We start from the raw sequence: 108,989 nt of genomic DNA on the forward strand, positions 1-108,989 counted from the left end.
TATCTTTAGGTTTATTTAATGTAATAAATCAAGAAGACAAAACATGAGCTGAAAATTAATTTTGGGTGTATATTGCCATCAATTTTTTCATTTTTTAATAGTTTATTTTTTATCAAAGATAAATATGTGTTATTCCTCATGTAAGGATTATATTCCCTGAAGTTTGAATCGATTCCTTGCCTAGTTTCCACTGCTTTATAAAGGGTTCAATGCAATGAATTTCATTTGCAAGCCAATTTTGAAATGGTTTCATTGGCCACCCTGTCACAATTTCGTTATAAACCATAGTGATATAATCTTCATCCAGAATAAAGGCTTTCAACTTCCTGATGTCCTCGATTTTATTTATGTTGATCGAAAGTTTTAAAAAGTCCAATACGAATTTTCGCCCCTTTCGCCCTATTTTCTCGGTTTTCGATAGCTATATTGAACAAATTGGTATGCTGCCGGAGAAAAATAGTATCCAGAGAAGTAAACACTGATTATCCGTGTCATTTCAGAGAGAGTAATATTGTTTTCTCATTTCACTTCGATGATCTTTCCATCACCTATATTTACCACCCAAAGATTGACGATCTAATGAGTTCGGATAGTTTACATTCATACCTTTTCACCTCTCCATTATTCTTAAAAAAATAAAAAATGAGACATTTTTTAGACATCACATTTATTATGAAGTGTTCCTATAAACTACATTATTCTGATAACATCCTGTCAAAGGTTATTTACCGATTTATGAACAACATGCAACTGATAATCATATGAACCAATGTTTAGATGTTCTGACGAGTTTCTTATCGCATTCTCACTTCGAAAAAAAAGACTATGCCGTATAGCTGCTGGTGTCCAGCTTCCGTTTGCTCATTTCTTGATCAATCCATTTTCGGAAACGGCCCACATCGGCATAAACGCCCGGAATTTGATTCTCGCCACATCCAATACCCCACGCAACGATACCGGCCTGATAGTAACGGTGGCGAGTTCCCTTGATAGGGCACATCAACGGGGATCCTCCGTCACCCTTGCAAGTATCTTTGCCTGGTTCTCCGCCAGCACAGATGAAACTGTTATGAAGCGCGAATTTGGGCCCTAGACGGGTGCTTCTCAGTGCCGTCTGGCACTGGGCCGATGGCACTATCGGTAAATCAATCTTCTTCAATATAACTTGATATGTTCCAGCCTTTCCGAAGACGTCTTTTCCCCATCCGGAGGCAAAACATCTCTCGTGATCGAATTTGGCGTCCTGCGGTGGCAAACACATCGTTTGGATGCCTTCTTCCAAATCGAAAGGCGAGCTCAGAATCAGGAGTGCGATGTCATTGAACAGACCGCCTTTGTAGTATTCCGGATGTACGATGATTTCTGACACATCACGATCCTATGAGAAAAGCAGTAAAGAAAATTCACTTCAAACTTAGAATGGTTGAGCCTGACGCAATATATCTTACCTGATGCGGATTCACCTCATTTCTTGTCTGAGTATCCCACTCACCGGCGCGTACTTTCAGCTGACCAGGTTCTTTATTTTGAACACAATGCGCACCTGTAAGCGCAACCTGAGGATGAATCAAAGAACCCCCACATTGATACACATTGATGGAAATGTCGTCGAACGAGGAAATCGTCAAGACTGCAAGCATATTCGGGAATTCGCCATACTCAGCTTCATTATTTTTTGAGCCGGTTATTCGGAAACCAATTCCATCGACATTTCGTACTCCGCAAGAAGAGGGCGACACTGGAGGGTTCACTGGAGGATTTACTGGCGGATTCACCGGTGGGTTAACAGGAGGTGTTGGGGTGTGCGGCTTTGGTGATTCAATCTAAAACGTGAATGTCCAGTTAGAATTGTTTCGGAGTTGTGGCATAAAGTACCTACGATATCTTCCTCATAACAACACTGAAGCAAATAGTCAACACATGGGTTGTCGTTGTCGAATCGGATGTCGATTAATCCTACGCCCGATGTACTCTCATTTGTACATAAATATTTCTGAATGCAACGCTGACCTTTTTCACACGATCCCTGTCGCAGAAATAAAATGGTAAATTGTAAATTGTGCACAGTTTCATTGCTATCTAATTAGTACATTTACCTGTGATCCGACTGGCGGAGCAGGAGGTGGTGCGGGAGATGTGACTCCTAGGTTTGTACCCGGCGACGGGGATGTAAAAAGACTGTTGATGAGATCATCCAGATCTCCATCATCCGCGGTTGCGGTGGTCGCGAGCAGAAGAACCACAAAAGATAATGCGAAAGCTCGCCTCATTGCGAACGCTGGAATACGAATGTCGATGTAGACAGGGCAACACGATGGTTTATAATACAAGTTTGAAATATAGCAACAAGAGGGAAGCGCTTATTTGTTTTTTTTTTGCTTCCTCCTAGACTCAGTGATCAGTGTAAAATCGAAATAGTGCCAATATAACGGCAATCAGCTGGGAATCTTGTCGGGTTGGTTTTTATGTTTGCAAACTGATACAGCAGGTTTTTCATGCAGACAATACGGGGGAATACCCGAGAGTAAATCTGGACTAGCGTTTATTGTGTGGTATAAACATAATTTGGGGATCTTCAGCCTGTATAATTCTTCAAAAATTTCCACTCACGCTAATTTATTTATTTTTAAATGGTTTTGATTGTTTTTTTTTTCGCAGAACACAAACTTGAATGGAATATCTTGGATGATTTGCATAGCGGTGAATTCATGCCCATTCTCCCCATCAACCAGTTTATCTATCGTTTTTTCGCCAAATTAATCATCACCGCAACTCGCTTGAAATACGATATGGATTCCCTGTGCATTTTATTTTCCCGATATGGTTTGAACACATAATAATAGATTCGTTTTGCCTGACGCAGAAGCATTTCGGAATGCCAATGAACCGTGTTCCAAAACATTCACGGTTTGTTGAACATATTCCAGTTGACCGTCATGGACACTTGAAATTTCAATGTCACTGCGCGATGTGTCAACCCGGCTTGTGAGCTAATAAATAGTCATTTTTTGTTATGAGTTTTTAGCAATAACGTTTATTTGTTTATTCACATTTAGCTGTTCCATGTTTTTCCAACGTTATTTAATACAGCACTTAAATTATGCAAAGATAAGAAAAAAAAGTGCTTCAAACAAGCTCCATCCTGTTTGGGAAGATATTGAGGAATCCTGTAAAAATCCTCTATACAGTTGATTGTTAGGATGTTGAGAATGATCTCGCTATTTTTTGTTTATAAGACTAATGTTTTAGTAAACATTTAACCGGTTAAGAATTAAGGGCCTTAGAATGCAAGGGATGTAAGTGACTTGATCGATTTCTCTTCATCAACTTTTTCTTTAGTTAATAACTCAACTGCAAAGAAGTTCCAACTTAAGTTCGTTATAGAATCCGATAGATGAGGTTCTGACCTATCTTCCACATTGTCAAATACAACTGGGAATGTATTTGCAGCTAAGTTATGACCAGAAGAGAGAGACGATGTAGAGAAATCGATCAAATCACTTACACCCCTTTCATTCTAAGCCCCTCAATTGAAATATCACAGCTCTCAACCACATACAGGTTTTGGATTACCACCACAGTTATCTGGCGCAGCAAAAATGGAATTTATTTGGCGCTTGTAAATATAAAATGATAATGATTCATTCGACATTTTCGGTAGCGTTATAACCAAATAAAACCAACAAAATTCATGATGTTGGAGCATATGCAGTCATTACATTCCAATCCGATATAGTGGTTCTCAGTTTTTTGTTAAAAGTAATATCTTTGTTTCTTATTGTAAAATATTAGACCCGTGAGCAATTCCACGCCAAATCAGCCGGCCGCTGACCCGATCTTCTCCTTTTTTTTTATACTTGGTACTTGTGATGGAAGCTTCCCATAAACACAATTTTCATTATCAAATCCAGATGTTTGATTAAAATAAGATGTTAGACAAAGTTGTTGGAAAATTAATGACTATTTAGAAAAAATAACATTTCAAGTGCGCTGTTACTCAGAAATTCAATTTAATATTGAAAACTTTAATGTCTCAAAACACTCCCCCTTCGATATTTTTTTGTATATTTTTAGTAGAAACCCCTTTCATTTTAACAAAGTTTGACGTACAGTGGTGCTGTGGTAAATTCGCCAAAATTGAGATATGAATTTTTGAAAATATATGAAATTTCAATACTTTGTAAAATCGTAACAATTTAAGAAAAGTGATGGAGGCGATCTGGCGTAGTGGTAACATCCATACCTCTCACGCAGAGATCACGAGTTCAATTCTCACTCCCGACATTCTTCCAAAAATGGAAGTAAAAGTGACGAACCAGCCAAAATGTGTTGAAAATCATTATAATAGAGAAAAAAAAAGAAAAGTAATATAAAAAATGAAATCTACATACGATTCAACATTAAAACTTACATAGAACGTTTCATTCTGGGACCAACTCGAGATATAACTTTTTTTTTCATAGTTAAAACGATGTCAGTAAAATTTCTATACGATATCGGAACATTTATTTATTGTTATTGAATTTATTTTTATTTCCATCGAAAATTCTTTCACATACCATTTAAATCTGTAAAGAAAAAAAAAGCGATAGATACAAAAGAATAATATTTTTCGACTTTTATTGATTTCAACTATGATTATTTATATATAAGAAATAATTCAGGTTCTTCTTTGGAATTAGAATATATCTTAGCTGCTATCTTATTACCAGAAAAAGGTATGAATGAATGATATTTATGAATGCCACGAATTGATCGTTTTCTTAGAAATCTGTTCAAATTTCTCTTCAGCTAATCTATAATGATGTTTAGGAACATAACAGAAGGATTTTTTAGTTTTAAAATTCTGCTGCTTGTCAGCTGATGCTCATGCTGCCTTGCCAAACTAGCTCTTCTTGCCATTTGTTTGAAAGTTCCTCCCATTGCATCACATGGACCTTTGCCATGTGAAGTTGCAAAAAACCTTGCACCTTCTAAACTAGGGGTTCTCAAAATAGTCGATATCGACCCCTTGGGGTCGAAATTGGTTTCTTAGGGAACGACATGAACGAAAACTGATTTTGGGAGTCGACGAGGTCTAGAAATTGACCCTCATTAATTAACACAAGTTCTTGTTTGAAACTTTCAATATAAAGTATAACTTGTGTTACGTGACCCAACTTGATTTCTTGTAGAAAGTATTATTGTTGTACTTTTCAAAAACTCAACAAATAGATGAGCGCACATAAGTTGAAAAAATTGGCAAGTGCATTTGGCATTTGCATTCTAAAATTTGTTGGAACATGAATACAGTCCTATACTAATTTAATTCAAGAGATTACATTAGGAGAAAAAGGAAAGAAAGTCACCAGGTTCATCTCATAGCACTGTTTTTTATCATTAACGAGCGATTTTATTTTTTTCAAAAAGTAATTGCCTACTCCAAAATTTGTGGGCAATTTATATTTGTAACATATTTACAATGAAACTAATATTTATATGATTTTACATTTATTCATATTGTTGAATTTTATTAAGAAAATGATGTCATGTTTACCCGCTTAACCCATGGTTGTCAGACTTACAGATTTGTCTGGAATCTTCCAGACTTTGGTGAAGCATCCAGATGTTCAGACCGTCCTTCGTCTAGTCCAGACTTTCCGTACTTTGCCCAGATTTTTCCAGATTTAAAAAAAAATCTACAATCACATTTGACTTTATTGAGTTGGTTGGAAAACCAGTTTGTGCTAGTTTTATTGTAACAGTTATTAAAAATGGTATACAGGTTACCGAAACGGATTCTACAACGTCGTATGACGAGATGGTTTCGTTGTTCAAGAGGGACAAAATTGCATACCAAATTTATTTGATTGGCTATAGGGCTGATGGAGCAAGGACCATGACTTCGCCGGGCAACTAACTTGGCGCTTTGCTAAAAAGAGATTGTCCATGGCTTTTCATTATGAAGTGTATTTGCTATAGTTCTGCACTATGCGTGTAAACATATTCCGGATGTAATTAAGCAAACCAATAGCTGTAGTCCCTTGCGGACTAGTAAGTGTGATGAGATTCAGGAAATTCTTGAATTGAAACCCATGAACTTGCTGCATCCATGCGCGACTAGATGACCTTCACTGGTAGCAGTGGTGCAAAGAGTACTTGTCAGATATGAACCTTTTCGAATCTACTCTGAATTTTTGAAACATATTAATCATGCTGAGAACGCCAATATTTATTTGACATTTGTGTTATACATACTTAAAGTGATTAACAACATGAACAAACTATTTCAAAGTGAGAGTTCTACCGATTCTTCATTCGGACATTTCACGATTTTTCCTCGCGGTATTGGATATTTTTTTCACAAATGATTTCATGCAAACGCTAAAAGATCTGAATAAAGTTGCGTTAGAACAACAGCTGAACTACTCATTAGGAAGCACGTGAACGATGGAAATTTTGCTGTTGGGTCGCTCAATAAATTTAAGGCTAATGTGATGCATCAACTTCAACTTCAACGACTCGGTTATGATAAATCTGACCATGCTTAACCGTTCAATTTCATCAGAAGAAAACATCAAACCATTCTACTGCTTACTGAAAATTTTCCTAATCTGGTTCCCAAAAATATTACTCAGCCAATTCATGAGGAATTCAGAGAGCCGCGCAATGTTGATTTTTCAGACTATTTTCCGGATGAACGAACCAATGTAATCATGTTTTTGGGTAAAGTTCGAGCCAAAACTAACCGTGGTGGTGAAATGGCATTTTCGTAATAAAGAAAATTTATTCCAAAAATTTACTGAACACCGAAGAAAGTGGTTTGGTGCACATGTCTGCAACAATCAAGTTTAAGTATAATGCGTAGATATGTGATAAGAAGAAATATCTGTTAAACCATGTTTTACACATCAGACGTAAAAATGTTGATTGATTGTGTTGAACTATAGAGACTTGAAACTTTTGCAGTTCTAGTCCTGAGAAGGGCCCTTGTGGACAAACACAATCCAAACTCCTTCTTCACCTGCCTTGAGAAAGACACTTCATTGTCCTTACTCGTCGGAAGAAATCCAGACAAATCCAGACTTTAGCTTTTCCAACATCCAGATTTTTGTTCAATACACCTGGCAACCCTGGCTTAACCTTTTATAAGGCTGTAGAAACTAGGCAAGGAATCGACTCAAACTCATAACTCACGGAACATAATCCTTACATGAGGCAAAACACATTATCTTTGATAAAAAAAATAAACTTTTGAAACAGTTAAAAAAAATGATGATAGTATAGTTGCCATTGCCTGTTAACCCCAAAAACACTGCCTGATTGTGCCTTTGGTTACACCAAAATTAGAACAATATCTCTGGTGCAGCGAATTTTTTTTATAATGACTTACAAAGAAAAAATATAAAGTTTGAATTTTTCATCAAATACAGCATTTTTCATTCAGTTCATGCAGTTTCTGAACTTACACAGTAGATCCTAAATAGAACGCTTACAGATAAAAATATTGTTGCATGTTCAACGAATCTAAACAGATTTTTTTTTGCCGGCGCTCGGAAATCGCGGTTTTTTTACATGAAAATGACTCCCAAATTAATCTTTATATATAAAAGAGACTTTTTCCCACGTACGTATAACTCATCATCACGGGAGAACGGCTGATCAGATCTATGTTGTCCATATATTTTGTGAGTTTGTCTTCACCCAAATTAGAAAGATTGAGTACTTTGGAAAGTATTTGAGATGATTGGAAAAATTCGAAAAAATTGACTATGCATATCTTTATATATAAGAAGGATATTTAAAATAAAAAGGGAATATTCGAAAATAAGAGGTACGCATATGTATGTTTCGCTGGGAAAATCATCATTTAGATCAATTTGACAGATCTGAACGATAACATACAAACTCTCTTGAAGTATATTCGTTTTTTACCAACCAAAATATTCTCTAGTAATACATTATATGGCAGAACAACGTTTGCAGGGTCAGCTAGTATGGTATATTTTTAGCGGCCGTACAAAATTGGAGCCTTACCAGATACTTTCAAAAATCTTTGGTTAAGCAAAATATTGAAATAATATCCCAAGTGCGGCAAAAAAAATTTCTGTGGGTGGCAATACAGTTGTTAGAGGTGAACGGATATTTTGTTTAATCTCAGCGTAATTAATCGCATAGAAATTATTTTGATGTTTGGGGGCAAAGTGGTCATAGGGGAATAACGTTCTGTTTACTAAAGCTGATATACCTCTTCACATTCTGCTCTTGAAGATGTTCCTTTTGTGGCTTTGATCCTAGATAAACATGCCACTCCAACTAAACCAACCCACACTATGTGTTTCTTACCACGTTTTTGTATGCAAGAGAAAATTTAAATTGAGACTCCATCTGAATAAGCCAAGCTCATTTCATGCATGTACCTACTATACCAAATATGATTTGAACAAAATTTTCTCAATGAATGAGAAATGATTCATTCCAAAGTGAGGACGAATTTTAAATATTGATTTCTTAGCGAATCAATGTAGTGATGCTGTAGATTTTTGGGAAAAATATATAAACGATCAGAAGATCCCTGCAAAGTTCTCTAAATGGCAAGCGCCTCAACTCTATGAACAGCCAAAAAAAAAAGAGGGAACAAACGTATTCTGGGAAGATGGAATTTTTAACCTGCGTGAAAGATAGCGAAAAATTCTAGGACGAAATAAAAAAAAATGTAGAATAAAATTTAACAAATGTAAGTGATGCTTTATTTTTTCCAAAAATCGGTACGAGCTCTCCGGGCCATCCAATATGAGCTTAACATACAAGTACAGTCGATGTTACCTTGAAGCAGGTCACCAATGAAGCATGCCATCGTGATGTTAGGTCTCGCCTCAAGTGATTCCAAGTGTATTAACATGCAACGAAGTTGTAGCTGGGCAAGTTGTGGACGTCATTCCAAGGAAGATGCCTCAGAGCGAAACGGATAAACTTTCGTTGGATTGCTTCAATGCGGTTCACTTCGTTTTGGTAGTATGGGCACCACACTACAGCCGAATATTCCAGTATTGGTCGAACCAAAGAACAGTACAAAGCCTTAAGGCAATATATATCCTTGAATTCTTTGGCGAAGCGGAACATGAACCCGAGTTGAGATGAAGCTTTCGACACCACGTAGGCGACGTGGTCCTTGAATGTAAGCTTGGAATCAAGTAGTAATCCAAGATCCTTGACCGTCGATTCCCGTTTCAAGCTTATCCCCGATAGAACATAAAAGTTGTGTTGAATCAATGCACGTTGTCTACCGAATGAAATTATAGAGCATTTCGATGCATTGAGTGACATGCGGTTTAGTTGGCACCACTCGGCGAAAGCTTCTAATTGCAGCTGTAGAAAAACAGCATCGCTTGGTTTCCGTATCACGAGATACAACTTGAGGTCGTCGGCGTACGACGACTTGCGGCATTTCAGAATGTAGTTGACGTCATTCATATACAGCAGAAACAGGAATGGCCCTAGATGGCTGCCTTGAGGAACGCCAGATGTCACGGGGAAGGAAGGAGCAACATAGTTCGCAATTTTGACAGACATGCTTCGACTAGTCAAATAAGAAGAAAGCCAAGCAAGCAGGTCGTTCTGAACACCTAACCTGTCATACTTAGCCAAAGCAATGTCGTGATTCATTTTATCGAATGCTGCAGAGAGGTCTGTATATATAGCATCTACTTGATGGCCTTGCTCAATTTCACGGATGATGTAGGAAGTGAACTGTACTAAATTGGTAGTCGTTGAGCGCTTGGACATGAAACCATGCTGGTCCATCGAAATGCAGTGAGCGAAGTTTTGAACCAATTCTTCGAGAATAATTACCTTAAGGTTTTGAAGTCTATTTCAATAAATGTGAACAAAGGATATTTGGGCAACTGCGATCTAAATTTCATGAGTTTTGAAATGATAATTGGCTTGGTAAACCGTTGATTGAGTGAATAACTTCAACGAAAGCAAAACTGTGATAACTCAATTTGTTTATTTATTTTTATTTTTAAAGTTTTGGTTGTAACTTAAACAGTATCTATACAACTTATTATAGATTTGTGGTGTGGTCGTTTGAAATATCTAGATTAATCTATTGTATAGTATAGGCAGGGCCCGAAATCTTCGAAAGTGAAAAATGAGGACCGATTCTTCTCTTAGGCGGCTCGCACACCGGAGCAATAAGCAACTAGCAAGCTGCAATACGCAATATGCAACAAGCGACATATTTTGTTGTGCTTCGCATATCAAAGCAATATAAACGCCTGACATTATGCAAACAGTCTGCTTCATGGACGAAACTTGCCAAATTATGGGCAATAATTTGCTCTTCAACCGACACGTCGTGGCGATATATGTTGCTTTACAAAGACGATTGCGATATTGAATTGCGTCGGTGTGCGAGATCAACTAAAATTAAATGGAAAACCCCATTGACGATAATATTGCTTATTGTATGTTGATAGTTGCTAGTTGCTTTTTGTTCCGGTATGCGAGCTGCCTTAGCAGCTTCGTTTCGACTAGAACTACTTCGGTAGTCGCCGCCAACAAAAAGTGACTCGACTTGAAAATGAATTGACTAGCGTTGACTAGCGAGGATGACTGGTGAACTAGTCCAGTCAGTGATTATTTTAACTGACTCGACTAATGAATACAAATCTGCCTCTTCATTCAACTGACTTCAATCCACACTTCCATTTCCCCCAGACACTAATTCATACCCGCGCACGCAATATTACTTTTACGTCCATATAAAGAGGAACGAAAACATGATTTCTGATGCAAAAAATAAGTTACCCCATCAATGGAAGGTTTATTGTCTACCCATCGTGAACTCAAACCAACGAACTTAGACATTTATCAAGTATGCTATTTATAAAGGTTCTCGCGTTAGTATTAGTTAGTGTTAGGCGTGCAAAATAGCGTACACACACTGCACGTTGTTTTATACGTGTAAGTAATTTCCGTGTACGATACAAAAGAATCTAGCTATATAGTCAGTCAGATAGTCAGCTGACTATCCTCAATTGACTATGACTATGCAGAGCCCTGAGCAGGGCACGGCATAGTCATAGTCAACTGAGGATAGTCCGCTGACTAACCGACGTCAAATTGTTCTCATTGCATTTTGAAGTGACTTCCCGCAAAACTAATTCGTTCCTCTCTCTCTTTCCCATGTATATTAAGGCATGCATCGATGTTTGAGTTCACCGCGGTTTGACAAACGCTACAGGTGAGCTAGATTCTTTTGTATCGTACACGAAATTACTCACACGTATAAAATAGCGTGCTGTGTGTGAGCTATTTTGCACGCCTAATACTAACTAATACTAACGCGAGGACCTTTATAGCATACTTGATAAATGTCTAAGTTCGTTGATTGGAGTTCACGATGGGTAGAAAATAAACCATCCATTGATGGGGTAACTTCTTTTTTGCATCAGGAGTCAAGTTTTCGTTCCTCTTTAAGGCCGTTTTATATTATCCAGCACGTAGCGTAAACGGCACGTACCGACACCGGCAGACAAATACATGATGTATTCATATCATCAGGCATAGCAACTTCTCTGTACGGACCGGCAGCGCAGACGGAGCGGAGAAATGCTACTGGGGATTGAACCGATGTCGTACCGAAGAGCGACGAACGCACCCACACCACGAACTTCGACGTTTGATTTGTATGTATGGTGCTACTCGCCCGTGTAGTTTGCCCGGCACCGGCAAAATATTCTTCTCGAGAATTCCTTCATGCATTTGTCTGAAAAGTGCTGTGTATGCCCGGAGCCGTTCCGCTATATATACGCATACACATTTGAAACACACGCAATAATATTTGTGTTGCATGAAACGTGCCGTGCCGGTTATGCTACGTGCCTGATAATATAATATTACCTTTATATGGACGTACAATAAGATTACATACGGCGGTGGCAAAACTAGTGTCAGGGGGAAATGGAAATGTGGAATGTTGAATGAAGAGGCAGATTTGTATTCATTAGTCGAATCAGTTAAAATAACCACTGACTGGACTAGTTTACCAGTCATCCTCGCTAGTCAACGCTAGTCAATTCATTTTCTAGTCAAGTAATTTTTTTGGTGGCGGTGACTGCCGAAGCAGCTCTAGTCGAAGCGAAGCTACTGGGAGTAGAGTCGGTCTTCATTTTTCACCGTCGAAGATTTCGGGCCCTGGCCCTGAGTATAGGCACAAAATAATAAAAATACAATGTCACAATCATTCGAATACTCGGGCGCGAATGAACTAATGACTTCTAGAAAAAAAAAATATGTATTCAAACCGCTTGAAGTTCTCCAGAATTTGAAGTAAAAGTCGCTTTGTTGTTGAATTCATTCTATATGCTTGTAGATTTTCTGTTTGGAAAAATTTGAAGCAAATGAATGATCCCGAGAGCAAGGGCTAGGCGGTAAAGCCCGCGGAAGGTCCCGATGCTGACGCTAAAGCATCTGAAGGCGCGGCTGAAGTTCGCGAGAGACCACTTCGACTGGATCAATCCGGAGAAGGAAAAGCAGTGGCAAAATATACTGAGGTCGGATGAGACGAAGGTAAACCTCATCGACTCGAACGGAAATAATTGAGGCCATCGCTCAATAGGCTGCGTTTACATGCCACAGTATACCACGAAAACATTCAAACATGGGAGAGGGAAAATTGTGGTGTGGGGGTGCTTCTCCTGGTAGCTGGTTCTCTTGACATTTCATATTGGAAAGATATACGATCCAACAACGAGTTGAGATTAATAAAATTTACTACCGAAATTCGGAGTCAATGGCTTCAACTGTAAGAGCGCTACGTCCAATTAATGTTCGTCATAATCGTCCTGCCAGATCAACAATTGAGCGTCTAGTGGAAAAATTTGAATCCACAGGCACTGTACAAAATGTTCCCGTGCCAGTGAGACAAAGAAGTGACCGTAGTGTCGAGAATATTGCTGCCGTTAGCGCAACAATTGAGGAAGACCCAAATCAGTCTCTCACACGTCGTTCTCAAGCGTTGGGCATCTCTGTGACGTCGTTGTGGCGAATTTTGCGAAAAGATCTTGGCCTACATCCTTACAAGATCAAATTGACGCAAGAACTAAAGTCGCTTGACCACCAGAAGCGTCGTATGTTCGTGAATTGGGCTGAGCAACAACTTGAATATGATCCAGATTTTCATCGCAAAATCATTTTCAGCGATTAGGCTCATTTCTGGCTGAATGGGTGCGTCAATAAACAAAATATGCGTTAGGGGTCAGGCAACAATCCACACGTAATCCATGAGTCATCATTGTATCCCGAAAAAATTACGGTCCGGCGGCGTCATTGGGCCGTACTTCTTCCGTGATGATCAAAACCGGCACGTTACTGTGAATGGGAATCGCTACCACTCAATGATAACCGAATATTTTTGGCTCGAATTGGATGATATGGACTTGGACAATATGTGGTTTCAACAGGACGGCGCCACAAGCGAATTTAGCAATCGATTTATTGAAAACCAAGCTTGGTGAGCGTGTTTTCTCGAAAAATGGCCCAGTCAATTGGCCGATATGTAAACCCGTTTTTGTTTTATTTAAAAAAAACTTTGTAGCGCTCTTATTGAAAAACCTTCCACAGGGTAACTTCGATATAACGTACACTTCACTTTCAAAATTGTACGTTGTATCGAATTGTACGTTATATCGAAGCATAATAAAGAACTCAGAAATGTAGATTATATTACTTTATTGTGTTGCTGTTTGAGTAAGGATATTGAATAAATTCAACTTGAAAACGAAATCAACCTTTCTCATGATGTTTCCCATCGTATTGTTTATTAAAGTTTGATTCATTTAGAATCAGGAATAACAAAACAGTTGTTTCTCGGGATTGATTAAAGGTACAAAACAAGCTTTAGTATCAGAATACAGAAAATTTATAGTTCTTTCAGAAAAAAATATTCGAAAAAATGTTTCTTTGGATTTTGAAAACCTGTACGTTATATCGAGGTAAAATGTACGTTATATCGAGTGACGTTATATCGAGGGTACGTTATATCGAAGTTTACCTGTACTAACCTTCTAAGCTTCTATTTCACGGTATGAATTTTCTTGTCTTGTCTGTAATTTTTTTTACCTTAATTTTAAAACCGGTCCTAAAGGGCCTGGCCGGGTAAGGGAGTAAAAAGTGCCCCCAAACCAAATCACCAGCTGTATGGCAAATATTGTATAGGATATTGAATAAGAAATTTTGACGGTTTATTTGAACCCCTATGTGGTTTGACGTATGATCTATAGTGAAAAACGTACTTTTCGTTTATTTCAGGCCATCTACAAAAGCTTCGAGATAAAAATTTGAAAAAAAAACTGAATGTGCATCTTACTACGGTGTATCAAGAAAAATCATCAAAATAAAATTCTATCAAAAATTGAAGTACTAAAAAAATATTGAAATTTTGAAAATTTTGTTTTTGGGATTAAGAGATACAGTACTACTCTAATTCATATTTAAATATGTTTCTACGGCTTTTATAGATATGTGTGATTTTTTCAGATTTTTCCAGTGTTGCGCGGTACAAATTTTTTTTTATATATTTCCAAAGGGTCTGGCTAGGTAAGGGAGTAAAAAGAGCCCTCTAACCAAACCACCAGCTGTATGGAAAATATTGTATAGAGTACTAAATAAAACATTTTGGCTGTAGTACTATATATTTGAGCTCTTATATAGTACACCATAGGATCTATGATGAAAAATGCACCTTCTCGTTTTTTTCACGCCATTCACAATAGCTTTGAGACAAAAAAATGGAAAAAATACTGAAAGTACATCTTACTAAGGTGTATCGATCAATATTTTCAAACAATTTCTTCATCGAAAAATCAAATATTAAAAAAAATTTCAATTAATTTTTATTTTTATTTTAAATTAAATTTTGATTTTTTTTATTCTGAGATTCAATACTACTCTAGTTTTCATTCAAATTTCTTCCTACGTCTATTTTAGGTATATGTGATTTTTTTCAGAATTTTAGAGTGCTTTTCGCGGTACAAAAAAATATATACATTTTCAGGCATTTCGAAATTAAAGAAAAAAGATATTACTTTGATAATCACTTTTGCTCTTATGTTTATTTGAATGTATTCGTATGTGTTGTTTCTTCCACATGTAGCTTAATTTTTTCTTCAAGTTTTAAGAGCTTTGCGCGAAAAAAAAATTTTTTTTGGCCTTTGGCATTTTTGGTTTATTTCAAATTTAGATACCCAGTACTGCTCTGATATTTATTTAAATTTTGTTTTTTATATGTCTAAATTTTGTCGGTATATTTAGAGCATTGCGCTGTACAAAGATTTTTTTTCTCATATCTTAAAATATATGAGATTATCTTTACATCGGATTTAAAAGGTTTACCAAATTCATAGGAGTCAGCAGTATGATAGAGCTCCGTGAGAAAAAATAAAGTCCTTGTGGAAAGATCATTCGGATTATTGAGAAAAACACTTAAAAATATCCAAATTATTTTTTTTTTTATTTCAATATTACAATTGAAAACCACGAATACAATAAAATAATCGATTTCAAGAAAATAAAAATAGTAATGCGGACGATGAAGAAAATTATGTTTGTGTCTCGCAATGCTCTTAAACATTCAGGGGAGAATTGCACCAATAAAAATTAGAACAGAAGCGGGTCTCAAAGTAATATTCTTTTCAAAATTTCGAAATGCCAGAAAATATATTGAATTTGTTTGTACCGCATGTTTAATTTTTGTTTATAATTACATTTTTTGATGAAAGAATTGTTTGAAGATATTTATCGATACACCTTAGTAAGATGTACTTTCAGTATTTTTTTCCATATTTTTGTCTCAAAGCTATTGAGAATGGCGTGAAAAAAACGAGAAGGTGCATTTTTCATCTCAGATCCTATGGTATCAAATATATGGTACTACTGCCAAAATGTTTTATTTAGTACTCTGTAAAATATTTTCCATAAAGCTGGTGATTTGGTTTGAGGGCACTTTTTACTCCCTTACCCAGCCAGACCCTTTGGAAATATAAAAAAAAAATTTTTTTGTACCGCGCAACACTGAAAAAAATCTGAAAAAAAAAATTTTTTTTGATAATTTTAGTAGTTAAGTATGCTTAAAATGCATTTTTTTTGTCAACTACAGATATTATAAATTTCTTCGAACAATGCAAATAGATTATTATGAATGTACTGGATATTTTCTCAAAGATTTTTCACTTTCTTTTTTTGCTTGAGCAGTGGTCTATTACTTTTGTCCGACACTGTATGAGAAAATAGCATTTGAATTACACTTACTCAAAAATTGAATTCATTGTATAAAATTGGTTATCGGTACGTGTAGAATGATTCCTCTATTTTGATTATAACGTTTATTCTTCAGTTTTTAAAATTGACATCCAGTTAAGAGGAACTTGCACGCGCAGCGCGAAAATCCAAACTTCATGGGAAAAAGACGGTTGGATGGTATGCCGAGAATTACGTGATAGTGGTACCCCAGACCAGAGCTCCGTCCCAAAGAGATATATTGGTTATTGAAAAACACGAAGAAACGAAGAAAAATGGAGGTTTGCTCAAAGCGAACTTCGGCGAACAAAATCGACGAGCCCGATAGACAAAACTTAATGGCGGGTGTTAAGCGGAAGACTTGAATAATTTTTTCATGTAATATTGATTGAATTAAATGATTTTTGAACAAAAAATTAAACAAACTACACACATTTTGCTTCGACAAAATTTTGATCGTTCCACGCTTTAGTCAAACCGGAATCAACGAAAGTTCTTTAGCGAGGATGCAAAAGTCAATATACTTTCAGACCAATTTCGCTAATATGGACCAATCATGGCTAATGATAACGAAATTTACACTATATCGAAGCTCATATCGGATGAAATATGTAACATAGCCGTTTTGAATGCGAAGATGCCAAAACAAAATATATATATTTTTTGATCTGTGATTTAGTTATATATCAGTACAGATTGGTCTCGATTATATACAAACTCGATTGTGTACTGAGTACTGAGTTATGAGTTATGATACATAATCGAGTCCGCCCTGTAATGGCAAATTATCTTTGGGAAATGAATTGAAAAATTGTAATTACAATATCTATCCTCTAACTTTGATATTCCCAGTCACGAGAATCACCTTCGATCGATTAAACTGCACTGTTATTTTCCGAGCACTTAATTAAGACCAGTGTCACACGAACGGATTTTCCTGAATCGTCAAACAGTATTCAATTATTGGTTACGTGATCTGACGTTTAATTTACAAGTTCTATGTAGAGAATTTGCTTATCTGGGGAAACACGCAGTCTGGAGGCTAGACGATCTGATCTGCTGATTCTCAAATTACAACATCGAATGTGTCTAATGAAACATTTTAATTACATTATTGTTGGTGGGTATTTCAGACTTCTAAACATTCTCTTTAATTTCAAAATTTTATTGGTTCACGTAATTCTACTCTTTCACATAACATTTGATTGTTTTGGTATTCGGCTGCTCACGAACTCGAGGATCTCCGTTAAAAATCATCTGTTGTCACCAAACATGATTTTGGCGCATCACTGGAAGACGATTGTTTTAAACGTGATCCACACTAAATGCGAAAAACAGTTGAGGTAAAGAGAACATACGATTGTTTTGTATAGTTTTATTTTGATTTTCATATTTCTCTTAAGGGGGTATTCTAGTGTAGAGACACGAATTTCGGACGTTTTTCCGGGCTCCGTAAAAATAAAACGAGGAATATTTTTACTATCCATTATATCATTATTTGTTCATCTATCTTTTAACAATAAAAAAAATGAACGGAGAAAAAATGTTCATAAGATAAGAATAGATAAGAGCTGATGAAGTGAGAGGGTTAAAAAAATTGTGCCATGGCGTACACGATTCCAGCCCTTCTGATTACCTGACACAAAAAAAAATCGAACAGATTCTGAATCAGTAAAGATGCAGCTATCGCATGAACCTCGGACAATTCAAAAACATCTTTTTTTGACAAAATGGCGGCCGTTTGAAAAACAAAATGTGGTTTAAAACGTTTTTTCTTACATTTCCCGATTTTTTAAAAATATTAAAATTTAAAGAATATCACTTTTCAGAGGTTCATGCGATAGAGAGATGCCTGAAGACTGTATCCATATCGACATGAATCGGTTCAGTAGAACCACGATAGATACAATACGGTAGCGCGACTTATGAGAAAGGCCTTCCAGCCATCTTGGATTTTGTATGTAAACAATCTGCAATATTTTGCAATATCTTTTTTTTGCTCTTTGTGTGTGGTATTGTTTTGGTGGGAATAAGAGCATTGAAAAGTTGAAAGGTAAGTCTTTTACGGTTAAAGTTAGGTTTGTAATATACTCTATCTTATTATATGTTTCAGCTCAAGAGAATAAATCGACTTTCGATGTCGGTCGGTGATGGAGGTATTTTTCCCGCGTTTTGCAGTTAGAGACGTCGGTTAATTGCTCGATTGTAAGGTTCCTGGAATTTCAAGTTTTCCTATATCTAATATTCTTTGTTCCTGTGTTCTTGGTTAACAAAAACTTAATGCCTGTTTTTGATGGGGCATAAAAAGATGATATAAAAGGATTTCTAGGAACTTCCTGCGACTTGTTCTTGACTTGTTCATATATTATAGAAAAAAAACCCGAAGCTGTAACGGTCAAAATAACCATAAGCCACCGATTAATTCATAATCTACAGTTTACAATTCTTCCGCAAGTGCAATTATTTCACAAGTGTGTATATGCGTGACTATTATATTTAGTGAACAACTATACAAATGTCAAACATTTGTACTTTACTTTTGCACGTCTGAATCCGTTCAATCCGGTGACAAAAGGACTAAAATCAAATAAGAATAGTCCGAAAATGATATTATGCATTATATTTAATAAATAGTCCACGCCACTGACATTATTTATACATTTCATTGAACAATATTCTAAAATAGGAAAAAAAGTCACTTGTCCAAAAAAGTTACTCCTGTACGCGCGTCGGTGTCTCAGACCGAAGGTGGTGAAAAAGTGATATACGTCCCTTTCGTACCAACTTATACGATACGCTAAACGATGATGAACAACGAATGACGAAGCTAGAGAGAATCGCAAAGTCGTAGTGTTGATGTTTTCTGAGAAATGAACGAATTATTGATTTCTTGGTCTCTCAGACCTATGCGCGAGTATAGGAGTGTTAACCGGCATGATGTTTCGTCGAAATTCATCGGATATGCTAAATCATTTACGGTTGAAGCATAAAAATAATTCCCTGGAGGTGGAGGAGACTGGGAAGAAGAGTTAAGGGTCTGCAGGAGTAAAATGCGGACTTAAAGAAGGTAGTCTCAGCTCCCGTTTCAAAATAGAAGTATCCAAATTCAGAGTGCCAAGGAAAATATACTATACTAGTGGTCAATGATTCTATAAAAAGTAGCTAGTAGCTATAGAGACCAAGCAGAAATATTCAAACAAATCAGCTATTCCAACAACAATCGAAGAATAGGTAGTTTTGAACAGAAAAAAAATTATGTTGGAGTAATAAAAATATTGTGCATTATTCTCATGGTGTGCTCTTTTTTCAATAGTCCTCACAAAATCATGAAATGGTAAATTTATCAACATACTGAAATACCATTTGATTCAAAAACCATTATTCTGCACCATGTTTATTACAAAATTATATTTAATGTAATTTTTAGAATTATAACATCATATTTTTTGTCATGAATGTCAGTTCTTTTTGATTACAAGAAATAAATATTTGCTCGATTAATCGAATACTGAAAGACAATTATTCGAATGAATCGAATATTTAAAAATGACCCCACGATTAATCGACAATTGAATAAACGAAAAATTTAGACATCTCTATTTGCAGTCAAATCCCTTTCCACAGTCCTCTGTATATTTATACCGTTTCCCCTCGCGCACTTATTGACGACACGGTCACACCTTTATTCCACACATCTTGGGTAGAACTTGAGATATCGTGTACGCCAGTTTGAAAAAACTTATTTCGAGAAAAAAGCGTTTGAAGTTCATTGTTATGACCGTACCAGGTTAGATACTGCATCGCTAAAATGGCTCCAACTCGGTAAATAGTGGGATTTTCGATAAGTCCTTTCTATGGTATATTCTTGAATGCCTAAACTACAGAAATATGAAGGAATTTTTTTTTGATTTTTTTTTTCAAATTAGTAGACTAGAATACTGACTGAATACGCTAAGGAAACCAAAAAAAATAAAAAAATATTTCTGGCCTAAAATGTTCTCTGTGATGTCTAGTTTCCTGTAGTTTTCATCCCGATGCTCCGTTCCAAAGTTACAAGCCAATTAGTGGACCTAAGTCTTTGCGTAAGGAGCGCGGATCCAAAATTTCTCGTTTTTGTCGAAACTAAACAAAAACTCGTTTTTGTCGAAACTAAGTTTTGCAAACTGGTGCGAGTTCCACCTCCGGAACGGTTCATCCGATTTTGGTGAAATAGGTTTCCCCAGATTCTGCACAAAATTCCCTGTCATCGTACGTTGGATTTTTTTTTTTGATATTTAAAAAAAAAATTGGTGAATGTTTTTATCTCGATTTTTGAGGCAAAAACGCATTTTTTTACAAAAAATGTCGCCAAAAATCTATATTTTGAAAAAATCCTACGTACGATGACAGGAAATATATCCAAGATTACGTAAAAAAATCATTGGTTGAAATCGGTCCACTTGAAAAACTTGTAGAACTCCCACCAGTTCACAAGGTTTTGGCTGCAAGGGTTCAACAAATCGGTTGCGAAAATCACATACTTTTGATGATGTACTACCCCCTTAATGAGAACCCCTCCTACATGTTATTCTATAATTTTTAAGCCGCCCTATAACGATGATGACTGGTTAAAAGTGGAAATGAAAAACAAAAACCGCAAATCGCAAGTGATTCTGCGTGCGGGTGTAACTTTTGCGGCTTCGATAATATGCATTTTTAGTGGTTTAACCCTTTGCGGTCGTTTATCTGCTCAAAGCCACCACAACAAGGTATCATACCAAATACTTTTTTTAACGATGTAATAGTTTTTCATTTTTCCTAAACGAATGTTAATGTCTAGTGAGCTTTTCGACAAATGTAGTTTCTATGAACAATAGGTAACGGTACGCGGTATAAACAAAATATTATTAACGTGATAAGATAAGACGATCTATTTCAAGGGAAATTAATTCCGACCGCAAAGGGTTAATTTCAAAATTTAATTCACTGATGGTTATATTCCGCTATATAATTTAACACCAAAGCGATGTTAGGCATGAACCAACAAGTGAATTCATTTGTTAGTCGAAAATTTCAATTATTGAAATAATTTTACTGGTGGGGTAACAAAGAGATAAGGAGAAGTTTATGTATTCTATTTCTAAGGAATGTCTCACTTATGAACCGCTAATGAACGAAAATCAAATCGTCAAATGTGGATTTTAGCCACAAGCAAAACAGTAAAGGATATGTCTGTTTATAATGCTGAGAAGCTCGATGTTACGTTTAGGAGGTTTATTTCAGTTTTTTTTTTTCAAATTTAAAATAATTTTATCCCTTGGTTGAATAAAAAAATTCCTCTAGCATACGATACACTTCTACGCTTCGTATATTACAAATCTGTCCGCTGCTTTCCCACTATATATCCGTTTTACCCGCATCACAGAAAATGATCTATTTTTCGTCCTGTTTTAATTCCCGTAAGCAACATTGTAAAACAAAATACCTAAAAGAAACATCTAATTTTTGATTGCGATACCCTAACATTTATGAATTATTTTTTAGGATAGAATAAACTGATTAAAGTGTGAACCAGGAAGCCTATAACATTCATGCACACGGTAAGTAATAATCAGTTGTTCACAACCCATGTTTACCAGTTTATTTTGGTAATCTAAAACATAACTGAATGCTACGTACGGGACAAAAGGTCATTGAATGTTAGAATCATCTCAGCAATGGAATACAACTCGTCCCTCTAATCTATTCCAACGAAATTGTTTCATATCAATTAGAAATCTCGACTTGTGAGGAACACTCTAAAATGGATTATCACGTGTATGTAAACTCTTGCAACGCAAGATTTGATCTTGAGGAAAATTCTTACCTTTATGAGCAGAACTCGTCTGCAGAACCGGTCTAACTTGTCACTGACACTGAAGGCAGATTCCTTCGCAATCGCAATAGTAAAAAAAACAAACCGACGAACTCTTCTTCACCTCTCGCAGCGAAATCAATCGTCAACAACTATCGATCATCCAATTCGAACTAGTCGCAACAGCAGCGACAGTGATACGAGCAAAAGAATATTGATACAATTCAGCTGTGTGGGTAAACTATAAGATGAAGCCGAATCAGAATAAGAGACGGACGATGCAATTTCGGACAGAAAAGATCACATGTAAGGTGAGTATTGTAATCGTTCCTTGTTCAATTTTCAGTCCTCACCAAGTTCTTCCGGCTGAGGAATATAAACGATCGTAAGTCGCCCTTCACTCTCTATATGCTCGTCGATCCATTTGCGGAAATGACTGACCTTGGTGAATGCACTTGGAATAGCCCTTCTCCCGCACATACTTTCGCTCCAGGAGAAAATGCCCACTTGGTAAAACTGCCTATCTCGTCCGGGTATGGTGCAAACCAACGGAGAACCAATGTCTCTGGGACAAACATTGATCCCTTCTTCCTCTCCCGCGCACTGAAATGTCTCCTTCAGTTGGAATACGTTATTGGGAGATACTATCTTGCGCAGTTTCGTCTCACATTGCTTGTGATCAACCAATGGCAGTTCTATCACCTTCATGATCGGTCGAACAGATCTTCCTACCGTTTCATCCGTCGGCGTGACTCCCCAGCCTGTGACCAGGCAATAGCTGTTGGCGAAATCTACACTGGAGTCTGGTAAACAAATCCGGTTTACAGTCCGAGAAAAGTCTACTTTATCATCGAGGAAAAGAATCGCGATGTCGTAGACTTTTGATGACGGTTTGAAACTGGGATGTAAGATGATTTGACTCACTTTGCGCACCTGCAATGAAAAAAAAACTTAATGTAAAATGCAATCATCGCAGCACAGAAATCCATGTGCATGTTCGAATTATTTGAAGCAACCCCTGGTAAAGCAGTAATATTCAAGGTTTTCCAGCTTTAAATTCCGAAAGTAAATTGAAATAAAACGCACATGAAATTCGAATTTCGAACTTTTATTTCAAATTGAAGTTTGATTTATGCCATTATGTGTGAAATACAACATCATTCAAATGTCCTCCTAGGGCTTCCTCGCACACCTTTGGTTGACAGCTATGCCAAACTGTTGTCAGCGCAGGGCTGTATACTTTCAGAAGCCCGAAAACCCTGTACCTGAACGCTCGCACTGCCATGTGTACGAACAGACACACAATCTTCTCTAATTTTCACACTAGAACAACCGACAGTTGTTATATAGGGGAAGTGGGGGCATGGTGATCACCCTAAGGAATATGCCCATTTCCAGCGCCCACATACCGATTCAATTCCCGTTTCTCGAAGCATATTATAGTTCAACTCATTGTTCTTCAAGATAGTAAACGGCATTTACTATAAAAATTCAAAATAGTACACTTTTCATCATAAGGAAGAAAGGTGAAAAGTCGAACTTTTTTTTTGCTTGGAGGTAAAGTGGTCACTCGCACACATCAAGCTAAATGGGATAGATTTCTGCGTTTTTTTGTCCAAATTTGTTCAAATCGTATTTGATGTAGTAGGTACATGTATGGAATACACCTATTCACCTAGAGTCTCGATTTAAATTTTCTCATGCATAGTTGTAATAAACACATAACGTTCCGCATAATGAGGCTAGGTTTAGTTGGAGTGGCATATTTATCCAGGGTCAAAGCCACAAAAGGATCTTCTTCAAGAGCAGAATGTGATGAGGCACAGAACATTGTAATTTGTTATTCACCTATGACCATTTTGCCCCCAAACATCAAAATAATTTCTATGCTAATTAATCGCTGAGATTAAACAAAATATATGTTCACCTCTCCTAGAATATGTGAACAGTCGTCCAAACTGATGATTTGTCCAATATATAAGGTTGAATAAACTAAATTTTACGATAAATTCCTTAGATACCATGCGCACACTACGACCGAATGGCTATCGCGAGAGCAATTTATTTTTTTATTTGTATTTTGACATGCGACAGCTCTACTAAAGTACAGGGTGACTCAAAAGTCATTAAATTCTTCAAACATAAGGTGACTATCAATGCGGCATCTATAGTCAATAGTTATACTACCAAAAAAGCAGGTGACCACTTTGCCCCCCATGACCAATTTACCCCCACTACCCCTATCCATTCCTAACAAACCGTTCATTTTACCCGGTTTGATGATTAGTTGTCAAACTATGAAAATTAGAAGAAAGTTTTACAGAAAATAAAATATACTTCATTATAATATTGTAAGTACATGATAAACACATCTATTTGCATAAAATATAGTATTTTAATTTTTATTTTTATTTAGATACTATCTGACCTGACAAACGTTGTTCTGCCTAATAAATTATTTCTAGTGAATATTTTGGTGATTGAATAAACAATATATAACTTATAAATTGTAAGTATGTTTGAATGGTTTTACGTTTTTGATCAATACGTTGATGAAGATCAAACGAATATGTTGCGATGAGAGCTGTGACATACAGAGGAATTGAGCGCTCTAGACGATGACCGCCGACAACAATAAAAAAATCATATCATTCAAACCATTTTATTTCAATGTATTTCATTTATGAAACTGATGTTTTTGGTGAAAAGTGTTAATATGTAAATAAGTAAAAAAAAATATGTTAATAAATAAAATCTGAAATGAAAGAATGTAATATATTTTTGTCTTAAAGTAGAAAATGAAGTAAAGAAAATCGGTATTAATTTTGTTCAATTACGTGAAAAATAGGTTTTCTGAATGGACAGCCAAATTCATGACTGTTAGGTCCCGTTCATGAATTGTGAAATCAAGGATATGATATTCACTCCAAAGATATGAAAACAACTTCATTGGTGCTGATATACCGGCCAATTTGTTGGCGCATTAGTTCGTCGTTGTCATTCAATCGAGATGTAGTCACATCGATATTCTGAATTTGAAGCACAGCGATATTACTTCCGTTATTCATGAACTTTGATTTGTATTTACTCCTTTTTGACGAAGAGCGGAACTCAACATTAATATGAACATTGAATATTTTGCTCAGTTGAGACGAATATGGCACTACCCAACGAGTACCAGTCTGTCAACGTCTGCGTTACTGATATTTGTCAATGGTTGTCCGTTTCTTCGTTTTTATATTGGATATCAACCTACCCTTCTGATCGTGTTTTTTATCTGCAAGGCGGTAAAGCTTCTGATCACCACATGGGCCATGAACCATGTTTATGGGAACAATATCAAACACTAACCCAAATTCCGAAATCCGATTACAGAAATGTGTTACGGCGTTACATACAAAACATATTTGAAAGGGTATAGCTAATTTTCATCAATATTGTTCGTTTTAAAAGCGTGTTTATTCCACCCGAAAATCCGTTTCTATTTTTACAGAAACAGAACACGAAGCTCAATGTCATCATGTCAAATTGCCGATCGAATTCGTTCCAATTATTCTGACTCGATCGTATTTCAGAATATGTTGACAGCTAAGGCTGTGTCGGCGTTGCTTTTGATAGTTTCTCGCGTACATGCCGACCATGAATTGTTGGCACAGCTCACGACATCCTAGAATGACGTTGCTCTAGCTGCGTTGAATCATCGTTCGATAATAAGAATCCATCGAGCTCTCTTGTTAGTTTCCTCTCTTGTAACTACATACTCATAAATAATTATTCGAGACATTGAATCAATACACGTGTTCTCCAGCTGATATTTTATCTGAATTGATGACAATAGCGCGACTAACATTTTGCTATCCGAGCATGTGTGATCTGGAGGATTTCAATAATTAATTGTGCTTAATCGATAAGGTTTCCAGTACCTCGTCGATGCCCCTAGCTTTAGACGAATTGAGGTTACTTTCGCATGTGTGGGTGAAAGTTCGATGAAGATTACGTAGCGCCAATCGTCATTCAACAACGTAAACAAAATCGTCCTGTTGGAAAATTTAGCGGCGGTCAATTTTTCTCATTTGGATATAGTGCTTACAAAAATACTGAAATCGTGAAACAAAAAAAATAAAAAAATGGGACGGGAAATGGAAAATTTGGAAAATTTGGGTTCTCATGTTTTTCTGAAACCAAATTTAAAAAAAACACAAACAAATATTTAATTTATTCAGAAAAATGGATGGATGGAGCCTAGCGGTATATAATATACCGTTTTGTCTCATACTCCGAACAGTCTCAAATTCAGAACACTTCATTTTTAAATGTAAATTTACTAAACTTTAATGTTATAAATAATTGAACAATGAAAACATAGACATTCTTTGAGTATAGTCTTCATTTTTAAATCATTTACAGGTACAGGTACAGTTTATAATTTATAATATTAAACATTTTCATAAAAGTGGCTGCCATAACCAATGATAATATGTTTGCGTTAGCAAATTCCGTAAAAAACAAGCATAGTTCATTTTTCAGTTTTTGTAGTTGTTTCAATTATTTTGTGTTGTTATGTAAAGTGCTAGAGAATTTATGAACCTACAATAAATTAGTGAAAAAAATGATATTTTATGCAGAAATCTTCATTAAAATTTATATTGAAGTAGTGTTCGGAATATGAATCAAGTTTCTACGAATGATTCAAATTCCGAACACTTCATTTTCAAGTATAAATTTACTGAAATTTAATGTTATAATTAATTGAATAATCAAAACCCTGAAATTCTTTTAGTTATGGCCTTCCTTTTAACATCATTTACAGGTATCGATACAGATATTTACAAGGTATCGATATCGATACTAGAATTTTTATAATTTTAAACATTTGCAAAAAGTGACAATCAAAACCGACGATAAAGTGTTTGCGTTAGCAAATTCTGTAATTCTGTATTCTCCACCCCTCTCTTCAAGGAGGTGCTGCCAAACAAATGAAACACAAATTTCTGCATTACTCGAGAATAATCAAGCAAATTAAACCAAATTGGGCATAATGAGGTTTTAGGGTGCAATAAATATTTCTATGATGGTTAGACTCTCCACTCTCCTCTCTAAGGGGGGGCTGCCATACAAATGAAACACAAATTGCTGAATTACTCGAGAATCAATTAAGCAAATGAAACCAAATTTGGCATGTGGAGGTTTTAGGGTGCAATGAATGTTTCTATGGTGGTTAGACTCTCCACCCCTCTCTTCAAGGAGGTGCTGCCATACAAATGAAACACAAATTTCTGCATTACTCGAGAATAATCAAGCAAATTAAACCAAATTGGGCATAATGAGGTTTTAGGGTGCAATAAATATTTCTATGATGGTTAGACTCTCCACTCTCCTCTCTAAGGGGGGGCTGCCATACAAATGAAACACAAATTGCTGAATTACTCGAGAATCAATTAAGCAAATGAAACCAAATTTGGCATGTGGAGGTTTTAGGATGTGATGTAATAAGTATTTGTATGGTGGTTAGACACTCCTTCCGCTCTCTAAAGGTGGGCTGTCATACAAATGAAACACAAATTTCTGTATAACTCGAAAACTAATCAAGCAAATGGAGAAAAATTTGGCATGTGAAAGTTTTACGAGGCACGAAACGTTTCTATGGTGAATACACTCCTAACCCTTCTCTAAGGGGGGGTGCCAGACAAACGAAACACAAACTTCTGCATAACTCGAGGTTTTCGGGTAAGAGAAATGTTTCTATGATGATGTGACACCTCTCCCTCCTCTAGAATGGAGAGGGGGTCCCAAAAAAATATTACACATATTTCAACCAAAAATATTCCAACCAAACAATGACAAAAATTTTCGGAACACTCTGAAGGAAAAAGGGAAAATTCGAAAAATAAAATTCCCATATGTTCTACAATTACATTGTGACAAGTGGTGTTAGTTCATTTGACGTTTGCGCTAGCGAAATTGATCTTTGTTCGAAACTGGAAATGGATTTTAATGTGATTAAACGCACTCCTACATCTTCTTCTATCTATACCAATAAAAGAGAATCGTCGAATGTGTTGATAAGAGCAGAACTCGAGGAAGAAATTGTCCGATTTAGGGCTGTCTTCATTCTATTATATTTTCTGTATAAAACATTTATTCCATGTAACGGAGAAACATGTTATTTGCAAGTGGTTGAAAAATTTTGAACGTCTGAAAATAATCTGATATTATAATGATGTGTTTGAAATGGTTTTTTAAATATCTCGAGAATGGCTGCATTTAAAACGAGATTGATGATAAGGGTGTTGTTGTTGTTGTTGTTGATGAATTATAGTGGCTTTAAACTCACAGAGTTCATTTGCCTCTACTAAGGGGTTTTTGTTTTAAATCACATCAGGATTCATAATTTGTGCCTAAAAATGATTGTTAACATACAAAAATTCTATGTTTCACAAAGTTCGTCAAAAATAGTCTTACCATCTTGGACCCATTTTTTTTAATTTTCTACATGACTGAAATTTTTTTAAAACAATTAAGAAAATACGTATTTCAGATATTGCAAATTAAAGTTTTGGTGTAAATAAAAAAAGAGTACTACTTTTTTGTCAATGTATATTTTTTCACGTTTAAACATCAATACATTATAACTATTTCTAAGACAATATTTCGGTACGATTCATTGTTTTTGAGATATAAATTTCTATAAAGATATAAAGATTTCTTTTACTAGAATCGATAAGCCCTATTCAAAAGTTACACTTGAGTCAATAAAAATTCCCAATTGCTGTGGAAAACTCATATTTCCATCGACCCAAACGAAACACAAACTTTCATTCGGATCAAAATTACATGTTTTTGAAATCTGCATTTTTAGGACGATTTCATTTGGAATTGCCCCATAGATACTTAAAACAGCATTTTCAAGCATGTGAAACTGTCGAAATTCTCTAACAAATATCTGATCTGGCAAATTATCTTTGCCTGTGGCATTAAATGCGACATATTCGTTGCAGCCGAGATCGAACTTTTCGAAAGCAACGCGATTGTTCCATGTTGTTTTGGCCGGATTTGGTATATTACAAATACGCAGAAGTGGTGCCAAAAATTATCGGTTTGCCATTCCATGTCAAACCGATATAATGGTTCTCAGATTTTCGTGAAGAGCGGTAGTTTTGTTTCTTATGGAAAAATATTTGAACCATATATTTTTATTTTTCATTAGGGTGCCTATTTTCATTTTAGAGTGGTCTGAAACATTTTTACGTTTTCGCCTTTTTCCCAAAAATTCATAACTTTTGAACTACTGGACCGATTCAGATGATCGTTATATCAAATTAAAGCTTATCACTTTATTGGAAAAATATTACGTTTGCCAAACAATTTGGATGAAATCTTCGTAATTATTAATTGTATTTGTTTTTGGTATGTTTCATGGCTTTGGACTAGAGGGCGCCATATTTTTTATATTTTTCTTGAAACTGACATGTGGTTTTTCGTTTTTGAGTTATTATTATTCAAATTTAACTTGTTTTCAGTCATCATTCAATTTTCCTATGCAACTAAACTAGATGTATGCGACTAGAATCCAATTTTTTCGCAAATGTGTTCAAAAATTATTGCAAAAAGTTATTTTTGGAAGAAAATACAAAAAATTAATTTTTAGCCATCAGTTGACTTTGAAAAATCATATATCGAAAACAAAAGAAAAACACATGTCTGATTTTTGGATATGTTTAGTTAAGTTGAAAAAAAACTCAGCTTTCAAGAAAGAAAAATATTTTTAAAAATAGCGCCCTCTAGTCCAAAGCCATGGAAACAACAAAAAAACAAATACAATCAATAATTACGAAAACAACATCAGAATTTTCGCATTCATTAACTTTAGATTAAAAACGCAGCCGAGAAACTATATACCGACTATTTGGGCCGTTTTCGAAAGAATAAAACTGATTGTGTGCATCGACTTGTAACTTTGGATAAGCCTTGGTACCACTACGATATGTGACTAAAAACTTTAGAGTAAACTGAACCAAATTGTTCAGCGTTTGCTAAAACTGGCTGGAAACTGGCTGGATAAGAAACATATATTGGAGAACATACCTGCCGTCGTTCTTGGTGGTCTTCAATATTTAACAGGCCGGCGAACACGAATAAGGATGATGCGTTCTTCCGTCGTACACAGCTAGCAGCAGTCATGACCGTGAATTCGTCGATCAAGGATCCACCACAGTGGAATACATTCTGCTCTATACCGAACTCATTTTCGCTAATCGTGAAAACACCTACATTCCAAGGAAACTCTCCGCGCTGGGCGTCCTCTACGGACTGACTGTTAATATCCGTTCTCGACTGTCGAACGCCACAGTCTGGAACAAACCATCCATCGTCGGGTGGTTCCTCGGTGGTTGTGGTGGAAGTTGTAGTCGGCTGGGAACTTTTCGTCGGAGCTAATGGTGGTGCGTAAGTTGGACGAGTAGGAAACGAAATCCCATCATTACGATCAGGCATGCAGCAAACAGCCAAAATACCATTACAATCATCACTTTCCACCTGATTACTAAAATAGAAGAAACGAAACGATGCTTTTAAAATATATATCGTTTCGTACGAACAACATTGATTTATATCACCTGATTTTACAATCTCTGGTACACGTTCCTCGGCCAGCATTGCATTGTGGATTGAAAAATAATGATATCGGATCCTGCGTGGTTGGTCTTCGCACGACTTGTGGCAACGCAAATACAACGTAACAATAAATGCATACTAAAACCGCTTCCCTCCAAGCCATTATTCAGCACACTGTAGGATTCAGCTTCTTCGCAAACATATCTGCCTTAAGCGGCCCAGAGGTCGAGAGACAATCACGGCAATCATTTATTCTCTCAAAATAGGAATTCCCCGCAAATCATCGCGGTTGAGTGAAATCAAAACATAGCGGATCATAGAATCAAACCCCTCAACAGTGTCATAGAAACATTGATATCGTTCTATAGGATCAGTTGGAAAGTATCCACGGTTATTTGATCAATTTGTGGATAAAATTCTTCATTATTGAGAATCAACAAGTAGGGGAAGGTGGCCTTGTCCCGACCCGCTAAATTGCAACCACCATTAAGTACATAAAATTATTGTTCTTAGCCGACTTCGGTATTCAATTGTATAGTATAACGAATATAATATTCAAATACCTTTTTGGAATAGGATATGGCGACTTTCGGTTCTCCCAGCACAGACTTCAATATCGTTGCATAAGGAGACCTCCACAGTTACACACATATTGCTCTACTATATGAATGCTGTAGAACCCTGAAAGCAGAAATTATCAGCACAGCAGGGCTCGTTATCGGGTATGAACATCGTGTTCAACGGAACAAATGGTTTGACAACAAGTCCGAGAGCGAGTAGGATGCAGAAAAAAACTCGAAAAACCGGGATACCGGCTGAACGAAGGCAGCTCTTTCGAAGAAACTACTTTATCGTTCTCGACAATCGCGGAAGTTCTTCAAGAAAGTAAACGCTCCACGCAAAGGCTTTGTGCCGCGGGCTGAGCAAAGAAGGAGACATCTTGACGAACGATCGTGGAGTGATCTGAAGGCGGAGTCAGCACAATGATGTACACCCGAACGGTGTGCAAACGACCGAGACAACGTTGAAGAGTGCTAGACCAGGGCAGTGAACAACGATGACATTCCACCACCTAAGATGGTCGGAGTTCCTTAAACCATTGATCAGCTAATGAACCACAAAACGGCTGGTCTCGCAGCGACGTTGTTCAAGAGAAGTCCAACAAAACTTATACATTGTATTCATTGTATGTTGATGATTGTATGACAACACGCGGCAGTGATTATCTTTAGGAGAGGGAAACTAGTATAATCAAATGAACCGGCAATATATTCTTTTATCAAAATAAAAATTATTAATGAAAATTAAATTTTTCTTAACAAATATGGCTTTTGTGTAATAGAGTAACGCGTTCTTTTGCAAGTTGTGAAAAGTTCTTAAGCAAGAATTGTGTTTGATAATAATTTCATATTATAATGATAAGTCTTGGTTAAAATATCAGCAAAATTATACAAAAATTATTAATTAAGAGTCAGTATTACGTGTTTTGAACAATCACATAATATGAAGTAAAAATTTTCATTCAAAGTTTGAATAATTCGAAACTGTGTTAAGGTCTGATAATCTTATAGAGAATTATTTGCTTTCCCAAACTGGTATCTCCACAAGACGTCGACGCAATACTACTGTCATCGCATATAATGCTTGTCCGGTCACCGGACATTGTAGTCGCAGTAGACGGCTGCATCACGGCGCCGTAAAGAGGTTGGTACGGTCGAAATTTGCCATTTGGGTTTCAAACCGGTCCGGCAGAAACCGGATAATGTGTAATCGGCCTTACAGGGCTAATGTACCCGAGAGCAGCGGTTTCAGCGAAGCGAAGGTACGGGTTATGAAGCACGCACGTACGCACGCAAATATATATATATATATATATATATATATATATATATATATATATATATATATATATATATATATATATGTATATATATTTCCGGTCTCGATTTGTTAGCTGTCATCCTTGGTGGAGATAGTATTGCAAAGCAAAACCAAATCACACACAAAATTCCTGAACAATTATTTTCTTGGTGAACTGATGATAACCGAGTTTCGTGTTTCTCCACACAATTGTGTAGTTCTGAACCATAATGGAATGGCGTCAGTTTGATGTTATGATTACAATGCCAGAGACATCAGCGAGAAGGTAATTTGGTCGCGTCTACAGCTCGATCCGAAACGAAGACATGCGATAACGCAAGACAAGGAATAACAAGCGATATTCATTGCTTCGTATCGAGAACGATACTGAAAGTTTGCCTCAGCCAGATCCAATATTTATGCTCTAGACAAATATTCCCCTTCGTTCTTCTTCTTCTTGTTTTCTTTGTTCGCGGAGACTTTAAATCATTCTCCTTCGTTAATCGCCGATAAGTTGCTCATTATTGAGTTCATGGGTAGAGAAGGTCACAAATGAGCAGAACAAATTTATGGGAAAATGGAAATGCTTCTAGTTTTCATCAGTTTAACCGAAAACGCGGCGACAAGAGTGAAGTTCAAACACATGCGTTGTCCTTTATTTCATCTCGTCACAAGAATTTGAACACTCTTTGGCTACTACTGCTGCAGCTGTTGTTGCTGATGATGAGAAATGTATGGAAAAAGGAGAATGGTAATGAGTAATTAAACAATTTCCAAATAGAAGATTGTAATGTATAGCATATCAAATATAGTTCATATTCTACGGGTTTGCAAATAATCTAAATCCGTTCTTAGCAAAGTTAGTTATGAACGTTAACATTATTTCTTAGCAACATTTTCCAATTTGGCACCCTTACTGATGGAAGTAGTCCTACGTCAAAAATTCATATCAAAACTTTGAACACTTAAGCGGTCCTTATACGATCATTCGTATTGACATTAGTTCAACAGAATGACATTAAAAATGATCGTGTAATTCCACAAAGTTGGAGTGACTGGCAATAATGACGAAAATCCGAATTTTCTGATATCGGTTCGTCATGACAGCAATAGGGCATGCCACGTTCATTTTATTAATAACGGTGGAGCAAGGTGGGCGGAGTTCATTTTAGGACAACAAAGTACGGTGTCGACCTCTAGAAACGTTTTGAACGAGTGAAGCAAACATAAGCCATTAAAATAACTTTGCAGAAAGACAGTTTGAAATCGCCAAAAGATCAATAAAAATAATTGTTTATGGTTCAGAATTCAAAATCTCAAAACATGCTTTTGTGAACATTTTTCAACCATTTCTTTAGAAGATTATAAGAATAAATCGAATTTTTGAAATTACAATCAAAAGCCATCAGAAATTATTTTCGTTCAAGACTCTTTCACTGCTTAAAAAAATCTTTTCAAAACTATCAATCAGAACATTTATTTGATACAGAAATGATAATTTTTATTTATAATTCTCACTCCGAAAACGTGTTAATTTCTTCCGTGGATATGTTAGCTAGAGTTGCTGCACTCCTACAAGCTACCAAAATCGGCTTCGTTGTCGTGAATCACTGTTACCCTGCTATGCTAAAAAGGCCCACGCATTAGTATTTGTGAATAAACAGCAAAATATTGTGTGCATCGAACATCGTAGTTCTGCAAATTATTTTTATTTGTATGCGTAATTTTGGTGTAATATATAAAAATTCAAGCACACCTGTTAAACTAAAGACGATAACAGAACTGTAGGAAAGTAATGGCAATGAAAATGATTGTGGAGGGTTGAAGAATAATGATAATGGGCCTGATCACGAACATCACTGCCACGTACGCTTTCATGTCACGTACACTTCACTTAATCTTTTTGTGTCTATCATCATTGACACGGACAGTTGCGTGTAAAAATGAACTCCGTGAAGTGAAAGTGTACATTCCCGTTTATAAGAGACATGTTGGTTGCATACTGTCGAGTGTTTGAACGTTGTGTCGGTTGCATTATTTCGGACGTTTGAACGTTATGTAGGTAAAATTAATACAGCGTATGAGATAATATTCCATTTAATTAATCGTATATTTTAGAACGACAAGTTTGCGATTATACCTCGATGATTAGTTTGCTGAATCAAATGCTGGCTCAAAGATGAGGAGGAATACTTGGTTGCTCGGGAATAATGTAGTTGTTGAACATATGGGAATGTAATTCTACGCTAGAGATAAACCATGACTATTATGTTTAATAATCGAAATCTCGCATACTCTTGTACTTAGCTCTGTCTTACTCGTTTTAATAGTGAGAAATATTTAGAATTATTTTTTATGAACCGTTTCTACAATTTTGATGAATAATATCTTCTATATCTCAGAACAAACCCGAATTTATCCACCTCACGATCGGTATAATCTGGACTACTCCCATATGGGATTTTGATATTTTAATCATTTTATCCTTCCCATTCTCGTGTAATTTGATATACGGGACATGAGGTTTCATTTAATTATTTAAACAGAAACTGGTCAGCAGCGTCGGTCAGAAGCATAATCCTCATAGAAAACAGCTGATGGGTTTCAAGGAATTTGACAAAAGCGGAAAGTGATCCAGATTTTTTTTAGACGGATATCGAAATTATGGAAAGAGACTAGAGAAGAATTTATAAACAGTATCTTGTGAATGTTTCGCAATGATAGACTCATTTTTCCTTGTTTGAAAATTATTATCACTTTTTTAATATTCTTTCATTCAAAGTATGTCTTCAAAACAATACCGTAGAAAATATCTATAACGTGAAAAGTTATAACTATCGTCCTGAATCTGGTCTGGTTCACCAATTGTGAATGTTTGAATTACTTTCACCATCTAAAACACAAGTGACAAATATACCTGTTTTTCTCCGTGACATGACAGTATCGTGGTATTCATAATAAACCTAGTTCATCAAAGTTGTCACGACGGATGAACTCTTCTGGATTCTACACACGGTGACAGCCGTAATAGGGTTGTATACAATTCACTTCGTTTTCACCGTGAAGTGACGTTCGTGATCAGGCCCAATGTGAATTACTGTGAATGTGAATGTGAATACTGTCAATACGGTTGATCGTGTGCCGCTTAAGAGTAGAGCATACTCAAGACAAAAATTGTCCAAACCTGCTAACACCAACGACCAGGAAATCTGCTATACAGTATGTTCATTACGTTAGAAACATTTTCGAGTATCCAGAGATATGTTAAAGCTCGGTTGAAATAAATTATAAAGTGTATAACTATCTTCGTTTATAATACTGGCCGCTGAACTTGTACTTCTTACTGTTCATTCGTGTTCATGAAAAGCTATCTGAACCAGTTCTTTTTGAAAATGTTTACCCTAAACCAACAAATTTTCGCCTCCAACGTAACGAGCTCGTTCCGTAGGTCCTTCCAGTCTGAAACGATTCTATCCAGGTTGAATTTCTCCTCATTAGAGAAGATTATCTAAAATAGAAAACCCAAAAGGGATTAGCTTCTCCATTAGTTTTTGAACCCGCAACTTTTGAGAAGGAATTTTGATGGTTTCGGGAGAATTATCTCAAAAAGGCCTGGTTTTGAACAATTAATAATGTATAATGTATGTATTCATTTTATTATTCAAATACTTCAATTCAACCAAACTCCAATATCTCTGAAAACTCCAAAAAAAAGAGTAATTCTAACGAAATGAAACATACCGTAGAATAATCAATTATTTCTGGTTAAAACCGAGTCACAGCATTATCGCGAAATTTACTATCGTCATTGACTTATGCAAGAATTAATGAATTGAACGATCATTGACGAACAACCACGTCAAATAGCTAGTAATACAATAAGAAGTGTAGATTTTTTTTTTCTTTATTACCTCGAATATATGCCAGAATAAATTGATTTACATTGTATCTACGTCATCATTTCTTGGTTGCGAGTCATACTGATAATAGTAAACTTCCAAACCTACTTCACGCATCTGGTTGTCGATCCAATCCCGGAATTTCGCGACATCAGTATAGGCCGCAGGTATTCCGGGACGACCACATCCCACACCCCAGGAAACCATTCCCACGGCATACATGCGAAAATCGAAATCGTTTGGAATCGAGAACATAATCGGAGATCCAGCATCCCCTCTGCAGGTGTCCACGTTTAGTTCACCACCAGCACACAAAAAACTTTTATCGAGGGCAAAGCTTGGTTTTCCCGTGGCTCTCCGCAAAACTATTTCACATTCCTCCCTCTGGTTGAAGAGCAACTCGATACTCTTTAACACTTGTTGATATTTGACTTGATTTTTTGGTGTAGATCCCCATCCGATAGCTACGACGTAACCGTTGTCGATTGTAAAATCTTGCGGCGGCAGACAAACGGTATCGATTGTATCTTTCAAATCAAACTTATCATCCAGGAATAAAAGGGCTACATTATTGACCAGTGAAGTTGGTTTGAATGCTGGGTGTGTCCTAACCAAACGCACTCCGCGTTCCTCGTGCGGCAGAGGTTCTTTCGTGGTTCCCAAGTCCCATTCTCCGGCACGTACGATCAGTTTTCCAGGTCTTGACCGGTACGCTTTAACGCAGCTTGCAGTCGTCAGAACCACTTCCGGATCAATCAATGTACCCCCGCATATATATTTATTAGTCGTATCAGATGTGGAGAAAAGTGCAACCATCCATGGGAATTCACCGTATTGTGATTCACCGTCGATACCACCAACAGTTTTAAATCGTATTCCACCCTCGTTTCTAAAGCCACATCCTCGCGTGATATAGTCGGGTTGGATAGGTTTCGGTGGTTTTGACCCATCCTCATCATCGCCATTTCCACCAGGCGCAGGTTTTAACTCCATGCAACACACTTCCTGTTTTCCGCTGCATTGAACAAAATCACTCTTAGAAGAACGAACGCAGTTTTCTCTCTGTGTACATTGTCCTCCGGCATCGGTACAGAGGTACGATTCGGTTACTGTCACAGGTGATTCAGTAATAGGTGCATCTGTTCTGGGCACCTCTGTTCTGGGCGCTTCTGTGGTATTTTTTGGTTGATCGACTTTCCCACAGCAAATTAAACCTTCACATTCATTTCGACGATCGCGGTATTTCGTTCCATCGCAGGATTTCGCACATCGACCAAGTCCTTGGAAACATGCCTGAAAAATATACGCCAAGTGTCAAGAAAGAAAGATTATTCAACTGAAGTATATCTCACCTTCCCCTCAGTCGTTGAGCTTGAATTCTCATTCGATGTATCGGTAGATTCGGAACAACAGACGAAGCCGGACTCGCAACTTTGTACTCTTATGTCTACATAAATTGGATTCGAACAATCTTTAGTGGGAACACACTTTCCTCCAATGAGACCACATGCATCAGAGGTTGGCATCTTTATTTTGTCCCTTGGGCAACACGTATGATGCAAAGTATTGCAGCCTCCCATTCTCTCTTCAATAATCGCAACACCATCCGTGTTGACCAGGCATTGGTCATCAGGTACACAAATGCTGCTCTTCTCGTCACATATTTCGTGGTCTGTGGTTGGAACAGAACTGTTCTGGGGAGTCTGTATTAATATAACACAACTGTGAGCAAAATAAAGTTGTCTATTTACAAACTTACCTTTCCGACTTTATCTTTGGGGCAACAAACATAATCATCTGAATCACATTCATTAGATTGTCTGAAAAGACGATACTGTGTTGTGTGGAGTTTCACTCCACATTTTGTCCCAGGAACACACTGACCAATGCCATCCGCACATGACTGCCAAATTGATTATGTAATTTTATTAATAGAACATTCATGCATTGATAGTTTTCGAGATCGTACCGTTTCTTTTGAGCAACACTTCATAAAGTAATCCTCACAAGCATCTCCCACGCGCAAATCGATCAACCCTACTCCATCAACATTTATCAAGCCATTGGGGCAGAGATATGCGAATACACACACTCCTCCTTCATCACCTGGTAGCTGACATGCCTTGAAAGCAAAATACAAAATATATATTTTATAACAACCTAAACAGCTAGAGCAATTCACACACTTACTATATTTTCGTAACCAGCTGGATACAACGTGGAATTAGCGGAATATGCGCTGCTTAGAAACAAAGATAAGGATAGTCCTACCAACAGGATGGAACGTGTGAACGAGAGATCCATCACAACCAACTTCCAGCGCTCCAGTTTGTCTCGCAAATGACGACGAAGCATCCTTTTGTTGCAAGTCTGCCTTTATCAACGGCGATGTGAACTTCGCGGGTTTCCCCGTTTGCAGATAGGGAATTTTATGTTTACTGTTTTTTGGTATTTGAAACAGTGATCAGTATTGCGACTAGGGTGCAATTCCAAATGAAATCGAACTAAAATTGCAGATTTTAAAAACTTGTATTTTTGATTCGAACAAAAGTTTGTATTCCGTTTAGGTTGGAGAAAATATGAACTTTTCACAGCATTTGGGAATTTTTTGACTCAATTATATTTTTTTAAATATCTTGAGAATGGCTGCATTTAGAAGGAGATTGATGAAGATCTTTTTTGTTTCAAATTACATCAAGATTCATAATTTGTACCTAAAAATGATTGCTAACATACAAAAATTCGAAGTTTCGCAAATTCATAAAAATTCGATGTTCCACATAGTTCGTCAAAAATAATTTTACAATCTTGGATTCTTTTTTTAAATTTTCTACATTACTTCTATGTAATATAGAAAAATTAAAAAAAAAATTTCTCAGTTTATGTTTTTTTACGTTTGGACATCGATGATCTATAACTCTTTCTAAGACACTATTATAGTAGGACTCATTGTTTTTAATTCAAGATTTCTCTCACTGAAATCGATATGCCCTTTTCAAAAGTTACGCTTGAGTCAAAAATTCCCAAATGCTGTGGAAAACTCATATTTCCTCCAACCCAAACCGAATACAAACTTTCATTCGAATCAAAAATACTCATGTTTTGTTATTTGTCGATTTCATTTGGAATTGCTCTAGTAATAAAATGTTTTCAAAATCTATATATATAAAAATGGAGTGATGTCTGTCTGTCTGTCTGATTCTTATAGACTCGGAAACTACTGAACCGATCGACATGAAAATTGGTATGTAGGGGTTTTTGGGGCCGGGGAAGGTTTTCGTGATATTTTGAGACCCCTCCCCCCTCTCTAAGGGGGGGCTGCCATACAAATGAAACACAAATTTTTGCATTACTCGGAAATTAACCAAGCAAACGAAACCAAAGTTGGCATGTGAAAGTTTTAGGGTGCAATAAATGTTTCTATGATGGTTAGACAGTCCTTCCCCCACTCAAAGGGGGGGCTGCCATACAAATGAAACACAAATTTCTGCATTACTCGAGAATTAATCAAGCAAATGAAACCAAATTTGGCATGTGGAGGTTTTAGGATGCAATAAATGTTTCTATGGTGATAAGATACTCCTTCCCCCTCTCTTAGAGGGGGCTGCCATACAAATGAAACACAATTTTTTGCATTACTCGGAAATTAATCAATCAAACGAAACCAAAGTTGGCATGTGAAAGTTTTAGGGTGCAATAAATGTTTCTATGATGGTTAGACAGTCCTTCCCCCACTCAAAGGGGGGGCTGCCATACAAATGAAACACAAATTTCTGCATTACTCGAGAATTAATCAAGCAAATGAAACCAAATTTGGCATGTGGAGGTTTTAGGATGCAATAAATGTTTCTATGGTGATAAGATACTCCTTCCCCCTCTCTTAGAGGGGGCTGCCATACAAATGAAACACAATTTTTTGCATTACTCGGAAATTAATCAATCAAACGAAACCAAAGTTGGCATGTGAAAGTTTTAGGGTGCAATAAATGTTTCTATGATGGTTAGACAGTCCTTCCCCCACTCAAAGGGGGGGCTGCCATACAAATGAAACACAAATTTCTGCATTACTCGAGAATTAATCAAGCAAATGAAACCAAATTTGGCATGTGGAGGTTTTAGGATGCAATAAATGTTTCTATGGTGTTAAGATACTCCTCCCCCTCTCTTAGAGGGGGCTGCCGTACAAATGAAACACAAATTTTTGCATTACCCGAGAATTAATCAAGCAAATTAAACCAAATTAGGCATATGGAAACTTTAGGGTGCAATGAATGTTTCGATGGTGGTTAGATACCCCTCCCCCCTCTCTTAGGGGTGGCTGCCATACAAATAAAACACAAATTTCTGCATTACTCGAGATTTAATCAAGTAAATGGGCGGGACGAAGTTTGCCAGGTTAGCTAGTAAATTAATAAAAATAGAACACTGTATGTTTAACAGGAATTTCAAAGCATTACGTTTGGCATGTATTTGAATTGTAATAGAGCTATGCGATATTGATATTATTGATATTGATATATTGATATTACAGAGGATGTTGGGAGTTGTATATGGTAACGGTTGTGTTAAAAATTTATTTACATTTTCAAAAATAGAAACCAATGTGTGTTCCCGCTCGAGGATGGATCGTCTTATTGAGGCTGTCTATTTTGTCGTATTCATCTTCACCGAAGACAAATTCATGCGGCGAGAAAAATTGTAAAAGTGGAGAAATATTTGAAAGAGTGATTTTCCATATGCTCTACATATCATCTATTAGTTCAATTTATCTATTAGTTCAATTTTAATTCGCATTGAGACGTGTTCCGTTGGTGTGAAGCGAAAATGGAAATGGGTTGAAGAAACATTCAGAAAGTAGAAATTATATAAGAGAATTACCTTTTCCATTCAAGTATGTTTTCTCCATGATAAAGTAACTTTTTTTTCTGGTGAGAAAAAACCTTTATATTCCAGGATTGATTCCATTTGCTTGATTAGTTCTCAAGTTATTTAGTCCCTCTCCCCTTTAGAGAAGAGGAAGGATTGTCGAACCACCATAAAAACAATTATTTCTCCCTAAACCCTCCACATACTAAATTTGTTTCCGTATGCCTGATTAGTTCATGAGTTATGAGATTTTTTTCATTTGTGCGACAGCCCCCCAATTAGAGAGAGGGGAAGGGGTATCTATCCACCGTAGAAACATTTATTGCACCCTTTAATCCTCCACATACAAAATTTGTGTTTCATCCGCGAAGCGCAGAAATTTGTGTTTCATTTGTTTGACAGTTCCCCCTTAGAGAGGAGGAGCAGTGTCTATTCACCACAGAAACGTTTCGCGCCCCCTAAAACCTTCACATGCCAAATTTGGCTCCATTTGTAGAAATTTATGTTTCGCTTGTATGGCAGCCCACTTCTTAGGGAGGGGGAGGAGTGTCTAACCACCATAGAAGCATTTATTGTACCCTAAAACCTCCACATGCTAAATTTGGTTTCGTTTGCTTGGTTAATTCTCGAGTATTGCAGAAATTTATGTTTCATTTGTATGGCAGCCCTCCCTTAGAGAGGGAAGGTGGGTCTCGAACTATCATAAAAACCTTCCACGGCCCCCAAAACCCACACAAACAAATTTTCATATCGATCGGTTCAGTAATTTTCGAGTCCATAAGAATCAGAGAGACAGACAGACATACAGAAATACATTTTTATATATTGGTGAGTTTTTTTTTTCTTTATTTCATCCTTACATAATACAGGAGCTATCTTGCCAGGGCCACAAAGGGCGGCTTTCATCATATCTTCAGCATCTTCTATCTTGTTACGCACCAGCCTTCTGTCATCATCACTCGGTTGTAACTACTGGTTTAGCAAACAAACAACACCCAACAACCAAACAACCTTTTCAGGGCCATCAAATCATTATCAAAGAGTTTAACGATGTCATATCCAAAATCAGCATGCAACAGATAGCCTAACGGAATCCTACGTCAACTGTACGGTGGTGTCTTGGACCCAACCCTCCTATAATTTTTTTTCATGCAAAAATTCTACCTGCACTGTTATCTCAACATGCCTTGAGATTTTGAAAATACGAATTGAAAAATCGCAACAGCCCTTTTTTTTCACAACACAAACTTCAAAAGATTCGAAATCAAATATTGAAGCAAAATGGAAGAGTTTTTAAGAACACGTTTTTTAGGAGTTTTTTCCGTGAACGAACCGACGCTCTCAAGATCCACATCAAGCATGAACTGTGGAAGAAACGGCGCATGCCCAACGAGCCGACCCGGAAGAAAATCCCGCAACTCGTACATAAACTTCCTACGTGAGTTTCGCAGCCGTAACTGCGGAATGCATCCGGTCGAGGTGATACGCCAAGGGGCTGCGGCTTTGAGAAAAATGACGGACGTACATCGGCTCCCGTACATGAAGCTGGCATTGGCACAACCAAGTCGCAAAAGGAATTGCTGTCCGGTGGCTTGCAGCCCTGCACGAATGCGGAGGAACGGATCCCGGCGTCTCTAGATTGGAATTGGAATACGGTGAAATACGTATATGAACAGAATTAAAAGTTTAAAAAAATACAAATTTCAAGTTGCGGATTGTGTGTCATCTTTCATTACTATCAAGACTTTGGAAAAGTTTTGGCTGTTATCTGTCAAACGGCGTTACGAAATCTTCGCTCGTGTAGTTTAGGATATTAAAGAATGTCGATAGAGTGCAACCACAATTAATACTAAGTTTTGGCAGAAAAAAGGGTTTCCGGTATATTTACTATATCACTTTATTTCAATAAATTACAGCTAATACACATAGAAATGTTGATACATATGTGTATCATTAGTTAGTTAAAAGGCGTTTTGACGTATAACTACGTCTTTCAGGAAGAGTGCCAAATCAGAAAACAGGTCACGATTATTTGAATTAAAGTTAACGTTAATAACTATTTTCACAGCGAACGGATCCTGATGATTTGCATACCAATCGAGTCAAAAATTTTCTAAGATTTGTTTGATATGTTATAAATTACAATTCCCTAGTCTCTAAATGGTTTCAACTTAATGAAAACTGGGAGCATTCCCTTTTCTCATACATTTGTTCTGCCGATTTTTGTGCTTACCATATCGTACCCTTAGAAACGAAAAACTAATACATTCGTTTCTGACCGTTTTCAATTTATTTGGTATAAATAAGCCATCCACGATTTGAGCTCACAGAGACGAATGAACTCTCAGAGTTTAAAGTCTCTCTAATTCAATACCTTCCTTCCTTCCTTGAGCTCACACCACTTCTCATTTAGTGGTCATCGGAGCAACATCGTTGCTGGCGAGAATCGAGCGAGAATGGATTACGAAAAGCGCCTCCAACGATTGTCTTCATTGTTCATATTTCAAATGAAAATTTTGACTACTGAAGTAGTAAAAATAACTAAATCACTAAAAATTATTTCAAACATTTCGATACATTCTAAAATAATATCCGAAGTGAAAAACAAGCGGATCGAATATTATAATTCCGTGGTTCTACGTCGAAAATGTAGTCGTGTCTTAGATAAAACCCCTTTCAATTTTTTCTACTTAGCCACATAACAACTTTCGGTAACTTGTTTCGTTTGATTTGTTTCAGATAATGTTGTTGGCGTTCAGTCTCAAACTAACATTTTAGGAGAAGGGTGGCATATTTTCATCACTAAGAGCGATTATAACGATTGAAAAAAAAAGATGACGGTCTACAAAACAGACTGGCAACGGTTCCGCCACTATTGTTATAAGTGAACATTCTTACACTGGATTGTGTAATCCAAAACAAAAAATTAGTATCTGATGCAGCTTTTCCAGAATAATTCAGAGAACTCAACAACTCAACTCAAGAAAAAAAAACTGTATCATTCAGAATTGTTATTTCAAAGATTTCACAACATTGTCCAAAAGAATATCAAACTGAATTTCATCTACAAGAATATAACATTTACACGAATGCGTCACCAAATACACTATGGTTCGTACGATGTTTTCTGATAATTTTGATGTCAAACCTTTTGCTCGTTTACCTTCGACAGCATGTATGACCATACAAAGTAATCCAAAGAGTTTAGATCTGGCTTCTGAAACTCCATAAACTTTACGTTTCTTAAAAACTTGGCATTGCCGATCATGTTTAAGTATACTGTGCATTATCAACGATTTAATTATTGATCTCAATCTCCCTTACAGTCCTTGCTTAACGTCTACTACTGAATCTTTTCCGGTCATCCAATGAAAAGTCTTACGGTGCCTCAAGATGGTTCGATAGAAAAAAGTCAGATTTTTCAATCTTACAAAAATAGCAACTAGACGCACTACTTCTATAAACTGGAAAAAGTCGCAGGGGGCCAAATCAAGTGGATTTGGTGGTTGCTAAATGAGGGCTCAAAATGAAAGGGGTGTAAGTTACATCATCGATTTCTCTACACCGACTTTCTCTGTTGGTCATAACTTAGCTGCAAACACATTCCCAGCTGTATTTGACAATGTGGAAGATAGGTCAGAACTTCGTCTATCGGATTCTATACTCAAATTGAAAAGTTTTTGCAGTTGAGTTATTAACTAAAGAACAAGTTGATGAAGAGAAATCAATCAAATCACTTACACTCCTTTCATTCTGAGCCCCTCAAATGGTATCCATTTCGGTTTTAGGAAATGTTCACGAATAACGATTGATTTTGCAAATTTTGCAAATTGTATTAAATCGAGGTACGCACAATAGCAGATGTATTCGCGTGACTTTTAAAAATGTAAAACAATCACACTACAAATTTTATAGAATGTCAATGACAGATGTGCCAACATACAAAAATAAAACTAAAATTAAAACGAGTGACCGAGAGCGCCACACGGTGGTGATTCCGGGAACTTTTTGCTCAAGGTAGTAGTGCAAGATTACACCAACGCAAAGATAGTGTTTAGAAATATTAATTATTAATAGAAATTAATAGAAATTTTACCCCCTTCCTGTTGACCGATTGATCTGAAATTTGGAACACACCTTTATCTCTGTAGTCATTATAAAACTGCGTATTTCATTATCTTGAAAATCCAAGATGGCGGCCGCTACAAAATGGCGGATTACATATTTTCTCAAAACCTCATCAATATGGGTTTTCCAAAACCCAATCAATATGGGTATCAAATGAAAGGGCTTGACTAGGAGAATACGGTTATTTATGATAAATGTAAATCAAAGATGGCTGCCACTACAAAATGGCGGACTACATATTTTCTCAAATCCTCATTAATATGGGTATCAAATGAAAGGGCTTCTACGTAGTCAGAACACCGTTTTTCATGAAAAATGCAAATCCAAGATGGCAAGAGATGCAAATCCAAAATGGCGGAATACATATTTTTTCAAAACCCTATTATTATGGGTATCAAATGAAAGGGCTTGACTAGTAGAATACAGTTATTTATGAAAAATGCAAATCTATGATGGCTGTCACTATCAAATGGTGGGCTGCATATTTTCTCAAAACCCGATTAACAACTTGATCGCCCCGTCACCCAGATGTGGGTGACACTTTTCTCGTTCAATTTAAATAGGATTTTTAAACGGAATTTGATAGAATGGGCACTTAAATATAAATATGGGTTATGAAGAATAATCAAATAATCAAAAACATGACAATATAGCTTTTATACTATATTTTTAATCGGTTTTATTTAACATTACCTACTGTACATATGTTTGTATGTTTATCTGCAGGGTTGTCCCACATCAATAGAAATTTAACCTCCTTCTTATTGACCGATTGATCTGAAATTTGGAGCACGCCTTTATCTCTGCTGTCGTTATCAAACTGCGTATTCTATGATCTTGAAAATCCAAGATGGCGGCCGCTACAAAATGGCGGACTACACATTTTATCAAAACCCCATCAATATGGGTATCAAATTGAAGGGCTTGACTAGTAGAACACAGTTATTTATGAAAAATGTAAATCCAGAATGACCGCCATCACAAAATGGTACATTTTTTTCAATTCATCAATAGCGGTATCAAACGAAACGGCTTGACTAGTAGAACATACTTATTTGTGAAAAATCACATTTAAAATGTACTGTTGGAAAATCAATATCTTTATGCCTTATATGGTAAGTTCTTCTAACATATCGTCCAGATCTTCTCTTGCGTATAGTTCCTCAATATCCTAATCGGAACTCGATGAGATAATACTCAAAACTTTTCTTCTAACGCTTCGCACTATTTCGTCGTTACTATTTCCCTCGCTTTCAGATTTACTATTACGCCGTCCATGTGTGTCTAAAAAAATATACATAATAGACATATTGTTTTTTGGAATAAACAGGGGCTTCTCCGCGTTGCGCAATTATTATTCTCATTCTCAGAAAAAAAAACTTGCAACTTACTTCTTCTTTTAGCTTTCTATCTACCAAGCGCAAAGAACAATGAAAACGAATCACGTGGAAAGTCGGAGTTGCCAAATGTGATGTAGTTTATGACGATTATTTTCCCACAAATCTGACATATGTTCTCAGTATGATATATCCATCTTCGCAATCAATTGAACAGAATATTCCATATTATCCAATGAAATTGTAGTTATTCATCGAACATATTAGGCTGTCAAAAAAGTCCTGCGGTATTTTTTTTGAATTTTCATTTGTTCATAAAATTAGTTACAATCATCTGTTTTAAGTCAAATATACGCCGTTTTGTTCGATGACTTGTTCCCAACGAGATGCCAACTTCATAATACCCCTGTTAAAGAAGCTCGCTTCCTTATTGGCAAAAAACTCGGATAGCCTATTTTCACAGGCCTCTCTTGTGGCTAACTTCTGACTACCTAGCTCGTTCGCCATGGACAAAAACAGGTGGTAGTCACTTGGTGCAAGGTCCGGACTATACGGCGGATGCAAAAGAACCTCCCATCCGAGCTCCCGGAGCTTCTGGCGCGTCACCAAAGAAGTGTGTGGGCTGGCGTTGTCCTGATGGAAGACAATACGGCCTCTGTTTATCAAAGATGGCCTCTTCTTCATGAGTGCTACCCTCAAGCGGTCCAGTTGTTGACAGTACAGGTCCGAATTGAGCGTTTGGCTATAGGGAAACAGCTCATAATAGATTATTCCTTGACAATCCCACCAAACACACAGCAGAACCTTCCTGGCCGTTAATGAGGGCTTGGCCACCGTCTGAGCCGCTTCAGCGGGCTTCGACCACGACCGTTTGCGCTTCACGTTGTCGTAAGTGACCCACTTTTCATCGCCAGTCACCATTCGCTTCAGAAACGGATCGATTTTGTTGCGATTCAGCAGCGATTCACATGCGTCGATACGGTCAAAGATGTTTTTTTGCGTCAACGTGTGTGGCACCCATACATCGAGCTTCTTTGTGAATCCAAGCTTCTTCAAATGGTTAATAACGGTTTGATGACTTATCCCCAGCTCTTGGCCGATGCTACGGCTGCTACTATGCCGGTCTTTCTCGGCTAATTCAGCGATTTTGTCGCAATTTTCGACGACAGGCCTTCCGGAGTGTGGCGCATCTTCGACGACCTCTACACCAGAAACAAAACGTTGAAACCATCGTTGTGCGGTGGAAATGGAAACTGTATCGGGTCCATAAACTGCACAAATTTTATTGGCAGCTTGAGAAGCATTTTTGCCTTTGTCATAGTAGTACTGTAAAATATGTCGGATTTTCTCTTTATTTTGCTCCATATTTGCGACACTATAACTCACGAACGACTTAACCAAACAAAACACTGTCAAGGACTATATTATAGCGCGCAAAAATACCTTTCCAACAAGCTATAGTATGACTCGATACAATGAATACAACTAGAACTACGCGCTTACAACGACACCTCGCGGAAATACCGCAGGACTTTTTTGACAGCCTAATAGTATATAAAGCAAGTACATTCGGTTGAATTTCATTTTTTATTATCATTTCCTACACTGTATAATTGACTAAAAACTTATTTTTAAGTTTTCTAATCAGCAGTCTTTTTTTTTGCATCGATTTCATAAAAGTTTTTTTTGCATCGATTTCAAAAAAGTGCCAGAAACTAGATTTTTATAGTGCTTTACGGAATCCACTGTAATTCTGCTAATATAGCAGTAAGTTCTAATGTTTGCAGGCAAATTTCTAGCCTAGTGTATTCCCTAAACATCTGTGAACGTTCCATATTGATACGTCCAGCTGTTTTTTCTAACCGATTTTTCAAAATTTGGAGTAAATTAGAGGAACATTTAATCGCAAATAGTCTCAGAAGTACAAAATCCTACGCGACTCTCAGAACGGACGATTCGTAACGGTATTAGCAGAATTACAGTGGATTTTGTAAAGTACTATAAAAATTCTGTTTTTGGCTCATTTATGAAATCACTGCAAAAAATTGAAATATTTGTTTTTTCGTTAAAGTAAAATTATCCTTATGCAGAATTTATTGGAGTTTTTAAAACTTCCTTTCGATTTTCAGTGCGATGGTTGATTATTGAATTATTCATCATCAAAGACGTAGGGATAATTTTTCATTCAAACTGAAATATCTCTATGTGGAAAGGGCATAGGTCACAGGAACGTTCTTGAAACCAAATAAATGCTTGTTGATAAGGTTAATTGGATTTGATGTTGAGTTGGCTACCAAAAAAATGTGTTAGTCCATAATATTCTAGAAAAAACAAAAAGAAAACGATTTTCCGTTTCTTCCCGGTATTGTTGCCCACTACATCAAGATAAAAATATGTACGTAAAATATTCAAATACCTGAAAGCTGTAGCTTCAAAATGATAGGGAAGAAACATAAAAACATTTCACGTACCCAAAAACCTCCACATGCCAAATTTGGTTCCATTTGCTTGATTGATTCTCGGATACACAGAAATTTCTTGTTCATTTGTATGGAAGAGGGGGAGGAGTGTCGATCTACCATAGAAACGTTTCATGCCCCCTAAAACCTCCACATGCCAAATATGGCTCAATTTGCTTGATTAGATCTTCTTTAGAAAGGGGAAAGGAGTGTCAAACCACCATAAAAACATTTATTGCTCCCTAAAACCTCTATATGCCAAATTTGGTTTCATTTGCTTGATTAGTTCTCGAGTTTTGCAGAAATTTGTGTTTCATTTCTATGGCAGCCCTCCTTAAGAGAGGGGGGATGGAGTGTCTAACCACCGTAAAAACATTTTATGAACCCAAAAACCTCTACATCCCAAATTTGGTTTCATTTGTTGGATTAATTTTCGAGTAATGCAGGTTTCGAGTTTGTGTTTCATTTGTCTGGCAGCCCCCCTAAGAGAGGGGGAAGAAGTATCTTACCACCACAGAATCTTTTTTTTCTCTTTGAGAATTAAACTCGTGATCTCTGCGTGAGAGGTATGGATGTTACCAATACGCCAGATCGCCTCCACCATAGAATCATTTATTGCACCCTAAAACCTCCACATGCCAAATTTCGTTTCATTTGCTTGATTAATTCTCGAGTAATGCAGAAATTTGTGTTTCATTTGTATGGCGGTGAATACAGAGCGCAACAAACAACAAACGACAAATTTAAACTTTGCATTGATGAAAAAAGTCCCGGATTAGGCCCGACGGCGCGGTAAAGTGATATAACATCATGACAACGCACCGGCGCATGCCGCTAAAGCCGTGACGGACCCCGTGAAGACCCTGAGAAACGTTATCACACCCACAGTTTTCTCCAGATCTGACCCATCCTGATTATCCTGATTATCCTGATAATCAATGGGGCGTGTGGACGTGGACGAGCTGCACTTCGCCAAAAGCAAAGAAGGCAAAAACTGCAAATGGTTCTCGTCAGAACCAAATATGTTTTTAGGCAAGGAATCCACAATTTGCCTAAGAGATGGGCGAAATGTCTACACAGTACACGGTCTCAATATCTGGAAATCAACTCTGGAACATAGGAGAACGTACCGTTTGAAAAGCCATGCTAACAGTAACAGGATAGTGAAAAAATAAAGAGATGGTATCGAGAACACGACAGCAATATTGACCTAGGACTGCGGAATTGTTTTAGTCAATTCACTTGTATTTTATTTTAGAATGCCATCGACGGGGGAGAGTGGGTCATGGGAGTGAGTTTGGGTCAAAAACGGAAGAAATGATGAATTATTAAACAATAACACAGTTAATTATTATACATTGGAATTAGTGAAAATATGTAAAATTTTCAAATGGTTCACGGCTTTAGAAAATATTCGCAGTGCTTGTCAATCTCACCCCCATCGACGGTACATCGAACATTTCGAGTTAACTTTTTAGTGTGTATCATTCTTCGAATACGTAAACAACGTTTCTTTTTTTGATCCGAACATGTCACCTTCTGTACCGACGAAGATACACTCAAGGAAATTTACTATTTTGCCTTTATTTGAAGAAAAGTTGAGGTTGGGATTTCATTCAACAAAACAATAATTCAATTTTTTTTCAAACGAAATTTCAATTATATATTCCTAGCCCAAATTTTGTTGAGAAATTGGTCAGTAACACTTCCAAAAGGAGACGTGAAAGCCCACTATTGAAAGTAACATCAATATCTTCATTCAGACTAACAATCTCTTACGTATTGGGTTTCGAACTCAAACAGTAAAACGTGGTTAACTTGAGCAATCGTATATTTTGTCACAGTTATGAACAGTCTTAAACATGTATGTAGTAATTGTGTGGAATGCTACGTTGTGTCAAATGTTCATCGATCCAACTCCTGACACCAGCCACGTTAACATAAACACCAGGAATTCCGGTTTCACCACAGCCAATACCCCAAGCAACAATTCCGGCCTGATAGTAGCGATTTTCGGTACCGGGAATCGGACACACCAGCGGGGAACCGCCATCACCTTTGCAAGTGTCTCTACCTGCTTCTCCACCGGCACAGATGAAACTCTTGTTCAGAATAAACCTTTTACCTAATCGGGTGGTTCGCAACGCTGTTTGGCACTGAGCGAATGGCATTACCGGAAGCTCAATTTTCTTCAGAATCACTTGGTATTTGCCCTCTTTTCCAAACACATCCTTGCCCCAGCCGGAGGCGAAGCATCGATTCATATCAAAGTTGAAATCCTGGGGTGGCAGACAGATGGTGTTAACAGTTTCGATGAATTCTGCAGGTTTTTCCAGGAAAAGCAGAGCGACATCATTGAACAAACCTCCCTTGTAGAATTTGTCATGTACAACCATATCGACAACATTGCGGTCCTAGAACAAAAATAAGAACAATTTCCGTGAGGACACCAATTATTGTACGCCATTTGCAGCATTACCTGGTGATCATAAATCTCATTGGTTGTTTGTGTATCCCATTCGCCTAGACGAACTTTAATCGATTCTGGTTGCTTATTTTGTACGCAATGCGCAGCTGTCAAGACTACCTGTGGATGGATTAACGACCCACCGCACTGATAAACGTTGATAACTTGATCCAATGCCTTTTCTTCCTTCAAAATGGCGACCATCCAGGGAAATTCTCCATATTGTGATTCGCCATCGTTGTCTCCAGTAATGCGGAAACCAACGCCATCAGAATGACGAACCCCACATCCGACGTTATCATGTGGGGGGATTATTGGATTTACAGTAACGCCTTGAAAAAAATGAGAACAATTTTCTAAGCAATGTTCAACATAAAATACTGACATTTTTGTTCATGCTTTAATCATGCAAACAACAAGCAAACATTACTAACCATTATTATGTGAATTACCATAACCACCACCAACAGTCTTATTGTATTTATATCCATAACCTGAAGAATGTTTTTCAGTGTATTGTTCATTATGTGCATTTCCAGCATGTTGGGTGTGCTGATAGCCTGTTCCAGAGGAACCACCTCCTTGATGGCCATGACCAACCTGACCAGTCGACTGGGAAGTACTTTGTCCTTGACTTATTCCACCAGCTGAACCCGCTATGGATGTATCTTTTGTTTGATCTTTTGTAACACCGATTACATTCGGTTGGACCGACGAACCTGATGTATAATGTGGGAAATTTCCAGAGTTTACTACATTGCCAGACCCCGGGAGTCCCGTATGTGTACCCCCAGCTACGCTACCCGGAACGATTCCTGAGCCAGAACCACTTGTTTGGCCACTAACAGCACCATGACCTTGCGAACCCGAAGAAACACCAGCGCTCGATCCACTTCCTACAAGTTTTCCACCAGTAGATGAAGAACCGCCTGTGTTAACACCACCACCATGTACAGTAGAAGAACCTGAAGAGACACCTGCGCCTGGTCCACTTCCTATGAGCTTTCTATCTCCTCCGGTTGCTGAAGAACTGCCCAAATTAGAACCACCTAGGGGACCTTGTGTCTGACCACCACCATGTGTAGTGGTAGAACCTGAACTGCTCAAATTGGAACCACCGTAGGAGCCTTGTGTTTGACCATCTGAAGAGACACCAGGTCCACTTCCTACAAGCTTTCCATCTCCTCCGGATGTTGAGGAACTTCCCAAATGAGAACCACCCAAGGAACCTTGTGTTTGTTCGCCACCTTGTCCAGTAGAGGAGCCGAAAGAAGAGCCAGTATTTGACCCACTTCCTACGAGCTTTCCATCTCCTGCGGTAAATTGTGTTTGTCCACCACTAAGACCAGTAGATGGGCCGGAAGAAGCACCAGCACTCGATCCACTTCCTAAGAGATTTCCGTTTCCACCGGTAGTTGAGGAACTACCTGAGTTAGTACCACTGATCGAACCCTGGTTTTGTCCACTACCATGTCCAGAAGAGGAACCTGATAAGGCACCAGCGTTTGATCCACCATGAACAGTAGAGGAACCGGAAGAAGAACCAGCATTTGATCCACTTGCTACGTGGTTTCCATTTCCTGCGGTGGTCGAGGAACTTCCAGAATTGGCACCACTGAACGAACCTTGGCTTTGTCCACTGCCATGTCCTGTAGAGGAACCGGAAGAAGAACCAGCATTTGATCCACTTGCTACAAGATTTCCATTTCCTCCGGTAGTATTGGAACTGCCCGAATTAGCACCACTGGAGGACCCTTGCATTTGTCCCCCTACGTGAACGGTAGAGGATCCGGAAGAAGAACCGGCACTTGATCCACTTGCTACAAGCATTCCATCTACCCCAGTAGTTGAAGAACTGCCAGCATTAGCACCACTGAAGGAACCTTGCGCTTGTCCGCCACCATGAGCAGTAGAAGAACCAGAAGAAGCACCAGCACTTGATCCACTTCCTACGAGATTACCATTTCCTACGGTAGTCGAGGAACTTCCAGCATTGGCTCCACTAAACGAACCTTGGTTTTGTCCACTGCCATGTCCATGCCCAGTAAAGGAACCTGACGATGCACCAACGTTCGATTCACTTCCTACGAACTTCCCACTTCCATCGGTAGTGGATGAACTACCATCATTAGCGCCGCTGAAGGAACCTTGTGTTTGTCCACCGTGTCCAATGGCTGAACCCGAGGAAGCACCAGCAGATGATCCACTTCCTAAAAGCTTTCCATCTCCACCGGTAATTGAAGAACTGCCAGAATTAGCACCGCTGAATGAACCTTGTGTTTGTCCACTGCCATGTCCAGTTGAGGAACCTGATGTGGAACCAGCACTCGATCCACTTCCTACGAACTTCCCGTCTCCACTGGTGATTGAAGAGCTGCCAGAATTAGCACCACTGTAGGAACCTTGTGTTTGTCCGCTGCCATATCCAGTACTGGAACCAGAAAAAGCACCTGCAGTTGATCCACTTTCCCCATATTGCCCCCCTCCCATCGTATATTGACCATACTGCGCTGATCCCATAGGAGGCTGTCCAAATCCTAAGTTTGATCCACCAAACAATCCTCCCATCAATTGCCCGTTTTGACCCATCCATTGCTGATATTGACCTTGCATATTGCTTTCATATTTATTGCTGCTACTGTATGTGTAAGAATTGCTAAAACTACTGCTGAAGCTACCACCACCGTGTTGACCAGTACCATAATATTTACCATGATCATCGGGCCCTTTCCCTTGCCCATCGGGCCCTTTTCCTTGCCCATCAGGTCCTTTTCCTTGCCCATCACCTCCATGCGGACCGTGGGGCGGAACATCGCCTCCTCCTATCGTAACGGTCTGAGAATTATCATTGGGCGACGGACCAGGAATGATGTCACCTCCTGACGGTGGTGGTTCCATTATTTCCTCGCTTTCTCCTCCCGGGATCTTACAACATTTTAGCAGATAATGTTCACAAGGATCATCTGGATTGAACCTGTCGGGGAACGAAGCTGTGAGTATTTGATACAATTCTAACATTTGAAAAAAAAAACGAAACTACAATTCCTCATTATCATTATGACAGAGTGATCGTAGCTCAATACATCAATTTACCTAATATCTATCAAGTTAGTGCCATCTGTGTTTATTTCACCATCCCGGCAAAGATGCAGCTTTACACATTCTCCTTCAGGACATTTCTAGTACAGTGATAAGACAATTTATGTAACAAAAAAACAACTATAAAGACAGATAACTTACGATAACCTCGTCCTCTGCGTAAATTAATACTAGTGCAAACGCCAGAAATGTTCCTATTCGAAAAGAAATCATCCTCCGTAAAGCTGAAACAGACACGAACGAAATAGGATCACTGTAGACTTCGCCAGAAAAGGATGACCTTGCTATTGTGATAACCCTGTACAATTAACGAGAACAATGTTTATTTCGGTTTGATATTTTCATCAATCCGTTGATAATTGATTCTCGCATCGAACAACACAATTGCGCGTTGTGTCCCGTAAATATTCAGCGATATTTGGAGAACCCGGGCAGCTGTATGCAACAATCGATGGGGATTTCCCAACCGATGGGATTTTGCGATATGAGCTAATCGCAGCAGTGTCGGTCCTCCCGGGCGGAACCGGTTCCGAAGAAAGTGAAATCGATTTTTATCTTATTTCCTCGTCTACCATGACTTGCAGATTGACTCCTGGAGTAGGTTCATTTGATCATTCTGTGTTATTACCAAAATGTGTCTTCCATCCTGCATCTTAACTTTATTTTTATGGTATACACAATACATTGAAAACACAAAAGAAAAAAGATCCTGGTGGATTGAAATTATTACCATTGATTAGTTCCGCATGATGGAATTTGTTTCTTCAATCTGTGAAACAGGTTAGTCAACTCATGAACGTGAGTCAAAATTTCCCAACCGCAGTGTCATATATTCTACGTTCATTTGTACGTGTTGTTTGGAATTGTGCCAAATTCGCGGTAGGAATTCAGTATAGAACTTGCAAAAATACAAACGTACAGAAGATGCTAGAATTTAAAATATTGCAAGGACTACGTGGACTTTTTAGTTGGATCTATAGGTAATCAATCTATGAGTAAAAATTCGTACTTTTTACAATTTTTTTTTATCCCATTTATTTATTTATTAGGCTCTTTAGCATTTTAGCTGTAACAGAGCCGGGTTTTAAGTGTGTACATGTACATATGTTTATGTTTCTATAAATTGTAAATTACAAGCAGCCCGATGTTTCTTGCAGAGCAGAGCAGTTGTATGGATGAATCGATCTTTGTTCCACCGTGGATCGATTTCCATCGCTGATGATGGTTGCGTGGACGTAGTTATTCTATAACAACACAAAGATGGGCAATTGAGGGCCCTGAGTTTGAACTCACGATCGATCGCTTGGTAAGCGAACGCGTAACCAAGTGGCTACGAAGACCCCCAACTTTTTACAATGTCTGCCGGAAAAAATGCGAAAGCGTTTAAACATTAATAATGGATCAATTTGTGTAACTATCGACTTATTTCTATTGACAGTGTATTTGTTTACGTTCCCTTTTAAGTGTTACATCAGGGCATCGGAATTGTTTTACTGCAAATTTGTGAAAATGTACGCCAAAGAAGTGATTACAAGTTTGCTGCTAGTCCAAAAGACGTCGAAAGAAATTTCCAAGTTGGTAGGATGTCATTTTATCGCAACAAGAATCTCTACAGTATGGTCCTAAGTAGCGAAAGGCGGGAAGTGAAGATCCGCGATTTGCAAGAATGCCCAGTATGATCAAATTGGTCCGTGCAAAGATTGCTCGCAACCCGGAACGTTCCATCAGGAAACTTTTCCAAGGCAGTTAGCCTTTTTAAAATATTCATGCGAAAAATTATCAAAAAAAAAACTTGCACACATCTCCCAGTGCCAGAAACGCCACTCGATTACGGAGGGGGTAAAGGAACTACGAATGACACGTTCGAAGTGATTGGTTTCTTTGTTGAAGAAAGAAAAAAACCGAAAAGCTGTTCAGCACCGATGCAGTTTCCAACAACCGCACAGCTCGCTTCATTTCACCGAAGTGACTTAAGAATGTTCCGGAGAAAGTAAAGTTTAAGTTCCAAACCTTGCAGCCGACTTGATTTTCGGCTTGGTAGCGTGCAACAGGTTGAAAATTCCACCTGTTTTTATTGATGTTTTTACCAAGTGTTTCCCTGGGCGGATGCCAACTTTACTGAGAATCAATACGTTGTCCTAACACTAGATGGAGCGCCATGTCACACCTCAAACCGGACCCAACAATGGCTGATGGAAAATATGAAGTTTTGACCGAAGGATGTATGACTTCTTAGCAGTCCGATCCTCAACCAGTTGGATTATTCTATTTGGATGTATGTTGAAGAACAAGCCTGCGAAACATCTCACCCTAGCGTGAAGACATTGCGCACAGGGCTGTTGCTTTGTGAAAAATGAAAGGCGATGAAGGAATTTTGAACAGATTCCATCGAAAACGAGAATGTCTGTTCCTGAAATGTTCGAATCCAGTCGTTTGGACGATACGGCCGAGAACAAGAATAAGGCTGAAAATCCGAAACCATGAGTCACGCATTAAGGGGGGACCCCTGTCTGGAAAATCGAAAAAAATCGAATTTTTGTTTTTGCGTTTTTAGGAAGCTCATGCCCTCAGAAATGTTGCCTTAAAAGGATTTTTCAATATTTGTTTTCTTTGGAATGTTATAGACGAAAGTATGAAGTCACCTTAAGGGATATAGTATTGCTGTACGATTTTTCAAACGTCTTTTTCTCAAAACCATGTTCTTTCTCAGGATCTGCTCGACCGATTTGGCTGAAATTTTTTATCAACATGTAAAAATGAATTATCTAAAGCGTTACATAGCCGTTTTTTGATATCTCAATTTTTCGATTTTTCATGAGCTTCTAAACAGTGATTTTTCATAAAAAAATAATTTATTTTCAACAAAAATGGTTGCAATTTTGGCAATTTTACGAATATTCAAAAACCCCTATATAACGGTTTAGGTATTATCGTAAAGCTTCTAATTATTCATTGGGATTGGTTCTACAAAACCCCGTTGCTTCAGAACCGATACCACCAGCAAGGTATCGATTTTCAGACAGCATCTACGCATCCAGCTGTCAACAGCGTAATAATCATTATTCGTGCACTCAAAAAATGGAAAATACTTCTTCAAATATACCTTAACCCTTTCCCGTACAACATCGAGTCTCACTTGTGGGTACTTGAATAAAATAGGGCACTAGAACGTTCAGCAGGCTAGTGAAATCACTTGATATGTGACGTATTAAATAATACGGGAAGGGGTTAAACAATAATCAAAATACCCTAACACTTCACTTTATTCCCAACATCCGAAAAACAATCACGAAAATTCATTATTCTTCGACCTTCCAGACAGGGGTCCCCCCTTGATACTCTTTTGATTTTGAACGCATATACCTTATTTCTTTTCTATAAAACAAACAAACATTGATGGATCCGTCCCCAAAAAAATAAAAAACGATCAAATCGTACTGTTCGTCACAACAATGTAACAACGAATCAGTGTTTCTTTTGTCTTTGGCGTGCAATATAACGTATTAACATATTAAGGACCGCACGTTTTGGGGCAAACTTGAACGCTTCATTTGTTTGGATTCCACGAATGAGATCGTTTCCTTCGGTGTGCCATGTCGTGTCGGATTTAACCATGAAGTGTAGAAAACACGGGTTATTTCGTGATCCATCCGTAACAGACGGAACGTGAAACACGAGAAAACTCGTGAGCGGTCCACAATATGTTAATAATGCAGTAAGCAGTAAGTGCAGTAAGTTTAATACACTCATACCTCGCTTTACGGCCTAGATACGTTCCTTGGTCGCTAAAAAAAAGCCGTATAACGAATCAATTATTCTCATACAAGCGGTCAACGATTTTTAATTTTGTTTCACTCATACACTAAAAATCTCCGTAGACTGCAGACTTTTCATCAACCGATAGTTTTGTACAGTTTAGGCTAGTGACCCATTCCATGAGGTTATGCACCAGAGAACCAATTTTGAAATCTAGTTTTAAGAGAAAATTGAAAACGTTATTTGAATAAGCACTAGTTATATCATAATTTTTTTGTAACAAATTTAATTTTTATGCAACAACCTTTGAGAGAGGGAGTTTAAAAAACTGCATAATTATATTTAAAATATTTTAGGTTTTCACTATTTTTATGTTTCTTGAGATATCTCTGCACATGCTTAACCAAACTTCAATGTCTATATACCTTTGAATAGGTGATTAAATGCTTGTCTGAAGAACCGTGGGTAGATCTACGTTTCATTTTGTAATTAATGAGAAACAAGCATTTGAAAAACAGGTATTTTGAAGCGTTGTCACGTCACAAAAATAGAGCATTTTTTTAGTTTATTAGATGAACATAGGTTCTAACATTTTTATACTTGGGTTACTCTGAGCAAACAATGAAGGTCAACAACCCACAAAATTTGGTTTGTTCGGTCCACAAATAGAGGAGTATCAACTGTCTCCAGAAGTTGTTGTCACGTCACGAAAAGTATGCGATCCATTCCAGTGTGACGTAACAACATATTGACTCACTACAAACACTTTTTTTTGCGTTTTCATGAATAAAGCTTACAAAATTAAACGATGTTATAGTAAAATTAAGAAATATTCCAAAACGAATCATCAGTTGCAGAATATTGTATAGTTGGATTGGCTTGTTGTCAGTCAAATACTTTTGTGACGTGGCTACACCTGATTTTTGCTGTTTCGGACTGTTGATCATTAATGATTAATTTACTTAATTACAGTTCCGTTTCAAAACATACAAATGATCTATGTTTTATCAGCAATATATGAACGTAGATTCCATAATATAAGATATAATCTTATTTTGTTTGCGGTTTGCTGATGATAGTATTGAATGCTAAAAAAAATATGGAAAACCCATACAATATGGGCTTACCAACGGAAATCGAATATCGTATTCCGATGACATTTTTAAATCGAGGATGGTGACTTCCGATTCGTTAAAAACGGATATAAAAGACCCGGAATGGCATGAAATCCCACAATATGATCGTGAATGGTAATTTTGGCAAATATCCATTGGTGCGCGAAAAGGAAAGGAAAAAAAGGATAATGTTTGATAGTAAAAGATAGGATTTAAGTGAGAGGGAGATAATGCTTGAGTGAAAAGAACTTAGCCTTAGAGCGACGTGTGTGGAGTTATACAAAGAAAGTGCACATACAAATGCACACGCAAACATCAACGATCAACGATCAACTACCAAAGTCAACGTCATTTCAACACGCAAACATAAACGCCCTCGCACAGGTATGTGCGCGGATGCATACAAAGAATTTATCAAAAGTTTCTGATAGCTAAATCAAATGCGTTCCCCCTGTAGTGAGCGCAACTCGATGAACTAGGATTGTGCTAACCATTGATGGCAAGCACCAGAGTGAACGTGTTAAACAATCACGATACAAAAACTGGAGGTCGGTTTATGACCACCCTCACTTTTCTCAAATAAAGACATACCGTGCATTACAGGTAACAGGTAGATTCAATTTATATAGCTTATTTTGATGACCATAAACAATTAAAATGGCCTTGTTTCGCAATGTGGACTTTTGGAAGGGGAAGGAGAGTTCTCAGAGGAAAGTTAGAAGTATTCAGAGTAATAAAAAACATAAAAATAGTATATCGCTTGCTACAATACGATGAAGTTCTTATTTAAACGCTTCGTGGAGACTGTTTAAGCCTTGTTCTCACTGTTCTCACTTCTCACTTGTTCTTACCGATATGTTCACACCAGGCTGACGTGTCGTGAGCGTGGTATTGATGTGTGGCTGGCTTGCAAACCAAAACACTTCACGCTCATCTTTTATTGACAAATCATAGAACAATGTTTTTTTGTATGTTTTGAATTGGAACTGAAAATACAACATTAATGTTCAAAAGTCGGAACCCGCAAAAAGACAGGTGTTGTCACGTCCCAAAAGTATTGGGCTGGCAACAAACGAATTCAACTTCAAAAAATTCTCCAACTGAAGATTCTTGTAGGAAATTTCCTCAATTTCACTTACAAATCGTTTACTATTTGGAAATGGTGTGGTTTATACATGAAAACGAGAAAAAAAACCTGTTTTAGTTAGTCGAACCGTTGTCACGTCACGTCATGGGTCTAGTGCAAACACCGAATCAACTGAATCAATGCAATGCGAAGTCTGGTTCCGATTCGCATAGAATGTTGGTGGGTGCATACGGTCAGCATGCTCTCGACAAAGCGGAATGTTATGAATGGTTCAAAAAGATTAAAAGTGGCCACTTCAATGTGAGCAACGAGGAACGTGTAAAACCATGAGAAGTGTTTGAAGACGCCGGAAAGCGGTGAATTTGGCACTGAGCAGCGCTTCAATTCTTATGAAAATGTGCAATAATTTCTAGATAACTGGCTTGGCTCAAAAACGGAGGATTGTTTGGTGAGGCAATCATGAATTGCCTGACAAGTGGGAACAATGTGTAGCTTTCAATGTCCAATAATTTGAATATAATATTGAAAACCGTCCGAGAACAATAAACGTGTATTTTCGAAGGAAAAGTCAGGAAAAGGAGGAAAACGAAATTTTCCTCACATTTCCGAACGAAAGCCATGGAGTGTTATACTGCCAACAACGTTAGTTCTACCTAAGGACAAGAACCCTTCCAACATGCCACAACATGCCTGAATAAAACCAAACCAAATTATTGGAAGTGAGCAAACTGACATTCTGCGATTTTCTGAGGCAAAAAAATCTCATAACCTCTGGTTATATCGGCTCATGCGGGATGGTCTCGGCAATTTCAGAAAACAAATATGAAATATACAATAAAAGCCGAACTAAGGTTTGACTCAGTTGGAATCCGGAATAACTGTTCATTTTATAGCAGCGATCGTAGTTGGCGTATCTGAAATCATCTAACTGCGAATTGTTTGGACACCCACATTAAAAATTCGGCGTGGTCAGATACTAAAATCGCGAAATCGCTCATAGTTGGTTAAATCGACCGTTCCCTTGAACGTACAATGATAGTTCGGATGGATCAGAGGACGCGTCGTAGTGGATCGGAAGCTGAGGTTGAAGGTATTGAGAACAATTAAGGCCCCGGGATTCCGGACTACGACAACACCAAAAAATATAACTCCAACCAAAGCCTATACTATCTATCCGGAGTATCTGTATGTGAGAAGATCGCAATTTCCGTGCCTGCAAACATCCAAACAGGACGCTAAGGCAAAATCTGATGGTCAAAGAACACACTCGAAAGTTTTACCACAAGGTTCTGACGAAGGATGACGTTACGTTCTTGATTTGACAAGGCATTAGCAGTTATGGACAGACCAAGGTTCTCGCCACAAACAAGACAGTGGACTCGAAAATGTTTAGGAAAGAGTGCCTGCAGAATAGTCTCTTTCCGTGTATTAAAGCTCACAAAGGTCCGGTGAACGTTTTTCCAGATTTGACAAGCCACTACAGTCGAGAGATGCTGGTACCCTGACAATGTGATCGATTACATTGAAAAAAAACTTCTATCCTCCCAACTGTCCGCCCAATCGAATAAATATTTATTTCTAAAAACAACATTAAATTATCCGATTTTTGATATAAAAATATTTTTTAAACGTCCAACCAATAAATTGGTTTAGTGATTCCGGATTCTAAATGAATCTAGCTTTACGTCTACCTTACACACACAGGTTGAACCCACCTCTAGTTTTTTAAAGTACCGTACCGGACCGGCCAGATTGTCTTCGCTGGTCCAAAACAAGAGATAAATTGCTCACCAAAATCATTGCACAATAGGTTGATTGTTGCGAGAGCTGTGTGACATGTAGCACCATCTTGTTGAAACCACATGTCAACCAGATTTAGCTCGTGCATTTTGTGCAATAAAAAGATGGAAATCATTGCATAATAGCGATCACCATTGACAGTAACGTTGTTCTCATCATCATCTTTAAAGAAGTATTGGCCGATGATTTCTCCGGACCACAAATCGCAATAAACAGTACATTTTCCGGGATGCATTGCCAACTCTTGTATTGCTTGTGGCTGCTTCATCGCTGAAGACATTTTTTTTCAAAAAAAAAACAGAAAAACATATTTTCAACAAAAAATTGATTCTGGTATTAAAATTCAATGACTTGAAAGTATTGTTCGTTTGTAACTTTTTCCATAATGAGATGGCAATAAAAACTACACAACTTCAATTTTGAAATATGGCACGAATCACGCGTGATCTGTCGAAAACAGTTCATTGAAGAACCAAGCAGCAAAAACAATAACTTTTTGAAAACCACCGAAGAGATTTTGATGACCACACGATCATGACAGGATGGGGAGCGAGTAATTCTACTGGAGGCTCTATACGTAATGTGCAGGAGCGCGAACTGAGATGACGTGATTTCGTGGAACATAAAGTTCATACGGTTCAAGTAGATTATTTCCAAAAACAGAAGGGGGATTTTTTCAGCAAAAGATACTCCGTTCTGTAGAATAACTTTACTGTTACAACTTGATCTTGCGAGGATTTCCCGTGAAATTTAGAGATGCGCGATCATCTGTTAGTGTACGTCATATCTGACATCAGCGTTGGATAGTTTGATGTTTTTTTGAAGGAAGGCCCGTCTGTGCGCTCTGTGTTGTTTACAGCGATTAGAAATATTTATCTCAACAAAAAAGGAATTGAAACGTGAACAATTTTGTGTGATGTTTTATTACGATCTTCACCGAGCCTCATCTCCACAATAGTGTACCGATCAATCTTAATAACAGGCAAGTGCTTTAACTTTCGACGATGAAGCTTCATCCCGGGCGGTTATCCAGATTCATCCGTGGCCCTCGTACGCTCCAGAACAAATTTCGTAGAAGACGCTCAAAATCGACTCTTGTGCCAGGAAACATGCGAGTAGATGTTGGGCGTGAACTGATATTAAAAAATCGTCGTAAGATTGAGGCAATAGTTCTACTTCAATACATTCAATATTATACGGACCGTCGGAGAGATTTGCTCGCGATCGATATTGCAAAGTTTGTCAAGTGATTAAAAACAAGCTCATGTGAAGTTCCTTTTTCGTCTCCAAATGTTGGTTTGTACAAATAGTGATTTTTACCAATTTGAGGTTGAGATTGGGTTTTGAGTTTGCGGTGTTAATAACACACCTCGATTGTAGTTTTGAATGACTTGTTCAAAACTATGCTTTTCGGAAGTCAAATAAAACCTCGTATCCATGAAACATCTCGGTCCTAACGGGAATTTAACGTGAAACTTTTACAATAATTATGGAAAGCACCCCATTGAGTCATAAACACGTCGAATTCCGACAGAACTAGGCCACCTACAATAAACTTTTCTTCTGACCCACTTACGTCCTTGCGGACCGATAGTGAACATCTTCAAAAATCGATTTGTAACTTTTTTTACAGTCATTCCTAATCCCGACGCTCCCCAAACGGAAAAAATACATTCTCGGCCCAAAGAGCCCGGCGCGAATCAGCGTGTTAACATAATAATCAAATGAAATGTCGATTGCCTCATTAATACTATGAGCTCGATTTCAAATATAATATTTCATATTCCATAGTTTTTAAACTTGGAACTAATATTAATATGACAATATTATATAAAATTGGAAAAATGTTTCAAATTCAACCAATTACAACAACAAACGCCTCAGCAAGATTTCTTTTTTTAAGATCATACTTTCATCACTGAATTAGAATAACTGAAAATTGTCAGACCGTGTATAATAAATACAGCAGAACCCTAGTTATTCGCGGAATTGAGTGGCAATATCAATTCGGATAACGCGGTTAAGGACTAAGAATGAGGTGTAAACACGAAAAAAATATCTGTATCAAAACTATGCTTTATATCAATATAGAAATCATTAAACTATTAATCTGTGAATTCGCGTACACCGGAGGTCAGGTGATGTGAAAGTCGTGACTGAAACAAAAAAAACAAGAGCCTTCCAATCACTGATAAATTTCGGAAAAGGCTGTAGAATCACTATAAAACTTACTTTCGCCGATATTTGGGGTTCTACTGTATAGTGCAATGAAAGAAAATTGAGTTTGTGGAATCCAATGACACCCTTTCAGATCTTGAAATTGGCTTGGATGTTTGTTTCAGAATAATAGTCAATTACTTAGATTGCGCACGTCTAGCAATGAAGTCATAACCATAGCATATACGAGATTTTTCTCCCAAATACTTAGACAAGAAAATCAAATTACCGCAACTTCGATACTATAAAATCACTGGGACACATTGATTGTGTCATAAACAAAACAAAGAGATAAGGACCTTTTGCTGCTATAACTTAGAGAGCCGCATGTAAACTAGTGAATCATTATTATAAAAACTTGTTTCACAACGACTCTAGAACTGCAACGATTCTATAAGCTAACAAGTGATGACTCTCTCATCAAGCACACAGTTACTTCACCAATCAATTATCAACACTACAGATGACCACTCGGCTCGGTAACCCGCGAAATAATCCTTTGGACCTACCTAAAACTAACACAGAACGAGTTTTACTGGAAACACCGTCGCGTACGTATCTGGAACGGAACTGTTGCTCACCCGTATGGATCAGCGTTCAGCCAAAGACTGAGGTGAGATATTTTGTTTACTCAATACGTAAGCTTCAAAAAGCACCGCATGATGATCGTGTCTCGCTTATCATCGGTTGTCGAGCGAATATTGTTGGGGAAAATCAAAATTCTCAAAATTGTTATCACTGCATTTCGTTGGACGTCACGGATTTCTAGAGAATGCTCTATACAACAGATTTCCCCGCCAAGAACTAGTTTCACATTCGACCCATATTATTAAAAAACTAACCCAATCCGATTAACATCGCACGACGATCGTCGGTATACGGTTTGCCAATTTTAATATTAATTTTTTATTCATTGCCATTACCGCACCTTCGCTGACTGCAAGTATTGTTCGATTCTTACTACTACCACTTCACATCTTGTTGTTCCTGATGTTTGCGATTAATTGGATTAATCAAATATTCTGCCGTTTTTTCGCAATAATGTGGGTAGTATTGTGACGCTCGCAGTTTTATTATGAAAACGTTGTACCATGCGATGGAATATGGGCAGTCATATGGTAAAACAGTTATAACTATGTATAGAGGATTATATTTGTTTGTTCCTTCATTCTTAAAATTAATTAACATATCATACATCACAGGAAGTACCAAAACGACAAATTAATTCAAAGTCATCAATTAGCAAAGTTCAAAGCCCATGAAATGAACATAATACCCATTGATTTTTAGCATTTTAGCTGTAACAGAGCCGAATTTTAATCGTATACATGTCACATGGTTATCATATCTATAATTCGTACATTACACAGTTGCCATTCGCCAGTATTCCTTCTATACCATTACATATGGGACACTCACACAGTAGCCATTTAGGCGTAAGAGTATTCTTTCTGTTCTTCCATTATCCAGTTGGACCACCGGACAGCGGAGACAGTTGATTGATCATTGTTGAGTTATTTATAGAACAGCAGCCCGATGTGTCTTGCAGAGCAGAGCAGTTGTATGGATGAATCGATCTTATTTCGACCGTGGATCGATCTCCATCGCTGATGATTGTTGCGTGGACGTAGCTATTCTGTAACAACACAAAGATGGTCAATGAGGGCCCTGAGTTTTGAACTCACGATCGATCGCTTACTAAGCGAACGCGCAACCAATGTGGCTACGGAGACCCCCATGATTGTCTTCCGGGAAACAACTTGCAGTTGATGGACTGTCTCCCTCCAGAGAATCTTACTCTGCCGTTATATAAAGAACATTGTAGGATACCCTAAAAAATTGATGAACATAGGCTGTCAAACTAGCCAACAAATTATTCCGAGAGAAAACATAGTTGATACAGTGATCCAAACTCGTAGTCGTACTCCACCATGCAGATCTCTTTTCCCTTTTTTTGGAAGTCGAAAACAAAGTTTCGGAACATTCTATTAGGTGAAGTCATAGTGTCATATGAAAGTTAAAAGGTTTGCTGTCTGTTTTCAGAATAATGGTTTTCATTTCTCTAATAATTGCGAATGTATGTGTAAATGTATGGAAATTGACTCAAACCCATAATCGTACTCTGGTTGAAATTTCAACTCGATTCATAAGGCGTTGATCAATTTCAGGATTCCATCATTAGTATGGTATCCTTTGTTCATTGCAACTATCTTTAGCTGTCTTTAGTCGTTATCTACGAGTTCTTTGGTGTATTCGGAAGGAATATTCAACTATTTTTTGATCATGTGGTTTTTAAAATCGTTGTATTTAGAAATGTTATGGGTTCTCAATTTACTACACAGATAACTTCCATATTTTTTAACTGGGATTGATGCTGGAAGATTGGGGGGAGGTATCAATAACTTTTGAGCAATTATAATGTAACCATGTGCCAACTATATGTGACTTGTGCTTAGGGTCATTGTTTTGGTAAAACTTGAATCCTCGATTCAATCTCATTTAGTTCACACTTTGCTACATGTTTTTCTTTAGAATGTTCAAGTAAACATTCTGATTCAATAACCATCGATGAAAATCAAATTGAACCATTGAAACAAAGTTTGTAATGTGCCAAAGAAGAACAACTTGAATGCTCGAGCACAGACGGAAAAACCGTTCAACGGCAAAATAAATCAATAACTCCAAATTCCATTTTCTCAAACAGCAAGAAACACATCAATGTCTTACTGGGAAGATGTTATTCCCGTTGATGAGTGGTGGTGGTGGAGAGATGGTATGAGGGTGCATGTAGAGGGTAATTTGGTTTTCATCGATGGTCATTGAATCAGAATGTTTACTTGAACATTCTAAAGAAAAACATGTAGCAAAGTGTGAACTAAATGAGATTGAATCGAGGATTCAAGTTTTACCAAAACAATGACCCTAAGCACAAGTCACATATAGTTCGCACATGGTTACATTATAATTGCTCAAAAGTTATTTATACTTCATCCCAATCTCCCAGCATGAATCCCAGTTAAAAAATATGGGAGTTAAAGGGTGTGTCACATCAAATTGCATCACGGAAAAAACGCTGTAGAAATTTAATTTTTAGGAATTATATCTTCAGCTTTCGCTTATAATCAGATAAGAGTGTATAGATCACGTTGGCCATGCTTCACTGTCAATTTTTCGTACATTTGAAAAAATGTCGTCGAACGAAAAAGAGCGTCGTGAATTAATCCTGCGCACTCATTTCGAGAATCCGGAGTTGTCACATCGGGACATCGGTAAGATGCTGGGAATCGTCCAATCCACGGTCAGCAGAGTACTAAAACGATACTTCGAGAACCTAACCATCGACCGGAAGGTGAAGATCGGCAAAAATTGATGCTCCGTCAGTGAAAAAGATCACAAGCGCGTATTTAAGCAGTTTAGACGTGATCCGAGAAGTTCGGTCCGGGATGTCGCCAATAAGCTGAATTCGTCAAGTTCATTCGTCCAGCGGACCAAGCAGCGGGATGGCCTGCGTACATACAAGGTTCAGAAGGCTCCTAACCGCGACGAACATGGTGGGGAAGACGCGAGCCCGGAAGCTGTACACCGAAATGCTGACGAAGCCGCATTGCCTGGTAATGGACGACGAAACCTACGTCAAAGCGGACTTTCGTCAGCTGTCGGGCCTGTTATTCTTCTCCGCAGAGGACAAATTCAGCGTCCCGGAGGAGATTCGCAAGCAGAAACTATCCAAGTTTGCCAAAAAGTACATGGTGTGGCAAGCGATCTGCTCTTGCGGAAAGCGGAGCGCTCCCTTCGTGATGACCGGCACGGTAAACGGGCAGGTTTACCTTAAGGAGTGCCTACAGAAGCGCTTACTACCACTATTGAAGTAGCACGAGAGCCCGACTATCTTCTGGCCGGATCTCGCTTCGTTCCACTATTCAAAGGACGTGTTGGAGTGGTACGAAGCCAACGGGGTCACCTTCGTGCCAAAGGAAATGAACCCGCCCAACGCGCCGGAGCTTCGCCCAATAGGGAAATATTGGGCGATTATGAAGCAGGCCCTCCGGAAGAACCCAAAAGTTGGCAAATCGGAGGCGGACTTCAAGAGAAAATGGATTTCTGTTCAAAAAAAAAACTACAACCTGACGTTGTACAGAGCCTTATGGACGGGGTAAAGAGGAAGGTGCGAGCATACGGGCTTGGGCTCGAAGTATGAATAAAAAGAAAATGCCAAAAGTTGTTTAATAGTTTTTATTTTACTGTCTAAAAATTTCAAAAGGATCGGTCTACTGGGCGAATTTCTACAGTGTTTTTTCCGTGATGCAATTTGATGTGACACACCCTTTATACGCATTCGGGAAAGGTTCTTCAAGTATCGCACTTTAGGAAACCAAACAGGACCGAAACATTACGGAAAATAACGAGCCAAGTGCTGACCTAATTCAACGGATGCTTTCTTATGGACGGTGAAACATATTACGTTGGGAAAAAAGAAAATAATAATTTAGCGTTCAAAACTTTGTTTAAGTTGTTTCGAATTGTCCGATCTGGATCAAACATGCAACGTTTTATTTTATAACTCAAAAAATGTTGTGATACGAGATAAAATAAGTAAAACAACTTTCTAAGTTAAACGGTTTGTTTGTGATTAAACATAATATTAATACAGATAATGTACTAAAAGCTAGAAAATAATTAGGCAAGTAGCAGTTAGCAGTTATCATACCCCTTTCTTCATTAATCAAGGGCATTGATGAGACTAAAATCAAATTGCGGGGCATATTATGAAAACATTAAATACGGATGAAGGAAATTCAACGTGCCCCACGATTTTATTTTAGTCTCATCAATGTCCTTGATTAATGAAGGATTAATTATTTGTATTATTAGCATATTTTTCTATAAAATATTTTTATATGGAATATTTTTATGATGTACTGTATTCTATTAGTCAAATCATTTCATTTAATACCGACATTGGGGGGATTGAAAAAATACATGATACCTACCCCACAGACATTCACATATATATAAAACAGGTCAAGCTGAACGAAACGATTCAAAAAAGTAATTGGTTATTTGGGGCTGCGCTCATCTAGGATTTGGATTTTTCATGATCTATTCGGTTCTAATAGCACTTTCATTTGATACCCATATTGATTGGGTATTCAAAAAAGAAATTCACCGTTCCACCGTTTTGTAGAGATGGGCATTTTGGATTTGAATTTTTTATAAATTACTATGTTCTACTAGTTAATCCCTTTCATTTGATACTTATATTGATGAAGTTTTAAAAAAATATATATATTGCGCCATTTTGGATTTGCATTTTTTAAATGAATAAATGCGATCTACTAATCAAACTTTTTCATTTGATACCCACATTGATGGGGTTCTGAGAAAATATGTAATCCACATCAGCAAACCGTTATCGAGAATCTAGTAAAGCGGGAAGACTCTTGTAAATTCACGGTTGATAAGGACATAGGTATTGGGTTCAATTCCCGATCGGTCAAGGATTTTTTCGGGTTGAAAATTTTCTTGACATGCCATGGATAAAATGCGCTCACGCAATGCCTCAATATATTCATTTGGTAAAATTTGTATGTCTGTGACAAAACCAGTCCGTTCTTTAATTTTTTTTATTATCTTGCTTACTGCTTCAGTTAACTCGTCCAGTTAAAACCTTCGTAGGGGAATGAGGTGGGACCATCATTATATAATTTTGAAAAAAAATATATATGGTGCCATTTTGTAAAGGCCACTATTTTTTATTTACATTTTTCATAAATAAATGTGTTCTACTAATCAAGTCCTTTTATTTGATACCCATATTGATAGAGTTCTGAGAAAATATGTGATTCGCCATTTTGTAGCGTCCGCCATCTTGGATTTACATTTTTCATAAATAACTGTGTTCTACTGTCAAGCCCTAGACTTTACCCATATTGATGGAGTTTTGAATATATATATATATATATATATATATATATATATATATATATATATATATATATATATATATATATATATATATATATATATATATATATATATATATATATATATATATATAATATATATATAATATATATATATATATGACGCCATTTTATGGTGGCGACCATTTTTGCATTTTCCATAAACAACTATATTCTACTAGTCAAGCGGAATACCGGTAGTGGTCGTCCGACTAAGATCATGACGAAAAAGAAGAAGGAATCTCTGAAAAAACTGTTCAACAACAAGGACGGTACGAGTTAACGTGACACCGGCTGAAAATTTCGCTGCTCCCATTCCTACATCCACAGAACCCTCAAAGGACATCGTCTGTCGGAAGAAGACTAGGTCCCCAGAGTGAAGTACAAATACAAGTATAACTTTGAGAAGAAAGTTATGCTATCTCCGACAAAGGGATTTCAAAGTCCTGGTTTAAGAAGCCGTACGGACTTGCCATCAACCAGGAGGTGTACCAGGAGGAGTGCCTGGAAAAGATTCTGGTTCCGTTCTTAGAGGAGCATCATTCTGATGGGATGGGACATACTTTGGCCGGACAAGGCGTCTTCCCCAGTTACCGTTGTGTGCAAGAATAATTGGTGTGCCACGGACACCAAGCAGCTGACCACGAGGATCCGGAAGATGGATGTCAGTGCCGTCCAGCGCTCTTGTGAGAGTATAGGGGAACCCGGGGCAAAAGTGCCACCTTAAGTTAATACGCGTTTTTGAATGCTCTTTTGTTATATTTTTTTTTCATTTTTTTGCTGGTTTGTTCATTTATACTCCTATTTTGTAACTTCCTGTTTGTTACTCGTGAGTGTCTAGCTCAAAACGCACGACTTTCTCACCACAGGGTCGTTCCCCCAACACTCACCGGTAGCATCAAGCTGTCAATCGGGAGCTCGGGGTAAAATTTCTGGGAGTGTTATACACGCGATACAAGGGACAGAACCCTCAGCCGTTTTCCAACTCTCTCAAAGGCTGACGATGGCTCACGCATCCTGCCAAACTAGTGCGGACGAGGCCTGAAAATCCCTTTCGAGTCCGGAAAAACGTCAAACAAAATTACAAATAGAAATAAGTGCACAAAATACTATTTATGTAGACGAACTTTATAAATTAATTACACGTGTATTGTGTTTGTTGTGGTGTCTGACTCTTATTCTAATTGTATCTACTTTTATAACCCTAAATAATTATTATACATGTATTCCTTGTGTGTTTAGTAACCTTTCATCTATGCATTGAATTTGTGACGTCACATTTGAGGTTTTGTATGCTTGCGCGTTTATACTGTATTTTTGAGCATTGTGGTGTGGTTCTCGATATGATTTTTCTGTCGTTCCTCCGTTTCCTTGTTTTTGTCGTCTGTGACACGTCTGTCAAGACCCAATTTCCGTTTGCCACCGATGGTAAACTTACTTCTATTTTCCGGATACAATTCCGGATTCTTGTAGTCAGTTGCTTCGTGTCCTTGTCCCTCCAATTGTTTTTATACACTAGGGCACTGAGTGAGCCAAAGAAATCCTCTATTGGGCGGTACTGGGGCAAGTTTGTTGGGTTACGATCTTTCGGCACGAACGGTATCTTTTTCTTCTCAAGATACGCCAGCCTTGTCCGGCCAGAAGACGTACTTCCCATTCGCGTGATGCTCGTTCAGGAACGACAGCTGGATTTTATCGAGGCACTCTTCTCGATAGATTTGTTGGTTGATTGCCAGACCGCTCGGCTTAAACCAAGGCTTTGAAATGCCCCGGTCGGAAATGGCGATGTACAACATAACCTTTTTTTCAAACTTGTGCTAGAACTTGTATTTCACTTCAGGCGGTGTGGATGACTTGTCGCTGGAGTAGTAATTATCATTTCCTGGAATATGCGTTTTGGACAGCGGAAAATAGCTTTCGTCGTCCAGAACGAAAGACGTCCCGCGGTATTTTTTGGTCATCCACCGACACTGTGATTTAACCGTCTCAATCTGCTCCTCCAAGTACTCCGGCGACCTCGTCTTCTTCCTGCATACGATTCCTTCCATCTCGAGGGTCCGATGGATCAATACGTGGGAGCAGCCATATTTCCGACCGGCGTCACGCAGGCTGATTGCGTCCTTGTTGTCAAACAGCTTCTTTAACGATGTCTTCCTCTGCTTCGTCATTATCGTCACCGGACGACCACTTCCGACATTCCGCTCTACGTTCAGGAAACCCAGGATACGATATACCGTACTGACAGGTACATTTTCTTCCTTAAAATGTGCCACCGTGAACTTTTTTCCTTGCTGGAAATGCGTTTCGTAGAACCGTACAATGCGCTCGTGGAGCACGTGCTGTTCCGACGCCATCTTTGCTTTGACTAAATTCAAATAGCAAAACCAAACACGCCTACTGTTTCTAGGGGGCCCAAAGAGCAATTTTCTTGGAGAAAGAAAATTTTACGCTGTTTATTTGAGTTACTGAAAGGTATTGAAAAAATTCTCATTTTTTATTTAACATCCGTTATACAGTTCACCCCCAGGTTCCAGCAAACGGAACAGCGATTCTGATCTTCAGCTTCAACTATATCTGTTCCTCAGAAGCGCTGATGTTAACGTTTAATGATGTTTCCTCCATTGTATACCCTGTACCCTATCCCTATTGCAGTAATATCAGTATTGAAGTATTGAAGATATCAACATTTCTAAGCTCAATAAAATAAATTGAAACAATATTCGAATACATTGATTTAGATTTTCACAGTCCTGTTATACATACAACATGTATATGAAAAAGTGATGTAGTTGCAATGAGCCAATTTAGGGCGGGATTAGAAGTAAATTATGGATTATATTTAAAACAAGATTAGAAGTGAGTTTGGGCACCAACACAGAACTGACCTCAGATAACCTTTTGTTCTCAATTCGCAAAATCCGAATAACATTCAATCGATGTTGTGTATGTAGCGAAATATTTATTTTTATTCCACATGACAAATCGTTGAGAACATTGAGTGTTCTCAAACAAAATTCTCAACATCGGCTAGTTAGGCCGATTATCTAGCAATGCTTTTATATAAAAACGCTGAATTTACGTATAGAATTAAAACGTCCAAGAACAAATAAGAACAAGCAAGAATAATATAGTTTAGAGAATTTTGCCTTGGATGCGATATTATGAATTCGATCATTAGAGATATTGGATACTTAATTTTACTGCTGTTTTTAATTTTTCTCAATATATTTTTACTTTTTCAAGAGGTTTTTTTTTATTAATATCTGACCACGTAGGTCATCTTGTAAATGCCAAATTCTATTTCATTTACATTTTTGCCTAATTATTTGATTGGTAGGATACGTATCTTTGCCGGCTATGCGAATTGCGAAATGAGCGGAATAAGAGAAATAGAAACTGGATTGGTGAGGTGACTACATTACTTTGCCTAGTTGCTCAAAAGATTCACTGTGTCACATTTACCCGAAAGATATTCGCCCCCCATTTTCCAATCACCCGAATGTAACAATTACCCGAATGGGGCAGATATCCGAACGGAATATTTACCCGAATAAATATTTACCCGAATGCAACATTTGCTCAAATGCAATATTTACACAAATGTATTTTTTACAGACGGAGAAATCATATTTCATGGTATTTTTTTTCATTCAATTATATCTTCTTCTTCAAATATATACCAATGAAGCCTAAAAAATACACAAAAACAATGTTACAAAGAAGTTCATATTTTGGTCTGTGACACCGTGCGCGAGTGTACGTGTTATGATTTTGCACGCGAGTGCAGGAGGGTTATGCATAGACGACCGATTCTGAGCGGGTGTAGCGGGATAACCTATTACCATTATCCTTTCCCACTTGTCATAAAATCCCAACGATCCTATTCCCACAAATTCATTCCCACGCCATAAATTATCGTCATACATGTTTGTAGGCCAAATGCATTTTTATGTCACTAGCTCACAGCTGCATACGATAATATTAAATAACAACCACTCACCCTTGCAGCGTAACATTATGCAGAACTAACCCACTTCAACCAAGTGTGAAATGACAACACACAGAAACAACCACTACCCTTTTGTTCTCCGTATTGACCCGTTCGAACCAATCGAACGCGCTCACATATTTCCTTGCTGGCTCCTCCTCCTCTAGAATAGAAGCTACCTTGTGTAGAGTTTTAGTTTAAGCATTATAAAAAGTACATGTCGAATGCAAGCAAGAAGTCTTTTACATTTCCAACCAATCAAGTTAACAAGTGTCGAATGCACGCGAGGACGGAACTAAGAATATAGTGATATTTATATTAGTGGAATGTGCCTGAGTTCTTTCATTCCGAATAATATCACAAGTGCCCCAAAGTGATAGAAATTGTATACTACATCGGGTTGAACCTCCACATGGCGACCGAGACTTTAGCCTGAATCTTCGGCTATGAGTGAAACCAAACAATTTTTTTGTTTTGACGAAACAGTGAACGTTCAAAAATGGGCTTTTTCTCGGCAGACGAGATAGTGTCGAGCGCCCCAGTGTCGAGTTCACCGCAAACGATTGCTTTATGCATCCTTGCTGGTGCTGCGTTAGGTTACGGTGTTGTGCGGTTAATGCACACGTTTTATAAGAATCACTCGGAGAGAGTAGCCTCCCGAGCAGTGAGAGCGGCACAGCTCAACCAGGTATAAAGGGCAGAAGTGAACTATTTTTTTTTTCAAAATTTGAACAAAGTGAACTAATCAACGAAGACGTGCCAACTAGACCAAAGTGAACTAATAAACGGAACTGTGCTAACCACCCATGTGAACGAACCAATAGAAACTCATTACACGAACTAGTGACCATTGGAAAAACTAAACATGTGGAACGAGAACATCAAGGACATCTTGGCCCAGGCGGAGGCCCAAGCGGAACACATCGCATTAGTGGAAAAAATCGGATGGCGGCAATATAGGAAGCAACACCCGAAGCAGCCGAAAAGAGGTTTCAATATCAAAATTGAAGACATCCATGGAGCAACCATCTATGTGACACCTTTCACAAAGCTCAGCCTTACTGATACTGTAGTAGGATACCGCCGACAGAGATGGTAAGTCAATTATAAGATGTAAAATATGAAAAAAAAAAATTTTTGAAGTAAAAATTGTTAATGAAAAAAAAAAAAAAACACAAAATGTTCATGTAAAATATGTGCTAAGCTGTAAGACTACTTGTTGTAGACATCAACAAAAACAGAAATAAAAAAATTTCGCCTTTAATTTAATGGCAAGTTTAATAGAAAACAAAATACAGAAATTACAAGTAATTGCAAAATCACTGCGATCCGAGCAAACTAAAAAGTTAAGAAAAGCTACATTGAGAACCAAGCTCGCAGAAGCTGAAAAATTAGCTGAAGATATTAAAACAATAGTAGACCCTCTCGTACACAATAAAGAGGCTGAAGAATTGTTATTGCTTGCCGAAAATGCTAATCTAATATATCAAGATATTAGAAATAAAATAAACATTATCATTAAACAAAAATCTTTCAAAGAAGTAGCTCTTGCGATATTGTTCGTTGTTGGAATACAAAAACCGAAAATGTCCAAATTCGATTACAAAGAGGCAGCCGCAATGGTGCCAATCTACGACGGCTCACCTGATGGACTCGATATGTTCATCAGTGCAGCCACACTACTAAATGAGATCTCCCCCAGCGCAAACAAAGCGTTGGTATATCAATTCCTACTGACCAGACTCGACAAAAAGGCCCGAAGAGCAATTAATAATAGCGTGGATATACCTTCACTGCTAACAAATTTAAAAACTACATGTATATCAAAGACTAGCGCCGACAGCATATTAGCGAAGTTGAAGTCTATAAAAAAACAGTCAGCAGACGAATTATGTAAGGAAGTTGAAGAGCTGACCGAACAACTCATCGACTTACACATCAAGGAAGAGACACCACCGCAACGAGCAGCAAAACTCGCTTGCCAAGCAGGAATCGATGCCCTCATTGAAGGCATTGATAACCCTGAATTAAAAACTATATTACGTGCGGGAGCCTTCACCAGCATAGCTGACGCAGTGGAGAAGGTCAATAAATATAAATCGCTGACAACCAAATCAGCAAATGTGCTTATTTACAATCGCGGGCAGCGACAACCGCCCTACCCGCATCCTAACCGTTTCAACCAGAACAATCGTGGTAGAAATTTTAATAACTATAGAGGAAGAGGTGGTAGATTCAATAATCAACCTCAACAAAACCAAAATTTTAACCAAAATCGCCAATATCATCAACAGAATTTCCCTAACCAAAACAGAAACTTTAGGGGCAATGGCAGCCAAAACTATTACAACAGACCGCAACATTTCATTAGAATTGCGGAAAACTCCGAAAACCCGGCTGCGAACCTCCGCGCGTTGTCGGACGAAGAACAGGAGGAAAACCGAAATCAACATCAAATATTTTCAACCTAAATATTACTTGTTCAATGTTTATTATAGTTAAATTAAGCATGTGCGAACAACCATGCGTTCTTATTCTTGATACAGGGGCAGATATATCAATCCTAAAGGAAAATTTGATCAAACGTACCCAGAAAATTAACAAAAATAATACATGCATAATAAACGGCGTGACCGAAGGCAAACTTGAAACAATAGGTAGTACCAACACTAGTCTACTTATAGAAAATAATAAAATTCCACACCAATTCCATTTGGTGAATAAACAATTCCCAATTACAGCTGACGGCATTCTAGGAAAAGACTTTTTAACAAAATATGAATGTAATCTGTGTTTGAAGACATGGTTACTATCCTTTTTCTTCAATGAGACTAATCTAGAAGTACCGATCCATGACACATGGGACGATCATCTAGTCATCCCCCCCAGATGCCAGATTATCAAAGAAATAAAAATTCCACATATAAAAGAAGACACTGTCATAATTTCTCAAGAAATCAAACCTGGAGTATTTTGCGCAAATTCCATAGTTAACTCTAAAACACAATTCGTTAAAATCATTAATACCAATACGTCTGAAATACTTCTACCCAAAAATTTCAAGCCACTAACCCAACCGTTAACACATTTTACAATCAACCACAACACAACTAACAACCCTAATCGTATACCAAAATTAACTGAAGAATTAAATCTAACTAACACTCCCCGTGAAGCCCAACACAAACTGATAAATCTCTGCAGAAACTATAACGAAATATTCGCTTTAAAAGATGACTTCTTAACTACCAACAACTTTTATAAACAAAACATTCAACTCAACGACAAAAACCCCGTCTACATAAAAAATTATCGAACTCCAGAGGCCCAAATAACAGAAATAAATAAACAAATATCAAATATGTTAGAAAATAGAATCATCCAACCATCAACCTCTCCATATAATTCCCCTATACTTTTAGTGCCAAAAAAATCTAATACACAAGATAAAAAGTGGCGATTAGTGGTAGACTTTCGCCAGCTCAACAAAAAAATTACACCAGATAAATTTCCCCTTCCAAGAATAGATGAAATACTCGATCATTTAGGAAGAGCCAAATACTTTACTACTCTAGACCTAATGTCAGGTTTCCACCAAATAGAACTTGACGAAAATTCCAAAAAACTAACAGCATTCTCTACTTCAAACGGTCATTTCGAATTCAATAGACTACCTTTCGGATTAAATATTTCCCCAAACAGCTTCCAAAGAATGATGACAATTGCACTCAGCGGCTTACCACCAGAGTGTGCTTTCCTTTACATTGACGACATTATAGTAGTCGGATGTTCCATAAATCATCATTTAAGTAATTTGGAAAAAGTTTTTAAACAACTCCAAAAATATAATTTGAAACTTAACCCCGCAAAATGCTCATTCTTTAGACCAGATGTCACATACCTAGGTCATAATATATCCGCATCTGGCATCCAACCAGATAAATCAAAATTTTCAGTCATATTAAATTACCCTACACCAAACACATCGGATGAAGTCCGTCGATTCGTTGCTTTTTGCAACTATTATAGAAGATTTATTAAAAATTTTGCCCAAATTGCGCATCCCTTAAACAAACTCCTTCGAAAAAATGCAGTCTTCGATTGGAGCTCTGAATGTCAGCAAGCATTCAATTCTTTAAAATCAGCACTGATTTCTCCCACAATTTTACAATTTCCCGATTTTAAAAAAGAATTCACACTAATAACCGATGCATCAAAGACTGCCTGTGGCGCAGTATTGGCCCAAGATTGCGATGGAATCGAATTACCGATCGCTTACGCAAGTAAAGCCTTCACCAAAGGTGAAGCAAATAAATCAACAATTGAACAGGAACTTACTGCCATTCATTGGGCAATAACATTCTTTAGACCATACTTATACGGAAGAAAATTCACGGTAAAAACAGACCACAGACCGCTTGTTTACCTTTTTTCAATGAAGAATCCATCTTCCAAATTAACACGAATGAGACTAGATTTAGAGGAATTTAATTTTGACGTACAATATGTACAAGGAAAACTAAACGTAACTGCCGACGCATTATCACGAATAGCAATTGATTCTGAAACTTTGAAAACAATAAACGTCCTAGCCGTTCAAACGAGAGCAATGACAAGAAAAGAACAAAATATGAATCAGACGGAATACGAACATTTGAATAATAACACTGTATTCGATGTCAATGAGCCTGATCAACTCAAAGTATACGAGGCAGTTGAACCAACCGAATGGGAAAAACTACCCAAACTTCAATGCGGACGCGCACTCGAAGATAATGAAAACGCTAGCGAGAATGAATTTAATAATATGAAATGCGCAATTAAAAATAAAACAGGATTCAAAGAATTAATGTCGACAAATACAAAAATTGCAAGCAACTCGAAAGAGACCTTAGGGAATCTATTACAGAAAGTTGAAAATATGGCCAAAAAAATTAAGAATAAGCGCGATAGCTCTAGCGTTATCAAGCGTGATATTCCAATTATGCAGCGTTCAATTCTTCAAGAAGACTTGTAACGACTCGCTAAAAGACTTGCAAATAGTGCTCTACACACCCAAGCGTGTGATAGAAAGCCAAGAAGAAAAATTAAAAATCCTGAAAAATTATCATGATGCACCAATTGGAGGACATATAGGTGCCAATCGATTATATAAAAAGCTCAGTAGACTCTATTCCTGGAGCAAAATGAAATCAGAAATTTATGAATATGTTAGAAATTGTATACAATGCAAACAAAATAAACACAAAACCCCGACCAAGGAAAACTTTATAAAAATACCCACCCCAGAAAAACCTTTTGATTGTGTATCTATTGACACTATCGGACCTTTTAACAAATCTAATTCAGGAAATAGATATGCATTAACTATCCAATGTAACCTCTCCAAATACGTAATAATAAAACCAACCCCAGACAAACAAGCATCCACAATAGCGAGAGCATTTATAGAAAATTGCATTCTCGTATACGGTACTCCGTCAATTGTTCAAACTGATCAAGGAACCGAATACAAGAATGAATTATTTGACAATATTTCAAAATTACTCCAAATTCAACAAAAATTTTCTACCCCCTATCACCCGCAATCAATCGGAAGTTTAGAAAGAAACCATCGTTGTCTTAATGAATACGTGAGACAATTCATCAACCCATCGCAGAGCGACTGGGATGATTGGTTGCCTTACTACGCATTCTGTTACAACACCACTCCGCATACAGATTTTTCATACACACCTTTTGAATTAGTTTTCGGCAGAAACGCAACACTGCCACACAACCTAAAATCACACATTGAACCCGTATACAATATCGAGCAATATCATAAAGAATTACAATTCAAACTCAAAACGGCAACAAAATCAGCAAAAGAAATAATTGACAGAATCAAACAAAAGCGTCGTGAAGATCAGCAGAAAGATACAAACCCAATACAAATACATGAGAATGATTTAGTTATGATGACTAACGAAAACAGAAGAAAACTAGACAAGGTATATCAAGGACCATACAAGGTCATATCAATAAATCACCCAAACGCGACATTATTAGATGAGAAAACCCAAAACACTCATACTGTACATAAAAATAGATTAATTACTTATAATTCCCTCCTCCGTTAGGGGGAAGGGGGTATTAGAAATTTGGTACGTATCAGAGATTAAGTTCATTTTTACTCAATTATTTCCCAATTATAATTATTATTAAAATCATCACTGTTATTATCATCATAATTATCGACAATCATTAAATACAAATATTATACAATAAGCATCACAGAACAAATTAAAACTATTATAAATTAAATACACTATATAATTAAATTTACGAATTTATCACAACCTGTAAATATAGTTAGATAACCATATGTAAGAGGAGAAGCTATAACACCCAATAATAATGAATATAATAATAATAAATGATTCCACCCGGTTACATCATTCTCCCAAAGAGGGATGGTGTAGCGGGATAACCTATTACCATTATCCTTTCCCACTTGTCATAAAATCCCAACGATCCTATTCCCACAAATTCATTCCCACGCCATAAATTATCGTCATACATGTTTGTAGGCCAAATGCATTTTTATGTCACTAGCTCACAGCTGCATACGATAATATTAAATAACAACCACTCACCCTTGCAGCGTAACATTATGCAGAACTAACCCACTTCAACCAAGTGTGAAATGACAACACACAGAAACAACCACTACCCTTTTGTTCTCCGTATTGACCCGTTCGAACCAATCGAACGCGCTCACATATTTCCTTGCTGGCTCCTCCTCCTCTAGAATAGAAGCTACCTTGTGTAGAGTTTTAGTTTAAGCATTATAAAAAGTACATGTCGAATGCAAGCAAGAAGTCTTTTACATTTCCAACCAATCAAGTTAACAAGTGTCGAATGCACGCGAGGACGGAACTAAGAATATAGTGATATTTATATTAGTGGAATGTGCCTGAGTTCTTTCATTCCGAATAATATCACAAGTGCCCCAAAGTGATAGAAATTGTATACTACATCGGGTTGAACCTCCACACGGGGAATGTCAGAATTATCTGAATTTATTATAAAATACTTTCTAACTAAATTATTATAATTTATTATAAAATACTTTCTAACTAAATAGAAAGTATTTTATAATAAATTCAGATAAGAGTTATTGACAGGTTCGTCTTTCACGTCTTTTATGAACACAAGCGAAGGTCCGTGATTGCAAAACAAAGAGACATCAGTCGACATTTTAACATTCCCCGCTCAGAATCGGTCCTCTATGCATAACCCTCCTGCACTCGCGTGCAAAATCATAACACGTACACTCGCGCACGGTGTCACAGACCAAAATATGAACTTCTTTGTAACATTGTTTTTGTGTATTTTTTAGGCTTCATTGGTATATATTTGAAGAAGAAGATATAATTGAATGAAAAAAAAAACACCATGAAATATGATTTCTCCGTCTTCATTCAGTTTCAACAGTCATCTAGTTCAGCCTCCTCAAAACAGAGTAATTTATGATACTTCAACACAAATAACGAAATTCTACTTTTTCCTGTTTTTAATTGAAAACAAGCATATAATTCATGAAAGTATAAAGAGCTATGAAATAACATAAAAACGTATTATCCGATTGTGGTTTCATTGGTGTCAGAATCAGAAGATACCATAACTGCATGCTCGAGACAAACATACATTTTACATTTCATGCAATTGTAACGTGTTTTTCGGGTCTTTTTTCGAGGAGCAGAATGTATACCTTCTATTTAATTTCCAGATGATAAAGGTTCTGGAATATAATGTTTCTAATATCTTTTGTCTCTGTGTTCTTGGTAAACTATGAAGTAATGCTTTTTTATGAGGCATAAAAAAATGATATAAAAGGATTTCTAAGAACTTCCAGTTTCCTGCGTCGATATTGTTCAGCCCATATATTAGAAAAAAAAATCCCCGGAACTGTAACTGTAAAGTGAAACCATAAGCCACCGATTAGTTCAATTCTTTCGCAAGTGTGTATATGTGTTGTATTTACCGAATAACTATACGAAAGTCAAACATTTGTATTTTGCTTTGCACGTACGAGTCTAACGACGAATAATGAATCCGTTCAATCCGGTGACAAAAAGGGCTAAAATCCAATAAAAATAGTCTGGTAATGATCTTATGCATTATATTCAAAAAATATTCTACGCCACTAACATTAATTTATACATTTCATTGAACAATATTAGGAAATAGGAAAAAAGTCACTTGTCCAAAAAAAAGTTATAGGAGGTTGTGTCTAAGATACGACCGCATTGTTGACGTAGAACTACGCTGTTATTTTATATAAGTCGCTTGTTTATACCTTCGGATATTATTCTATAATGCTGTGAAATTTTCGATACAACTGCTTAGTAAAATAATCTCTGAAATGTTTCTTTCATTGAAGAATCAGTTGACGATAATTGATTGGTAATTCATTCTTGCCCTCGCAAAACAATACACTAGCTGATCGTATGTCGCAATTTATTTCATGTCAATGCATTGAAAATTTAATGCATTGAAAAATTTGCATTGAAATCAACCTGCTTGGTATTCCCCAAATATTTTTTTGAAGTACAACCGCCATAACGCCTGCTTCGCCATAATGTCAGTTTAATGCATTGATGCATTCTCAAAGGCACCAAAGAAGCCCTTATGATGACGGAAAACAAACAATGTTAACTGCTTGGAAAAAGGCTAAATCATGCCACACAGTTTGTACTCTGCTGTAACAGCCATCGATGCGAATTCGCTGATGAGTTTGTCAAGAGCGACCGCCTTCACACCACCAGCGGGGGAACTTGATTTTGGTTACTACCTGGGTAACGGCGTTTACATTTTCGACCGACGCGCCGAAATCGCCTACTTCGCTGTTGATCGATGCGGTGTCACACTCGCGAAGGCTCGGTTCAGTGCGAGCGCTTTTCACTGCACCAACATTGCGTGCATCATTAGCTGACGCTTGTCTCGAAAATTCATTGCCGCTGGCAATGCGTTCGAGCCTGCCTTCCTCTTCTTCTTGCTCATCACACACTACGCGAAGCGTCCAATTTATGACGCGGGAAGAAAAACACACGATACGAATAACGAATAACGAACAGAAAATGCAAACGACGATATCCAAGTTGGATTACCACTGGTGGGGTCCAATCTTAGATCGAAGAGCAGCGAAAGCAAAGTGAACTGGATTACTCAACAGTCCGATGCCGAATGAAAGTTTGCCTCAGCGAGATCCACTGTTTATACTATAGGCAAGTATTCCCCTTCATTCTTCTACTTTTCCTTTGTTCACGGAGACTTTAAATCCTACGATTTCCCCTCCGTTGGTCGTCGATAAGTTGCTCGTTATTGATATCTCTGTTCGAGAAAGCACACAAATGGACAGAAAAAATGTATGGGAAAATGGAAGCGCTTCTAGTTTTCATGCATTTTAACCATTTACATACCAATGGATTCTAATGTATAGCATATTAAACAAATCTTAGGGATTTTGCGATCCGTTTAGTATGTAAATCGCCAAAATCCGTTCACGGCAAAAATAGTTATTAACGTTAACTTTATTTCATAAAAACGTGACCTGTTTTCTGATTTGGCACCCTTCATGAAAGACGTAGTTCTACGTCAAAAATCTCCTATACTCGCGTTGGTGTCTCAGACCGAAAGTGTTAAAATAAGTGACACACGTTTGCTTTGTACCAACACATTCGATACGCTTAACGATGATGAACGACGAATAACGAAGGTAGAGAGAATCGCAAAGTGGTAGTGTTGATATTTTCTGAGAAATGAACGAATTATTGATTTCTCGGTCTGACAGACCTATGCGCGAGTATAGGAGTGTTAAAGCAATGCGAACATGGTTGGCCAGTGTGAGTGCCATAGGAAGCACAATTCTAAGGGACAACACTGTTGTTCAGGAGTAGTATCATCATGATAAACACGGTGAATGGAATAGAAATTACGAACTGAACATTGATAATTATAACGTCTAAAGGGTGTGTCACATAAAATTGCATCACGGAAACAACGCTGTAGAAATTTAATTTTTGGGAATTATATCTTCTGCTTTCGCTTATAATCAGATAAGAGTGTATAGATCACGTTGGCCATGCTTCACTGTCAATTTTTCGTAAATTTGGAAAAATGTCATCGAACGAAAAAGAGCGTCGTGAATTAATCCTGTGCACTCATTTCAAGAATCCGGAGTTGTCACATCGGGACATCGGTAAGATGCTGGGAATCGTCCAATCCACGGTCAACAGAGTACTAAAACGATACTTCGAGAACCTCACCATCGACCGGAAGGTGAAGAACGGCAAAAATGGATGCTCCGTCAGTGAAAAAGATCACAAGCGCGTAGTTAAGCAGTTTAGACGTGATCCGAGAAGTTCGGTCCGGGATGTCGCCAATAATCTGAATTTGTCAAGTTCATTCGTCCAGCGGACCAAGCAGCGGGATGGCCTGCGTACATACAAGGTTCAGAAGGCTCCTAACCGCGACGAAAGGCAAAACATGGTGGGGAAGACTCGAGCCCGGAAGCTGTACACCGAAATGCTGACGAAGCCGCATTGCCTGGTAATGGACGACGAAACCTACGTCAAAGCGGACTTTCGTCAGCTGCCGGGCCTGTTGTTCTTCTCCGCAGAGGACAAATTCAGTGTTCCGGAGGAGATTCGCAAGCAGAAACTATCCAAGTTTGCCAAAAAGTACATGATGTGGCAAGCGATCTGCTCTTGCGGAAAGCGGAGCGCCCCCTTCGTGATGACCGGCACGGTAAACGGGCAGGTTTACCTTAAGGAGTGCCTACAGAAGCACTTACTACCACTATTGAAGCAGCACGAGGGCCCGACCATCTTCTGGCCGGATCTCGCTTCGTGCCACTATTCAAAGGACGTGTTGGAGTGGTACGAAGCCAACGGGGTCACCTTCGTGCCAAAGGAAATGAACCCGCCCAACGCGCCGGAGCTTCGCCCAATAGAGAAATATTGGGCGATTATGAAGCAGGCCCTCCGGAAGAACCCAAAAGTTGTCAAATCGGAGGCGGACTTCAAAAAAAATGGATTTCTGTTCAAAAAAAAACTACAACCTGACGTTGTACAGAGCCTTATGGACGGGGTAAAGAGGAAGGTGTGAGCATACGGGTTTGGGCTCGAAGTATGAATAAAAAGAAAATGCCAAAAGTTGTTTAATAGTTTTTATTTTACTGTCTAAAATTTTCAAAAGGATCGGTCTACTGGGCGAATTTCTACAGCGTTTTTTCCGTGATGCAATTTGATGTGACACACCCTTTATAACGCATTTTTATCGATTTATGTATAATATCGTTAATATTTGCATTATCAAAATAAACACATCTGTATTGTAATCTTTCACTTGTTGTGCTATTCATAACAACATTTATGGTCATATTCCACCAATGATAACAAATGTGTCGTAATTTATGAATAAAGCTTAACCATAGAAACTGGACATTGAATGAAAAAAACATGGTAAGAGCATCAGTTGTGAAAAAAATAATTTAAAGCATTTTCATCGGAATAAATCAAATGATTAAATAGTTATAAGATTGGATAATCTACGTACGGTTAAAATACAACATCTTCTCCTTCTTCTCAAATGGCACTGACGTTCCTAGAGGAACTTCACAGTCTCTACGTAGTATTACTTGCGTCATTTTCAGTAGTACTTAGTTCAGATTTCTATGCCAAATAAAACGCCTTGAATGCATTCTGAGTGGCAAGCCCTAGAATACGCGTGACCAATGTGGAGCAAGCCGGAGGAAATTTCTTTGACGAAAAATTCCCCAGAGGAGAACAGGAATCGAAGCCGAACCTCCGGCATGATAATGTGGGACGCTAACCACTAAGCCACGGGAGCACCCAAATACAACATAAAAATATTATTTCTTAATAAATCTTTTTTTTTTCAGTTTCGCACAAACACCGTAAAAAGTCATTTCTATTTCTGAAAATATCCTCTGTTGGTTGTTATATTGTATCAGGAATTTACAAGATAATGAAACATTAGCATCAATTAGTTTCTAGTAATCAGTTTTTCAATTGCCGGCGAAATTGATGCCAATCTATTTTTTTGTGTTCACATATGTCATGTTGACAAGGAATGTAATAGTATTTCAGGTTTGTCGAAAAAGATTAATTAAATCACAAAAATGGGAGAGAAAGAAAGTGTTGTTGAAAACTGTGAAAGTTTCAATGGTTTTATTTCAAGAGACGTTTCATTTTATAGTATAGCAAGACGGTAAACTTTAATTTCGATCAAATGTAAACACGATAAACCGCATTGATTTATTTATAGCCTTTGTCAATTTTGTTCTCAGTGGTTTGAATTCTGTGAAATAAGCAGTTCAGAAAACATTGAGAATAATATAAGTAAATATAAGTCATCAGCCATTCCATACTAAACCGATATAGTGGTTCTCAGATTTTCGTCAAAAGTGGTAATTTTATTCTTTATCGCAAAATATTTGACCCGTATTTTTGACGTAGAACTACGTATTTCATTAAGGGTGCCAAATCAGAAAACAGGTCACGTTTTTATGAAATAAAGTTAACGTTAATAACTATTTTTGCCGCGAACGGATTTTGGCGATTTACATACCAAACGAATCGGAAATTCCCTAAGATTTGTTTGATATGCTATACATTACAATCCTATAGTCTGTATATGGTTTAAATTGATGAAAATTGGAAGCATCCCCATTTCCTCATACATTTGTTCTGTCCATGTGTGTGCTTTCCCGAATAGAGCTGTCAATAACGAGCAACTTATCAACGAGCAACGAAGGGGAAATCGTAAGATGTAAAGTCTCCGTGAACAAAGGAAAAGAAGAAGAACGAAAGGGAATATTTGCCTAGAGTATAAAGAGTGGATCTCGCTGAGGCAAACTTTCATCCTTCGTGAGGAAATCGACTGAACAACATCGTTGTTGGGCGAGCTGGACGGCGAGGGATCGAATGCCTTTCTCAAGGCAATGGGGGTGGAGGAGTAATATATAAAGTAATAAAGTAAAGTTTCCCAATGGCCTTTTTGAAGGTTAGATACGAATGAACTGAAGAAGTTTAAAGTATCAAGCAAGGAAGGAAGGCAAGTTTTCAGTATCGTTCTGTATTCAAAGCAATGAATATCGCTTATTCTTCCTTGTTTTGTGTCATCAGATGTTATCGTTTTGGATTGAGCTGTGGCGCGACCAAATTACTCACTCGCTGATGTCTCTAGCATTGCAATCATTGCATCAAACTGACGCTATTGCATTAAGGTTCTGAGCTACAAAATTGTGTGGGGAATCATCAAGCTAGGCTATCGTCAGCTCACCAAGAAAATAATTGTTCTGAAATTTTGTCAGCGATTTGGTTTCGCATAACGGTAGGAAAACTCTCTCCACAAAGGATGATAGCTAAGCTAATCTAGACTGACAATATTAACAGAAAGGGCTTCTCTTGATGAGAGCGCAAAATGGAGATATGTGTGTGTATATTGAGTTGCTTCAACCCATCGATATATGGATATTTGTGTGCGTACGTAAAAATAGTTCATCTACGCTACGCTGAAACCCCATTTGTATCTGCTCCTGTGTGCATTGGCTTTGTAACGATGCAACAATCGACTAATTTTTTTATGCTATGATTGACGGATTGTTTGGTGTTACAAATTATGCAGTCGTATTGATGAATATAAACAACGAGGGGAGATAGCGGGAGGGAAATATTTACGCTAGGGTATTAGTAATGAATCTCTGCTGAAGCAAATATTCAGTATTTTCCTAAGCAGTTAACATTGTTTGTTTTCTGTCATCAATGCATTGAACTGACGCTATGGTGAAGCAGGTGTTAAGATTGTGCACCAAAAATTTTTTTAGGGAATACCAAGTTATTCAATAAGTTATATCAAGTCATTAATTTATTTGGACTCGCGAGATTGTATTTGCGCAAATTTTGATCATAATGAAGCAGTGCTACTCTTTTCAAGGTTATGGAAATTGAAAGATAGAGTTTATTTCATTTATTTAGTCACCAAGAAAGTAAATGTTGTTCTGGAATTTTGTATGTGATTTGGTTTAGCTTGCCAGAAGCAAAACTTTCTCCACTAAGGATGACAGCTGCGCTTATCTCGAGCATGTATTGTTCTGCGAGCACAAGAATGAATCATCAAACAATTATGGTCAAATGATTCTACAATAAAAAAACATTTCAGGGCGACCAAACTGGCAGAATAGTTATTTCAAAATTTTCGTAGCATTATAAAATAATATCCGCAGTTATAAACAAGCGACTTGAATTAAACCACAGCGTGGTTCTACGTCAACAATGCGGTCGTGTCTTGAACACAACCTCCTATAATTTTTTATTTTTTTTTAGGGTGCCTATTTCTATTTTAGGGTGGTCCAAAAAATATTATTTTTCCAAATTTTCCCAAAAATGACTTTTTTTACAAATTCATAACTTTTGAACCACATTACGACAAGCGAATGTGTACTGTATGTATATTTATATTTTTTCGAATATCACCATCGTAAGTGTATTATTTTTGATATATATGAGAATTTTATCATATAATATTTTTCTATCATTATATATCCTACAATCGAAGATACTTTTTGTCGTTTTGAGTTAGGTTTTTTTACGTTACTACTAGGCATGTTTGCGGATTCATAGAAAGATAAGATTCTATTAGATATGTTGGTCCGTGAAACAAGCTCAATAATTTAAAAGTTAACAATTTAAAAAAACACATAACACTCATGGTTTCTTCAAAAATTCAAAACTTTTCAACCATTGAGCTTATTTCAAAAATCCACATTATTCTTCTATGAATCAACTTCAATCTGTCATTCAACAAACACAGAAATTTAGGACTGCACAAAAACTTTAATTATAAAGCTAAGAAAATTTGCTCTTTATTTTGCACAATTCGATCTTTCAAAACAATTTTTTTCTTGTCGCAATTTTAAAATTGAACTGTCAAAATGATAGATCAAAGGACGAAAAGCAAGAAAAATTGACAAATAATGGGAAGGTGAATGATAAAGCAAAGGTAATCATGGATTTTTAGTAACCATATCAGAAAAATTATTGAAAAACACATTCCTTTTTCAAATTTTCATAAAATTGCACTGAATAGTTAATATAAGGTCAATATTAATATTTGAATAAACTCAAGTTATCATGAACATGTTTATATAAACCTTCCCTTATCATTCTTCATTAACACCTTGATCGCTCCGTCACCCAGATCTGGGTGACGGGTGTATTTCCTGAGAGGCCCCGTCACCCAGATGTGGGTAACACTTTTCTCGTTCAATTTGAATAGGATTTTTAAACGGAATTTGTTAAAATAGGCACTTAAATGTAAATATGGATTATATAGAATAATCAAAAAATCAAAAACATAAAAATATAGTTTCTATACTATACTTTTAAACGGTTTTATTTAGCATTACCTACTGTAAATATGTTCGTATGTTTATCTGCAAGGTTGTCCCACATTAATAGAAATTTAACCTCCTTCCTGTTGACCGTTTGATCTGAAATTTGGAGCACGCCTTTACGTCTGCTGTCGTTATAAAACTGCGTATTCTATGATCTTGAAAATCCAAGATGACGGCCGCTACAAAATGGCGGACTACATATTTCATCAAAACCCCATCAATGTGGGTATCAAATGAAAGGGCTTGACTAGTAGAACACAGTTATTTATGAAAAATGTAAATCCGAAATGACCGCCATCACAAAATGGGACATTTTTTCAATTCATCAATATGGGTATCAAACGAAATAGCTTGACTAGTAGAACATACTTATTTGTATTAAAACCACATTTTAAATGTACTGTTGAAAAATCAATATCTTTATGTCGTCTATAGTAAGTTCTTCTAACATATCGTCCAGGTCTTCACTTGCGTACAGTTTCTCAATATGCTAGTCGGAACTCGATGAGATAATACTCGAAATTTTTCTTCTAACGCTTCGCACTATTTCGTCGATACTTCTTTCCTCGCTTTCAGATTTACTATTACGCCGTCCGTTGAACATTTTAAGGATGAAAAAAAGAAATGTGTGTATAAAAAAATACATAATAAACATATTGTTTTTTGGACGAAACAGGGGCATCTCCATGTTGCGCAATATTATTCTCATTCTCAGAAAAAAAATTATAGAAGGTTGTGTCCAAGATACGACCGCTTTGTTGACGTAGAACAACGCTGTTATTTCATATAAGTCGCTTGTTTATACCTTCCGATATTATTCTGAGTTAAACTTTAGAAACAACTGCTTAGTAGAATAATCTTTGAAATATTTTTTTCATTGTAGAATCAGTTGACGATAATTGATTGATGATTCATTCTTGCCCTTGCAAAACAATACACTAGGTGATCGTATGTCGCAATTTATTTCATGTCAATGCATTGAAAATTTACCTCGAACTCTATTCCGGTGGCCTTTTTCCAAATTGACATAGACTCGGATACAGTCGATTATATACATGTTGCACCAGCACCATTATTCCACATCTCATAACTAAATCTATATATCTTTGGCACCGCATGGAAACAACAACAATGACAACACATGCAAGTATCAAATATCATGCTACATGTTATTAAGTATTAACTCAAAGGAATCGCACATCTAGGCATCATTCGTACAATGTAAACCAAGCGCCAAACAAGCGTTCGCCATAGCATGCATACAGAGCCATACATTGGAGGCTTGAAACTACTAGGAATATAAACACCTATCATCATTTTGCGCTATTCTCAAAAGAATAGCTTCTGTTAATATTACTGGCCTCGAAAAGAGTTGCATTACTTTCTCATGCTCGAGCGAAGCGCAGCTGTCACCATTAGTGGAGGAAGTTTTGCTACTGGCAAGCGGAACCTAATCCAGAACATTTACTTTCTTGGTGACTAAACAAGCGAAATAAACACTTTTTGGTAATAACAACCTCGAAAACAGTAGCAATGCTTCATTATGATCAATATTAGCGCAAATGCAATCCTAGTTGAAGGCAGTTTTACGACTGGAACGCGAACCCAAATAACTTATAACATTCCAGTAAGACATTCAAGATGCTTGGTATTCCCCAAATAATATTTTGACGCACAACCTTAACGTCTGCTTCGTCATAACGTCAGTTTAATGCATTGATGCATTCTCAAAGGCACCAACGAAGCCCTTATGATGACGGAAAACAAACAATGTTAACTGCTTGGAAAAAGACTGAATTATGCCACACAACTTGTACTCTGCTGTAACACCCATCGATGCGAATTCGCTGATGAGTTTGTCAAGAGCGACCGCCTTCACCACCAGCGGGGGGAGCTTGATTTTGGTTGCTGCCTGGGTAACGGCGTTTGCATTTTCGACCGACGTGCCGACCTACTTCGCTGTTGTTCGATGCGGTGTCACACTCGCGAAGGCTCGGTTCAGTGCGAGCGTTTTGACGTAGGACTACGTCTAACCGGAAGATATAGGGGGTGAAATGGAAATCTAGGCACTGAACAAGTAGGAAAAAATGCAAGATTTGGAACGCTTATAACTCGAGCATTTCTCAATAGATCGCAAAGGTTTTTGCATCAATTGATAGGAAATATATCTACGCATCTATCATAACGAATAACATTTCATTTTTCTTGAGATAAATAATTGAATAATTGTGAAATATCAAGCATTCTCAAAATTCACTATGTGCCCATTTTTGATTGGTCCATTTTGTGCTCCTCAAATCGTACCGACCAAAACGGGCAACCAGAGCAGCAGCGAAATAGAATGAAGCGCGATTGGAAAGGAAAAAGAAAAAAATGAACGAAACATTGGTTGCAGTCTCACACATGCGTAATTCTCGAGCCAGCCAGTCAGCTTAAAAATCCCCGCTCCGCTGCCGTAACGATCATTCTCATTCAAATCGTACACCACATCGGTTCGCATCACAACACATCAACAAACCAACCCAAGCAGCCATGTCTGGACATGGTAAAGGAGGAAAAGTGAAGGGAAAGGCAAAATCCCGCTCGAACCGTGTTGATCTGGAATTCCCCGCAAGGGTAGCTAGGCCGAGCGCGTTAGTACCAGTGCACCAGTCCACCTAGCCGGCGTTATATAGTTTCGGCCGCCGAAGTTAGCTGGCAAAGCTGCTCGCGACGATAAGAAAACCCGCATTCGGAACAGAACACATTCGGTTCGGTGGACATCAAGACAACAGGCAGTTGCAGCGAGTGGCGTGTGGCAAACGCAATCGCAAAACGGCATCAGGTAGCAGAAGAAAAAAGTTTGTTCTTTATACAAACTGCTTTGGTGGCAAATCCAGAACAAGGCGGCATCGAGGGCGTTCGAAATGGTTTTTTTCAAAATCACGAGTACTAAGTTTTCTAAATTGGAACCATTCCATAAAACAAGGCACTTTTCAGGGCCATTAAACCTTCCAAAAAAGAGTTTAGGAAATACAGTGCAATGCTTTCTAAAACATTATCCAAAATAATAATAAAACACAAATTGATTTTTTCATAATTTGTTTGCCAGGATCTGATGAGTATGTGAATTTGGCAGTTGTTCTGAGCTTATTGATAGTTGAGGACTTTCCTGATTATTCAATTTTCACCAATTCTTAAATTGTTTCCAGATTGAAAGTACAGTAATTTACAATTAGTTCGACATTTAGCTAATTGGACGGACATGTAATGCGACTTATTCAGTTGGACATTTTTGTAAACATAGAGATCCAAATTATGACCCCGCATTGAAAGTCGACACTGTACCACTGTCATCGCAAATGTTCAATTACAGGTTGAAATCGCCTCCAATGCGACACTGAGTGGCGCTTCGGCACGTCGCATTGAATGTAATTTACTGTAAAACATGTCACAAAGCTGGATGGGAAGAAATTTTCCAACTGTGAAAGCTGTGGCGAGTGGCAAACGCAATCGCTAAACAGAAAGGTTTAGCTGAACAAGATGGGGATATCGAGTAATAACAAAACAATAAACTCTTTAGATTGAAGATAATTTTGTGATCCTGAAAAGGACCCTTTTTAGCCTGCATGTGAATCCAACGAGCGAACAAATCGTAATGAATGTATTTTTTTGCCATCGCTCCCTTTTAACGCTCATTAGTTCGTCTCGTTGGACTCGCCCCTCTGGCTGAGTCTGCCGATTTGTCTCTATCCTGTGAGTGTGTACCGCTAGAGTATAAAACACGCGGACCCCAAAAAAATATCTTATTTTCTTTCAAACCGTAAACCCGTGTGGTTGTACGGCATCGGCATCGTGGACGTAACAAAGGAGGACAAGTTAAGGGAAAGGCAAAGTCCCACTCGAACCGTGCAGGTGTGCCGTTCCCCGTTGGTGTATCCGCCAATTGCTCAGCAAGGGTAGCTAGGCCGAGCGCGTTAGTACCAGTGCACCAGTCCACCTAGCCGGCGTTATATAGTTTCGGCCGCCGAAGTGATCGAGTTGGCTGGTAAAGCTGCTCGCGACGATAAGAAAAACCGCATTCAGAACAGAACACATCAAGACAACAGGGAGTTGCAGCGAGTGGCGAGTGGCAAACGCAATCGCAAAACGGCATCAGGTAGCAGAAGAAAAAAGTTTGTTCTTTATACAAACTGCTTTGGTGGCAAATCCAGAACAAGGCGGCATCGAGGGCGTTCGAAATGGTTTTTTTCAAAACCACGAGTACTAAGTTTTCTAAATTGGAACCATTCCATAAAACAAGGCGCTTTTCAGGGCCATTAAACCTTCCAAAAAAGAGTTTGAGAAATACAGTTCTATGCTTTCTAAAACAATATCCAAAATAATAATGAAACACAAATTGATTTTTTCATAATTTGTTTGCCAGGATATGATGAGTATGTGAATTTGGCAGTTGTTCTGAGCTTATTGATTTTCACCAATTCTTAAAATGTTTCCAGATTGAAAGTACAGTAATTTACAATTAGTTGGACATTTAGCTAATTGGACGGACATGTAACGCGACATATTTAGTTGGACATTTTTGTAAACATAGAGTTCGGGGTCCAAATTATGACCCCACATTGAAAGTTGACACTGTACCACTGTCATCGCAAATGTTCAATTACAGGATAAAATTACCTCCAATCCGATACAGAGTGGTGGTAATGCGACGTGCCATTGAATGTAATTTACTGTAAAATATGTCACAAGCTGGATGGGAAGAAATTTTCCAACTGTGAAAGCTGTGGCGAGTGGCAAACGCAATAGCTAAACAGGAAGGTTTAACCGAACAAGATGGGAATATCGAGTGATAACAGAAACACAACACCAAAGGTTCTTTTCAGAACCATCAACATATTCATAAATAGTAAACAGTAAACTAATCCATTTTTCAGGTAGATAGGTAGGTATTCACGTAGGAGAAGAAAATAAAACAATATATTTAAAATATATATTTAACAAAAGCTGTCCCGTTTGTATAGTCCTACGTCACTCCGGTTATGTCCCCGACATTACCCACCCGTCTTTTTTACTGCACCAACATCGCGTGCATCATTAGATAACGCTTGCCTCGAAATTGTATTGCCCCTGGCAATGCGTTTGTTTTTTTGCAGGACTCGAGCTTGCCTTCCTCTTCTTCTTGCTCATCACATACTACACGAAGCGTCCAATTTATGAAGCGGAAAGAAAAACACACGATACGAATAACGCGATAAACGAACAGAAAAATCAAACGACGATATCCAAGTTGGATTACCACTGGTGGGGTCCAATCTTAGATCGAAGCGCTGCGAAAGCAAAGTGAACTGGATTGCTCAACAGTCCGATGCCGAATGAAAGTGTGCCTCAGCGAGATCCACTGTTTATACTCTAGGCAAGTATTCCCCTTCATTCTTCTACTTTTCCTTTGTTCACGGAGACTTTAAATCCTACGATTTCCCCTCCTTTGGTCGTTGATTAGTTGCTCGTTATTGACAGCTCTGTTCGGGAAAGCACAAAAATGGACAGAACAAATGTATGGGAAAATGGAAACGCTTAAAGTTTTCATGAATTTTAACCATTTACAAACCAGGGGATTCTAATGTATAGCATATAAGACAAATCTTACGGAATTTCCGATTCGTTTAGTATATAAATCGCCAAAATCGGTTCGCGGCAAAAAAAAGTTAATAACGTTAACTTTATTTTATGTTTATTTTATTTTATGTTTTCTGATTTGGCATCCTTAATGAAAGACGTAGTTCTACGTCAAAAAACTTGCAACTTGCTTCTTCTGTTAGCTTTTTAACTACCAAGCGCAAAGAACGATGGAAACGAATTACGTGAAAAATCGGAGTTGCCAAATGTGATACAGTTTATGACGATTATTCTCTTATAAATGTGACATATGTTTTCAGTGTGATATGTTCACAGAATCTTCGCAATCGAATGAACAGAATATTTAATATTCTCCAATAAAATTGTAGTTCAAATATAGTATATAAAACACGTACGTTCGGTTGAACTTCATTTTTTATAATCATTTCCAACACTGTATAATTGACTGAAAACATATTTGTATAAGTTTTCTAATCAGCAGTCGGTTGATTTCATTCGGATTCAACAGAAAAGTAGTCCTGAATCGAACCTGAATTCATTATTATCCTTGCCCGCTTATTTCTCTAGCGCACCGACAGTTGAATTTGGGCCCCGCAAGAAACTCGACCGAATCGCTCTGGGCAAACACCTTCGTCGTTAACCCTCCTATACTCGCGTGCAAAATCATAACACGTATACTCGCGCACGGTGTCACAGACCCAAAATTGAACTTCTCTGTAATGTTGCCATTGTGTATTTTTCAGGCTCTATTGGCATTTATTTAAAGAAGAGGGTATGATTGAATGGAAAAAATCCAAAACATATGTTTTCTTCGTCTTTATTATGTTTTAATAGTCATCTAATTCAGCCTCCTCAAAATAGAGTAATTTTTGATACTCCAACACAAATATCGAAATTCTAATTTTTCACTGTTATTAATTGAAAGTAAGCAACTGAATATTCATGGAATTCATGGAAGTATAAAGACCTATAAAATAACATAAAAACGTATTAATCGATTGTGGTTTCATTGGAGTAAGAATCAGAACACAGCATAACTGCATGTTCGAAACATCCATATTTTTTACATTTCATGCAGTTGTTGCGTGTTTTTCGGGTCTCTTATCGAAGGGAAGAATATATAACGACTTTCTAGATAATTACTCGATGATAAAGGTTCTGGGATATAAAGTTTGCATATTCCTAATATTGTTTGTCTCTGTTTTCTTGGTAAACTAAGAATTAATGCCTTTTTTAGATGGGGCATAAAAAGATGATGTAAAAGGATTTCTAGGAACTTCCTTTTCTTTTTCTTGTTTTCTTGTCGATATTGTCCATTACAAAACAATATCCCCGAAACTGTTACTGTTAAAAATTACCAGAAGCTACCGATTAGGTTATAGTTTACTGTTCACAATTCTTCCACAAGTGAAATTCTTTCACAAGTGTGTATATGTATGACCATTATATTTAGCGAATAACTATACGAAAGTCAAACATTTATATTTTTTTTTGAACGTATGAATCTAACGACGAATATATCGACGAATAGTTAATATATGGATCCGTTCAATCCAGTTAAAAAAGGGACTAAAATCAAATAAGATTGGTCCGGTAATGATCTTATGCGTTATATTTAATAAATATTCCACGCCACTAACATTAAATATACATTTAATTCAACAATATTCTAGAATATAAAAAAGGCAATTGTCCAAAAAAGTTAGTCCTATACTCGCGTCGGCGTGTCAGACCGAAAGTGTTAAAAAAGTGACACACGTCCCCTTTGTACCAACACATGCGATACGCTAAACGATGACGAACGACGAATAACGAAGCTATAGAGAATCGCAAAGTCGTAGTGTTGATATTTTCTGAGAAATGAACGAATTATTGATTTCTCGGTCTGACAGACCAATGCGCGAGTATAGGAGTGTTAAAGACCTTGCGTCAAGACAACAAGAAATCGATACACTCTCAAATCAAGTATGCCTGAAAAAAAATTATTGTTCATGTAAACAAGGATTGAAAATGTGGACACTTTTTAGTCAGTGAATTGTGGACATTTTTAGTCATTTCTCATCCCCAATCACAATCCGTTCAAGAAATAGGTCGTTTTTATTCCGTTTGGTCAAGGCTTCGCAGATAGAAACTCGATCCAAAATTTTTTCTGGTATTAATTGGTGCGGCACCCAAACATCGAGCTTCTTTTTGAATCCAGCTTCTGTAAGGTCGAGGTGGCATTGGATCGAAGTACGCACGAAAATTTGATTGTATAATCACTGACAAAAAGAAACAAACTATTTTGTTCGCTCAAAGCAGTGTAACCACACCAATACAAATCTATGTAGTTGTTTACTTCTCACGATTGCATGCGTTTCGTACAGCCACATTTTCGTAATAAGCTGCAAGCAGTGTCACCGCGGCCTAAGAGAAGCATTATGAAGCTACCTTTAAAATGGTAATAAATTATACAACCACGGTGCATATTCGACCCAAATCGGACAATCCGAAACATCTTAAATAAAGTTTTGAATTTCACGCTAAAATAAGGGATTTCTTTTTTCCCACCCTAATACAAATGTGTGAATTTTTATGAATTCTTGTACTGCCAGCCTGACTTATAGCCAGCAACTTTTCCCTTCGTATCCTCCTCTGTCCTGAACAGTACTTTACATCCAATAGTCTTTCAGTTTGGCGGCAATTCGGCCAGTTCCCAAGTTCGGTCAACGATCATATTTTCGAACATCTGAATTCACTAAGCCGAAAGCTACATGGCAAACAAATCGACCTGACTCCCCATTTATGCAAATTCAGTTATAATTTCTCTGAACTGATACAAGAGTATGCAACTTTATCCGCAATCCGTACCGTACCTGTGGTTTGGTTTGTTTTCCAGATGAAATACAGAATTCAGATGCGAATGCCACATTAGGCAAAGTCTCTATAAAAATAAATAAAAATAAAAAAGTACAGAATTAATATTCAAACATGGGAAATGATGCCACAGGATGATCATATAGACAATATTGCGATTTATACGAATCACCTCGCGACACGTGTATCACGTGAGTGTCACGCTAGTCGTCTCGAGTCCGCTTTCAAGCGCTCAACACACTTCGATCCATATTGAAAAAATTAAATTAATTTCATTGCCCCTATAGTTTATCACGTGCTTAGGATATTTACTTTTAATGTGTTAAATGATCTAAGATAGTCAGATGAATAATTTAAGAATAAACATTGAAAATAGATAAAATTCCTGCACTTCCCATTGGAAAGCCCCCCAAACATTGCACACAAGTCAGAATTCATTCGAACGTCAAACTGATTGATTCATTCGCTTACCAATTTTCTCTCTGTGTTCTTTCTAATCGAATTAACATATCCACAATATCCAGAGATCAACATGAAGTATTTGGAGAATTTGCTTATTTATTTTAGCAATCTTTCGACATTTTACATATTCAGCGTAGCAATCTCGGTTGCAGTTGTCGTTCTGACGATTTACCTGGGAGCAGCAACTCAATGCACGAATGGAACGGTTGATACGGATAGCAAATCACAGGTGAGGCAATGGCAAGCATTCAAGGTCACGCTTTAAAAACAAACATTTTCAGATATTGAACGATTCCGACTTTGGTGATGATAACTTTACAGACGATAGTCCCAAAATAGAATCAGTTCGGCAATTAAAGTCAGCCAAATTGAAATCGTTTGAGAAAACCCTTACGGCAGAACAGATTGAAGCAGAAAAAGAGTGAGCTATATGGTGTTATTAATTGAAAATTTTATTATCAATGATCGGCCATTTTCTCGTAGGATCGAACGAAAGCAATTGGCTGCTATATTTGAACTGCTGAAGAAACAGAACGAGGAATTTAGTTTAGAACCGAGTCTAGATGAGAATGGTCTCAAGGAGCAGTTAAGCTTATATCGATGAATTCATGCTGGGAAGCATAATTCTATAATCAGTGATAATCCGTACCAATGAAGAATTTCGAAATGTAAATATTGTCATCAAAACTAGCAGCAAACCATGAAACGATGACATCTAGTCAAGCAAAATCTTTTAGAATAATTTTATGAATTTAAGAATGAACAGCGTGAATGTGTAAAATGTACTTGTAGTATCGATCTGAATCAAATTTCGGACATAAAAAAAATCTTGAAATGCTTAATGGACTGATGATATAACTATAATTACATTTGAATTATTACATAGTAGGAAAAAAATCCATCCAAAATCCACTCATTATCGTTTTCGTTTGACGTTTGCTCAGCGCGAGCACGTAGAATTTACCTCTTCATCAATATTTAAATTTCTCTCGTGTTTCATCAGTTCTCATCTTCGTTATCAGGTTACTGTGATTGCTTGGTAAGTGTTTCCCAGTTGACCAATGAGGTACATATGAGGTGGAGCAGTAGGCAGAGAATATTTGTATTGGTGAACAAAATATGGTGTTGTCATTATTTGCATTCAATATGGATAGTATATTTCCTCTGACTTGCACTGTGGTCACGCGTATTCTAGAGCTTGCCACTCAGAATGCATTCAAGGCGTGTTATTTGGCATAGAAATCTCAACTAAGTACTAATGAAAATGACGCAAGTAATACTACGTTGAGACGGCGGAGTTCCTCTAGGAACGTTAGTGCCATATAAGAAGAAGAAGATGGATAGTATATAGAAGAGACGAAACAATATTGAAATAACTCTCAATTTGATGATGTCATGAAATGCTCATGAAATCTTGTAACTGATAGTTTTTTAATAGATGATAATTGTATTGTGACTTACTTCCATCATTTATGGAGCAAAAACGCTCAGAGAACAGTATAATTCTCAGTCCTCGGAAATAGCAGAGTTTTCAATTAAATGTTGCGAATTGTAAATAATTTCCCTCAAATCACATACCCCTGTACTGGGAGCCTTCAAAATATTATCACATCACCGCGAAAATAACGAAAATTTGTTTGTTTCTATGAAGGTGAGAGAGTGAAAATGACACAAAAATATAACTTTTATTCATTTTTCCGACATCATTTCACGAATATCCACGCTCCACGCTGTCACATTATATGCATATTCAGTGGGAACTCCACGAAAAGATCTGTTTTTAATTGATAAAAAACTTGCCGAAAAAAAGCGTTTTCATATGGATGTGGAAGGCAATTGAACATAAACACAAATATAACGTCATAACGTGAAAAGTAACTATGGCAGCCAATGCTATCACGCACACTACGTTCGCAAATTCTGCCATCTGCTCCACCTAATTATGCATTTTTTTATGTTTTCAATCAAATAAGTACCAAAGTAGAAAGCTTGAAAGCATATTGAACTAATTTTTCAAAAATATCAACCAAATAATACCTGTGGATTCTGTTTTTGAACTAAGAAAATGATGATAAGGTAACCTAAAATTGAAAAAAAATCACGTATGTTTTACTTTCGGACTTTCCAAGATAGTTCTCACATGCAAGAACCATGCATTTTTCTCCTTGTTTTTGATGGTGCTCTCGAATTTCCATCTTTGATTCAACGATTGTCAATATTTATACAATTTTCACTACTGAAAGAGATAAGAACATAACATGCTATATAAAAAATGCGCAGAATTAAATTTCTTAAAAACTCATCGCAATCAAATAATCTTTTATGATTATAACATTGTAATTTATGGAAAGAACTACAAACCTTCCATAAGCTCACATGGCAAAATTTAAAACCATCATCACTTTCACCGCAGCGCTGCCTGGGTGTAGATTTGTACGTTAAATCGCCAATCCGTAGTACATAATAATCTCTTCTCTATTGGCGATCTAACGCAAAACGTAAACGATCGGTGAGACATCTGGATTTTGTTTTTGAACTAAGAAAATGATGCTAATGTAACCTAAAACTCAAAAACAAAACACGTATATTTTACTTCCGGGCTTTCCAAGGTAGTTCTCACATGCAGGAATCGTGCATTTTTCTACTTGTGTTTGATTGTGCTCTCGAATTTTCTTCTTTAATTCAACCATTGTCAACATTTTTATAGTTTTCACTACTGAAAGAGGTAAATAAATTACATGTTATATATAAAATTGCGCAGAATTAAATTTCTTACTAACTCATCGCAATCAAATAATCTTTTATGATTATAACATTGTAATTTATGGAAAGAACTACAAATCTTCCATAAGCTCACATGGCAAAATTTAAAACCATCATCATTTTCACCGCAGCGCCACCTAGGTGTAGATTTGTACGTTAGATCGCCAATACCCAGTCTACTTTGTTGTGTCAGGTTGGTCCCAACAAATGGTGTCGACAACGATACCGATATCGTGCCATTTTGCAATGATTTTGTCGACCTATCCTTCATATGCACTGGTCCCATCCGAAGACCACGAAATGTTCGAGTGTGAACCAACAACTACTTAATTGAAGTATTGTGGCCTCACTGAAATGAAAATTGTATTCACAGCAAATATCGAAGAAAACTATATACATTGAAATTTTCCTTACCCCTGAAGGTGATAGGTGATAGCATAATCATCCCAGATAATCCAGCTCCATCAGGATTCCAAATCGGAGGAGGCATGTATACCGACCAATTGTTTGGTGTTGTTGTCTTATTTGTTGCACGGCAAATGAATTCTGCATCATGTAGGCGGCCCAATCTGGTGAAACCATGTGAACAAACTGGAAAAATATAATATAAAACAATAAATCGTAACCTAATTGGAAAACTTCTCGTACTTACGACATCTGATTCTCGATACATTTTCTGTTTTGTTTTAAATTACAGTTCGGATAGAAAGAGAAAAAACAATACTTGCAGTGATGCCGTTTCGCTCAGTTGATGTATCGAGTTCATTTATAGCTGAAACTATAGGCAGTGCTGCTTGCGGGGGGCAAAGCGGGATTAGATTCCGGCACTTTTGTAACATTTTATGGCGCTCGGTCGACATCGGACCGATAACCGCTCGAAAACAGTTTAGAGCGGGTATACAGTCAACTCTCCCTTACTCGATGTTCTGTAACTCGATATTTTCCCTAACTCGATGAATTTCATGGCACCTTTGATTTTACATGCATTCTTCTCTCCCTAACTCGATGCCTCTCTTACTCGATGGGCTTTGTTTCATTTTTCCATGGATTTTTACCTCGCTAACTCGCGTACTATTTTTGTGCGTTTCTAGCTGTCATTTCAATTGCTCTTGAAAGTGAAGACGAAGTGTTCGTATTATCAAGGATTTTGACGTAGAACTACGTCTAACCGGAAGATATAGGGGGTGAAATGGAAATCTAGGCACTGAACAAGTAGGAAAAAATGCAAGATTTGGAACGCTTATAACTCGAGCATTTCTCAATAGATCGCAAAGGTTTTTGCATCAATTGATAGGAAATATATCTACGCATCTATCATAACGAATAACATTTCATTTTTCTTGAGATAAATAATTGAATAATTTTGAAATATCAAGCATTCTCAAAATTCACTATGTGCCCATTTTTGATTGGTCCATTTTGTGCTCCTCAAATCGTACCGACCAAAACGGGCAACCAGAGCAGCAGCGAAATAGAATGAAGCACGATTGGAAAGGAAAAAGAAAAAAATGAACGAAACATTGGTCGCAGTCTCACACATGCGTAATTCTCGAGCCAGCCAGTCAGCTTAAAAATCCCCGCTTCGCATCGGTTCGCATCACAACACATCAACAAACCAACCCAAGCAGCCATGTCTGGACATGGTAAAGGAGGAAAAGTGAAGGGAAAGGCAAAATCCCGCTCGAACCGTGTTGATATGGAGTTCCCCGCAAGGGTAGCTAGGCCGAGCGCGTTAGTACCAGTGCACCAGTCCACCTAGCCGCCTAGTTTCCTAGTTTCGGCCGCCGAAGTGATCGAGTTGGCTGGTAAAGCTGCTCGCGACGATAAGAAAAACCGCATTCGGAACAGAACACATCAAGACAACAACAGGCAGTTGCAGCGAGTGGCGAGTGGCAAACGCAATCGCAAAACGGCAGCAGGTAGCTGAAGAAAAAAGTTTGTTCTTTTTACAATCTGCTTTGGTGGCAAATCCAGAACAAGGCGGCATCGAGGGCGTTCGAAATGGTTTTTTTTTTTCAAGAGAGAATAATTTACCTCTCTCAGGTTTTATTCTTCGGGAGAAAGCTTGCGAATTTGCCCAGAAACTGGGAATTCCCAATTTTAAAGGAAGTGCTGGATGGCTAAGTAAATTTTTAAAACGGCAAAAGATGACATTTCGGAAGCTATGTGGCGAGAGTGCCAGTGTAGATCTCAGTGTAACGGACAACTGGATTTCGCAAACCCTACCCAGTATAATCGCCGAGTATGATGCACGTGATATCTACAATGCAGACGAAACAGGACTTTTCTGCAAATGTTTGCCAGACAAAACATTTGCATTTCGATCAGAAACTTGCCACGGAGGAAAATATTCGAAACAACGTCTGACAGTCATGTGTGTAACCAACATGGACGGAAGCGATAAACTACCATTGCTGGTCATTGGAAAGAGTAAAAACCCACGGTGTTTCAAAAAGAAGAAGTCATTACCAGTGATATACGAGAGTAACACTAAGGCCTGGATGACCTCTATTCTTTTTGAGAAATGGATTATGCAACTTGACGAAATATTTTCCAAAGAAAATAGAAAGGTATTGATTCGGGAATTATGTGTAATGGGAATGTATCATACTTATATCTCTTTCTCCTCAAAGGTGGTCATGTTCGTTGATAATTGTACAGCGCACCCAAAATCTCTCCAACCAAAGCTTAAATCGATAAATTTGCAGTTTTTTCCACCAAACTCTACTTCAGTAGTTCAGCCGCTGGACTTGGGCATAATCAAGAACCTGAAACAGTACTATCGCCATGAATTAGTAAAATGAAGACTGCTAGAAATGGAGGATACAACGGTATTTTTTTCCTTTTTACATTCATGTTATTCAGCACTCATACTGTATTCAAATATACTCTAGGACCCTTCAGATTCAGTTTGAATTACATACATAATTAATATTTTCTTTGTTAACCTAGTTCCTTTTCCATTTCCAATTCCATTTTACAATAAAATTGGCCTACTAAACAAACATCCTATGTATTTTAAATTTATATTAAAATTTGAGAAAAGAATGTATAATAGTACATGTGCATTAGTACATATAGGGTAAATGTACTAATGCACAAAAATAAATCAATTATAGTAATATCCTGTATACGCAATGGTACCAATTATAGTAAACCCCATGTACCATAATTGGTTTATTCCTAATTGGGTCATATTTTTAAGCCCTAATATTGGGACACTTACCCTAACATCATATATTTGCAATTTGTGGCATAAAAAAAAATATGAAAAAATGTTCTGTATCTCGATACCTCCCTAACTCGATGGTCCCTTGGATATCGAGTTAGGGAGAGTTGACTGTATATAAAAATCTCGTGTCACGATGTTCGTGGTCGAACTTCTTCGAAACGATTCGACCGATTTTCATGAAATTATGCACTAGAAATTTGGTAGGCATAAGAATAGGACGGAAACTATATGTAATACCGCTAGGGTACCGATTACCGTATGTTTTATACCGATTAGTGTGGCTCTATGTAAAAAACAAATTCTAAACAATATTCATCTCTTTTTTTTTCTTAAATTTGGCATAAAAGTACATATAATCTCAAAGAATCACCCCCATCTCCTATTTTTAATCGCGATTTTAGTATTTTGGTATAATCAATTCTTCAAGTATGAGTTCGGTGTGCATGGTGACAACCACGTTATTGTCATCAATCCTACTAAAACACCGACTGGAGATCACGTGTATACATTCAATGCATTTGTTGTTGAAAACCTTGCTGGAGTCATGTTAGGCTACTGCACAGCGATGCGAGAAATTGTGATTAGAACAAGAAACAATAATCTGGAGTTCATCGTTAACATCCACCATTCAAACAACGCTCTCCATCTTCTTCTTCAATGGTACTAATATTCCTAATGCTCCTAATGTTCCCATGTTCACCATCTCAACGTAGAATGACTTGCGAACGATAGAGATGTAGAGAGCAAATGACTGCGATTCTAGACAATCAGAAGCGATGTGAGGAAAAATACACTCACTTACAAGACGCTATCATGAGCAACGCCGACACAGCCTTTGCTATTACCAGGCCTAAATGCATGCATTGTTATGATATTACAGCACGTGTGTTCAAACAAAAAAATGAACAAAATCTAGAATGAGCTTCATTACAACGTTACATGTATTCAGTTCAACACCTCGCTGGATGTATTCGGCTGGATAGCAAAAACGAGATTACCTCAAATGCACATTTTTAATTTGGATAGTTGACAAAATACGCCCTGAGGAAATCGATAGTGTAATTTCCTCAAAAATTCCAGATGCGTCTATTGATGAACTACTCACCCGTATTCTGAAATCCGATTGCTTCAAAATTACCCGATTCTATTGCAATATCGCATCCTGTCATCCGTTTGCTTCAAAGACGATTTAAAACAATTTTTTTAATGAAATATGGCTCTATTCTTCTGTGTAACAGAATAACACATTCTCTGCAGGTAGGGAAAAATCTTGAACGAAAATTGTCTCTGATATTTAATTTATATTCTGAATAATATTTTGGCTGAAATGCAAGGAGATTTATATAAAAATAGTTAAGTTACGGTCATGACTACGTCTTCTAAGTATTTAAACAACATCGAATAAAAATTTTCATTCAAATTTCAACAACTTAAATGTGGGTTACTGCAAATTTCAACAACTTATGACGAAATATGGGTTACTGTTCGATATTGTTACCACAGACATAGTTCATGGCCGTGCGGTGATCTAAAACTTTTATAGTCTTGCATGACAGATGGAAAATTCACACTGTATTTTTTTAAAGATCTCACCATCGACACGACCGCAAGTCTAGATGGATCTCCAATATATCAACGAAGAAATGATAATTATGGACAATCATTCATAAAATTTAACAACGCAGACATTTATATGGAAAACTGTTTGGCAGTGCACTATTCGCCTCAGCTGAGCGAAACAATCAATGCTCATATCAAAGTTAAGTTTTGTGGTTCGATGAAGAACAACACATTTGCAACAACGAAATTTATATTGATTTTCTTTATTTAATTTGTCTACTCTACGACAAAAATATATTCCTTTTTTCACTTCACATTTAACGTTCATGAGAACAAACATGTCAGATTCGTAAATGCAATACATCGGGAATGGAATACAAGGAAAGGTTTGTTTTCATAAATTTTTGTCGGTGATCATCAACTTGGCGCTCTATTCCTCGATATGTCAAACACAAGTGTGAACACAAGAGTCACGAACGTTTCACGTATGTGTAGATCATCAGAATTAATTTTATGGCAGAACAACGAACAACGGGTCAGCTAGTATGATAATAAAATCTGATGACTACAATAATAATCTTTCAAATTTATTGTTTTCTTAGCGCTGATTAAATCATTGAAACATCTATATCATTCCTGTATAGAGATAACATCCAAACGATAAGTTTCTGAAAGTGTTTTCTTTCCCTTTTGAAAACTTTTGGCAAACGGCATTCACTCAACTGATGTCTAGATCTACTCATGAACCAACGTCTCGGTCGGAGATCCCAGATGTGAAGATGTATTTTAACTCTTTAACACTAAACCTACCGATGTTTCACGTACAGTCTATCGCAAATCTGAGAGTACAAATGCTACTTGACGATACTTTCCATTTATTTGGTAGAAAATATTTTGAATACATTGATTCATTTGATGCATATTAATTACTCACACATTTAACTAGCTGTACGTGTAATAAAATTTCGCAAAAAGTTTTCTTTTAATTGTTTATTCCTTAAAAATTGAAAACAATCTGTATTCTCGGTATCGCAAAATTGAGTGTACACCTTAAATTTCTCCGAACAAATTAACCTTGTAAGTCCACATACCACGTGGACAACTTTAGGGAGGGTAGGGGTTACGAAAATGTCCACGCTTGTCCACGGTGAGGGGGGTAGATGCCCCAGGACATCAGCAAAAAAAAAATCTCGTATCTTTTTAGTGTAGGCGATCGATATTTGCGTCGGTTTGGAGATGAGGATTTTGCTTTTCGGAATTATTTTCACTTGAAAGAGCAGTGATACATAATTTGTAAGACTATAAAGGTAAACAAGTTTTATTCAATTCTTTGTGAACTTTACATATGTATCTACTGAATAATGTGTTTCAATATGCTGTGTTTATATAAAAAAATCATATTCTATAACTCTCTTTCGTGTGGTATCTTTCGAAACAAGTCCATCAACATGGTTTTTGACTATACAGTAAAACCTGTTTTCGAGCTAATTTTTTTTTTGTGCGGTTTTTTGTTCTTGTGCGGTATATGAAAAGAAGCATATTTGAAGAAATTATCGTCCATTCAGTTTTTTTCGATGGTTTACATACATTTCAGTGCGAAAAAAGCATATTTGCGTCTCAATTATCCACTTCTGAAATCATTCCCTTCCTCCCATCAAATGCTTAAGTTTTTCTAAGTGTTTGCATGACATGATTTCTAACAGCAACACGTTTCGACATGCAACTAAAAGCACAAAACAGTCACGGGCAACCGAAAAGGCAAACTGTCCCGTCGCAAAGCAGAAAAACAAAAGGAAATTGAGAGGTGAATGGCGTGGATTTGAGTTATTTTCTAGGGAGAAACTTTTTTTATGCGGTCCCTATATACCGCACAGAAAAAGTTTTTTTTCAAAATGTGTTCCGAACACGATTTTTTAAAGCTACTTGTGAAGTTTAGCATGATTTTTTATGCGATTTTTTTATGTGGTCCCTATCACACGCACAAAAAAAAGTTAGCCTGTAGTTCTTTTCTATGGTGATTGTGAGCCACCATACAAACCATACGCACGGTAAAAAAGGTTTGGTGGCGGAGAGCAGACAGACAACCGCGAAGAGAAAACTATCACTCATTTACAAAATCAACAGTAAATTTCGCACGAATTACAATAAGTTTATAATTCGTAGGCCATCCTTAGTTCTCAATCAATTCAAACAACGTATTCGGCCAAGCTACGGCATGTGGAAATTTGAATCTCGATCAACATGGGGGAAACTGCTTGTTGAA

At 37.5% G+C, this 108,989-nt stretch overlaps 4 protein-coding genes across 5 annotated transcripts; 1 reads left to right on the forward strand and 3 right to left on the reverse strand.

Moving 5' to 3' along the window:
- Positions 1-648: 648 nt before the first annotated feature.
- On the reverse strand, positions 649-22,286 carry LOC129771437 (phenoloxidase-activating factor 2-like). Of its 2 annotated transcripts, none has more exons than XM_055775071.1 (5): positions 22,127-22,286; positions 2,097-2,278; positions 1,880-2,026; positions 1,449-1,823; positions 649-1,378 (listed from the first exon to the last, which is right to left on the reverse strand). In XM_055775071.1, exons 2-5 carry the CDS (start codon positions 2,268-2,270, stop codon positions 824-826), a joined length of 1,251 nt encoding a protein of 416 aa, XP_055631046.1. In that variant the 5' UTR covers positions 2,271-2,278; positions 22,127-22,286; the 3' UTR covers positions 649-823. The 2 variants fall into 2 exon arrangements, with proteins under 2 accessions (XP_055631046.1, XP_055631045.1); XM_055775070.1 differs by lacking the exon at positions 22,127-22,286 and adding an exon at positions 21,940-21,985.
- Positions 22,287-22,426: 140 nt separating this feature from the next.
- Positions 22,427-30,968, reverse strand: LOC129771438 (phenoloxidase-activating factor 2-like). The gene is made up of 3 exons (XM_055775072.1): positions 30,730-30,968; positions 30,200-30,656; positions 22,427-23,047 (listed from the first exon to the last, which is right to left on the reverse strand). The coding sequence occupies exons 1-3, from the start codon at positions 30,888-30,890 to the stop codon at positions 22,457-22,459; spliced, it is 1,209 nt and encodes a 402-aa protein (XP_055631047.1). The 5' UTR covers positions 30,891-30,968; the 3' UTR covers positions 22,427-22,456.
- A 5,256-nt stretch (positions 30,969-36,224) lies between these two features.
- LOC129766127 (uncharacterized) lies at positions 36,225-65,690 on the reverse strand. The gene is made up of 12 exons (XM_055766594.1): positions 65,660-65,690; positions 54,984-55,066; positions 54,837-54,922; positions 52,178-54,717; positions 51,756-52,075; positions 51,139-51,690; positions 42,690-42,986; positions 38,677-38,856; positions 38,456-38,608; positions 38,246-38,389; positions 37,839-38,189; positions 36,225-37,779 (listed from the first exon to the last, which is right to left on the reverse strand). Exons 1-12 carry the CDS (start codon positions 65,673-65,675, stop codon positions 36,526-36,528), a joined length of 5,976 nt encoding a protein of 1,991 aa, XP_055622569.1. The 5' UTR covers positions 65,676-65,690; the 3' UTR covers positions 36,225-36,525.
- A 33,489-nt stretch (positions 65,691-99,179) lies between these two features.
- Positions 99,180-100,035, forward strand: LOC129770528 (uncharacterized). Its single transcript, XM_055773426.1, has 3 exons — positions 99,180-99,400; positions 99,453-99,592; positions 99,655-100,035. Exons 1-3 carry the CDS (start codon positions 99,242-99,244, stop codon positions 99,773-99,775), a joined length of 420 nt encoding a protein of 139 aa, XP_055629401.1. The 5' UTR covers positions 99,180-99,241; the 3' UTR covers positions 99,776-100,035.
- The last annotated feature ends 8,954 nt before the right edge of the window (positions 100,036-108,989 follow it).

Source organism: Toxorhynchites rutilus, chromosome 2 (assembly GCF_029784135.1).
Source record: "Toxorhynchites rutilus septentrionalis strain SRP chromosome 2, ASM2978413v1, whole genome shotgun sequence".
NCBI classification, from domain to species: domain Eukaryota; kingdom Metazoa; phylum Arthropoda; class Insecta; order Diptera; family Culicidae; genus Toxorhynchites; species Toxorhynchites rutilus.

What these genes read in the sequence shown, in the direction of transcription:
- LOC129771437 (XM_055775070.1), bottom strand. Translation starts at nt 21,970, where the DNA reads ATGATTCTAACATTCAATGACCTTTTGTCCC. An exon ending in ATTCAATGACCTTTTGTCCC is followed by an intron (nt 2,279 to 21,939) that starts GTACGTAGCATT and finishes TTCGTATTCCAG; the next exon opens with CGTTCGCAATGAGGCGAGCT. An exon ending in CTCCGCCAGTCGGATCACAG is followed by an intron (nt 2,027 to 2,096) that starts GTAAATGTACTA and finishes TTTCTGCGACAG; the next exon opens with GGATCGTGTGAAAAAGGTCA.
- LOC129766127 (XM_055766594.1), bottom strand. An exon ending in TGGTAATTCACATAATAATG is followed by an intron (nt 52,076 to 52,177) that starts GTTAGTAATGTT and finishes ATTTTTTTCAAG; the next exon opens with GCGTTACTGTAAATCCAATA. An exon ending in GCTCAACGACTGAGGGGAAG is followed by an intron (nt 37,780 to 37,838) that starts GTGAGATATACT and finishes TATATTTTTCAG; the next exon opens with GCATGTTTCCAAGGACTTGG.
- LOC129770528 (XM_055773426.1), top strand. Translation starts at nt 99,242, where the DNA reads ATGAAGTATTTGGAGAATTTGCTTATTTATTTTAGCAATCTTTCGACA. An exon ending in ATACGGATAGCAAATCACAG is followed by an intron (nt 99,401 to 99,452) that starts GTGAGGCAATGG and finishes AAACATTTTCAG; the next exon opens with ATATTGAACGATTCCGACTT. An exon ending in CAGATTGAAGCAGAAAAAGA is followed by an intron (nt 99,593 to 99,654) that starts GTGAGCTATATG and finishes ATTTTCTCGTAG; the next exon opens with GATCGAACGAAAGCAATTGG.
- LOC129771438 (XM_055775072.1), bottom strand. Translation starts at nt 30,890, where the DNA reads ATGGCTTGGAGGGAAGCGGTTTTAGTATGCATTTATTGTTACGTTGTA. An exon ending in ACCAGAGATTGTAAAATCAG is followed by an intron (nt 30,657 to 30,729) that starts GTGATATAAATC and finishes CTTCTATTTTAG; the next exon opens with TAATCAGGTGGAAAGTGATG. An exon ending in ACCACCAAGAACGACGGCAG is followed by an intron (nt 23,048 to 30,199) that starts GTATGTTCTCCA and finishes TTTTCATTGCAG; the next exon opens with GTGCGCAAAGTGAGTCAAAT.